The 122,177-nt window shown below is 41.4% G+C and overlaps 3 protein-coding genes across 3 annotated transcripts in view; 2 read left to right on the top strand and 1 right to left on the bottom strand.

The window, feature by feature from the left end:
- Positions 1-698: 698 nt before the first annotated feature.
- st3gal2 (ST3 beta-galactoside alpha-2,3-sialyltransferase 2) lies at positions 699-59,906 on the bottom strand. The gene is made up of 8 exons (XM_047596376.1): positions 59,402-59,906; positions 22,009-24,780; positions 13,331-13,390; positions 12,754-12,887; positions 9,309-9,488; positions 8,919-8,964; positions 7,286-7,405; positions 699-7,186 (listed from the first exon to the last, which is right to left on the bottom strand). Exons 2-8 carry the CDS (start codon positions 22,447-22,449, stop codon positions 7,013-7,015), a joined length of 1,155 nt encoding a protein of 384 aa, XP_047452332.1. The 5' UTR covers positions 22,450-24,780; positions 59,402-59,906; the 3' UTR covers positions 699-7,012.
- Positions 59,907-61,580: 1,674 nt separating this feature from the next.
- Positions 61,581-92,611, top strand: sf3b3 (splicing factor 3b, subunit 3). The gene is made up of 27 exons (XM_047596460.1): positions 61,581-61,729; positions 62,319-62,459; positions 63,392-63,547; positions 63,746-63,916; positions 64,921-65,093; positions 65,654-65,795; positions 66,107-66,219; positions 67,173-67,310; positions 67,437-67,540; positions 67,860-68,025; positions 68,113-68,208; positions 69,222-69,294; positions 70,841-70,992; positions 72,122-72,277; positions 72,705-72,860; positions 73,701-73,844; positions 74,084-74,206; positions 74,402-74,556; positions 75,016-75,190; positions 77,989-78,194; positions 78,882-79,038; positions 82,715-82,840; positions 83,987-84,199; positions 86,715-86,813; positions 90,093-90,236; positions 91,004-91,108; positions 91,251-92,611. Exons 2-27 carry the CDS (start codon positions 62,390-62,392, stop codon positions 91,389-91,391), a joined length of 3,654 nt encoding a protein of 1,217 aa, XP_047452416.1. The 5' UTR covers positions 61,581-61,729; positions 62,319-62,389; the 3' UTR covers positions 91,392-92,611.
- A 21,184-nt stretch (positions 92,612-113,795) lies between these two features.
- Positions 113,796-122,177, top strand: part of il34 (interleukin 34) — a 33,564-nt gene continuing 25,182 nt past the window's right edge. Inside the window, 2 exon segments of the mRNA XM_047596800.1 lie at positions 113,796-113,916; positions 115,840-115,966. The gene's annotated coding sequence lies outside the window, so the exon portion shown is untranslated.

Below are 122,177 nucleotides of genomic sequence, written 5' to 3'. Positions count from 1 at the left end.
CTTCCTAATATTGTGTAGGTATCCCTTGTGCCTCAAAAACAGTTGTGATTCAGCAGCTGTGTGTGCTGTCAATGGCTGCTGCCATCAAGGCCATTGCTATGGGGTGGGGTGGGTGCATGTCTAAGTAACATACAAATGAATGGCAGGTCCAGTTTTAATGTTGTGGCCGATCAGTGCAGGTTTACGCTACCAAATAATCTCTCAAATAATCCTGCTGTTGTTCACACCTGTCTTTTAAATTAGCCACTTGTAATTGAATTGCTCAGATCGGATCCTGATGCCAGGTATGAACAGGTGCTATGACTCCAGTTGTGAGTTTCAGGTGGACGCCACCTACAAACGTGTTGAATGAAAACCCAAACTCCACATCAGTCATGTTTAACCCATATTAGTTTTGAAATATCTTCAAGAAAACTCTAACAAGTCTAGTTCTAGTCCTTTGTTTTAAACGTACACCCATCAGCCATAACATTAAAACCACTGATGAGTGAAGTAAATTAAGAAGCCCCTCCCCTTAATCCGTAGCACCCAAAGGGCGCCTCTACCACCCTGAGAAATCCCGTGTCCATTCTCTGAGAGCAGTTTCAGACACATACAGAAGACACGTTAGTCATAATGTTATGGCTGATTGATGTATCCGGGCCACTGAGGAACATCTCACGTCTTATTGACTCCAAACACAACACCAGGCCTCAGGCTCATGTACCATGAAGCTTTTATTTGTACAACAGCATAAGATACAAAGATCACGTTATCATACAGATGTTTCAGAGTAGTAAATACACGAGCGGCGCCTCGGTCGCGAGGACGTTTCACAGAATGAGACACTGAAGCCGAGATGACCAGACGATGACAAATCCAGACAGCAGGAAACCACGCGGGAAAAGTTCCACCCGTCGTTAAATCCCTCCACATTTTCCTCCCGTAAAGTTGCGGCCATTGTAAATGTATTCAGTACGCTGGTTTTCATTTATTCTTAGGTCACAGCTGCACACGGAGGCTGTGTGACACGATTAAAACTAAGGAGGTGTTTCTGTTAAACACCAAAGCATGCTGGGATCAGTGGCAGCCAGCAGCCGAGCCTGGCGGCGTTTTGATCGTGATGTATTTGCTCCTTTTAACTATTTCTCAGCAAAGTTTCTGCCTCCGTTACCTCACACCGGCACAACTGTAACCACAGCAACTGAAAAAGAAACAGGTTGAGCGTTTGGGGGGCAGCGTCAAAACTGTTCCTTCAGGTCGTTTCCTGGTCAGATAGTTGTTCCTCTGCTACACGACCACAGATTGAATCCTCACCTTTTTTGTCAACTGATATTTTAGTTCAGACTAATATTCTTTTACATGAATAAAGCCAGAAGTGGTGCAAGAAAAACAAAAAAAATAATAATTTAATATTTCAATTTTAAGGCTATATGTTGACAATTGGGGCAACAGTAGTTTAGTGGTCAGCAAGAAGGTTAATGACCCTATGACCCTCCAGAGGACAGAATGAATGAATGGATAGTAAATGAATGATTCGCACAAATATTAAAAAAATAGCTTGTCCGACTGACCAATTAACACATTAAACCAAATTTAAAAATGACAATTAGTTGTTTTATCTGACGGTTGGTTGTTCTATGTTACTTTTGTCCAGCTAACTTGTTCCCTGACCGCAGCCTGAATCAGTATTTAACGCACAAACAGGTGTGAACAGGTGCTTTCAAATTATAAATAATGTTCTACACTTGTTCCGTTTGGTTATCCTATACAGGTTTCCATTAAACCTCCCCGTTACCTGCTAACCTGCTATTTCCTCACAACGCACAACTTAACCTAGAAACTGGAGCTTCTGAATTCTCCAGTATTATTTCCAGAGTATTTTCTGAAAGAGACGGGGGGGAAAAAAGAAGAAGAAGAGGGTCAGCGACACGAGAAAAGACCTACTTTATGTTATAAATGCTACAGGGAGCACTCAGATCTGTGTCAGTGGAAAAAAAAAAAATCTCTAATTTAGGCTCACACAGCAGGAAGGGATCACCCCGCTGCACCCCACCCCCACAATCCACCCCCACCCATCCACTACTCTGTTTGATCTCAATGTTCTGGTCTACAGCTGGGGGGGAAGTGAGGAAGCGGAACAGGGGCTCGGTTAAGTAACCCACTGCCAGGAGGCCTTAGAAACGTCCTGATTAAAACCATGTCATCTCCAAAACTACCTACACATTCATTTATTTTTTGGGGAGGGAGGGGCAACTCCCAAGAAAGATCCACAGATATGTTTAAAACCTTTAAGACGCTTTGTCTTCTACTGTCGCTGTAGATCAAAACACATCCAGAGCCTGTACAAAGATGAACCTCTCCTCAAAAGTGAAGCCAAAGCAAGTAGAGCTCCCCCTGGTGGATGGCTGGTCACAAGCTCCGCCCCCTCAATGTTAGTGGATAGGAGTTGGGCTGAACTAAAACACTAAAATACACATCGTTTTTTTTTTAAGTATTTAAAGTAGCATCACCAAGACAATAGCGTCAGTTTGGCCAATGTAAGGAAATTAGCATACGTTGTCCATATTTATATACAGTCTATGCCAGAGCTATTCAATTACAAACTGAATTGGGTCAAATATTAAACAAACCAAACAACCCTAGTAAGCAGCTGGTAATAGCAAATTTTTTAAATCAGTACAGATAAATGTTAATAGAAATATGCTATTAAATTCAGCACACAGGTTTGGTGTTTGAACTTGATTTTGAAATAAAGTATAGCATATTTTTGACATGTTTTTTTTTTTTGTTTTGTTTTTTTTGCACTACTACGCGTTGCATCGTGGGCAGACTGTTGCTTGGCTACAGGGGTTTCATTCCTGGGCTAAAACGCTGGAGGAATATCTGAAATCTTGTGAAACACGTTGCACTCTGCATCACTTCACTTCAATCCAATTCAGTTCAATTCACAGGCCGGGCCACTCGGGGACTGGTTCTGGTCCGCATGTGGCCCACGGGCCGGTGATTGAATAGCCCTGGTGTGTAGTGTAGTGCAGGTACCTGCAGTGTCGTGGGCTTGAATCCAGCCTTTCCTCACACGTCTACAAAAGCAGAAATGCCCCAAAATGAAAATATGAATTCACTCTGCATCACAACTTTTACATCCCCTCCTTCAGCCAGCGGCGAGCTTTGCAAAAACAATGTAAAAAAGAAAAAGTGGTAAGAGTGGGAGGCATCTGCCACCCCGAGCAGAAGGCAGAGTGTGTGTGTTTTACTATGTGTTTGTTTGTGTGTTTATTGAGCTCAGAAGGCACAGCTCTTAACCAGTGTGTGTTTGAATAAAAAAAAAAAAAACAAAATGCAAAGGTAGCAGGTGTGCGTTGCCAAAGGAGCAGCTGTAGATGATAGATGTCCAGCAACAGGACAAGGCACAAAAAGCATGAGCGTGAGTGCAGATAAGATACAATGATGATAATAATAATAATAATACATGTAGTTACAACAGTGCATGATCCAGAGACACAGGCACAGTTCTCATCACCTCGGGTTCATCCACAGGTGTCTTTTCGAAGCGGCTGGTGCTCATAGTTCATACTCGGCTTCGGTTCGCTAATTTATTCTCCTTGTTACCGCGGAAACATTTGTTCTTTTATTCCATGTGTAAGAAAAACTCCACCGACTCCAAGCTGTAACTTCTCTCCTAGTATTAAAAGCAGCATTAAAAGTCTTTTTTAAAATTATTATTTAACATTTTGCTTTGTAACAGTTTTGACTTCTTTTTTTTTCTACAGTGGGCTCACCCCTTTTGGGATAAAGGTGAGGTCAGATATTTTCTGTGCACGAACCAGCTTTGTAAAAACGTAATCAAAAACAGAATTTTTTTTTTTCAGCCAGCAGTGCAGAAACATGCGCACGCAGTTTCAATGACCTAACGGTGCCCTGTGGAGTTTCTGTCTTACTCATCACAACTCAGTAGCAATGCTTTTTATGTTCATCAGCTGATGTGTAGCAAATAAACAAGCGTCAATGGAAGGGCTATACTATACACAGCTGTAATGAACACAAGACAAGAAGTAGAGGAAGTAAAAGTGACAACAAAAATGACAAAAGAAGAAAGAAACCGAGGGACTTGAATATTTTTTATATTTTTTGTAGCTTAACTTCTGATTATTCTTCTTTTATAAAACATTTTCTTCTCCTCTTATGTGCATTTACTCTTCTTACTAAAAGGTTGAAACCACCTCAAGGGAGTGTTTTTGTTTTTTCTAATGTGACGCATTAGAGTCAAAATAGGCAAAATACAATACTCATGAATCATTCACAAACCATCCATGTTTACCTCTTAGCAGTCTTCTTCTCCTCCTCTTTAATTGCTTGTGTAGAATATTACTTTATATTTTAAACATCTAAAGACATTGATCCATAATGTCCTTAGTAGTCAGAAACTCCACAGGGCATCTTCAATTTAAAATTGTGTTTCATTCAGCCATACATCTTTGACACTTGAATTTTAAAAGTGTTCATGGGCTTTATATAACCTGTGACCTCAGTCAGTGATATTGACCTATAATATGAATTAAAATCAAGTTTTAAAAGTCAGATCTCTTAAAGCACGATATTAAAGTAACAGCTAAGACAATAAAACCGATCATTCAAACCGTAGACTGTATAAAGATGGAAAGCAAGTAGAGCTCCCCCTGGTGTCTGGCTGGTGTCTGGTATAGGTCATAAGCTCCAGGGTCGAACGTCATTTTAGGTAGTGTCTATTCTTTGTATAAGTTTCTTTTTAGTGAGTAAAGTCGCAAGATGTCAGTTTGGCCATTGTAAGGAATTAGGGACAAGCTGTCCACATTTATACAGTCTATGATTCAAACCAAGACATACGTATATTTGTTCAGCGTAAAAGGGGCAGTTACACTTTTGGACCTCGTAAGAAGAACAACTCATTTCCATGTTTTCTAGACATGTACAGGAACCCTGAGCACTTTTCCTTTCAGCTACCAGCTGCTTCTCTACAAACACGTCTTCATCCTGCCACATTTGGATGGATTTAGAGCCTCGGCTCAGATTAAATACTCATGAATCCAGTGATCTTTCGGTCGGTGCATTTTCATTGACCAATATTTGTTCACGTAATCTCGTCAAAGATGTCGAGAACCAGGGATGCGAGCGTGTAAGTGGATCATATTTGACGAGAATAAATGGCCCCGTCAACGTGCCACCTGGGTGGGAAAAAGGGAATCTAATCTGAGCCGAAGGCGTAAACCAAGCCAAGGCATGAACTCAAAGCTGAACAACGATAAGTGCATTCTGCAAGGAAGGATATGTCATCATCATCATACTCATGAAAAGAACGGGAAGTGCAGCTTTATAGTTTCGGAGGTGAAGTCTAAGGCGTCTGGGGGGTTTCACCTCCCTCCAGACACAGCTGAAGTTTTAATTGGCTGAGCAGGGACTAGCAGGGCTAGTGGTTAATGATCCCGTGGGTTCTTTTCTTTCACCCCATCACGAGGGCCTTAAACTGGGGGTGCCATGCTCCTGACAGCCTCGAGCTCCGCTGGGATGCGGGCGTCCAGGTGGAGCGTTCTTGAGAAAAAAAGCAGAGCGAGCTCCCTTTTTAGCCCATTTTCATCCTTTCCAAACCAGAGTGGTGAACCCAGATTGTGTCTACATGTGCCAGTTCCTGTGCACGAGCGGCGGACCAACTTCTTTTTCGTTTTCGTCCTCATGAACGAACATCGGAGCAAATGATGTGTTTCTCATGCTGGCTTTGTCGGACTGGTTCCACAGCTCACTGTGCGCTGCCCTCCTCTCCCAAATTAGACCCTGACAGACCACATGGGGATTAGGGTCTAGTCCAGAAACCAGCATGCCTCCATCCAAACATGAAATCCCAGGAGGTGGACTTTTGGCCTCATTAGAGTCCCACACAGTCAAATCAACACTCTTCCAGGACATTCCTCTGGTGTGTCTGGTGGTGAATAAAGAGGCTGGGCCTGTGGTTGCTGTGGCATTTAAAAGCAAGCTGCAGAAGCTGGAGCTCATGCTTAGTGCTGTTAGTGTTTCTCTCTGAGTCAGACTGGCTGAAAGGTCTTGTTTCTGTGGCTCGGCTGCGTGATGCTAAAGCCTAGCTGAGACTGCTGACGCCCCAGGGGCTTTAAAGGACAGCAGTCAACTACAGTCTTATAAGCAACCAAGACAACGTCCTTGTGTCTCTGTCTCACATAAAGTAGAGTTATGAGTGTGAAAGGATCTGAGCAGAACGACGGTTAAATCGCACCGAATAGCTCCATAGTTTTAATCTTGTCTGCACGTCCACATCTCAGAAGGTGAGTATCAGATGCCACTTGGCTACTGAGCAACGTGGAATAACAGTCCACTAGATCCACTCAGTCAGTGAGGAGCATAAATGAAGATCAAATGTCCGTCCAAGAGGAATATTTATCCAGGAGGATTTAGTCCAAGCTGGGACATTTGTTCATGAGATCCTCCCTTCTACAGCTGCCTTCCGCGCTGCACACAGTCAAAGTCGATTTTTATGGACGTTGGCTGAGTTTTCCTTCTGTCCAACGCCCGCCCTCCCTCCCCCACCACCGTTTGTTTTTCTCTCCCGAGTTCGTGGTGCCCTTGGAAAGAGAAGAGCAGCCCCGTCTTTCAGTCCTAATTCTGGGGATTAGAGGTGAAATCTTCAGCCCTTAATTAGACTGTGAAGTAAAACTCTATTTGATTAGGTCAAAGTGAGATTGGGATCAAAGTGTTTCCTGGTTTCTACGAGTTCACGTCAAGATCTCCAACTTTGCAAACTTCCCAGATGTCAGGTTAGTTGGGAAAGTGAATGGAGTAAGATATTTTGGTATGAGTTTACCTTATGACCATTTTCCTTCTCACCTTCATTGGGTTTTACTTCAACTGGGAACCTAAACTGGTGCAGGTCAGTGAAAGATTATCTAACACACTGTAAGCAGCTTGTATGGAGTCTTTTGCCGACCAGCTTTCTAACATGAAACCTTAGATATACGCGTATGTATTTCTATATACATTTATGTGCTGGTTATTTCCCAGGGAATACTGTGATCTTTCCGGCCTTGGCCAGCCGCTGGATGATCTGGGCTTCGTAGTCTGCGTCGTGGACGCCCGTCTTCCTGAACTCTCCGGAGTAGCGGTTTTGCTCCCAGTAGTGGTGCCAGTTTCCTCGACTGTCTGCCCCGAAACCGAACACGTTAACCTAGAAGAGAGCAGGAGGGAGTTAGGAAGCAACGATGGGATGTGATGGATTTACGGTATGTGGTGAGGTGAAAGCAGAGAGAGAAGGAGAAGGACTGACCTCATCGCAGACGTGCAGAGCAAAGAAAAGCACTAGCATGCCAGTGGAGGGGTAGCGTCCATGATGTCTGGTCCAGTGGTCGTGGATGTATTTGAAGAACGCAGGGTTGAAGATCTGAACCTGTGTGATGGAGAGATATGTAGAGAAAGGAACATACTGTAACAACAGATCTCTGTTTCACTGTTTGAGAAAACATTAAATCGAAGTTGTTTTAACCTTTTAAAACTGAATGGATCGCTGGCGATTCGTATAAAAGCATGTGTTTTTTGAATTACTGTAACTCACAATAGTTTGCGCTATTGACAAAATTCAACCTTCGTGACATCTCAAGGTTGTAACTAACTTCCTTTTTTACCAACAAATTCCTCCAAACAACTCTCTCTTCCTAGGTCTCCCGGTCTTGTGTTGAACAGCCAACAGCAGCGATGCTTCATCATTACCATAATGACTTCCCAACTTCCCACACACTTTGAATTTTGTCCATCGGTGAGTTACCAGGGGTCATTGAAGTCAGGGATCTTCAATGTTTTTCAGGCCAAGGACCCCAAACTGATGAAGACATTCAGTAGGGACCCCCTACCTATTATATGTGTTCTATAATACACTCAGCCTAGTGCTATTTATAAATATACATTATTATTATCATTTTGCATTAAATTTTAAGCTAGTCAAATAATACATGTTCAGATTTCAAACATGTGCAACAGTAGAGTGGCCGTGCAACTGCCATAAACATACATGCCTTTAGATTTAAACATCAGCTAAATGTAGTAGGGACAGTGAATCTTGTGTAATATGTGGGATTGTGATTGGATCAGCAGCGATAGGGGCGGGGCCTACTGTGAGATCCATTTATCCCTTGCTAAAATATGTTGGATTCATGTTAATGTGTATTTAATTTAATTTTTGGGGGGAAAATTAAAATATATATATATGAAAAATGTCTAATCAACCAAAGATTTTGCAACACCCCTTCAGTACCCCCCCACTGTAAGACCTACACTGTAAGCTTTGTTTTCTATCAGCGGGCGGATGTTTAAAGGGTCTTAAACGTTAACTTCAGATTCAGGGATTTGAAGCAGATGTTTACACACTCAAAGATAACTTCATGCAAATCAGAGCCGCAGCATATTCAAAATCTCCTACTGAACGAGACAAGAATTCGCATTAAGTTAAATGTTAATAGCCCGTGCTGGTTTAAACCCCCGCGAAACACTAAAATCGCTCCTAAAACACCCAAACACTAATTATAAATGTATCACCTGCCTCCAGGTGAGACTAAGTTCTTACAAACTTGTCTTCAGGCTGATCAGAGCTCCACGGTGGAGTCTTATAAATCTATATTTAGGTCGACCCCTTAAAGACGTCTCTGAGCGGGGCGAAGACTTTCACAAAGTCTTCATATGACGGGGATTAGCGTGTGAGTTGATTCATTTTCACGGATTAACAGGGCGAGCAGAAGATTATTGAAAACAAAGGGTAAAGGTTTATAATCTAACTGTAATCCTTCATCAACAATAGAGTAAGGGGGGGGGTGATGAAAAGCAGGGTCACTGTGTATATGTATATGTGTGTGTGTGTGTGTGGGTGTACGTGTGTGTGTGTGTAATAAAATACAAAAATGAATACACACCTTATCTTTATCGACACGGAGGAACTGCTTCACTGGAGCGTAAGTACTGAGAGAGAAAAAGAGGGAGAGGGAAATATATTAAATACATTCAATCAGCGCTTTAAGTGATTGCTGCAGCCATGAATTCTGGATGACTGACGGCTGACAGATCGTTCCAACCCAGCAACCCTCTGGCATCTACTCTGTGCGTGTATCAAATGCACTTAAGCGCTCAAACTATACTTGTATATATGTCTCTGCATGCGCTCTGAAGTTAAATCATCTTATCGTTTCTTAGCTATAAGCAGCACATGCCCTGAACTCGTCTTATCTTATGTTTTTGTGCAGATGGACGTGCATTCCCATATATGTTAATCCATGCTTATGCGGCTCCGTGTGCGTGCGTCTTACAATCGAATCTGGCCGGTGGAGAGGGCGCTGGTGATCCAGACCAGATCCAGCGTTTTGAAGGGGACCAGGACGAAGCTGACGTTGGCCGCCAGGTTCTTGGCGCTCTCCGGGTACATGAAGTGGTGGGTGGTGTGGCTGCCCGCGTCTTCCTCGTAGCCCACCGTCGGGGCCAGGTTTATTCTGGGAGGGAGCGACAGAAGTGGGGGAGGGAGGGAGGAACAGCATGAGGGATGGACGTCTTTAAGTCACAGGTGGCGGGCCATCAGTGTGTGAGGCCAGCGGTTGCGGCTCCAGCTGGAGCCTAATAGGTGCCAAAGTAGTTTCACAAGGAGCTCATTTCATGCCGACTCGTTGGCGCCGTGCCGTTCAAGTAATGTTTGCGGAATGAACTTCATCGTGCACGATTTCCCTTCCTGCCTCATGACTACGGAGCTTTTTTGAGCGATTCAACAATTTGGGAAAAGACAAGATCAGCATCGTGTTTATGATAATTTAGAGACTGAGTAGCACAACACTGGAATGGTCACATTTTAAAGATGGCGAAGTTAATCTTAGGCTTTACTGATCCACAAGGCAAACTGCTTGGTCACAGTAGCTCATTACTTTCCTCCTTGGTTAAGTTACATCAATCAGGCGTAACATTATGACCAGTGATGCCAGTAACACATTACACAGTAACTCTAGTAACTCACTCTAATCTGATTTTTGTTATTATTTTTCCAGGAACGAGTAATCTAACATGGGATGGAAAAAAAGGCTTCAAATCCCTAAATGAAGACTCTGGAGCAAAATCAGTAAGTTGGGGAAAGTTGAACAAGTAATCAAACAAGTAACTAAGTTACATTTGAAAGGAGTAATCACTTGTCAGATTATATATTATTACCAATGACCTAATATTGTGTAGGTCTCCCTACAAAAACGTTCACACTGAAAACCACTGAATGAGAAATAGGTGTAGGATAGTAAAAATTAACCCCTACTTGCTCCCAGTGTGTGGCACTAGTGTGTTAAAGTGTGTGTGCTTGTGTTGTGCATCTGTGACTGTAAAGCACTTTGAGTAGCAATAGGTACAAAGCCACTATATAAAAGCAACACCATTAACTGAAGATAAAACTAGTACGTAAAACATTCATTTGGATCTGGGTCCTGTTTTGTGCATGCAAAGTTTTCTACACCCTTTTAGCTCCGATATGGAAAACATGTCAGCAAACACCCCTCATGAATCCCGCAGAGACGGAACTGCATTTGCATTAATGGGCCAACTCCTAAGCTGCTAAATGCTCCCCTACTAAGTTACAGGCTCAGGCGTTCCCCTCTGCTGGTCGAGTTTAAATGTTGTTTAAATCTTGTGTTGTCTCCTACAGGTGAAGTTGATCTGAGATAATCTGAAGGATCCAATAAAAAGGGGGAGGAACACTGGCACTCCGTCTCGCCTCATCTTCTCCTGGCCACTGCAGCGGGAGTTGGTATGTTAAGGGGAAATCACCAGGTCCCACGGCCTTTTGTGGGCTGGCCTGAGTGGCTTCTTCTATTTAAGTTTATTTGATCGAATCATCTTTCTTTGATTGTTTAATCTTAACAAATCAGTTTAAAGCAGGGCTGGGCAGGCAGACTACAGTGGATTTATCTGAGCTGTTGTAAATGGTGCAAATGAAACAAGAAAAAAAGTGATGTGAGTCACAAAAGCTGGACATTCAAACTAGGGGTGGGCGATACTGGGAATTTTGGTGTCGATCCGATACCTAGTACATACAGGGATAGTATCGCCGATACCAATACTTTTTCTTGAAATATTATGATCACTGAATAACTTTGAAATTTTCCCTTTCTTTAGTTGATTATGATAAAATACAGGACAAATAAACATGTTTTTCTTAACAACAATATAAAACACTTTAACAGTATGAAATTTAAATCCCTTTTCACTGCACACAATAGTTTTAGAAAAAAAAAGTTATGAGTGCAAAATAAGAAAAAGGAACAATGTGACAAAAAAATAACAATATAAAGAATACAACAACAACTTGAAAATAAATTCAGCGACAAAGTCAGTTGAGCCAAATAAGTAAACAAAAGACACAATGTAATAATAAATATAAAAATCGCTCAGACAGGGAGGTGCTGGCTCATTAATTTTCCACCACAGAAGTGAGTCTGCATCCCGTGTAATTGTCTTCTCTTCTGACTACAGACGCATTTCAATAACGGCACCAGTGCCAGTTGTGAAACACACAGACTTGGAGAGAAGCTGCACTCACATGAACCCTGTAACGAGTAATTTACTGGACGAGTAGAAGAGAAACTGTAACAAAAGTATGGACCCTAGCATCGATCCGAAACCGATACCGGCTTACTTTTTTCTACAAGTTATGGAAGTATAGCATTTCTGCTGCAAAGTTGGCATTGTTCTAAATGGCTGTTTCCTCGTGGTTCACCTCAACCTTGGACTTTCCTGCACCACATCTTCATGACACAAATATAGTACGACACAATCGAATGTAATGCTCGGGACGTTCTCTGTATTTACTCCACAGTAGATGTGACTCACTGTCTGGAGGAGTGAGATGTTTATGTAAACAGGAAGGTGCACTATGGACGGGGGGATGGAGAAAAAAAAAGGGGGGCCCGCTGAGTTCCACCTGACCATATGCTAGCGAACAAGACAGATGTTTGTTGAGATAGGTGGAGTGAAAAGGCATGCAGACAGGCGGTGGGAGGTGGAAGCAAAAAAAAAAAAAAAAAAACGAAAAGAAAATCAAACTGCAGCAACGAGAAACAAGAGATGGAAGCTGGAGATGGCCCACACCAGTCTCTTGAGACTGCAACACTTACATTGCTATCGCCTTTAGCACAGAAAACCACTGTTGGTTGTGTGTTTCATTGCACCAGCAGCACGAACACTGCTGGAAACAACATATAGCTGTGTTCATGCACACTGACAACAATCGGGCTCTATGATCCATCACTGCTGCGTGGAAACAACCGGGGAGGAAACCGAGACAAAAGGATTTATGTGCCTCTCTGTGTGTGTGTGTGTGTGTCTGTGTGTGCGTGTGTTTGTGTGTGTGTGAGAGAGCAAGAGGCACAATCTATATTTTTCCAGCCTCTTAAGACATGAAGCTCTCTGTGGTGACCAATCGAGTCAAGTGACCTCTCCATCAACCCAGAATTGAACAGAACAAAGAATTAAACTGAGAGATTAAATTTAGTATCCGACACTCACATCTGCTTCTTCGTGAGTTCATCTCTTCCTTGCACACAGACACACACTTGACGACGAAGACGATGGAACTTTAATAGCACGTCATGTGATCGTATTGTACTCGCAGCTGTCTGCTTACTCCTCTTCCTCCAGTTTCACGCGTCATTCTGGCTTCTAATTTTAACTTTTGGCTCTTTTCTAATGCACCCTCTATACTCTCCACTCTGAACCGTCCCCTCTCACCTCATGATGTAGTTGTGCCCGTCGATGGTCGCCCCATATCCGGCCCCGCGGAGGTTTCCGGAGTTTCCCACCACCGCGCAGCGCAGGCAGCGTCCCGGGTCCCACGAGCCGTACGGCGACCTCCCGGGAATCACCTGCGACGGACAGACAGACGTTATCAAAAGAATTTGTTGAGCTCTAGAAGAAATTAAAACAGAACCGGAACAGCAAGACTGAATCACCTAACCGGCAGCTAAGAACCGACAGTGAAAATATATTCTGCTCTCAATACTGCAAAGAATTCTTCATGAGAACCTCCATGAAAAAAACATAAACCACTTCTTCCCTCGGGGAGCCCGAGAAAGATATTTAAACACACAGCCTTGTGTGTCGGCGCTGTGCAGCAATGCGAGTCAGAAATATAGAAAAACGACACACTGACACATTAGAAATGACTGAGCCGGGTCACAGATTAAGCCTGAGTCTAATAAAGACGATCTGTTCCCCTCAGCTGCTTTTGCCCGAGAGTGTGAAGTAATGACTTGGCTGAGTTGAAAGTACAGTGGTAATAGAAAGATGAATTAATAATATGAAATACCTGGAACAGTCTCAGCAGCACCTGCTGGATGCTGTGGGGTTTAAACTGGGGCTGCAGCATCTAGAGAAAGAAACGGAGGCAGAAAAGTGCGGTTAGTATGTTTAACTTCTCCGCTGCAGACAAATTGGATCTGACAACAGACTTTAAATATAGTTCCCTCCCGTCTGTCCGCGAACGTGCGTGTGCGTACTCTTGCGCTGCATTCATGCGCAAATAAGCAGGTGCATGTACGTCTGTGAATGTGAGTGTGTGTGTGTGTGTGTGTGTGTTCAGGTAACAGCCATGTGTCAGGCTGACGAGATGCAGACAGACTGGGCGAGCTGTGGTCAGACGAGTGGAGGCACTGCTGTCCACACGTCAAAAACAAGCTGAACAAATAGAAAGAAAGAAAACAGACGGCAGCGGATGAAAGGATGAAAAATGCCAGAAGGAAAGCAGCGTGGGAGGGTCTGAACACCTTGGAAACTTCTCACTCCCACTGTTCTTACTGCTCTGAGTCAAAAACTGACCGGAGTGAATGGAAGACGAGTTAAAATGATATGTCAGACATAAAAGGGGAGGTATGAGGGAAGAAAGAACAGAGGATCTAAATAGAGATGGAAGAAAGAGGAGGAGGAGGATGATGATGTATTCCTTTTTCTTTAAGTATCTGTCAGTCAGATGAATAATGGGATAAATAACACCATGAACGTGAAGCTATTTGTGCTCCGCATAAAAATCTCTCTCTGTTTAAGGTGCAAGCGGTTTTAATGCACTGCTGCACTGCTTGCTTGAAAAAATATCGATTTAAGAGTTTTAGCTCAAACACAATCCTATAATGTTATTAAGCAAGGTCACTTAATTAAAGCTAAAGCAGAGCTGTAAAAATCCATACATAAACCACACGGCGAAAACTGTGAATAGGATTCAGATGCAAAGTTGTGAAACTACTGATGGGATACATTACAACTCTGGTGGAGGCCTTTAGATGGGAAGGGAGGTCATGACAACTTTACATTCAGATGACTGCACATTCTCCAAAAGCAAGAGCTCTTCCTGAGTTTTGAAGCTTAATGTGAAGGATCTAAACGCCACCATCTTGGCAGTGCCTGAGTTCCCTCAATTCCCAAATGATCCAAAAATAGTCAAAAAGGAGAAGCAAGGGTGGAGCCGAGGCCTGAAAATGACACTGAGGCAGAGTGCTGGCAACCCACCTGTCACTTAAAGCAGCTACATTGTTAACTATGCAAGTCTTTGTGTAATTTAAACCAAGGAGAAGCTACACCAATAAGGCATAACATTATGACCAATGACCTAATATTGTGTATGTCTCTTTTGTGGCTCCAAAACAGTTGTGACTCATCAGTGAATGGACATGGGCCTTCTGAGGGTGTTCTCTGGTGTTTGTTAACACAATGTTGTTAGTGGGGGTCTTTGAGTACTATGTGTTGAGGGGATGGGTCTCTGTGGATCATCCCACAGATACTTGATCAGTTTGGGATCTAGTGAATTTGGAGGCCAGGTCAACACTTGTGCTGTTTTTCAAGTTGTTCATCAGTTGCTGCCGTCAAGGAGTGTCATTGCTGTGGAGTGGGGGTGGGTGGGGACTCTAGGTGGGTGCTACATGTCTATGTAACATCCACAAAAATGCCAGGTCCAAAGGTTTTCCCAGCAGAACTTTGAATTGTCACAAGCTGGTCAGTGTTATTTACTTCTCCTGTCAGTGGTTTTAATGTTGTGGCTGATCGGTGTATTTTGTCATGAATGGAGAAATCAGCTATAGCAACCAGCCTGTCAACATCTTTCTGTTGCTTTTGAAACGGCAAAATACAATCCTTGGGGAAAAACACATGACTGAACCAAACTTAATGCGGACACACTAAACCAACACCAAAGAACTTCTGGAGCTGGCTGTGCCTCACGTTTTCTGTGTCTGGAACAATAAAGTTGAAAACAACAAAACAAGTACTACAGCCAATGGAGACTTGGAAAGAAAGATCCATCCCTGTGTGAAATGAAAACTCAACACATGGGAGTTGTAGGTACTGATCATTCAAAAGGGGAAAGGGGACGAACCGTTATTAGATAGGAGGTTAGAACGAGCTGAACTGTTGTTAAAGTATTTGTGTATTTGAACGTTTCAACTTCCGTCACTTCTGTTTTTTCTTCTCCTGGACACTGACTCATTACAGTACTAATTCAATATGCTGCATTGTCCAAAAAAAAATAAAAAATGCCTACAGGTTTCCAACTAATGTCAATAGCCCAATACTGACCAACCGTGAACCATCGCCTTAGTGTATCAGCCCCATTATGTGCCTGAAATACTATAAATTTGGTGGATCTTTTAATGACCAACAAAGCCTGTTTCAGTGTAATCATGTGCACTTGACTAATTTGAAAAGACTCTCTTTAACACCGGAGTTTTCTCAGGCAGTCAATTAAAACTGACAGAATCGTTGTCTCCTCAGACACACGAAATGTTGTGAAGGCACCGGCTCACAGGCAACAGTAAAAAAATATATATATATATTTTTCTGCTTTGTCTTTTCATTTCATCGAGACTGTCGTCGTGCTTTTGAGCCGCCTCATTGTGGGATGATGACACACGCAGGACTAGCACCAGCTGACAAAGAGAAGAAGAAGTCCAATTAAAAAAAAGAAGAAAAAAAAATAAAAAAGGCAAATCTTGTTCCTATCTGAATATCCACCAAACCGGCAAACATTCATTCATGCGTGTAAAGATAAAGAGTGCACCTGCACACATAAAAATAAAGAACCCCCCCCTCCCCGCCCCTTCAAATACAGAAGCGCTGACACACACACACGCACACAAATCAGCATGTTGGCAGCCACTGCACGAGCCGATCCTCTCCTACACAGAAATCTTCCTTTGTTGCCGCCTCCTTTGCACCCACCATCGGCCTTAATTCGCTTCTCCCAACACAAATATCGTTCGCTTAGATTTTCGTCCAAGCATCCTCTCCCTACAGCCTCCTTGCCCTCACGTATAATTCCTTGCCTTTAATTTCCCCTGCTCCCCGTTTGTTTCTCCTCCTCCTGTTGCCTTCCTTCATCTCTTTGCCTCTCTGGGATTTCTGAGCACCGCACTGCTCATCACCACTGATAAGAGACCACTAATCTTTCTTTAACTCGCTCCGATTCTCCTTCTCGCACTTCTCTGTTTGTTTTTTTTTCCATCCTCCTTGACCCCCTCCACCCTCTGCCGTCTTCTGTCTCTGGCAGCCTTCATGATGCAGATGTTTTTTTGGCAGCAATGCCAAACGCTGTCCCGCTTCCTTCATCTCAATCATCTTCTGACACCTGATGTATAAGCTTTTCTGGCACCTAAGTTACAATGAATAATAGTTTTTCCCTTTTCACTTCTTCCATCTTGAGACAATTCAATGTTCTGTTGAGAAAAGTTTGGACCTGGCATTCATGTGGATGTTACTTAGATATGAGTTATTTTAAATAAATGAATACCAGAACCCTCATGAAGGATGGAGGATTCTTACATTGGAATACATTCATTTTCACTGGTGTTCCTAATGAACTGGCATGTGAGGGTACGTTTCCCCAACATGGGGCATACATCTGGTGGTGTGACGAGTTTCCAGGAGGGGCAGACACATGGAGGAAACAAACAAAAAACGGTGTCGAAACAAGTATTTTATAAGATCAACAAATGTGGCTCCATCTTGGTCGTGTTCTTCTATTGAATCAGTTCAGTTTTGTCACAGTTGTAGTTTTTCTGTTATAGACAATTCACAGAAGGAAAAAAATACTTTGTCCAAAAAGTTCTACTGTGGTTGATGTTCATACACCTATATCCTAATACTGTGTAGATCTCCCTTGTGCCTGCAAAACAGTTGTGAATCATGAGAGAATGGACATGGTCCTTCCTCTGGTGTCTGGCCACAAAATGTTTGGAGTCCTATGGGTTGAAAATAGGGGCCTCTTTGAATCATCTCAGATACGTGATCAGCTTAGGATCTAGTGAATTTGGAGACCAGGTCAACACCTTGTGCTGGGGGTGCCTGGCCTGGTCTAGGTGGGTGGTACATAAGTGTATGTACATATATAAATTAATGTGTTTATAGTAGGTGTGGGTAGTGGCAAGGACTTCACAATACGATATGTATCGCAATACTTGAGTGCACGATACGATACATTATTGCGATATTACGATATTGCGATATATTGCAATATTTTACATACTGTAGTTCACTGAGAAATTTTAAATGCACCTTAAAATACACATTGTATATATGTGCATCAGATGACATCGGTGATAATTCATTGGGCAAATTAAGTCAAAAAACAATATTAATCCAAATGATCCATTTCCAATTTATTGAATTTGTACAGAAAAGGTGGTGGTGGAGGTGCAGAAGATGTTTGAATTTGGCCCAAAACATGAGTTTTTCTTTTTCTTTTAAAATCGATATTAAGACAGTCAAAATAGATATTGTATCGAAAGAAAAAAAATATTGCGATATATTGCCATATTGATATTTTTTCCCCTTAGTTTAAAGTAACTGACTTTCTCAACAGAATCTACGTGGACAGTTTCATTTGTTTATATAAGGATGGTCTCATGTATTCGAGTGACCTTCGACAAACATCACTATAAGCCACAGACATTAGGCTAAACATCATAGGTTGAGGTGAGCTCATGAGCGAGCGGAGGTGTTGCAGCGAACCAAAACAAGTGGAGTTTTCAGACAGCAGTCACAACAGCGGGGAAGGTGTCTGTCACTGGGTTAAAACCAGCTTTTTCCTCCAACTGTTGGTTTTCTCTCCTGCAGAATGGGTGACGTTGGTAATTAATGGGCCCAAAACCTCTGTAGTCTGAGCGTAGCAGAATAAACCCCAGAGGTTTAAAAAGGCACAATCTGATTTTGTAAGTTAATAGCTGTTCCAAGACTTTTCTTGGAAGGACTCTGGTGCAAGCTAATCCTGCGCTCTAACATCAGCCGCCTCTGAAAGTCATATTCAAGCTCAATTTTTCCGTCTCAGCTGTCAATATCACACCAACTGCAAAAGACAAAATGAGTTCTCTGAAATCATCCAGAGTGATTTCTCAGAGTTAATCAAAACCGGGCCCTTTAATCAACCAAAAGTGGCGGTGGCTGAGTGTTTATAATCCTCAGTGTGAGAGTGTTTCAGAAAAGATGAAAACATCATTTTATGCGTAGACCATCAAATTATCCTTTAAAATGTGTCTTTCAACTGAATGCTTGATTCCTTCCTCTCACGCCGCAGGAGTGCACGCTAACACATCAGGTTTGATTGAAGAGCACATGCTCCAGTTACGCATGCACATAATCGTTTGTTTTCATTCCCTCGTAGCCTCGCCTGATTGGGCGAGGGTGACGAAAAAGAAGAAAAGAACAAACAGAGATCACTTGAGCGTCGGGTTCGCTTCCATCGACTTCCCATATTGAAACCACTTTGCACCGAATGAATTCTCTCACGAGAGAGAAAAGTGAAGAACTTATCACTTACACAGCCACTTCAAGATGGGATGTCTGTCTCCAAAACTCTTTAACAGAAAACAGCATCTTGAAGCAGAATCAGTTGCTCCTACTTGTGTTTCACTTCCTTGTAGAGCTGCAAAGAGAACCAACTACCAGACAGAAACCCAATGCAGAGGGCAGTTTCTTATTCCTCTTGAGGCTTTGGACCACTCATCTCCACATTCTTTTCTTCTCCCCCACCCATGCAGTAACTCGTGCTAAGTTAAAATTGATTTATCGACTCAAGTGGAGGAGATCTGCTGACTGTAATGTCAACAAAAGCAATATTCTGTCGTTGCCATAGGGGTCTACTTTTGTAGAGTCTTAGTGCCACAAAGTCACAAAGCCTGCATGAGCCGATCGAAGCCACACAATAAAATAACAGAGAAGAGGGAAATCACCAGTGGCCTGGTGCATAATTAACTGTATCTGTATAATGTATTTTTTGGAACTACTGCCCACGTACTATCACGTCAGTGCAGGGTCATTAAAAGGCAACAGCTATGTTTCCTGTTCAAATTAAAAACTGAATCTGAATTGTGGCTTCGGAGGAAGAATGCAGTCTCTGTACTCTCTTTGTAAATTTAGTATAATATCCACTCTCCACAAATAGATAATTCATTATTTATGCAGTTTTTTAATCTCATTACTATATTATTTTTTAATATTAATATTTTAATATAATATTAACGTTACATATTTTTAATATTTATGCAGTTTTTAAATAATTATAATATTATAATATTTAATATTGTAGTAATGACCGCTCATATATATGAGTGGTTGCAAAGCTGCTGTTACTATTGCTAAAACTGTACTTCAAGATGTTTATTTTCCTTTTCACATGAAAACCGTTTCTTACAGTTAAAAGTATTAATTATTTAAATTCTTTCTCAAGCCCACCTGGCAACTAATTGGGTATTATATTTGGAGGATAAGATTTTTTTTTTTTTTTTTCTTTTATGTACGTATTTATATATCAGTTACTTTTTTTGTTGTTTTTATTATTTAATTATTTTCTACTTTTTTATCTTTTATTATTTTAGTCCACCATGTGGCATTAGCTGTATAAATGTGCGTATAAAATAATACATATAATAATCATTTAATTTTATTTCAAAAAAATGAAATCAGAAAAAAAAATCAGTTGTCGATGGCGCTCAGGGTAGTTTTGGGGATGGCGTAACGACGAAGAAGCAGAGCAAGTGCGCGTTCAGGTGATTAATAATTAGGAAATGATTACAGATGGCAACAGCCGCAGTGCCACACATGAAATGCATACGGCTCCTTTTTGTGAGTGTGACGGCTGCAGGGATTTGTGAAACTCCACGGAAACAGATGTAAGCGGGAGAGACAGCAGACGTGTTTGACAGATCAGGAAAACATGGCAATGGTAGCCAAGTGAATCTGTACTTGTGAATATGACTGATGTACTGTGTGTATCTCCGTCTAGAGGCTGATGTTTTATGAGCTTTAAGATGCTCTGTTTTTCTTTTTTTCATACTCATTTCAGTCTTAAGATGCTTTTTGGGAACAGGAACCTTTCTTCTCTTGTTCTCTTGTTTGATTATTTTTCCCTTCTGACCTTGGTATTTTATCTCCTTTAATTATATATCTGTAAATCATCCCTCACTCCTTTCTTTTTCACCAACCCCATTTTCCTATTATCCACCTCACCCCCACCTCTACTTACTCCCTCTGTGTCCTCTCCTCAGCTTTACGCCGTGCCTTGCTCTCTCATTCCTTTCTCCTTCCTTCCCTTCCTTCCTCTCCCAGTTGGTCCCCTCCCCGTTGCAGTGTGACCTAATGACTTGGCAGCTGTTGGCCTGTGTTTGCAGTTTTCTGCCATTTTCAGAGTGCCGGACTGAGAACGCAGCTTCGAAACAGGAGTCCGACCCCTAGCCCCACCAAAGGACAACACAACGCTTGCTGTCCTGCTTGCTAAGAAGGCGCGCAAAGAAGACAGATTCATTTCATTGGTTTTTTTTTACTCGTTACTTAGGTGGCCAACTCGGTTTGTTCCCGATGCCGCGCGACTGGCAGAGATAAATGACGAGCATGTAGTGCTTGTAAGAAGGGATTGCTCGGTTTAGAGATGAGGCAGGATGAGGAGGTGGAGGATGCGATTATGATGTATTACTCCCCCTATGTCGGTGTCCTAATAAACTTATATCTTCCATGTAAGTGATTTCCCCCCTCCGCTCCACACACGTACAAATAGAAAGACTTTTCTGGTGCTCCAGATACAGCAGAAAGCAGAAACTTAACGAGACATGTAAAGAGGGAGGTGTTTACTCCTGATTCTAGTTTTCACACTTAATTGAGAACCGTGCAGGAGCCATATGGTACTTTGACAAAAAGTTGCTAGCTTAAAAATCTCTTATTCCAAAATTGGGTGTTAGGGAAAAATGAAAATTCAATTTTGGATTAATTTAGTAACTCTGACACAATGTTTCATTCACAGCAACAAAATATAGTTCATTGTCGAGGCTTGTGCGGGTTGTAGTTTCTGGACCCATGTGGCGATAGCACGAACAAGCAGATGCAATTTGACGTTTGCTGTTTTGATCTAATATCTGTGATGGATGAACACTACCGATCTGTGAACACACTTGCGACATTCTTTCTTTCGGAAATAGAAATCAAATAGTAGGGCGCTTTGCTTTCACTTTTCTGTTTTCTGGTTCATCACAAACCAGCTCCATGGGGTTGAAGTCTAGAGACTGGGTCGTCCACTCCATGTTCCCGAGCTTTCCATCTGGTTTTTATCCTGAGGTAGTTCTGGTAGAGCTTGGACTAAAGATTTGGCTCATTATCTTGCTGTAGGATGAAGCCCTGACCAACTATATTAGATTATACTGCTTGCTGTTCTAAGACTTAGTAGTGCAGTTTTGTAAGGACTCTTTAAAAAGGAAGACGCTTTTGCCAGACTTTGAGATATGCATACAAGGATGTCTGATTGGATTAGGGTCGCAACTTTTTACTTGAATTTTCTGCAGCTAGCAACGGCTGCTAGAGGTGAAGACCCAAACAAACCCAAACTATGAAGTAACTGAACAAAAAAGGCCTGTAACGTCATCGGATGTAAAAAATACCCAGAACCAGCAGCTCCCCTCCCCCCTTTTTAGATTCTACTACTACTCCAGAACCACAGGGGTAAAGTTGAAGCATACTTACCACCCACCAGTAGTAGACATCAGAGGGCAGCTGGATGTTGTCTCTGGTCCAGACCGGTGAGATATCCGGGTCGTAGTTCTCGTCGAACCAATCAGAAACGCCGGGGTCTCCGACGCAGCGCGGGCAGGCGCATGTCTTCTGTTGCTGGGTGTCGGGGTGTGACAGCTGGTGCGCGCCCACGTAGCTGGGCACCAGCTTCACCCGCCGCGACTCCTCCCACCCGGGCGGCTCCAGGTAGTTGAAGCTGACCCCCCCGCGCAGCGAGACCGACACGAAGAGCGAGGTGAGGAAGACGAGCACCAGGGAGCCGAGGAGAACCCAGATCCTGCGGGAACATCGCACCCTGCTGCCTCCTTTCTCCCCCCCTCCTCCCCCACCTCCCCCTCCTCCTCCTCCTCCTCCCCCGTTACTACCTCCACCTACAACCAAGCCTCCGCTCATCCAGGGCCTGAGCTCGGAGAGTCTGGGAGCTCCCCTGGATGGACCCCCGCCCCAGGAACCCCAGCCCCAGCGCCTGTCCCGGTGCAGGGTGGAGGACGGGATGCGGCCCCCCCATGGCCATGCCCCCACCCCTGGGCCTGCCACTGTCCCCAGCCCACCACCACCACCACCTCTACCCCCTCTACCTCTACGCAACGACCACCAAGGCCTGGTCAGCGTGACTGGAACAGCCACCTGACTGTCACCCCGGACCACAGACACACACTCTGTGTCACACTAGCAGTAACACAAATAAATAAATAAACACACACACACACACACACACAATGATGGAAGACAGTGTGTCAGAGTCAATTTGTCTCACAGTCAAGCTGTGCGCTCTCGCTCTTTCTCTTTCCTCCCGCTGGATTTTCTCCCTCCTACCCTCCCTCCCTCCCTCCCTCCCTGTGCTGACACACAGAAACAAAACACACACACACACACACACACGTGCGCACACACACACACGTGCGCACACACACACACAGAGGGGTCGCAGCTGAATAACACACAGCTGTAGCCTGACCGCTTCAGAAATCCTCCGCTTCCTTCGATATGAGGAGATCTCTCCTTCAGGCTGAAGCACAGTCTCAGCTTTCTATCCTTTGTTCATCCTTGCCTCCTCTTTTTTTTTTTTTTTTTTTTTACACTTTCTAACTTTCCGTCCCTTGTAATCTGCCGTCCCTCCGCATATACGTCCACCTCTCACTTCCCTCTCCCTCTGTTTATTTGACTAACTGCGGTGTCCATCTCCGGCGAAATCCAGCGGACGGATGCAGCAGCAGCAGCAGCGGCAGCAGCAGGTCTTTCTCGTCCTCTCTGCCATCTGTGTGAATGCTCAGCTCGCCTCGGCTTCCTCTCCTTTTTGCCGTCTCCTCCTCTCTCTCTCTCTCTCTCTCTCTCTCTCTCTCTCTCTCTCTCTTTGCACTGAAACGACGTAGCTGAGGAAAGCTTGCAGACTAGTGGAGAGCAGCAGAGAGAGGGAGGGAAGACGAGAGGAGGAGCAGTAGGAGGGAGGAGGTCTGGCCAGAAGTGTGTTCCATCGTGGCTTCTTAAAAACAAACAACAAAAAAAAACCCGTCTTCTTCTTCTCCTCTTTTTCTCCTCCTCTACCCAGCTCCTCCGTAATCTGCAGTCTTTTCTTATTTTTTTTCACCTCTTTTGTCAGTCGAGATTCACCTCACCCAGTCCCTCTCCGTCTCAAGGTCTCCCTTTTCACTCCATTGTCTGTCTCTGACTATTTAGCTGAGGCGCCGAGAGCTACTCGCAGAAAAGAAGTCATGCTGATCTCGAGGCGCTCCTCTGTTTTGCGTGCTTTCTTCAACACAAAGTTTTAAAAAGTTGGGATAAAAAGTTTAAAGATTAAAAAGAAAAAAAAATCTAAAGCAGATGATTGCAGGTCAGGTTTTTTTGTTTTTTTTTAGCCAAATCGCATCCATAATTCACAGTCCAAAAGTGACTAAGTCCTTTCATTGCTCATCTCAGAAAAACAAAAACAGCCGTTAAAAAAGAAAAACAGTTAAAGCATCATGAGAAGATTGGTTGATATGTATCTGATTAGTGGCTTTTACACCGGCGGTTTATCCTCAGACGAGGCTGCACCGAGAAAGTGTGAAGGCATGGGGTGACATGCGGAAAAAAAACAAAAAAACAAAAAAAAGACAAAACCAATCAGCCCCAAATCTCATCTTCTCTCCAGCTGGCTTTGAGAGGACGAAGGCAGGAAGGGAGGGTGTAGCATCTGTCCCGCGACCCAGAGCGCTCGCGCATGTGTGTGTGTGCACGCGTCATTTAATATCTGCGCGGTGTTAAGCAGGTTTGCACACCGTCCGCCAGATGCAATAATTTAATTGTGTTCTACAGCTGTGGCAGCCTGTGAGTGCGTTTTTTTTTTTTTTTTTTTGCGTCTCCTATTGGCCTGACAGACTGCGTTTCGTGGGGCTGTTGAGCTTAAGGTGACTGCTGCTTAGCTCTCCTTTGCTAAACTGTAATCCGAGGGTAGGACCCCTGCAGCGCCCGCTTCAAGCCATCTGTCAGCTCTGCCCGCGTTCATTTGACGGCCCGTGAACACCTGCTTAGCTCACCTGCATGCGCAACTTTTTCCTTTTTGTATTTGTGCTTTTGATGTTTTTTTTCTATGTGTGTCTGAATCCCCTAAGGCACAAACCTCAGCTTCCAGTAAAGTTGACTATTTATTCTCTAATCAAATGTCCGTGTGCACGTGGGGGTCATTCCGGGATTTCGGTGCGTCCGTATCCGACGAGGAGTCTGGCTTCCTCCTCTGTGGAAAACCTGCAGAGACAGCGAGAGAAAGATGGAGCCATTTACTACCATTAGCCTAAACGACCACACGGATGTCTTTAATCTTCTTCTTTGACAATATTCTTTTGATGTTTCCTCCTCTCTCCTCCACTCAGCGCACCTTAAACCTTCCATTTTCATTTCCTCTTTTTTTCTGCAGTTCATCTTTCCGTACACATTTCTCATTCTTCTTCTTTTCCTTCTCGGCCTATTTGTGTCTCGAACCGGCCATCACCGGTGACAAGGTGGAATATGGAAAAAGAATTCCCCTCTCTCCTGTTTGTGTGCGTCTGTGTCGTTTGCAACGGAATAAATTTTAAAATGTCACTACGCTGCCGAATTGGAAATGCTGAAGTCGACTGACAGCACACAGACTGAAAGAGCCGGGGCAGCATACCAAGCAGAGAGACAGACCTCCTGTACAATATCATGTCACTCCTGTTTTTGTTTTTTTTTTGTTTTTTTTTTTCTCCACTGTGCTTACTGCTGCTGCTGCTGCTCGTACTGGATGATCATGCATCCGTGGGAGATATTTACCCAAAAGGAGCTTCAGGAAAAAGCAGTGAGGTTGCAAAAGTTTGCGTCACAGCAACATTTTCAAAGTAGGGAGAAATAGAGACACACTTAATAATTAAGTCCTGCTCGTCCAGATTTCACACCAGCCTGTTTTGAAAAGAAAAAAGAAAATATATATATATATATATATATATTAAAAAACAGTATAAAGTTTTATAGTGCTTCTGATTTCAGCATATTAATTTAAGAAATAACATAATTTTACTTTATTTATCAAGCTGCATGAGTAAAGCTCCCTAATGTCGTCGGCTCAACAAAAAAGATTAGTGGCTAAATAATCGCTGTGGGGGATTTTTGCAGAGTCTTTTAAACTCTCGGTTGGATTCTTGCTGTAAGCAGACAAAAGTAATAATTACACACTGGACTGGACTTTCAAATGAGCCATTTAAAAGAAGGAAAATACAAATTTAGAGGAGGAGGCCCCCTGGGGTAAAAACAGGAAGAATAGGCACAATAATGCTGCTCCTCCTTCTCAGCTCTCTGCTGTGCTGCTTTACTTTGTCTTATTCTATAATGATTTCTTTTTATTTTTGGAGTATTGATTGGACAAAACAGTGATTCTCTTCAGGACATAATGAGAAACATAGCAGATGAATGGACACAACCCCTGATTGAATGTCCCACTATTGATGTGCTATGTGTGCCGCTTACTGTCACCTCCATTTAGGACGTGACTACTAATTTAAAGATAGAAAGACAGTCTAGCTCCACTGTCTGTCTCGCTATCAATCTGACAACACACCCACCCAGCAATGAACGATCATTTTCCACTACTCTATTTCTGATGCATTGCCATGGCAGCCAGCATACGATGCAGGGTTGTTACAGCAACACAAACCACAGAGTCCCCAACCTTGACCCATCTAATCAATTCCTGGACAACTAGGACACTCTGGGACAGACTTTGCTTCCTTTTGTTTTTGTATTTTTTTTTTTTTTTTTTGGTATCTTATTGTGTTTAATTTCAGCGTTTGCTATATAAACCATGTCTTCTCTGACAGAACATCCTGAGTTGTTTTTAAAAGCCTGATCAGAAATGCCTGAGCAACCACACTGAACAAATAATTGCAAAGATATAGTAAAACTAAGCCCTTATTTCCTCTTTCTTCTTAACATTTTCCCTTTGTTTTTTCAAATTCGATATAATGCTTCCTAGCATTTCTTCCCTGTATCACTTAAGTTGAACAATAAGTTTAGTTTATTTTGAACATGTTAAAAAAAGCAAACTAAATAATTATACAAGAATGGACACAATGAATATCAATAACACTAAATGCTAACATAAACTACATTTGCCATCCTCGGCATCTTAGGTCTTCAACAGGGGGTCTACGACACCTAGGGAGTCCGCGATGAACTGCAGGGGGGTCGCAAAACCTACGATTAATTAGACATTTTTATAAATGTATATTTTCTTTAATCACACATTACCATGAATCCAACATATTTTCGTGATAAGGGATACCTTAATATTGAATGCAAAATGACAATAATAATGTATATTTGTAAATAGCACTAGTCGAGTTTAATATTAAACATATATAGTAGGTACGGGGTCCATTTGGGGGCCCTTGGCCTGAAAAACTTTGAAGACCCTTGCTCTACATGTCTGAAAAGGAGTGGAAGTATGTCATCCCACCGCTTCTTAAAAAAATCAATAATATATTCTTTGCTTCCTGTCAATATAATAATAATAATAATAATAATGATCTTTATATTATATATTCATGATATACATATATGCATACATACATATATACAAAAATAACAAACATTTAAAAAATAAATATCAGTAAACACCCGGCACCTAGCGTTAGTAAAACACCCTCTTCATTTCTCTACTTTGTAAAAATCCTCTCTATATATTTTTAAACTGTTTTATTCAATTTGTGTTAAGAGTTGTAAGTCACTGCCAGAACAAAAAATATTTGTGTCATCAGCAAAAAAACAAAAAAAATAACAAAACACATGTTGTTAACATGTAGTATAAAAAGTTTGGGTCCCAGCACTGATCCCTGGGGGACACAACAAGAAATGTCAAAGCATGATGAACAAACTGCTTCCTGTTTGATAAATAAGTCCTTATCCAGTCTAATGATTATCCCCTGGTGCCATATCATCTAATTTCTTTAATAATATATCATGCATATTGTGTCAAAAGCTTTTTTTAGGTCTATGAATCGCCACTGGATACTGTTTCTTTTCTATTGAATTTGTGATTTCTTCAACTGAGCATGAAGCTCGCCTCTGCTCCTTAATAAGAAACACTCCCAACGCAAGTAAGATATTTCTTTCTGTATTCACTCCCCATTAATAACAAAGGGAAGGACAAATGTACCGGACTGTTGACAATGGCAGCTGCTGGTGAATTTTTCCACTGTATTTGCCACTGTTTTCTGTAAAGTCCTTTCCGGTCCACACAGCTGTCAATGAAATCGTCTGTTAAATGATTCATGCGATCGAGATTTCGCAGCACAAATGCAAACACATCTGACACAGTGATCACAGCTCATTGCTATGCAAGACAACACAGCTAATCTATAATGCAACGATGCTTTGGGGCAACTTGCACACACTGCAGCTGAAGTGTAGCAATGTTTTTCATCAGCCCAGACACACCACCTGTCTAAGTTTTAATACTTTTATATGCACCTGGAAAGCAGATTCCAGTGTGACTTCTGTGTTTTGTATTCTGTCCAGTTTTTGTGCACGGCTCTGCCTTTGGAATAGCAACATTTCAGGTGCATCGATTTCAGTCCAACTATAACAGGAGCTCACTACTTTAAACTGTCAATCACCCTCCCCTCCCCCTTGCCACATCTCCTACCTTCGCTCACTACATTTTCTGCTTTAGGCGTACTAAATGTCCTGTCAAACTCCTGCAAGTCTGATGCCATTATCTGTTTTTTCGCTGCTAGCAATTATCACCCCGATACCTCCCGCCAGCCTCTCTCTCTGTAACAATAGCTCTTAACAGGTGTCGGAAAATTTCAATCTCTTCTCGCACCGTGCTATACGGCGCCCACAGTCTGGTTCGACCTCACCTCATTCACTCTGTAGGTGAGGCTGTCTAATGACTGAACAAAACAATGACAAATTCAAGTGCAAATCTATTCACATTCAAGCGGCTTTGCAGACGCTCATCGTGCAAATCTCAGGCCGAGTGCTCCACAATGCGTGTGCTGTATGTGACAGACCTAGCAGCAGTTTCACTCCACATTTAAATGAACTGCAAGAACCGTCAGTCCCACCGTGGCTGTTATTATTATTATTTACGGTGAAAACCTGCCTGTGGAAACCAACAGTTCCAGCTCAAGGCCTACAGCCCGAATGAAAACATGATAAAAAAGAAAATGTAAATAGGGTTGTGCTTTCCTAATTGCTGTCATACACTCTACTCACAAAGAATTCCTTTCAGAGAAGCATCCACAGACTGTTGAATATATTAATGCAGATTTTGTTCAATAACATCTAAAGGACAAGATATTCCATATTTTACTCCAGCAGACAAATCCCTTGAAACTCCTAAAAGGTGCTGCCAGCGCTGTCAAAGCTCGATATAGATCATTTGCTATAGCGTGTTATTGTTATTCATGGAGACAAAGACTCCATTCAGATCAGCCTAAGCCCTGTGTGAAAAAGAATGCAGTGCAGCCATCTCATTCATTTGTATGAGGCCAGTCTGACTGTGCCGAGGGGATGGCAACGCAAACTGCTTCCGAAACTGTTGAACTGAACATGCTAACGTTAGCTCATTAGCCCGACTGTGTCTAAATAGCAGGAACGCCACTGGTTATGCTCATAAATGGACAGACAATTTTACAGATCACAATAATAACTGGTACAAAAAGTGCATTCATCTGCATAAACTTTATTGTTCCCTTCTGGTTGTGAAAGCTACAATGCCCTGATGTTTTAGGACATAGGTCTTCAACAGAGGGCCCCACCTAAGGTTCATGGAGATACTGCAGGGGAGGTCACAAAATCTTTGGTTGATTAGACATTTTTTGTATATACATATATTTTTTTTTAATTCACCCCCACAAATTTCTTTAAACACACATTAACAAGAATCCAACATTTTTTAGTAAAGGGAGAAGGACAGCTTAATGTTGAATGCAAAATGATTGAATGTCTGAAAAACATTGAAGACCCCTGTTTTAGGAGGTGAAGCACTTTTCACAGCTTCAGATGGAATTAATGGGCCACAGACAGGACACCGACATCACTATTTAAAAATACCTTTTGTTGTGTGTATTTTAAGTTGTTCTTAAACCATTTGCTATGGGGTGGAGGTGAATGGTCTGTTCTAGGTGGGTGGTACATGTCTAAGCAATCTACACGAAAGTCAGTTAAAAAAGTTTCTCAGCAGAACACTGAATTTCCACAAGACGGTCAATGTTATTTACTACTGCTGTCAGTGGTCAGATTGTTGTGGCTGATAGGTGTAAACATTTTGTCTCATTTCTGTCTCATAATGAAGGTAAGTCTTCTAAATTAACTGTAGAAACCCTTACATGTGAAACATCCTACATGGTTAGATTCCCCTTATGCTGTGTTTGTATCTATATGTGCAGGTATATATACAGAAAAGTGGAACTTGAAGATTCAAACCAACAAAAATCATCGGCAAAGTGCTGTATAGTGTAAGCTGGGCCAGGCCGCAGACAACAAAGGCTCAAGGCAACAAAATATGAACTGTTGACTCTTAAAGAATGAAAGTGGGCTTGTCTGTTTATCTACGGTGGAGTTATCCCCCTAGTGAGCTCTCCCATTTGAAACTGCAGTGAAGCGTTGTATTAGCTGTAATGGGAAGGTGCATTCCTGCCGTCTGTTCTGTGTATTCTTGGACCAGCTCCAATCTTGAGGTAAAGGAGTACGTAAAAGCAAGGTACACTTTATGGTGCTGCATTTACTGACGAAACTTCAACATCCCCTGAATTCTTGGAGAAACATGACAGGAGTGACCAGCTTCTTCTGCTTAAGCCTCCAGATCTTCATGCATGCATTTATAGTACACCACTGAATTAGTGTTTAATCACCATCATTAATTACTTGCCTTAACTGTTGCTGTCACTGAGCACATTGTTGCCAGCCAGTCATTAATCTATCATGTTCCCAGTTGATGTGTGTCTTCCTTTCAAACCCATCTACTACCTCTTTTCCCTCTCATCATCTCAGTTTGAAACTGAGCGTCAGCAGAATCGCGCAGTGGAAACATCTGTTATTAGCATCTGTTAATGCCATGTCGAACATTTTCAATTACTTTTCCCAATCACCCACTCATATTCTGCTCCCCAAACATCCACTTCTTTCCTGTTCGGTTACCATTTGTTACTTATTATTTCCCAGCTCTCTCATTCGTCCCCATCTATTCTCCAATTACGATGGTAGTTAAGAGAGCGTTTATGACAATAAAAGATTGATGCCTTCATTACAGGTGCAGCCTTCATCAAGCGTGTCACGTCCCTCACCAGACACACCGTCTTCATCTCTCCCATCTTGCTCTTTTTCTGATTTTCATGCTCAGAGTGGAGACAGGCATCATTAGCAGATCACCTTATCGAGGTTAAAACAGATTTGCATCATTTTTCAGCTCTTTATTTTTTTATTTCCATTCCACTCCATCACTCCCCCTCGCTTTTTGTTTCAACCTCAGCTGCAAATGGCGGGAGTCAGACACAATAAAATGCAGCCATTTTGGTTGTTACAGGTGTCTAATTACCCCTGCTGCACCTCGCTCCTGCTTTGTCTCTCTCTCTACAGCCCTTCCTCCCTCAACTTCTTGTTTGTATCCTCCTGATTGTGTTGGTAATAGCAACGCAATTTCATACAAGAGATGCCACTATTACCATAAAATGTGAACGAAGAGTTGCACTATTCCTCTCTTCTTCACTACGGTCTGCATTTATACTCATTTTATGTGTTTGGTCTGTTTGAATTTTATCCCTGAGAGTATATAAAGATGGCCGTTCTTTTGTGACATCACCCATAATTTCCAGTATAACCTCAGCGTGAAGCCCCATCTGCCGCTGACGTAGCAAAGCTGGAATCCACTGGGAGGACACCAACCTGTCACTCAAAATCACAACACTCTTAATTCAATATAACTTTATCTCTTGATACAATTTAAACTGGTGAGTTATATAAAAAAAAGCTATGCGAGACCAAGAGACCAAAACTGTTTTGTTTTCCAACGTGAAAACATTTTGATTTGAAGAATTTGGCATGGAGATCACGGAAGAGTATTAAAAGCAAAAATGGTAGAGGTAGAATTTTTTTTCTTCGACAATAAAGTCGAAATTTTGAGAAAAAAGTAAAATTTTTGAGAATAAAGTCAAAATACAACGTTGCGAATGAAGTCGGAATTTTGAGAAAAAAAGTACAAATTTCAAGAAAAAAATCTAAATACAATGTTGAGAATATATTCACTGTCTCCTTTCAGGTCTGTGCGAAAATAGACTGTATAAAATATGAATGTCGGGAGAGCTCCTAAAAACTGAAGCCGTTGCGTACAGAGCTCCCCCTGGTGGTTGGCTACAGTATAACTTATAGGAGACTACAGTACATTTTTTTCAAGGATGGTTTCTGTCATTTTAGGTAGCTGCTCAAGTGTTGATTTTTCTGAAAATTTTCATAATAGTTAGTTATTTGACACTGTAGAAACGCGATGGGACATCGTGATGACAGACAGAGTACGAGAAAAATATCTCCCCTTGCATACATCTAAGAAAAGGCGAACCCACCTCACAGAGAACGTTTCCTACTAAGTCACCTACCATTTTTATTTAGAACCAAAGAATATATATATTTGAATCTAAACACTTTGGTTATCTTTATATAAGTGTGTCAATGCATTTATTTGTGATCTAATTTTGACAACATTCATCCAGAAGACTGTTCTAGAATTGTCCTAAACACTGACTGTACTCGCAGTCTGGAAAATAAAGAAGCACCAGGACCTGCCTTGAACAACACAGTAACAGGAGAAAATGAAAACACGGAAAAGCAAGATGAGAAAATAATCTCAGACGCAGTCAAAGAGCAGCAAATTTGAAAGGAGGATAATGTGTTACTTATCACCAAATTCAACTGTCTCCATTTTTATAAACTGCAAGCTGAAAGCCTCACTCCACAACTGGGCTGTAGCCATGGAAACCCACTATCTATAAACCTTCGGAGGGAGATTATTCTTTCACTCGTGCCTTCAGTTAATTGTGCCATACACACTCTGATTACACAAAATTACTGTAAAAAAAAAAAAAAAAAAATCTAGTCCATAAAATGTAATTGGAGATACAGCTTCACAAATCCTGTTCCAACTTGATAAGTCTAGTATCCACACGCCCTGAAATATTTTGTAAATATGAAATCACATGTCTTATATGCTCTCTCTCTTATATTTTTGTCCTTGCCAAGACCATCGCAGCCACATTCTGAATAATTTGCAGGTCTGAGTGCAGTCTTCTGCTGGTCAGCATCACTATAATTAGATGAGTCTAATAGCAAAGGATCACTTCAGAATAATATCTCCTGACCTGAAAAATAAAATGTACACTGTGAAACCAGACGCACAACACTTTTGTCCAGTGTCCAATTTAGTTGATAAACATCTAACGATATTCAATCCAGCCGAGTAAAAGGAAAACAGATACAGACAATATATGTGCCTTCACTTCATCTTCCAAAAATTTTGTGGATCTACTTCAAAATCAGATGATGGCAGATGAAGAATACAGTTTTTGATACTGTGTAGTTCTGAGATATGATTTATGTACAAACTGCAACTGAACCTGATTGGACACCAACCACTAAAATTGTCTTCAATGTCTTTTAGTCACTGCCCTATTTGAGAAAGAAAGAAAGAAGAAAAGGACAACAACCACAGCTATTCTATCAGTGCATGCTTTGAATGGCGCTTTAGTGATTGTAGACTAGTAGAATTCTCAAGTAGGCAGACCACAGCAATAAATTAACACAAATCATTTCAGAAAAACAACCATAATGAATTCCAGTCATGATAACAGGTTCATTTGTCCAATTTCTCAGGCCTAGGTGGATTGAATTGTGTTTTTGCTTTCATATTATTTTGAGAAATGTTTCAAAAATTCTTACTTGCCATTGTGTTGTCATATAACAGTCCCGCACTACATCTTAGCTTCATTGAAAGTTATGGTATTTAGTGCTTGTTTAAATAACTGAGAGCTGTTGATTCAACTGTGTCTTCATTTTGAAGGCTGTGATTTGTAGTAAGATTTAATTGTGTTGCGTTGTACCCACAAAAAACGCTTTTGTGTGTGCACCACAAACTCTATCCTGAATTACCACCTACTTTGCACTGTCTTAACTGTAAACTGAACAGTATGACTTTGCAAAAAACAGATGTTATGAATTAGACTGTATTTGGGAGTGTCATAGCAGCAGGTGTCATGTCTAGTAGATTTTTGCAGGTTGTATGATAATATCACATACAGTACATCCATATGTATTACTGAATCACAAGTCTGTTCCATTATTTTATCCATTTTAGACTTATAATTTATAATTAAGTTCAGCTACACAAAGTGCATTTCCACTCGGGTTAACATGGTCGGGAGAAGCAGATTTAGCTTTGGAGATGAAAGCACCAGTTTCCCCGAGAGGTCTTACAATCTGACAAAGAGTCACAGAGATAATCAGGCCAGATGGGAATTTGCATTCTGAGGAACAACAAAAAAGGTCCACAGACTCAGCAAGTTGGAAGCAAACTAAAAAATGCTGAGGACATACAGCAGAGACACTGTCAATGACATTTCTGTATATAATGGGGGGTCAAGGGAAAAGGATTCCTGGAACTATCCTTGGCATCACCAACAGGGCATGTCACCGTCACAGGCTGTTAGGTGGTTGGTTTTATGCAGCAGAATGTTGAGCTAAGCACAAGAAGCATCTGCATATATACAGTTATCTGTATTGGCAAACATGAGACAAAATTAATTATATGAATTATTGATATAATACACCATTCAGGCACAACATTATGACCACCTTCCTATTATTATGTAGGTCTCCCTTTGCCTCCAAAACAGTTGTGACTCATCTGAGAATGGGCATGGACCTTCTGAGGTGGTGTCTGGCAACAGAATATCGTTACTGGGGGCCTTTGGGTGCTGTAGATTGAGGAGGGGGGCCTCTGTGGATCATCCCACAAATACTTCAGGTCTAGTGAAATTGAAGGCCAAGTCAGCACCTTGTTCTCAGATTCAGATTCTGATTCATACTTTATTTTCCCCAGGGGGGTAACATATAAGCACATATAACACCCAACATAAATCAAAAATATCACAACGGTAACATGAGAGACATGACGACGGAAAGGAAGAACCCTCTATCTCCTGTTGAGGTTTTTCAGGGCAGATATGGCTGTGGGGATTAAGCTTTTTGGTGAACCATGTCTTTTTCATGTGATTTGTCTGTACCTGATACCGGAGGGGAGAAGTGTGAAACATGGGAGTGGATTGTCAGTGCTTTCTGGGTGATGGCTGTGTCAACTAGAGCTGGTAGATTGGGACTGGGGAGGCCGATTACTTTGGAGCATGTGTGGGTGATTTTAAGTAGCTTGTTTCTATCCGTGATGGGGAGCATGGTGCTTTAACAGGTGGCACAGTACATGATGATTGGTTCGATAATGCTGCGGTACAGAAGGAGTAGAAGTTGGGGCTTGACAGAGAGGGACCTTTGCTGGCTGCGTTTGTGAATGTCTGAGGTGTGATGGTTAAAGCCGAGGTATTTGAAAGTGGCTAGCTGTGGATGAGTGTGGGGACGTGTGGTCCTGCGGGTGTCAATTATCAGTTCTTTTGTTTTGGTGACGTTGAGAAGGAGACAGTTGTCCAGGTGGCTGATGGATTTTTGGTAGGCTCTGAGTCCTGGTATGGCAGTGTCATGAGTAGTTTAAATACCTTGTGACAGTCAGTGGTGTAGAGGATGTACAGGAATGGATTCAGGGCACTGGTATTCAAGGAGGGATGTGGTGTCTCCCACTTTGACAGCGAAGAAATTGTATCTAAAACAGAGGGGAGATGAGATGTGGAGGTTGGTGAGTTTACTGATTACCAGGTGTCATTAGACGGTGATGAAGGCCAAGTTGATCCTAATGTATCCTCCCTTTCCAGGCACATCTTGCACATGAACTGATGTGGGTCCAGCTGAGGGCTGACAGCCTGGAGGATGGCGGTCAGTAACAGTTTCTTAAGGCATTTGGCCTTGAGTATGGAGGTGAGTACAACCGGTCTGTAATGGTTTGGTTCAGAGGGTCGGGGTTTCTTAGGAACGGGGATGATGGTTGATTTGTTTCCAGAGGGTGGGGATGTCAGTCAGCAATGCTTCAGTGAGGAAGTGGAAGATGACAGGTACAAGCTCCAAGGCGCAGGTCTTCAGCAGCCTCCGGGGGATTTGGTCGGGGCCGGGGGCTTTTCCACTTTTACAGCTCCTGCGTTGATGGTTAACATCCGTCTCTGTGAGAGGGTAAGGTTGCTCAGGTGCTGGAAGGTCCCTGAGCATCGTCGACGGTGTCGAACCTGGCAAAGAAGTTGTTAGGTCTGTGGTGAAGGCGATTTAGTCGATGGCTGGTGTTTCTCACGTTTTTTTAGTTGTTCCTAACCATTTTTGTGTGTGCGTCAGGCTGCATCCTGCTGGAGTGTCATTGCTATGGGGTGTGGGTACCTGGTCTGGTCTAGGTGGATGATACATGTCTAAGTAACACTGAATGCCATATCCAAAACTTTCCCATCTTTTATTGTCACAAGACGGCCAATGTTTTCCACTTCTCCTTTCAGTGGTCATAATGTTGTGGCTGATCAGTGTATATGTAAATAAATGTTGGGTCAAGAATACAAAACCTTTTCTGCAGAGAAAATATTTGAGGAGTTCCAACAAAACAGAATCAAACAGGGAAACCAAAGGAAATCAGTGTGACACACCAACTCATTTTGTATTAAATGCATTGTCTCCTCACCAGCTCTACAAGTGGGCGGTGAGCCCGAAATCATCAATTATTGTTTTCGGTGGCTTTGAATGGCAGACGGACAGAGATGCTGGATGTGTGAGGACTTGAGAGCCTCAGAGGGAGCGAGAGCGAGAGGAAGATGTTGAAAGAAAGACAGAGACAGAAAACAAGGGGAAAGTCTCCCCAGTGGCCAATTAAACACATCAGACATCTTTCTGCTGGAGGAATTCAAATGAGTTACGTGTCACTGTTTATGTGCATGAGTACCTAATAGTGCGTGATTGCACCCATATGAAAACGAGGAGAATGTGGGAATCAATATTTGATACATATTTCAACTTGCAACTATTTTGTGCATATAGATGGTGCACTCTTTTATTACTTTATTATACAGAGTAGTCTGCAACTTTATGGGTAGGGAGGAGTGCGACTAAATATGGGTGAATAAGGAATACAGCCAGGCAGAGCGAAACAATTAAACAGATCATTATAGCAACTTACAAAAACGAATTAAAATGGCTGCTGAAGCGGTACTATAATAAGAACAAGGTGCATTTTGTGGATCTGGACTCAGCAGTAAAACCCAACTCACCTGGGCACTGAACTCAGCAGTTCCCACATTTGAGGAATCGTGGAACAAAAGGACAATCTCTAACTACTTCTTATTAAACTACACACTGCTGGACCTAGTGATTAAACAAAAAATACAATATGATTCGACATGAGCCTGAGCTGGGGCACTTTACGAGAAGAGAAACCAAAGCGATGAAAGTAAATTACGAAGTTCAGTGCACACACAAACAGCTTTCCTTCTTGAACATTGTTAACTCATCTGCATTCAAATACACTTATGAATACGGCACCAGTTTGCAGTGTGTTCAAGTGCAACTATCTGGCTCAGACACAGACAACATGCCACGACATCAAAGTTGTTGGGTTTGGTTTGGTGTTTCCATACCTTTAAACCAGTGATATTATGTGAAGGCCAGCGGATCTTGTTGTGAGATGAATGTTTTGTATTTCTGAAAATGGTAGTATTAAAAAAATTTAATGAAATGAAAAACCAAATCTCTGCATCTCTGCCAATAATTGGGAAATGGATCACTCACCCATAGAAAACGGTATAGTTTTGGGGGAAACTTAAAACCATAAAAAAAAAAAAAACAAAAAAAAAAAAAAAAACAGATACTAGTTTACTTCTGGAGTTTCTTAAGATTCACATATGGATTCAAGGCATCACCATAGGGCTTGAGTCAAAAGTTCATATTTCTGCAACATTACTCAGCACTGTCGAAAAAATAATATATAAATATATATATTGTTTTACATTCACTGTTTTTCCTGTGAAGGTCTTATGGGGGTTTTAGCAGAGACATAAAAACAGAATCCATTACCTCACAGAGCTTTAATTTAGTCCACAGTAATGCCTGATGCAGAATAGGCGATAACTCCTCCGAGAGCCATTTCCCGAGCATAATTTACACTTTAATGCTAGAACAGGAGTAATCATCACACAGTGATGCATTCAATCAGTTGCACATCATTTGCAGGTACTGATGTTAAAAATAGGAATGACTTCCTTCAGACTTTCTATCACATATCCACTATACTGCAGTGCTGAAATGCCACTGGCTGACCCTCCCACGCCACAGCTGTGACGAGACCCTGCTAAACTTACATTCTTTCATTGAAACTGCCCATCTCCAGCAGGGCTACAATCATTCTTTTCTGTGAATGGATGCCAGCACTGTGTCAGTAGGGGTCATTGTTACTTCTTTGTGTGTGTGTGTGTGTGTGCAAATATTATGGATGAGGATTAGATTTTATGAATATCAATGGCATTGTAACTTCTACTCGTTGATTGAAATCTTTATCATTTACCTTAATAAATTTCTCATTAGTTTTCTGTGTGAAGAACGAGTAGTCCTTGTGGTTCAGCATAAAAGCAACTGTTTCATTATTTGTGAGAAACATAGACTGTACTAAAAATGGACGCCATGACAGCCCCTCAAAAGTGAAACCAAAGCATGTGACTGGCTGCAATATAAGTCTAAGCTCTAAGTAATTTTAGCTGGTTAATACTATACTGGTGTATGTTCAAGTGTCCATTTGTTTGAGAAGTTTTGTTTTAGTTAGTTATTCGACTCTATAGAAACAGCATGTGACATCATGATTACTGACATTTGCCATCGACAACCAGTCCTCAAATTAAGAGTAGGAAAGAAGAAATAAATAATTATGATGAGGTTGTCGTATCCCTGGGATACTAATTGTTTCTACAGTCTATGGTGAGAACACAATGTTGTCCAGTCTTGGGCTGACATTGTTTTTGTAAAATGTTGCTTGTATTTGCACCCTTGTCCGTTGTTGGTGGCAAGGATATGATGCATAACTGCCACAACTTAATTTAGGTTGAAACATGTAAAACTGTTTCTGATTCATTGTGAGATTATTGTGGACAGCCATAGTCGAAGGGATTAATGGAAAAATGACAAGATTCTGCACATTTTCAATGGAAGCTGCCTATATGAAGCAACAAGAGGTGCAAACGAGCTGACTTCAACTTTTTGTCTCGCTCCACTTACGCAGTGATGCATCAACCAATCACACGCATTTGCTTTATCCGTCACATGTCCACATAATATTCAAATAATTTGGTGTATGCTACTGATTAAGTAAGACGGTAAAATACAAAGAAGCAAAGTGATGCTAAATTAATAGATTCGTCATCCTGTTTGCCTCATTGAAGACAACAATACGCAAACAGCAAATTAACTTTATAAGGACAAAACCGATGGTCCTTTCCTTGCAGCTGATCAGCCTCTTTTGTTTTACAGTTGATTTACACTACTCATTAAAATGATAATGAGCATGGGGCAAAATGCAGCGGAACTAATGGAGCATCTCCTCGCGGGAAAGAAAACAGAGCGTCTAATGGTTAAAACATCTATGCACCTTCCTGACATTTCCCTCTCCCTCTCTCACGTCTACCATTTGGCATGTCTAATGCTAATATCAAATGGAGATGTGACTGTAATAATGTCCCATTTTGAAGGTAGTTTATGGTTGTGGCATGTGCACATTTGGTCAAAATTAAATTCAACTTCACATAAAGTGCAGATTTAGTGACTTTCAATAAACCTGGTTTAAAATATTAAATTACATTAGTGCTATAACTGCAAACATTAAATATAACATTTCATAGAAACTAAAAGTAATCCCAGCAAATGACAGCAGGCCTAGATAGCTAGGAACACATGACAAAGTCTGTATGAAAAGAAGCACTGACATTAACGGCTCGCAAACACATGCATACCAAGTGTGACCAGTGTATGAAGCACAACACATATTTTACATGTACACACTTTATCTTGTACTCTCTTGTTTAATTATTTGACAAATGCGTTGCCTTTACGTTATATTTTGAGGGGGAAAGGCACCACGAAGATTAGCAGCCATAAACAGGCTTACCCATGCATGTAGGCTCCAACAACCGTCTGGTTTGTACGATAATTTAGCCTGAACCCAGAGTGGTGTAGACACATTTAGACTGTGAACAAATGCTTATTACCAACAGCATGGAGAGGGGGGACAGGGTGAAATTGCTGCTGGAGAGGACAGAACATCAAATCAAATTCAGTAAACTACATAAGAATCATACGTGCAAAAGGATTACACGACGTACAAGGGGAGGTTTGATTAAAAAAAAAAGTAAACTTAACACATACTTCTGCAACTGCGCATGCACAGTACAAAGAGGATTTTGGATAAAGCACTGCTCCAATGTACAACTAGTGTTAAAAACACACAAAAGCAAAAATATTAAACTACTCCTGGACTACTTTAATATCTCTTTCTGCTAATGCCACATGTTGATTGTATAACAATTTATTTCATATTTCATTGATTGTGCTGAGCAGTGCTGCTAAAAAATGCAAATTAAATGACTATGGTGGCATTCTTCCTTCAGTATCTGCACATCATCTGAATGCAGGCTTCCCTGAGGACTGTGCAAGTTTCTACCTGTACCTTCATTCTTTATGGAACATTACTTTCGACAGCAGTGTCTGGAAACTTAGTAACGACCTGTACAGTTCCCAGCTGCTCCAACAGCAGTGCCAAACGTGATGTTCCTATGATGAGCAAGCATGGAGCTGGTTACTTATCACGGTGAAACGGGTAACGTCAGCTAGGTTTAACCACTGTGCGTTATACTCTCAGGTGGGATGGCCTACTGTGGCCACCTGAAACACCAGTGACTGGTATACTTTTATATATAAAGCTATATAAATACTAATTGCACTCTTTCCATTCACAAGATCATTTGTTGTTTTCTGTTCCATATACCTGCACTGAATTGGGTAAAAGGGCCTTTGTCCACTCCGCACATGCTTTTAAAACCAAGCTGAGAGTACTTAACATTCCTAACTCCACAATATGCACCTGTTGTTGTTTGTCTTTTGTTTGCATTTTAAATTTTTAATTTAATTTTGTGTAACAGTGTAACTCGGTTCATGTTTGCTGCTGCCAATCTTGACAAGGACTCATTTGAAAAAGAGGTTATTAATCTAAATGAGGTCTCTCTGGTTAAATGAAAATAAAATAAAAATAAAATTAGCAAGCTAACCATAATGATAATATAATAGTGTCAATTTGAAATAGCTTGAAAAAGCATGAATCTGTATTTTGTCTATTCTACTAATGTCTCTAATGATTAATTCAACGCTTAATTAATCCACCTCGTACTTTAACATCAGCTTCTACTGTTTTTTTCCCCCCATTCCTCAAAACAAATCTGTACATTTGTTTTCTCCATTCAACACATCCATATGTACATGCAGAAAGACACTTGGAGCAGTAGGCAGCCATACGAGGCACCCGGGAAGAAGTTTCAGGGCCTGGCTCACGTGCCCTTCAGCCATGGATTTGGACAGCATTCAAATAAGTGACCGAGCATTTCCAAGTAAACAGCTCCTCAATAATAAGTGCCGCTGCCTTTGGTTGTCAGTTCAACTACTCATCAGGCCATCGCTGTTAACAGGCGGCAGCAGACGCGAGTCACTACCACATGTTGTGCATGTTGCTTCTTTAAAAGGCCGCTGCTTATTTCCATCTTCTCTGCGACGTCAATTCTAGTTAAGTCCATCTATTGCGTTTCAACCAACTCTTACATTCTTATCTTCTAACCAATAATCCGTAAATGTACCTCACTCTGCCCTAAAAGCTTCCGTTTAACTGTTGTTTTTCTGACTCACTTTTTCTGACTTTCTGGCTCACCTCTTTCTCTTCCACTCACAATTCTGAGTTCTTAAATTCATTTTTTATCTTTAATTCCTTCCTCGTAGCAGTCCTTCACCATCTTAAATCTGGTCAGGCAGATATAGACTTGACCACTGAGGCATTACTCTCAAGTTAAAGGTCACGAGTTTCCCTCTCCAGTTGTACGCTCCACTGTCTCATTTTTGGATTTATGAGTCATTACATCCTGTATCTGAATCGGGTAGCGTCGCATTTGTCCAATCACTGAAAAAAATGGGCGCACTCAGAGAGCTCTTACAGTACTTCTTCCCTGACAGCCGAATAAAGGTAGCGGTGAAGTAGCTTATCGCCAAAAACAATCTGTAGTTTCTCCTACTTTCATCTCCAGGCTCAATTCTTTCCACATCTGTTCTTTTTCCTTCGTATACTCTTTATTACCTTTACCTGCTTTGTCCATTTTCACCTACTGTTGTCTTCCTATAATTCCTCTATTGTCTTTCACTCTGAAGACATCCCAAAAGATTTTATATGCATTGTGTGCTTATTCTGCTCAATCTTGGCACCACAGGTTAAAAATGGTTTGTCTTTGTAAAGTGGGTCCCATTAGGGGACATAATTTGACAGTAAATCACACAAAAAATCGATACTTCCTCCTTTTGTCCCCTAACGTTTCAGGATGGATTCATGCTAGCGCCCCCTCGTTGCTCTCCATCACTCCCACGTCTGTCACAAGTTGCTTTGCATGCCAATTTTTCACTACAACACTCCTCACATTCACACACTGCTATCTCTGTGTCACACATGCCTCTCGTGCACAGCACTTTGTCTCCCGTGCACAGTCAACCCCTCTCTTGTCATATCTGGTGTTCTGCCTCAAATTTAAGTCTCAGTTTCTCCCTGCATCTCTTCTCTCACATCACTCTTTCTTTCTTTGAGCCTCCGATCACTCGAACCCCTGCTGCCACGCGCAGATTTTCTTCCCCGCTTGCATTTTAATCCTTCCTTCATGCTGCATTTCACTCTTTGATTTGCATTTAGGTGAGCGCTGCGTGACCCATATGCTCCTCGCGACTGCACTGACCATTGCAGTTTCTTTCACGCTGACCTTTGCTACTGTCAAGAACTGATTCTGCTAGAATGCCACAGGCTACATTTGGCTGCATCAAATCAAAGCTGGTGATATTAAAAGGAATATTGAGCATTGTGAAGCATTAATATCCCCGATGACCAATAGTAACCGCAGAAATGGTTCCATCGCCTTCCAAGACTATAGCTATAATACTAATTGATCATATAAACTATTGACTATGTCTCCAGTGGTTTAAATTTTCAAATCAATTCACAAATTATCACTTTTTTCCAGCTAAGTGAGGAAAGCACTTAAGCAATAACCATTAAGCCAAGATGGTGTAATATGTACGTTTGGTATGGGCGTCCCACTGACACTTGACACAAAAGAAAGGGAAAATACCAGCAGCATTTTCTTTTTTCTTTTTTGGGGAAAAGATTTGTGATAATTTGGGGGGAATTTGGCATTTGGGAAATTGGAAAATACTCTGATGTAGAAAAAGGGCTTTTTTTAAAGTATGGGTCAGCTTACTGAAAACTGTCCACTCGTGTGGTCTTTTTTCTCTTTTGGAACAAGTTTACATAATATATTAGGTTTTGAAGCTAATACATAATCATCTGTGATAAACTGTGAATGAAATGTATTTAAAAGTATTTCAGGGGGTTCCACTTGTAGTTGATCTCCTAACCAAAATGAAGAGGAGGATTTAAATGCGTGTCTGTCTGTAATGATGAACGCCTACGACTAAGTAGCTTATAACATACATCAACAGCAGCAACCCTGGATTCTATCAGCGTTCAGGCTGAAGTTAAAAATCTATTTCCTGTTCTCGTACATGTGAGATCACATTCCAGCAGCAGCAGCCCACAGACAAAGCAACCAGAGATAGCTTTACATTTGCTGATCACATCACTTTGAGGCTCCTACTAAAACCAGTTTCTTGTTGTATTAAAAGTGGAATCATACTATTTAAAAATGCATACACATACTGCACATGAACATCTCTACAATCTTATATCTCACTATGATGTTCCAGGTTTTTTGTTTTTTTAACAATTTCACTGTGGCATTAATTCAAGCTGCTCTTTTAACCACTGAGGCCACAGTTACATCACATCCCGATATGTTGCTAATGTGCTGCCCCCTGCATGCATGTAGATAGGGAGAATCTATAAACATATTTCAATATAATGTATCACTTCTCTCTCTCATCCCCCTGCTGCCGCTGCTGTAGTGTCTTCAGGCTCTGCTCCCCCTCCCTCCCTTTTCTTCCCATTAGTCTTCGGTCCTGGGAGAGGCGAGAGGAATAATAAAGGGAAGGCGAGGAGGATAGTCCTCCGTCCTGAGGCCCGGTGCCAGCTGCTACTGCTGCAGAGACTATCCATCCAAGCACAGGCATGCAGGGATGACACTGCTTTGGAATTCAGCCCGTGACGCAAGCTCTGTTGGTAAGCCTGCCTCAGTAGACCCTTGGGCCACCTGGGTGCTACATTACAACCTGCTCGAGAAGTGATAGCACAAGTCACCCAAGCCTACCCTCCATACATTATGTTAATTTTACAAGCATACACACACCTCTTATCTGCCATGCACACAGATGGCAAGACGTCTTCTCAGCTTTCCTCCATTTAGTGACACATTGCTATACGGCAAAAACAAACAAGAAAGCACAGGAAACCTCTCACTTAACCAAAACTCTGTAAAAGAAGCATTTGATGATGGTGTTATTACCCTTTGGTAGTACTTAGGAGTCAGTTAAAGCAGAGTTCTGCAAACATTTACCACAAAGAAACACTGTCCGCAACTTAAAATCACCATGCTGATAGCGGGCTTGAAGCGTCAAGTGAAACAAGACAGAGCGGCGGCATGGTTGACAGTATTTTCTTTTCACATCAAAAGCAGTAATGGCAAGAAGAATATAGCTCCGTCCATAGCAGTTATTTTTATGATCCGCTTGTTTCACTTGTACAGAGGGTGCGCTAACTGTTAGCTCTGAGGCAAAGGGCAACAAGTGAATCCTTTTAAATGTGGACAGAGCTTTACACTTAGATGCAAGTATACTGGTAAAGTGATACTCCATGAATTTAATGCCGCATATCTGATGCAACATGGTCCAGGATGTGTAAAAATATTACCCCGTTTAAGTGGCTCAAGCTCCAACGCAACCTGCTTCCATCAATTCCCATGTTGCAACTCAATAGTGCATTGTTTTGACATCAGTTTCTGATATACTCCCAAGTCCATCAAACTCCACGTCACCAGTATGTGGCAGATATTCTGTGTAAACTCCAAACCTAAAGCTCTGAAGCTGTGCGCCCAAGACCTATACTGGCTGTATAAACCACCCACAGAGTCTGTTTGCACCACAGAAGTCTCTGACAATCAGCAACTTATGCATGAAGTAACAACAGTGACAGGAAACTTTCACCGATATTTCGCCAAAGACAAGTCACACAAATGTTTATATCACCTCAGTTAACCTATCCTCAGTGCGTCCCATCTTTACTGATCCCAAACAATCAATTTGAAAATTGCAGAGATGGGGAAGCAGCTGGAAATACTAAAGTGGAAACACAGCTGACAAAACTTAAATTTCTTGGGAAGTACACTTAGGGTTATGGCGCTACGGTCTGTGTAGGGTCTGAGCTGTCGCCGTAGCTACACCATCAAATTGACACAGAAGTCGTCTATATGCTCAAGTCCTTGAGCAAAAACAGTATCTGCTTGTTTGTATTTAGCGTAATATGCACTGATTAGAACAACAGAAGAAAGAAGCACAGAGGGAAAGGAGTGGTCAACATCAATATAGAGAATAAATGAACATTGTACCACAAAACAAGCTTCAAGTAAATCTGCTTTTATACAGCGATGTCTCTCCCGGGCCATATAAAAGTGGTCATTCCTACTCAGATTGGTGGAGACATTTACTGGAGTAGAATGAAAATACACAGCTCAGGTCCCTGTGTGTAGTATAAATCTGCTATAAAATGTTTTGTTTAGCATTAAACAGCGATGCCTCAGTATGTCTAGACAAAACAAACTAAAGTAAGTGGCACATCTGTTGTTTGTGTCACACTTATCACGGCGCACACACACAAACCACCCACGTACAAAAATCTGTGTGCGCGATTAAGTCAACTAAGAAGAAGGCACAATGAAACACTGAGTATCTGACATCCTCCAAAATATGCCCAACTAACATGAATCCAGATGTTATCGTTATAACTAAGAATAAAAGTTGCATCACTTAACGGAAAAGCTCAGTTTGTGATTTGTGCAATGTGGGAGGATGCATTTCAACATTAAGTTTGGCGAGAACAGTCAATCAATTTGTGTGCAGAAACTAAACAATGGGGCAATTTTCAAAGGCCTGCCTCTGCGGTATAGGGAGTATAGAGAAATCAGAGCTCTGACAATGTGAGCTACTGCATTATTTTAGCTAAAGCCTAATCAAAGACAAAACATCATTATGTTCCAACAGGCATTTTCAATTAACAGTTTGCAATTAGAAACACACAAAGTACATTTCAAGCACAATAAAAAGAAACAAAAGAAAAAAGCTACAATGAACAATGTGCAATAGTATTTCATATGTGTGTATTATGGGCAACTCCGTTTACAATACACAACCTAAGCGAGTTGAGACTACGACCATATCTGAACTTTCCAGATTTATTATTTTTATTATCTATGTCTTATTGTATTCCTGCTTATTTATTTATTTATTTATTTATTTCTTTATTTATTTATTTATCCTTTTAAACATACAAGAATTCCCATAAACTTGCAGGTATTGTAATGTGCCTGTTCAAATCGCAAATATTATATCTATTCTATAAAAAATGTAGTCCTAAAGTAAAACCAGAACTACCGCAACACTGACTTAAGTTTCCAGAAACATTTTGCAGAAATTTTGTGGAAACAAAACGCATTATCCTCGAATGTATTTAAGTGTTCCTGTCGGAATTTGTCACCGTTGCCATGGCAATAACTCATCCTCGCATCACGAGCGTCAGCTGTCACACCGGTGTCGTTGCAGGAATTCAATAGCGGGAAAAGCCACAACAGTAACACCGGTCTCACACCCTAAACATAAAAGATGGCTGGAATCACAAGAAGCATTTGTGTCACGCTGACTCAACCCCAGCGCAATACTGAGCGCATCCTAATTCATGTCAGGTGGCAGGTGGTCCGTGGTCTTAGGAGGAAGTCGATTAGCTGGGCCTCACCCCTACGCGGTTCTCGAAAGGAGAGCGGGAAGAACCCCCTTTGCTCTTGCTCTCATTCTCTCTCCCTTGGGTGCTCTTTCACGCTCCACGGAGAGATGAGAGTGTGAGAAGAGACGAGAGGCGAGAAAGGGATTTTTTTTTGGAGGGGGGGAGCAGATGAGATGAAGTGAAAACTTGACAGACAGCAGCTCTGGGATCTCCTCCTGTACGTGCTGCCTTTCAAGTGAGAAACAGGCAGAAAGAGAAAGAAACTCATTTTCTGGTAAATTTGAGCAACAGAGCCGGCAGCTTCCTCGGCAGTGAATGAAAAGTGACGACATGAGCGTTCCTGGTAATGCCGCTCGTGAGTGACTCCGATCAGTCAGTTTCAAGACCGCGCCGCCGCCGCCACCACAAATACAGCAGTGGTAATGTCAGCTGTGTTTAAGCTCCAGGAGTGGGTTCTCTGAAAGCTCTAAATCTGATCATCAGTAAGGGGAAAGGGTTAACGCACAGTCTGCACATAGGCTCCCTGTCGAGAAGAGGACATTTAAAGAAAGCACAATAATCCAAGGAGAACAAAGACCTCAGATGGCCAGCCATCGGTAAGCTGATGTAATTGATGGCTCCGTCTAGCTTTCCATTTGGAGGAAAAGGGTGGACATAATAGGTGTGACAAACACATGCGCAATCACAGGTTGACTTGACAGGTGTAAGCGCACACACTGGGATAAATGTGAAAGCTATTACTGTGTGATATACTGTGTGACGTAGACGTGCAAATAAAAATAACAAAAAATTCACACAATTTCTTCACAATCCCTAACACAAGAGAAGAACTACACTAACAATGACGAAGAAGCATTTTTACAAAGATGTGACATTTCTAAGAAAGTGATGACATACTGGACAGACACAGTCGGTCCTGTCATACCTAATCTACCAAACTGACGCACAAAACCTCATAAAACCACAGTGACCCATTGCAAGCACCTGTCTGATATTGCACTATAACACATAAAGCAGCAAGAGTTCATACTGCACAGTTGGTAGTTGCTCTTGCTCTGGGGCTACTTGAGGGGATCTGGGACTGTCAACAAGAATGATTTAAGCGGCTAGCTGAAGTCAGTCCTAATCACGCTGACAGGAGGAATTTTCTTTCTTTCTATGATACCGCCCCAGCAGATATGACTCTGCACAAATCTGATAAGAGAACGAGAGAAAACATATGACACATTCGTAGAGGAAATCCTGTGTGAGTTCATGGTGCCAATGAAAAGCCAAACGCATTTTTTATCAACTAAAACCCAGAGGGAAACTACTGGTATATGTAATAAGCTGAATATATGGCCCTTTAACCGCCTTAAATACATTAAAGTTTTCAGCTTTGACAGTTTAGTACTTTAAAAGCCACTTTCCAGGTTACCACTCTATATTTATTGTTTAGAAAAGATACTTCCTCTCTTGCTAAGCAGCAGGATTCCTGTGATGTTCTTGAAATTTCACGATAATCAATCTTGCCAGGCTTCACTGTGCTAGTAGCTGATCCATAGAAGAGCGGACCAATAGGCCTGTGCTGTAGTGGTGTTTTGCGTGACAATTGTCATTCTGTGCTAACATTTTCCCCAAGTCCCCACGAACGGTCTACCGACATGCTAACTGTGTAGCTGCACCTGCTAGCCTGCACAGCTCATCTGTCCGCCAGTTGTTGCGTTTGGCTTGATAGTAGAAGATAAGATGATGGATTGTCCAATCATCTGCTAAATTCAATTTTTATAAGTGTCTGCCCTTTTCCACACCGTTTTCTACAGCTACATCAAAGTGATACAATGTGACATTCCTCAACATTTCCCATGGCTGCTGCTTCATAGAAAGAACGTTTAACTTGACAAATCACAAAGGGCCTTTGGAGCGAAAGCAGCCGCACTGAGTGCAAGGCAATTTGTTGCTAGAGGATGTTCCAAGCTCTGGTTTCCTAGGCAACCCTCTTGTGTATTTCCCTTACCCAAATGTTTTGGAGGGAAACAAGCAAAACAAAAGAATATTGCTAATGAATAGATGAAGCTCACTCTTCTTGCCATAACTGCTGTCAATTTGAAAAAAGAAAAGAAAACTCATCATGCCCTCATGACCACAACTGGAGCGTTTGATGGTCTCTTGTTGCCCTAATCAACATGTGTGTCCTTCAGCTTCACGTTAGACCACTTGTAAACTGCTCTGTTGTTTTGTGAAAAACAGTTGCATGAGATCAGAATGTGGTGCTTACATCATCACAGAAATGATTGGTTTTATGAAAATAAGTTGTTTGGCTGCATTGCTCTCAGTACCATCAGCAACTATTAGTGTTACCGTATTATCATGGTATGATCTTTTGAGTATTTTTTGGTTTTCCTTGTGCTTCTTGTTTTTATTTTGTTAATTTCTTCCTTGGTGTTACTTATCTTGTTTTACTTCCTGTGTCGTCTCCACTTCGATTGTTGGATTGGTTTCTCCTGTATCTTGTTAAACCCTCTGTCCATATGTGTATATATAGCCCTGATTCCCTGTGATCTTGGTCAAATCATCTGTGATGTTACGCTGTTTTGTCTCGCTGTTCAGTTCCTTGTGTTCTTGTCTTGGTTTTTGGTCTTTACCAGTTGTGTGTTTGGATTACCCTGCCATTCTTGCACAACCTCAGGTTTTGATTTTTGACTTTTTGTTAAAGTCATTTTCTTGCCTGCTCTGGTCTCCCATTAGTGTCTTGCATCTGGGTACTATACATGACAGAATTATACTTCAGCATTATAAGAATATAGAACAGAAACACTTCTGGATTCATGTGTCCAGATGTTTACTACTCAAACAGGCCAATGCACACCTCACAAGACCACGTCTTAGTCAACAAATCCAATCATTCGTGTCATCCGCGAACACACTGTTCTTAAAGGAAAGCACACAAACCTGTTACCCTGCCCATCTCTTTTAAACTCAGCGAGGCTGTCACCAAAACTATCCGTTAGTTAGAGGGAACATGCTTTTGACACCTCAATGCTGCAAGTCCACTTATTTATTCTGTGAACACCACTTTTGAGTGTCTTGTGCAATTGAACAACCTCCCTCTGAGAGTGAGATGTGTGAAGAGAGTGAGTGAGAGAGAGAGAGAGAAGCCCTTTATTTGAGGCTATATCAGCAGGATGACCTGTGCGTTAACCCAGTTTAAAGCCCCTATGGAGCAAAAGTGACAACGAATGTGTCATTCAGAAAACAGAAGAGAGGAGATGAGAAGAGAAGACGTAACCCACTTAGGGTTGCATGCCTCTATTAAAATTGTCTGCTCCCTAGGTATTAGATTAACCTATTTTAAGCTATTCCTGATGAGTTCATTAGACGAGACAGGAAAAAGGCGCCTTAGTCCCGCCACTGCAGATTTCTAATGATATGATGAAGATCATCAGCTGCAGCCTCAGAATTGGTTGTGCGAGCACAAGAGTGATCTATAATTATATTATTTGGCTGAGTTTGAACTCCAAAGTACCTTCTGCAGAGCAAAGCATGTGACTGCCTGGAAATATAATCCAGTGTTTGGGCAGTGATTTCCACAAGGGGGGGAAACGCTGTGACACCTTTTGGCCATCACGTTCCTGTGCTTTAGTGGGCGGCTTTTAAGGGACTGAATTTTAATAGTACATAATAATGCTTTTAGTCCACGTTCTTTCCCTGACATTTTAATAAAATACACTGCCTGGCCAAAGAAAGCACCACCAAAAAAAAAAAAAAAAAAAAAAAAAAAAAAAATATATATATATATATATATATATAAATATATATATATATACACACACACACACACACACACACATATATATAATATTTTGTCGGACAGCCGTTAGCTGTGATTACAGCATGCATTCGCTGTGGCATTGTTTCGATAGGCTTCTGCAACGTCGCAAGATTTAAGTCCATCAAGCGTTGCATTCATTTTTCAAGCTCTTGTATTGCGCAAAGCCTGGTCTGGATTCTGGTGTGGTGTGGTGTGGTGGACAATCCATGTGTGAAAATGATCTCTCATGCTCCCTGAAACACCTTTTCACAATATGAGCAATATGAATTGAATCCTGGCTTTGTCATCTTAGGCTATGCCCGTATCACCAGAGAAGGAAGAAAAAATCCATTGATGAAATAACCTGGTCATTCATTATATTCAGGTAGTCAGCTTCTTACCCTGATGCCGCCATCACTCTGGACTCGTCAGACCACATGACCTTCTTCCATTGCTCCAAAGTCCAATCTTGATGCTCCCTAGCAAACTGAAGTCTTTTTTACCAGTTAGCCTCACTGATTAGTGGTCTACACAACGGTTCAGTCCCAATTGCTTGACTTCCCATCACACTGTACATGTAGAAATGCCCTTACTTTCACTATTAGACATCGCCGGGAGTTCTACTGTTATTTCTTCAATTTGATTTCACCAAATGTTTAAACGATCACCAATCACGATCAATCAGGAATTTTTTTCTGACCACATTTCTTCCTGGAAGACGATGGTTCCCCGCTAACCTTCCAGTTCTTAACAATGTGTTGGACAGTTCTTAACCCAGTTTTAGTAGCTTCTGCTTCAATCTCCTTAGATGTTTCCTCTGCTTGATGCTAAATAAATAATACTAACAAATAAATAAATAACTTGTTGCCAGCTGAAAGATAATCACCCATGCAGTAATTATTTAATAGGAGGCTTGGTCTATTTGCTTAGTTAAATCCAGGTGGCGACTCTTTTTTTTCTCGGCCAGACAGTGTACGTCACAGGGTACCTATTTCAGTAGGCTTTTAAAATGCCCAGAAATTGAGACAAATGCCAAGAGCTGACAGAGCGAAGGAGAAAATCTTGTGGAGCTGCTTCATCAAATCATAAGAGCAGCACAGATGGGACGACACAAGTAGATGACTCGCCTCTGCAGCCCGTACTCTATACATGACAGATCGCTGTGTGTGATATGCAGTCAACTTAGTTGTAGTTGATGTTGAACAATATAAAAGGTGCTCAACACTTGTCGATGGGTCATTACGTGGATACATGCGACCCAGACCACCCTCAAATCTTTTTATGTGATTGCATTGCCCAGATTGGCTCTTAATGTAAGGTCTGAACAGGCCTTGTATGTTGTCAGTCAGAAAAGATTCATATCTGTCTGTAAAAAAAAAAATAAAATAAAATAGGCTAGGGACGAGGTCGTCTTCTGAGAGCCAGGTAAACAGCAGGCCTGCCTCCCTCAAAACACAATAAAAATCATTAAACCAACAGGAAATCTAAATCTATTTTAAGGAGCTCTGGAGGTGCTCACATTTTTTGTAGTCGTCTCTGTGCAAAGCTAATTCGTAAAGCTACAAACCTATAAGCCTTTTAGAGGCTATTTCATGCTTCCTAAAAGCCTCCCCACCAAGAACCTCAAAACTCAATTGACTGTGATTTGAAGATAGATGCCATCTACTGTCATCCCCTAACACAAGTGCTTTTTATACACACAGTAGTCTTTTCACCTGTTGTTCACACATCCAGTACCACAATATACTGTAGGTACTATGCATAATCATACTTGTTGCAAACAGGGTGCAAATAAAGATGCTTGCAAATGTATGCATGAATCAATCAGCCACAACATTAAAACTCCTGACAAGGAGTACTGAATATGATTAACCATCTTGTGACAATATAATATTGTGCTGGGAAACTTTAGGACCTGGCATTTGTGAGGAGGCAACTTACACAATGTAACACCCACCTAGACCAAACCATGTACCCCCACCCCATAGCAACGACACTCCTTCATGGTAGCAGCCTGACAAAGGCACAGAAACAAAGATGGAACAACTAAAAAAAAAACATGAAAAACAGCACAAGGTGTTGATGTGGCCACCAAATTCAAGAGATCCCAAGAAATATCTGTGGGATGATGCTCAACCCATAGGACCCAAAGGCCCCCACTAGCAATGGTGATCAACAATCAATACTTATCTTCTTGTGTCCAGGCCCTAGCTTCATACTAAGGAGGAAGGAGGAAGGAAAAACTCCCAAAATGTCAAATTGGACAGTACTTCTTTAACCAGTTTAATTGCACCTAAATCTGTTTTTGTACGTCAGGATGCATTTTTAACAAGGCAATCCATTAATCATTCAATTGAAAGTGAACATGGATTTGATTTAAACGGTAACTAAACAGCTGCTCTGTCTCCACTGTGAGCACAAATTCCTGCGTCGCCCATCGATGATTGTGGGTGCTTTTATCAGCCCAAACAGAAGCCATTGATTAGCACCTAGACAAATGGAGAGGAAATAAATTGACTGACACTCATCGGATGTTCTGAGCAGTTACGTGATTTCTATTGGAGAACTAATTAAACAATCACAGCCATACAGCAATATGGCAAAAACATGAAAATTAACCCAAACAAAAATCAGATTCAATTGATTCCCGGTAATTTATATAATTAAGATGAGTGTACAGTGCAGACTACAGGCCCTCTTTGGTTTTACAGTAAGTGGCTTTACAGATGACTTAAATAGCCGTGTAAACAAAGGAGAGTGTGAGAAAGTTAAGTAGTTTACAGTGATCGGATAGAGTGTCTGTGCGTGTTTGTGTGTGAGATAGAGAATAAAATACAGTTATTTTAAGCAGATTAAAATGATAGGATTACGCAAGAAAGTGTGTGTGTGTGCAGAGTTTTTTTCCCACCATGTTTTCAGTATCATGCATATGATATGGTATCAAAGGCCGGAGGGGGTTTCACTTTACACCCACCACGAGGTGAAATTAGCCTGGTGCTACGCGGTGCTACACTTTTCATCGAAGCCAATAAATTTAACTTTACCGGAGGCCTTTTACCTCAGGGCGGTGTTTGAAACTGAAGGCACATTTTGAGAATTTCTTTGGCTCATTAGGTGCTTAATTTGCTGTCGCAGCCACATTTGTGCACTCACACAGTGCTTCGAGAACACTTATCAGACAAAGTTGGAAAGTTTAAAATACATTTGTAATTTCTAAACTTCTAATCGTGACTGCAGATCGTTGCATCTTACAGAGACTTCATTGCCTTCTTTTGGAAAAACTGCCACAGAATCTGGCCACTGAAATGAACTGAAATGGTTTTTAAAAGAACCTCGATAACAATTTAGGTTTTTAATTGCAGGATTCATTTGTTGGTGAGAGAAAATACACTAATCAGAGATCAAAAGCAGTCACAATAAAAGCACAGCCTTTTTATATCTTGCCACTAAACCATTTCAGTACAATTACTACAATTATGAAAAAGCTATTTAACACATTGTGCATTTAAAAAAAAAAAGAAAAGAAAAAACACAGCACCCAGACTTTGATTAAGCACAAATCAGTAATCAAATGAGAACTCAGGACAAGTCCAAAATGAAACAAGAGGTGCTTTGGCGAAACTATTCTTTTTATAGTCAACACATGAACAGTTTAGTGTACTTAGCTGGTCATGGAGTCTAAGAAGACTGAGGACATTCCAGAGGAGGGATTTACATTTCAAATCTGTTCTCACTGTTCTGAGAAAGTAGCACGAGTACAATGAAGAGTGTAAGTGTGTGTGTGTGTGTGTACAAATGGTTTAATGGTAACAATCCCATTAACAGCCTCTTGTGCTTAGTTCCATGTTGCTGAGTTGAATGCAAGGCTGTAGATTTTTGCAGGTTTGATTGGATTTGTTAACATATACTTAAATGTTGCCTGCACTGCCACATTTTTTTGTCAAATCTAGTCTAGAAACATATACCCATCAGGCATAACATTATGACCACCTTCCTACTATTGAGCAGGTCTCCCTTGTGCCTCCAAGACAGTTGTGACTCATGAGACAATGAACATACTTGATCAGTTTGGGATCTAGTGAATTTGGAGGCCAGGTCAACACATTGTGGTGTTCTTCATGTTCTTTGAGTTTTTCCTAAACTGTTTTTCCTTGTGTGTCAGGCTGTATCCTGCTGGGGATGGCTGCTGCCATCAAGGAGTGACTAAGGGGTGGAGGTGCCTGGTCTGGTCCAGGTGGGTGCTACATGTCTAAGAAAGATCCACAAGAATGCTTGGTCCAACGGTTTCCCAGCAGAACATTGTATTGTCACAAGATGGTCAGTGTTATTTACTTTTTCATCTTGTTTTAAGTGGAAAAAGATCAATGTTATTCACGCCTCATTTCAGCGGTCATAATGTTGTGAACATAATTATTTGCTGTTAAGTGTCTCAGTCAGATAACGGTGAAGTGGGTTTTGAGTCTCAAATCTCCAAGGTCAGTGGCACATTTATTGGGTTTTATGGTGTGAAACATTCATGTGCAAGCCTTTTTAAATTTTATGATCTAGTGGCTATTCTACCAGCTTGTCAGGCGTTGTACTAACTGCTTAGAGCGCAATCTGAATGTATTGAGAGTTTTGAAGCTTATGTCTATGATTAATTAATCAAGCTACAAAAAGGACTTAAATCAGAGGCTGATTATTTAAGTGGATAATCGGTTGCATCATATAACAGATGAAAAATGTGCCTCAAGTACATTAATGTGACATATTAAATCAACGAAACTTTGCCAAGGACTCTTCCTGTGCTTGTTTTTGCTCATCTGTGCATGAAAAAAATCTTAAAAAATGTTAAATATTAAACCGGTTGTTTACATCTTGTTTTCTTTATTCCTCTATTTCGCTGATTGATACAATTCTGCATGCTGCTTAAACTGCAGAGTCCACGATATGCTCATAAATTACTGAAAGAAGAACATGAGCTGAAACAAAAGTGTTCACTCAGCTGCAAGCACTGCTAAATAGCTGTAAATCATGTGTAACTGAACAGGTTTACATGAGTTTAGAGAAGGAGTCTTTAGGCCAAGGAACCCCAAACTGATGGAGAGATTACGTTGGGACCAGATACCTATATACTATACACCTACTGTATGTGTTCTGTGTTAAACTCAGCCTAGTACTATACTCCCAAATAAGCAAAATGTCTGACCCTGATGAGAAGCGCACAACTTCTAACTTGGATGAAAGAATGTTGATTTGAACGAGCTAATTTTGCAGCGTGCGACTGGGGATTCACGTGGGGACTGAATATGCTCTCGGCCAGTTGTGGGGAACGAGCAGGAATGAGCAGGGGTCTTTAACGTTTTTCAGGCCAAGGACCCCCAAACTGACAGGGATTAAGTAGGGACCCCCTACTATATGTGTCCTATATTAAACGCAGCCTAGTTCTATTTATAAATATACACTATTATCATTTTGCATTCAATATTAAGCTATTCAGATAGTACACAGCTCCAAATATTCATTTTTTTTTTTTATTTCAAACGTGCCGGAAAATTGTGGGGGAAAAATAAAAAATGTCTAATCAACTAAAAATTTTATGACCCGCCCCTTGCAGTACCTCCACAGACCCCTAGGGGTCACGGACCCCCTGTTGAAGACCTGTGGTTCAGAGGTTTGCTGACAATATTAAAACAAGAACATGAAATACCCCAAGGCCACAGTGAGGACAGTGTTCACCCTGCAGGTAGATTTTAGGTTGAAAATAAAATTTAACCCTAAAATTAATATTGCCAGAGAGCCGATTTATATTTGAAAAACCTTCAAACATCCATAACCACAATGCCTTCAGAAACATTCCGGTTCCTAGAAAGTCTATAAAAACTGGACGAAAGCTATTCATAGAGAAAGCTGGGTGATTAAACCGGGAGGCTGAAGGATTCAACACCTCTTACCACCGCTTACAGTTAAGCCCTTGAGTTTTCTTAGTCAATGAAGTGTTGTCGTGTGGTTTTCAGCTCAAGTTAGAATGATTTGTGATATTTCACACCTGAGATTGTTGCCCTTTCTTTTACTATTACTCTTTTCTTTTTTTTAAATCACATACTTCAATGTACACTATGCAATTCCAGATTTCCAAACGTGAGTTATATCGGTCTAAAGCTGGCTTTAGGCTGGTAATTCATTACACTCGTGTACTTTTACACCCCTCTGCACAAGGTTGAACGTCTGTAAAAGGCACGTCACCTTTCTCTTAACGCAGAAGGTCATTTTGTAACACATTTGCTTTTTTTATGTAATTTATAGTAAAAAAAACATTAAAACCTAATATTATCAGATCATACAGTAAAAGGTTTTGGTTTAAATGTGGAACATTTTGCCAGTTCAAACTATATGTTTGAAGATTCTCAAGAATCTTAATAATTTAACATAAAGAATTACACATTTTAGTGGTTTTTGCCTTCATTATACATTTATGTAAGAAGAACCTTGCACTATGAAAAAATTAAAGCAGCATTTCCAAGTTCATAAGATAAAAAGAAATCACGTAGCTTTAAGTTCCCTATAATTTATCGGAATTGCAAGGTCAGGATGATGAGTCAGTCAATGGAGAAACAAATCTGGCTCAACCTTTTAGATCCTGATTTTACAAGAACTGTCGCTAAAGATCTTGCTGCTTTTCGCATCTTTTTGTTCTATATCAGATATCTCCACACTTTCCTCTAAAAAGAGACATTTTTGCGGATACATTTTGTCTGGAGCTGCAAAAACATATGTGAGAAAATAGATAATTTTATATCCTCATCTAGGATCCTTTCAAGTTTTGTATGTCTGTGTGTGATGACTTTACGTGCTTTATCATCTCCGCCACAAAACTAGTTGATAGCTTTGTAAGTAGAGTTTAAAGGCTCCATCCACTCCTTTGCTCAACTTTCCACAGCAGTTTATCTCCTGCAAAAATGGTGTATGCTTGATCTGAAAATGACTTTCAACATGAGAAAAATAAAAATTGTTGTTTGCTCATTTCTCGCCACATACTGAGCAGACACTTTGCCATCACAGTTGTAAGTTAACCTTGTTTATTTTACCGAGGGTGGAAGCTCCAGATTTACCACCTGCAGGGATTGAATTCGGGAGGTAAACATAGTAGGATGTGATTCATATCCTAACTGACAACTTTTTAAAACTTTTTTTTTAATACCAGTGACACGGGATCGCCCTCGAGCTCCCAGATTAGAGGTGTTCTTTGAGCATCAGTCCACGGTGCAACAAAAGAAATAACGAACAATAACATAATAAGTGGTCTCCAGAGCTGTGGCTTGCAGACCCCTGTTTTATTTATTATTATTTCCTTCACAGGAAAATTGTTTCCACGGTCTGTACAGCCCCGAGAATAAAACACATCATTTCACATATCAAAAACAAACATGCCATGTACACGCCACCACACATATCCAACTATATTACAGTCTCTTTACATCTTTGCAAACTCAATTTCTTTGGGTTTTGTGAAGAGAGGTCACTTTTGTCTTATATTCACAGGTTGATTATAAAAGACAATTCGCAGGTTAATCGGTAATCATCACTTGCAGCTATATTTAAGTATAAGTAAAAGAGAGTTTCTTTCAGTTTCGTGTCAGATGTTTTTGGTGCAACTTCTTAGCAAACTACGTCTCCTCAAACAATCTTCGCCCCTCTCTCCGTGCAGGTACAGTAAAACTGGCCCCCTTCCCTCATCTACTCTTTCCTGCATCCAGCACTCTGACCGCTGTCGTCTCTTAGCAACGGCGGCAGCAAATCAATGGAGGGGGAGAAGAGGGAGAGCGAGCCAGCGAGATGAATGAGGGTTGAGAGGACAAAGGGGGAGGAAAAAGGTGGGGAGAAGAGGCAAGTAGGGCAGATGCATGTCAAGTGTATACAGAAAAGGCAACCGGGGGGGGGTAGGGATAGAAAGGAGGTTAAAAGGGGGAGGGGGGCAGAAGGGGGGAGATGAGGGGTGAGGAGACCGGAGGAAGAGGGAGGGAAGATGGAGATGAGGGGAGGAACAGCAGGAAAGAAAGTGGGGAAAGCCTGTTTAAATGTCAACTTCTACTGTGTTTAATGTCATTTGGGATGAAAATGTCAGATTGATAAGGAAGATTACACTTTGAGGGATAGTAGCACATGTCGTCTGCATCCAGAAAACAGAATAAGCATGAATATACAGTAGGTCTGATGACTACAAACTAGAATGTATAAGTTTATTCCTAATATTAAGAGCAAAACATGTGATATCAAATTGAATTAAAGTGTAGGCATTCAGAGATTCTGATGCATTTTCTGCCAGATAACATAACAATTACGTGCAAATTAAAACTTGGACGTCTTTTCGTGATATTATGAGTAAACATGTAATATTAAATTGGATTAAAGCTTAAGTATGCCAAGTTTCTAATGCAAACAGGCAAAAGATTAAACAGTGTCGGGCAGGTCAAGGACTACAATGGATTTGTGGCAGGGCACCGGGGTGATGCCAAGAGCCGATGGCCTCCAACACGAGCAGCTGACACTGGAGGAGGATGTGGAAGGGGATGATGCTTGCTTCTTCTTCATCATTATTACCACCACCACCACCACCAAAACAAAAGCTCTATTTAACAGAGCTATGCTTGTGTTCGCCTCCCCACCCCAAAGCCCTCACTCGCTGGAGACACTTCACTGCACAAACAAATAAATAAATGATGCTTTCAAATGCTCACCTTGAGGTGCCGGGTGAATCTCAGGGTGAAATCCTACATCAGCCTCAAGAAGCGGTGTTTTCTCTCTTTCTGCTGCTTATTTCAGGCGTCTTCACGGTTTCCAGTCTCCTCACGACATGCAGTCACGTTGTCTGAATCTCTGAATTGTGTGTGTGTGTGTGCGTGTGTGTTTCTCCACGACTCTTTCTGGATGCAAATAAGCAGTGTGGTTTAAATGGCTGCAGCGGAGGAAACCCTCCTCGTTGGCTGGTTTGCGTCTCGCTTTGCAAAAAGCAACGGGTACCAGATGTTGAGGAGGCTAAGGGCAGCTAAGCCGCACACTGGGTGGAAGCGAGTGATGAGACGAGGTCCAATGCGAGAGGAGAGACCTCGGACTGCTCCCCGGGACGGCCCTCAACGACGAGGCAGGAGGGGGCAGGAGGCGGAGACGGGAGGCTGGTGTCTTCCTGGGAGGGACGGTCCTCCTCCTCCTCCTCCTCCTCGACCCCGGCGGGCGGCTCCGCTATCCCGCTCACTAGCATAAATCTACAACTTCCGGTCGTATCTTTTCACAATTAAACGTCCAACGTATATGTGAGCGCGTGTGTGCGTGTGTGTGTGTAACCTTTATTTACTCCTATTGTGGGGACCTAAAATTGTGCGTTTGGTCACTTGTGAGGACCTTCGTTCATTAAGGGGACAAAAAAAAAAAAAAAAGAATTCCTGAAAACATAATTGAATAAATGTTGGTACAAAAACTTGGTTTAAGGAAAACTAAATGCTAACAATAAAATTAAAAGGTTTGGGTAAGTATCAAAGAAACTTTAAAATGTATCTATTTTTTGGCATGTTAATTAATGTTTAATTTTATTTGTCTAAACCATACATAGACCCATTTTATACATTACATTTAGATAGATAGATAGATAGATAGATAGATAGATAGATAGATAGATAGATAGATAGATAGATAGATATCACAATATACTATATACACAATATGTGAATTGAATGCAAGACTGCAATGCTGTTTAAGGCTAACCTAATACTATGCTAACAATAAGATTTTGGGTAAGTATCAAAGAAATTCTAATTTAAATGAATTAATTTCGTTTTTACTGTTTCTGAAAATGTAAACAAACTGGAAGCTTTTTTTTTCTTTTTTTTTTTTGGTTCCTGGTAATAAATACCCAGTTTTATCATTACAATTTTATTTCAATAAAAACATTTATGTGTATTGCTTTCCCATCTCCTTGATAGGTCTACTCAATCCTGAGTTGCACTAAAAGGCTGTAAAAATCATTTGTATTCTTAGTAGAGGTCACCAACCATCTCCAACAGGCACATTTTATAATTACAAAACCTCTTTTGTACAAGTAGTCATGGAATAGAACCATTTTGTCCGTGAAACCTCACAAGCTTCCGGTCTCAACATGGTGCTACTGCAGAGGGGATTTTATTCGGTGTGTTTTGAGACACTATCACTCCCTTGGATTCCTGCAAAAGAATTCTGTTCAGTTTTCATTTTCTGGTTCACTCAGCACATTAAACGGCCCGTTGAGCAGAGAATCCATCAAGGCTGGTGTTGAATATTGTCAAAAAGACTGGCAGCCTGCTGCCAGTCTGCAAGCATGTTGTAACTACATTTACTAGGCAATATAGTAATAAATGTGATGAGATTTTTTAATACTGATATGAATGTAAGTGTGTGAGAATAATGAACCAGTTAAAAACAAAATGTTTCACGTTTTACCTGCAAGTTCTCCTTATGCCATTAAAGTGAAACAAAAAACATTCCTTTCTAGTAAAAAAAGTAGTTCAGTGCTACAATAAAAAAATATATATATAGGTACGGATGCAAAATGAAATAAAATATAAACATACAGTAATTAATATTGTTACATATAACAATATTTTAAAGCAGCTGTGTGAATGAAGTGCAGTAATGCAGTGGTATTTAAATCCAGTTAAGTCTCAGAGTTTAGCGTGAAACCTTTATATTTATTTATAATATTAAGCCAATAATGAAGAAAATAAAATAAAAGGGAAAAACAAATACAATAAACTAAAACAAACATGATACGAAATCACCTTCAAATATTTATTCTCAAATCTCTTCGTTTGGAGTCTTTAACATTAAGGTCTTTGTCTGCATCTGCTGGACAGAGTGTGCTGCCACAGTCTCACATTTCTATCAGGCACATGCTGGCCACCTAGCGTGACGACGTTTTGGCTGACGAAGGACCCACCAACGGCGGCTCGTCGTCGGTTTCCCGAGTTGCAGGGAATTTGATTGTGTAAATGAAACTTTATCCATCCAAAATCCGAATCATCTCATTTAACATACCGGTAAATATTGTATTCTACAAATCTGTGACTTGTCCTCAGTCAGATAGGCTTTGTATGCATGTTAATTTCGCCCGATGTCAAGCGATATAGCAAGAAAATAAAGGACGCGTCAAAAGTGGCGCTTTATATGAACGGGCTTTCCTCAACCGGATGAATGAAAGTTAGCATGAGCTGCCTATGCTTAAGTCAAGTTAGGCGATTATGCGCTGCTCTCTTATCTGTGTTACAAATAACAAAGTTTAGGCGGCAAACAACAGTCAGTGGCGAAGTTTCATTTCCTAATTGCTTACGGTGCTGCTAACGATTAGTTATACGAGCTAGCTAATGCTAGCTGTTGTTGGGATGTAAACAGTCATATTAGCGCCTTAGTTTTTTTTCTATTATCTCATAGAAACATTGTGAAGCACATTTGTCAAGTAGATACAATTCGGCTTATTTTTATATCCCTTTTTTTGTAAGTTCTGCGTTTCTCAATAGTGGAGTCGCGTAGCTAAAGCTAGCTTCATAGCAGTTAGCGAATTGTTAGCTTTAATTATAAACTCCTCCATAAACTTGATTTCTTACTGCTCATGCACTTTTGTTTTTACAGTTTTGAGCCGGGCTAAGCGCTCACTTAGCTGCTCCAGAATAACCTTGTGTGGAAGCCACTAAGAGGGAGCCATGTTTCTGTACAACATCACCCTGCAGCGTGCCACTGGCATCACCCATGCCATCCATGGAAACTTCTCAGGTGAGTTGGCTCTAAAAGGGTCCTTGTCTTCCTGCTGTCTTTTGCAGTTAGATGGCTTATGAATAGAATAGAAAATAGCGGGAAACATATCGGTGCAAAAACAGTGTCTGAGTAGTGGTGGTTCCAAATTATGTACAGGTAACTGGGCATTTTTAAAAAGGAACATTTAAATAATGAAGTTGTACAGTCTAATGGCTGTGGGGACAAAGGACATCCTGAACCTCTCAGTCCTGCAGTGTAGGATGTCATGTTAGTCCAAGACAGCACCTCTCAGATGGGGAGTGCCCCAATGCGCTGTACTTGGCCCTCTGTAATTTCCTTCTACTTACATCCTCTTGGATCAGTTCTCCAGCAACATTGCATTTGATGTCTACATTGATGACTGTCAAAGTCATGTGCCACTGAAACAAGCTGATGATTACTCTGAAAACCAACTGCTAGAGTGCTTTGCAGAAATCAAGGCATGGCTGGCCATACATTTTTTTGCACCTAAACGTTAACAATACTGAGGTCACGCTGTTTAGGCCTAGTAATGGATCCAAGGTCAATGCTTATCTGGCGTCCTTTAAATCAACAAACCTTGGTGTAAGACTCAACAGCGATCTCGAATTTGATGCACAGACTAAATCAGTTGTTGAGTCCATTTGTTTTCAAACTTGCTAATGTGAAACCATTTCTTTCTCTGCATCACTTTGAGATTTTAATTCATGCTTTTATCACGCATGACTATTACAATGTACTTTATGTTGGGCTTAGCCAGATGCCACTTTCCCGACTACAGCTGGTTCAAAATGTTGCAGTTCAACTTTTAACTGGAATCAAAAAATGAGATCACTTTACCCCAATTTTGCCAGAAATTCATTGGCTCCTGGTTCGTTTCCGTTTGTTTCCATATGTCAAATGCAGAAATGTGGTGGTTTGTGTTTCGGTAGGAACCAAGATGCAGGAGATTGTTGTTTCGAGAGGAAAGATCCTGGAGTTATTGCGGCCAGATGCCAACACAGGAAAGGTGCACACTCTACTCACAGTGGAAGTGTTTGGCATCGTAAGATCCCTGATGGCCTTCAGACTCACTGGAGGAACCAAAGGTACGTCACCAAGGTTGCGTGAACATGCATGAGTTCTGACCACTAACATCACCTGTATATTTAAAGTCGGGTCTCATAGCTTCCCTGAGATCTAATGTTGGAGATGACATGCTTGATCGTATTACATCAGAATGATTCCTGAACTATTAAGTTGTTATTTTTGTATGATGCATTAATCCTTGTTATATGTGCATTCAGATTACATTGTTGTGGGAAGTGACAGTGGCCGTATCGTCATTCTGGAGTATCATCCATCAAAGAACATGTTTGAGAAGATTCACCAGGAAACTTTTGGAAAGAGCGGCTGCCGGCGCATCGTCCCCGGACAGTTCCTTGCTGTCGACCCAAAGGGCAGAGCTGTTATGATAGGTAACAATTACCGTTAACCATTTTATTCTGGCTTGCTTTCTGTACAGTGTAATCCAAGACAGGGGCACATTGTGAATAATGTGAATCCCAAAAACCGAAAACTCCTTGGCTTCCAGATCTCCTTGGCAAATCTGTTTTGTTCTAGAACACAGGAATTTCCTCATCGCTGGTAATAACTTGGACGTTGGTGGTCATATCTGAACATTAACAAGAGTTGTGTCCGTTCTGGGCTGCTTTCAGCCTCCTGAAAGGCCTGCATGCAGCTGTAAAATAAAGTTGAGCAAGTGTGGACTACGGATCATTACATACATCAAGGCGTAGAAATGATGAGTTTGTCATGTCTCTTCTCTGATTAAGAATGGAGAAAGATTCAACTTCTCTGATCTCAGCCAAAGTGTATTGTTAAGGCAATAGTATGTATTTTAGCTTTTAGTGAAGGTAAATCACCAACTGCTCACTAACATCCTCGCCTCTGTCTAGTTCCTGGAGGCTCAGATGGACCCAGCTCTGTTATTTACAAGTAATCAGACTAGTTTTGTGTCCTGCTATCACCAACCTGTGTCTATTGGGTTTTCTATAGTAAATTTAGTAAGTTCATAGGTAAACTGACAACTCCTGCCAATGTGCCAGCAGAGAGATTATTTCTCACTTTGTCCACAGACATTTGTTTTCGATATTGGCCTACATAGCACTCCACTAAAAGCTGGGTCGATTATGCTCAGCATTTGGTCACCACTTTGAAATCAAGTAAATCTAATTGGTCGGTACCTCCAGGCAGAATCTTATTTCAAACCATCGCTCATTGTGGTTGATTATTTCTTTAATTCCTTTTAAAGGTTTCTGAATCAGAATCCCTTTGTTGTCACTGCATGTGCACATATAACGAAATTACAAATTATATACTCAAAATGGAGCTGAGTGGATACTTTCATTGTTTGAACTCCGAAGGAAACTCCTGTATGTAAAACTAACCAACTTGCATGTTTTATCCTTCATCTGCTCAGGAGCCATTGAGAAACAGAAGCTGGTTTACATTCTGAACAGAGATGCCGCAGCAAGACTGACCATCTCCTCTCCACTGGAAGCACATAAAGCGAACACACTGGTCTACCATGTCGTTGGAGTCGACGTCGGCTTTGAGAATCCGATGTTTGCATGCTTAGAAATGGACTATGAGGTAAGTTAGTGGAAGGTTAATCCTTAAAGAAAGGCCACAGAAAGGCCTCTTAAGGCGCATATATAGTACTACAGGACCTAGACGCAGTGAGCTACACATGTAGCTGACGCCAGTGCGAGCAACTTATACCTGTGCACTCGTCAGTCTGGCTCGCTAGTTGGCGCTGTGTCTTTTTGGCGAGCTGGTTTAATTTATGTCTCTACTTCCAGCCAGAAATAAGCCAGAAAGTTAATTTCTAAAGAGATGTATGTCAGCTACAGCGTTAGGGTCTGAGTTAACGCCGTAGTCTCTGCGTCAACTCGGCACAGAAGGGTTAGCTCAAATTACACTCAATTCAGACTGTTGTAGATGTGATGAGTTTGTCATGTCTCTTCTCTGACTGTCACTGGAGAAACATTTATCATCTCTGATCTCAGCACAAGTCTTGATTTTCAACAGTCATGGGCACGAACATTACTTTAGAACTTTTAACTGTTGTCTCCTACTATTGTCTCCTGTCATCATTGAACCTTTTGCTCGATGTATCCTAACTACCTCCGATCACGTCTGATCACATACAGGAAGCTGACAATGACCCGACAGGCGAAGCAGCTGCCAACACACAACAGACCCTCACCTTCTACGAGCTGGATTTGGGCTTGAACCACGTGGTCCGCAAGTACAGTGAGGCCCTGGAAGAACACGGGAATTTCCTCATCACTGGTAAGAACTTGGGCGTTGGTGGTCATTTCTCTGAGCATTAACAGGAGTTGTGTCCTTCTGAGCTGCTTTCAACCTCCTGAAAGGCCTGCATGCAACTGTAAATAAACTTGAGCAAGTATGGATTATGGATCATTACATACATCAAGGCGTAGAAATGATGAGTTTGTCATGTCTCTTCTCTGATTAAGAATGGAGAAAGATTCAACTTCTCTGATCTCAGCCAAAGTGCATTGTTAAGGCAATAGTATGTATTTTAGCTTTTAGTGAAGGTAAATCGCAAACTGCTAACTAATATCCTCGCCTCTGTCTAGTTCCTGGAGGCTCAGATGGACCCAGCGGCGTTCTGATCTGCTCCGAAAATTACATCACTTACAAGAATTTCGGAGACCAGCCCGACATCCGCTGTCCCATCCCACGACGCAGGGTGAGTGCCTTCTACAGACCCACCACAAACACCACGAAGAGCAGATATTTGTTTATGTGGAAGTGTGGGTGTAATTTAAGTGACTTCTACCTGTAAATTCTGTATTTATTTAATTCCATTTTCAATGCATGAGAACAATTACGTATGTAACAAGCTATACTCATTAGCTGGCTGTGAAAATGATGAGTTTTTTCATGTCTCTTCTCTGAATAAAAACTGAAGAGTCCATCAAATACTCTGATCTCAGCACAAATGCAACTCGTCTCCTACCTGTTTACGTTTACATGCACGCAAAAAAACAAATTATTGCCTTAATCTGACTTCAACTGGACAACTTAAGCATATGTAAACACGAGTTCTCCTTATCCGATTAAGACACCCAGATAATGCAATTGGAAATTGATTTTCTCCATCATGTATATGCTTAATTGGACTTTTAACTGGATAAGGCATGTATGCCACACAACTGCTGCGCTGGCGTGTGACCCTGGAACAAAAACACCCAAGAAAGACAGTCACAGATGAAGAACGTAAACAGAGCCAGTTGAAGAACCACCTGAGGGATAATGGGCATCTTAAATCTATGGGCACCATAAGTAGCGCACACATTGCATAAGAGCTAAACTATTATGCATCTGGTTGTTGTTAGAAATGTCAGTCTGCTGCATGAATGACTCTTGTTTATTATGTGACGTAATAGTTCAACTGGAAAGGGGGCTGTATTAACGTGGTATTAACAAACTGACAAGACACATATCGCCACCTAGTGTGGAGGAGTAGAACATGTTCCCATCAGTTATTCAATTTTCTTTATTGCATGTAAACTGGGACAAGGATAGCATTGAGAAAGTTGAGTTTCGAGCATAGCCCAATTAAGCTGTGCGTGTAAACGCACTGTGTAATTTCCGTATTTTATTTAATTCTCCCCCTCCTATTTCGCTCCGTCCCTCCAGAACGACCTGGATGACCCAGAGCGTGGCATGATATTTGTCTGCTCAGCCACTCACAAGACCAAGTCCATGTTCTTCTTCCTGGCCCAGACTGAGCAGGGCGACATCTTCAAGGTTACTCTAGAAACAGATGAAGAAATGGTGAGCCCACTGCGACGAAGTTTTCTCACATCATTTATTAATAGTGTCAATCTCTAAAATGTCTTAAACTTGTCTTGCTTCTACGTTTCTGGTTGAAATTGTTATCGTGTGAATGACGTTTCGTAGGTCACAGAAATCAGGCTGAAGTACTTTGACACAATCCCCGTGGCAACAGCCATGTGTGTCCTGAAGACTGGCTTCCTGTTTGTTTCTTCAGAGTTCGGAAACCAGTGAGTTTAATATCAAAAGTATATTCATATCCTCTCTTCTAGCCCTTTGTATGTTTAGTGTAGCACCTTTCCTTTGCTTTTCATGTCGTCCCTACTCTGTGTTATTCATATTAATGGTCCTCCATCCACATTATTACGCTTTATTTATCCTTCCTATGTATATAATATATATTTGCTTCTGCCTCTCTTTCTTGCACATATGTAAATTTTGTAATTTAGCTACTTGTAATTATAGCTGCTGTGACCAAGCAGTTTCCCTCATTAATCCATAAAGTCTATACCTGCTTTGCTCACCTTGTTCCTTCTGTGTTGCCTTCAGTTATCTTTACCAAATCGCTCATTTGGGTGACGACGACGACGAGCCCGAGTTCTCCTCTGCAATGCCGCTGGAAGAGGGAGACACCTTCTTCTTCCAGCCTCGCCCACTCAAAAACCTGGTATTGGTGGACGAGCAGGAGAACCTGTCACCCATTATGTCCTGTCAGGTGAGTGTTTGATTCATTGGAGCACAGATTATTAGGCAGAGACCTGGGTTGATTTCACTATAATTTGCTCCTTCTGGTCTTTGACAGATTGCTGATTTGGCCAATGAAGACACACCTCAGCTGTATGTAGCCTGTGGACGGGGACCGAGGTCTACTCTGAGGGTCCTTCGGCATGGACTCGAGGTACACACTCTCTTTAATCACACACACAGATGTATGGATAGACTAAAGGCTGTTAAATACTTAGCGTGAAGTTTTGTTCTCGCTGCTTGTTCTCGACACATCAACCGGGCAAAACTGTTTTTCTCCTGTCTATTCTGTAATTGGTCAGGAATTGAGGTGGGTGTGGTTTGTGTGGAAAACCAGAAACACTAGTGACCACTACATGAGCTTAGTACTTGTGGCATATTCTGCAGCAGGACGACCTGGAGGTCAGGAGTTGAGTTTCTCTTGAAATATAAATGACCTGGCCAGAACGAACTTTTTTTTTCATGGACTGAGAACAAATTGTTGCAGATTATGTAACAAGCTTTACATTTACTAACTGGCTGTGAAAATGATGAGTTTTTCATGTCTCTTCTCTGAATAAAAACTGAAGAGTCAATATCAATTACTCTGATCTCAGCACAGACGCAAAATCTTGAGTTTTTATTACATCATTGTTTTTTCTTTTCTCACTCAGTCAAGTCTTACACGTAAAAGATGTGTTTCTCCAGTCTACACAATCAATCAAACTTTATTTATAGAGCGCTTTTCATACAAAAGATGCAGGCTCGAGTGCTTTACATACAAAAAAAAAAAAACATAAACAAGAGATACACCTTTAATAAAATATGTTAGTTAAAAGCCAGGCTAAAAAGATGGTTGATATGTTATGAAAATGCAAACTCGCTCACTTGATTATGTAAATTATTGATGGTCTGCTTGAAGCAGACTAGTGTCATTTATGAATTAATCTGCTGGCTATTTTTCAGGTAAATCTTTTTCATTAAATGCCAGAAAATAAAACAACATTTTTATCATTCTATATTTCCTCATAGACCTCAGAGATGTGTTTATATGCTGTTGTCTGATGTCTTAGTTGAATTATTCATTTTTACTTCCGTGTATACATACAGCAGTCTTCACATTTGACAAACACAGCATGTTCGTCGTCATTGATTCGAACTGAACAAGTCTCTGTTTGTGTCTGTCAGGTTTCAGAGATGGCTGTGTCTGAACTTCCCGGTAACCCCAACGCTGTATGGACAGTGCGCAGACACGTAGAAGGTAATAACATTCCTTTTCCAGACAGCTTTACACCTCCCTGTTTTATGGTTCGAACTCAAAACGTCAGCTCATGGCGTCAAAATAATTCATAGTTTTCAAGAAAAAAAAAAAAAAACATGAGTTCCTCCTCTGACACATAGTTTGCGTTCCAGTTTGCGTTATCCATGGGGGGAAAAAATAGTAATAATAATAAAAAATATGTGTCCAATTCCCTGGAGCACAAATTGGTAGAATAATGCCTTTTAGTTTGTATCACTTTATGGTAAAGGCTTTTCATCTTCTCTTGTGTTTTATACTGTAATTCTTTATGTCGCTGTCTACAGCAGCAAGGTTTCTGACAAACACTTAATGTGTAATAGTAGTTAGTGTTATACTCTCTGCATCCATGTGTATGTGAGGCTTTGTGTCAGTGCACCCTTTAATTTATGGGAAAGTACTGCCACTACGCCACAAGGGCTGCAAGTACACGTGTGTGCCCCAAGCAAGTGCAACAAGAAAACCTCTGCGTAGTTGAGGTTTTACACTGCCTCTCAACAGCAGTGCAGTTTCAGAATACTGAAGTTACTTTCAAAGGTGGATCCATTGTCCACATGTGTTACAATTTTGATGCCTTATTCTGCACCAGGGCTCTGGCATTTAAATGCAATATTTATTTATTTATTTTTTATTTTTTTGCTTTGGTTATTACATTTGGGATTACAATTTCAGTTAGGAGAACATTTTTAGTTTAATTTTCCTGGTGATTTTAATAACTGACAGGTGTATGGAGATATAGATACAATGACCTCTAGTGGCAGAGATGTGACACGGCAACTGGGTTTCTTGTTTCAAATGACGTGTTGAAAGTGTTTCCAAACATGAAGGTGTCTTTACTGTGTAACATATGTAGAGTTAGACAATAAACTAGTCTGTCACTGCTCCAAAATGCTTGTTTTATAGTCAACAGAGGCATTAATAGGCAATTCGAGAGCTGCTTTTATGCTTATTGAAAACCAAATCTATGATATTCACTACGTAGATCGTCTTGGGAGAGGGGTCTGAATATATGAATATAAGTGTTGTACCAGCTGGCCTTGCTGAGTTGTCTTAAATTTGTGAAACCATTTCTAAATAATGTGACCAGACAAGCCTGTTTATGAAACACCTTTTTTAACCTAGGGCCAAGCAACACTTAAGCCGACACATCACTTGTGTTACAAAAAAAGATATGCACATCCCTTTGGGTCGAAAAACATTTCAATCCATTCACGCGCTTTCAAGGGATGTAAGTGTGTTGTTCCAGCTTTGCTTTATTTTCTGGGACCCCTTAAAGGTGAGCCCCCAGCTATGACCTGCCACATTTTCATTGATTCAATAAGTAGGAACAAATATTGAACACATGCAAGGAGTTAAGCAGATGTGAAAGACACCGCCAGTCTGTTTAAAAGACTAATGTGCCTAATTATGCTTTAAATGGCCATTGTTTGTCTGCCCCCAGAACAGCTCCATCAGAATTATTGTTCCCATCATCACTCTTTCTTGTTCTCTGCTCTTTTTTATTCATTAGACGAATTTGACGCCTACATTATCGTGTCTTTCGTCAACGCTACTCTGGTTCTGTCCATCGGGGAGACTGTAGAGGAAGTGACAGACTCTGGGTTTCTGGGAACGACGCCCACTCTGTCCTGCTCCCTGCTGGGCGAGGATGCGCTGGTGCAGGTGGGTGAAATGCATCTTCTTCATCAGCTGATATCTTTATGATAAGAGGCTGCAAAGACCGGTGCTTTTGAAACGCTGCCGATGCTTAAAGAGCATATAAACGGTGCCTTTTTATTTTTCTTGCATTTTGCAACGTGCAAGTTGAACAGAATATTAATTGAAATAATATAAATATGACTAAGAGATAAATAAACCAATATACAATAAAATTCACAACAACCTGTCCTAATTAACATAATAAAAACAGAAGTCCTGTCTATTAGCTGCCCTCCTCTCCGGGGGCGCTGCTAAATCCACCAACAGCAGCAGCAGATGTGCTTGGCTTGACGTCTGGAAGGCTGTAAAAGATCTCAGCTTTTTTTTTTTTTTTTTTTTGTAAATGCTATGTGTCATCAGATGTTTAATCAAATTCGAGCTGTTACCTCCCTTGCACAATATCGCCTTCAAGCACTTGTTGCAGTTTACCAAGTCTGCATCTTTAGAGGTGAAGTACAGCCAAACTAACGCGTAATATCTGCACGGAAATACAGCTAAGAAAGCGCTCATCAAAAATTCAGTTGCATCGAAATCTGCATTGCTTTTCGGGTCTGGTGACGACCGTTTGCGTCAGCAGCAGTGCCGGGTATCGGTACTCATCCCTATATATGAATAATTAAACTTTATTACTACTGTGAAAAAACAAACGTGTAAAGTTGTCCTTCTAAAGATTTCAAGATGTTTGCTGTCATGTGCACAGTGCACAATCATTTAATAAATAAAAGAAGACTACAAAGAACATAATATAAAAAGCAAGATGCAAGAGAAGTCTGTTAGATGAAATGATAAAAAGATAAAGGGTAGCTCTAAGAGCTGTCTGTCTTTAACTTCTAGCCGTCATGTTAAATATGATGTGTCTGTGATCGAATGTCAAGTATTTAAAAAGAATACTTGATGAGAATTTGACACTCCAATACGTCTCGCGTCTTAAGACGAATTCCATTTCCTTTCCTGACTGTTGGCTGAAACATGCAAGTAACGGCAGAATGAAAAGAAAAGTGACTAAGGAAAGCAAAACTAGCAAGGAACAACTTGTTTATTATCCTGGTCTGACTTCGTCTGCTCTTTCCCGCTTGTTCCTTTTCACTTACAGGTCTACCCAGACGGCATCCGTCACATCCGAGCTGACAAGCGTGTGAATGAGTGGAAGACCCCTGGTAAAAAAACCATCGTCCGCTGCGCCGTCAACCAGCGGCAAGTTGTCATCGCCCTCACGGGAGGGGAGCTGGTCTACTTTGAGATGGACCCCGTAAGAAAGTTGATATGTTTTCATGTGCACGACTCAAAGAAACAGTGGTCAGACTGGCTTGGGATTGATTAGATCTATACGAATAGTGATAAAATAGGAATAGCATGCTGACTTAAGGGACTGCTTGAGAGTCCAGAATGTGGGTTTATATCAGACATGTTCAACGTTTCATTTTATTTGTCTTAGTTTAATTGCTGGACAGTGATAAAAAAATAATAATAATATTCCAACAGTGGGAATATTTGCAGTGTCAGTAGAGAGGATAGGATGTACAGTGTCATTAAGTATTAAGTAGGCGGAACGACACATCATTAGCTTCTTTATTTGTTTCTCTGTTGAGCTGAAACTAATATTAAATCAGTTTCATCCGCCATCATAAATACAGGAGTGGAATGAGATGACTTCTTTTTACCTCCTCCTTCTCTAGTCCGGCCAGCTGAATGAGTACACAGAGAGGAAGGAGATGTCTGCGGATGTGGTGTGTATGAGCCTGGCCAACGTTCCACCTGGTGAGCAACGCTCCCGGTTCCTGGCAGTCGGGCTGGTCGACAACACCGTGCGAATCATCTCCCTGGACCCTTCGGTATGAACGGAAAATCACTAAAGACACTGGCCCGTTAGAGGAGAAACCAGCTGAATTATTACGTGTTTTAATTATTTTTTTACGGAGAAAATATGATTTGTTTTTTAATTGATGTAGAGTATTTCTAATCTCAAAAGCTAGGTGTTTTGTCATTTTTTCCTCCATTCAAATCATTTTGCATCTAAACAAATCTTTTCTTTTTTGTCAGTGATTGATATGAATCCCCTCTGGGGCTTTTTTCCCCCTCCTCTGGTCAGTAATTAGAAACGTCTGTGTTTTCTCTAGGGAAAACTAATTTGGCATGAAATTTGATTCTTTTGACAGCCCATGAGCATGACCAGTCACCGGCCTTTGGCCTAAAAATATTTGTCTAAAAAGCTCCCCTGCGGTTTGCAACCTGCAAAATTTGCCACAAGTCTAAAATCCTGCAACTTTTCAGTTCGAGTGTGAGGTGGTGGGTTGCAATTTAAGTTTGCTGCTAAACACGGTTGTCACTTTGCATCCATCCAGCAGCCCTCTGTTTTAAGTAGACGCCTTTTTTCCCCCTGTGAGAGAAACAAAGCTCCGATGGTGGTGTCCTGGAGGCATTTCGAAAAGTGATATCCCTGATTATTTTAACAATCACATGGATGTCGACAAATGCCAAACATATTCACAGTTTTGTCCGATTTAGTTTGATTTTAAGATTGGGTTGCTGCTTTAACTCTGTGTGAATGAAGAAGGTTCCATATGGATTCAGTAAATGTAAATGAAGCTCCTCTCGTATTCTATGTCTGTTTGTGAGGCGTGGAGACATGTGTATGTTTGAATATCTTTAATCTTCGTGTTTATCACAAACAGGACTGCCTGCAGCCGCTGAGCATGCAGGCCCTTCCAGCCCAGCCTGAGAGTCTGTGTATTGTTGAGATGGGAGGAGTTGAGAAACAAGATGAACTTGGAGATAAGGGAACCATGGGCTTCCTCTACCTCAACATTGGGCTTCAGGTATTTTAATTTTCAAAGTTATTTTCTAATAATATCTGTGACAACCAGAATTTGGACAGAGCTATAACGCTGCAGTCAAGAGCTTTTGAATAACTAAATGTTGATATAACAATATGATTTGTTGTTCTAGAGGGTGACAGTGACAACTGGATGTGATGTGAGATTGTAGATGTTTTGTATCCATGTGTTTGCTGCCCATCTGTGAGTTTCTTTTCTGTTCTTTTAATCCCCTCTGTCAGAATGGTGTGCTGCTGAGGACCGTTTTGGACCCAGTCACCGGTGACCTGTCAGATACCAGAACCCGTTACCTTGGGTCCAGACCTGTCAAACTGTTCAGAGTCCGGATGCAGGGACAGGAAGCTGTATGTATCATTTGCTTATAGAATAATAATCACACAAGTGACTGCATATTAAGTTTACAAATCTATAAATAGTCAATTTTTCTGCAAGTGTTAAGCTTTGAGAATGAGTGGAGATTTTCATTTTTTTATCATTAAAAACATTGACATCTTAAGTCTTAAGATGACTTATCTGTATCTCTTTCCTCTGACTGACAGGTGCTGGCAATGTCCAGTCGCTCCTGGCTCAGCTACTCGTACCAGTCCCGCTTCCATCTGACCCCTCTCTCATATGAGACTCTGGAGTACGCCTCTGGCTTTGCCTCTGAGCAGTGTCCTGAAGGCATAGTGGCCATCTCCACCAACACGCTGAGGTATGGATGTGCGCTGCAACGCATGTAACACGGTCGGGTGTCATTTTCTGTTATGTGAATATAAGAAATTAAGAAAAGTTTATGTACAGGTCTAAAATGATTTCTGTTCAGCAGCTAATTATGGGTTATACCTGCTACAGATGGTCATTTCAACCTGTATCAAAAAGTCTAAGCACAATAAGCGCAATTTATTTTATATTCAATTGTTTAATTTGCTTTACAAAATACCAAACCTCCCCTGCTCCAGCTTGTAATATGTAAGTATTTCTGCATTTCCTTGTAGTATTTGAAAGAAGGGAACGAGGTCTCTCCCTGGGAGAAAATGGTCTTTAAAACGTCTGAAAATAGTTAGTGTTAGGGTCAGACTAGGGTCACTAATAGTAGTCTGTGCTTTTATCCTTTACTTTCAAAATGATTTGTAACTCTCTCTTTTCTGTCTTGTCACTACTTGCCTGGCAGAATTTTGGCTTTGGAGAAACTAGGAGCGGTCTTCAACCAGGTGGCCTTTCCCCTGCAGTACACTCCCAGGAAATTTGTAATCCACCCGGAGACCAACAACCTAATTTTGATCGAGACTGACCACAACGCGTACACCGAGGCGACCAAAGCTCAGAGAAAGCAACAGATGGCTGAGGTATGAAATGCAGTGTCCATTAGATAGTGAGTTAACTGAAGTTATAAACCTTTCTCATCCATCTGGTGACATTAAAATGAGTCTACATTTACTTCGGTTACTTTATATATTTAAGATTTTTTGTTAGGGACACTTTAATGTGCCGGTGCTCTGTCTCGAGGGAAAGTGACCCACTACTGGTGTTTGTGGAACAGGTCCAAGCCTGCCTTCGTCCACCTGTCTGACCTTTTGTCCCAAAACATTCGATTCAAATCACGATTCATGGTTCCTGATATGATTCAAGGACGATTTTGGTTCATTTAGAACGATACGATCCGAAACGATTCAGTGACTTGAAACTGATTCAGCAACTTTTTAGCCAAAAATTAAACCAGTGTGACTGAAATAAATACCTACTCAGTGTTTTCTCTACACTCATTTAGGAGTGGCGGGCCGCGGGGATACCACCGCCACTTCTTAGAAAAAAAAATTATCCAGTGATATTTATTGTAACAGCAGAGACCACACAAACTGTGTATCAGCTTTCTGACATGTCACAAAATTTAAAGCCATGGCAGAGATTGATCACCTTTCCACAAGTTTTAACAGAAGCAAGACAACTCTGTGTTTTTCATTAGTTTTGGCTGAAATTCCAACTCGTGTTGTAAATCAAGGTCCTGGGCTGAGTTGTATTCACCTGCCACATTACCATGCGTCTGTTTTTTGTTAAAGCTTCATTAGGGTACATAGCGCAACTGAAATGTTGAACCACAAAAACTGACCAGTTAAAAGAAAATATTACGGTTGGCTGAACTACTTTCCAACCACATACTGGTACAATCACAGTAGTCATTATATTCCAGTGTTTCTCACAACCTGGCGTTTCTATTTTCTAGTATTTTAAAATTATTCGTGCAGTATATGATTCATAAAATAAAGTCAGGCATTTTGTCTGTCATTAAATTTCCATAATAACACTGATATTGTATTTAGCGGCAAATAGCAGCAGCCTGTGGAGTTCGTCAGAGAGTGTATAGGAACACTGATCATAAGCTGTTGAGACGTGGTATTCCATGGACAAATGCATGTTAGTTTAAATAAAGTCAGATATTCAATAAATAAAATTTATAGTCAACTGTTGCCTTTCAATCTTATCAAGCTAAGCTAGTTCACGTTATGTGTGACGTCTCTTCCTCGGGGTTCTGACCAACTCCCATTTCCATGGAATAAATAATCAAGCAAAAACATTAGGGAAGGGGAGGGAGAGATGTTTTCGGAAGCATTTACCAAAAAGGAACTTTAATGGTCATAGCCCACAAGTTACAACATAATTTTGTTTGGCAGCGATCTCCAGTAGCGGGCTGATGTCATGTGTTTATGAGGTCATAAATAGCGGCAGCCTTCTCACAGCCATGGGGGGAAAAAAGCTGTGCTTGAGTCTGTTGGTGCAGACCCGCGTGACTCTGAGTCCACCAGAGTGGGGACTGCCGATCAGGGTGTGTCCTGGGTGAGTGGGTGTCTGCGGATCTTTGTCGGAGGAGACGCTCAAGTACATCTTGTCAGATGTGGAAGTGGGGAGCCTTCGAACCACTCGGCCGTCTTGATGACCTGCTGCAGCTGTTTTTTTTTTCTCTGCTGCTGTTCAGTGCGTGTACATGCACATCTTAACCAAGCTACGCACGAAATTCAACTTTCTGAATGCGGCCCTTGTCCCAGTTTACATGCAATGGAGAAAATCGAATAACTGATGGGAACATGTCCTCCTCCTTCTCCACACTAGGTGGCGATATGTGTCATGTTATGTGTCAGGGGGTTAATACCATGTTAATACGGCCCCCTATTACGTCATATAATAAACAAGAGGCGTTCATGCAGTAGACCAGCATTTCAAACAACAAGATGGATGATAGTAGAACTGCTTTTAATCTCGTACGATATCTCTCAGGTGGTTCTTCTATCAGCTCTGTTTACCTTCTTCTTCTTCATCCGGCTTTCTTGGATGTTTTTGTTCCACGGTCATACGCCAGCACAGCGGTTGTGGAGCATGCACACATGCTTTATCTAATTAAAAGCCTGATTGAGGATATATGTGGTGGAGAAAATTGATTTCCAATCGCATTAGCTGTAATTCTGATTCTGATTATCTGGGTGTCTTAATCGGATAAGGAGAACTTCGATTTTATTTGGAGTAACATGTTTACATGCACTTAAGTTGTTCAGTTAAAGTTGGATTAAGGCAATGATTTGCTTTTTTCACGTGTATGTAAACATACTGATTGTGTTACCATTGTATGGGAAACTCTGAGCTTGCTTGCATAAGGAGAATGGCACGACGTCGTCTTTCACCTCCTTTGCTCTTCACATGCACTGTGAACTTTCATGCAACCAGTGTTTAGAACCAGTTTATGCTCATAACTGTTTTAGAGCTGACAAGCCTCAGGCTTTTGAGGTTATGGCTCGTAAAACGTTGCAGGACTTAATGTCTATGTATATGTGTATGTATCTCCTGTTAAACAGTTATGTTCTCGTTGACAGTCTAGCTGACTGATATACAGGCCGTGCCACCTCTTATTTTTCATTTCTAGATTTTTGTACCATCCACTGTCTCATCGCACCGCATTTTCCTTTTATTTCCTTAACAGTCTCCAACAGAGTCCTTTTTCATTAGGTTGTTTTCACACCCAGGTGCTCACAGCTCGAGAGGTCATCTTCATATAACTTGTTTGCTTCGTCTGACGGTTGAAAAACGAGAGGCATTCAATTTAAGAGGACGTACAACAGAGAAAAAAAAAACGTCAAACTCCCTTGTGTCCCTGTAGGAGATGGTGGAAGCTGCTGGCGAGGATGAAAGAGAACTGGCCGCTGAGATGGCTGCCGCATTCCTCAATGAGAATCTCCCGGAGGCCATTTTCGGCTCCCCAAAGGCCGGAGCCGGGCAGTGGGCCTCACTGGTCCGACTGGTCAACCCCATACAGGGTACAACGTTGGACCAGGTGCAGCTGGAGCAGAACGAAGCCGCATTTAGGTAAGGATCCGCCCGGATAGGAAATGTATTTTAAATCAAGTGATGAACAAAGGTCGAGAAACAGATGGAAAACACAGCCTGTAGACTTCACATCCATACTGAGATTAGGACACCGAATCTGTTTAGAAACTGAGGATGTTTGTTTACAGATGGAACTTTAAGCTCTATGAAACGGTTTATAAACAGGAAAGAAGGGTCTGGGATGAGAGTGTAAGCACGTGTGGAGATTATGCCGGACGACGCTTGCAAAATAAGGAGAGAAACTTGGGGCTACTGTCAAAAAAGCATCTGAAAAGGTTCCACAAGTTATTGTGCTGTAACACTAAATGTTGAGGTTCCTGAGAGGTGTGGTCTAACGTCGGACCCTGGGCTGTGAAAGTCGGCCCTCGGTGTAATAAGATGCACATGGTCTGGTTTCTGATGTTTCTCTGGTATCATTAAGTTTTTTTTTTTGTTGTTTTATGAGCATCCATGTAAACGGTTATATTTATCAAAATCATTTAAATCTCGCATACCTTCATAGCTTTGAGGCCTGTGAATATTTTGCATTTAACTCAGTTGCCCAGATTTTTGCCCATTTGTTGCTTTCAGTGCTTCATCACGTAGTTGCACGCTCATGTAGTGTTTTACTTGATTTGTTATTAATGCTCCATATTAATTTATGTGTCTGCGCTTGATATTTTCCAGCGTCGCAACGTGTCGCTTTACCAACACAGGGGATGATTGGTACGTTCTGGTGGGTGTCGCCAGAGACATGATTCTCAACCCCAGGTCGGTGGGCGGCGGCTTCATCTACACCTATCGACTGACCGGCGGAGGGGAGAAGCTGGAGTTTGTTCACAAGGTGAGTGACGTGAAATGAAAATGTAGTTTGGTTGCTTACAGCATGACTACATTTTTTTCCCCCCATTCTCCTTAGTCAGTGTTTAAGGCTGCCGATTAGGGCTGGGCAGTATGACAGGTCTGTCATGGTTGTCATGACTACGATTTTAACTAGGGATGCACCAATACATCGGCTGAACATCGGTATCGGCTGATATTCGACTCAATTACCATAAAAAAATGACCAATAGCAGTGGCTGATGTCTTGTGTTTTTGATGATGTGAGTGTTGTGCTGAATAGATGCCCTTTTGCGCATTTTCCTTGATCAGCTGGAACAAGATGTCAGTTGTGACTGCAGATGGAGTAAGTGTAGAACATTGCTACTGCTCGTCTGCCTTTGCCTATATTTGACAACATCACCATATTCAGATATAAATCACTGCTGCTATAACTTTCTCTTTCTAATGGGTTCATCCGACTTGAGTAGAAAAAGTCAGATAAAGTTGTTGTGTGACTGCCAGCTGACGATAACATGTTTCATTAGGGTAAAAGTGATTGTATCCCTAGCCGAGGAACCGGTGCTCCACAAGTGGGAATGTTTGTAGGTCATAGCTCGGGATGGTCTCACACACAAGGAATGGACTTGAAGGCACCAGGCACAACAACCCCAAATAAAGTCTAAATGACAAGCAAACTGATCTCCCTGACCGGGGCGCCGCGGGCTACACTTTGGGCAATTCCGCAGTAACTTGAGCTGGGTGGAAATTGTAAGTGCGAATCCTCCCTTGTGTGTTTGTTACCTGCTGCGGATTAACTGGGGAAATGAGTCACAACTGTTGTATTGCACCCTGGTGTCAGCCACTTTTCACTTGGGAATTTCCTGACCACTTAACCAAATATTTCAGATGAGTCTATTTGGCCCGAACACACTTTTTATTGCCCAGACATATGGATACCCAGAGGCAAAAGTGATTATAGTAGTGTTTGGATATTCCATCCGTCTGACTAAGTTGGTACCAGTCTTTTGTATCCAACCTCTAATTTCAACTTCAACGTGCCCATTTCGTTGTGTGCTTGCTGCAAAATGTCTGCGAGGTGCCTTATTGATGCACGATTCTCCCAGTTATCACCCAGTTTTAATCCCACCACACACTTCTGTCGACGGATGTGATGTCGTTAGAGTGGTTGAGCAAAGGTTTAAAGCCCTATTCGCACAGGACTCGTTTGTCTGTGACCTTAATCCCGTGCAAATCGTCCATGTCCGTGATTTGTAAAGTGAAAATTACACTGCAAATTACCTAACTTGTTATGCAGAGGTCCTCTGATAATATTAATCCAGTGCGAATTGACGTCTCTGCGGCGAGCTTTTACTTTTTCGAGACTTTTGTTTGATTTGCCGCTTTTTTTCTGCCTCTTGTCGCTTAAGAATTATAAAGGATGTGTTATAATTCAAAGCTTGTACAGATTTTAGAACGCAAAGTCGAGACATTGCTGAACTATTCACTTTAGATGGATGAAATCATTAAATCAACAATCTGGTGGGTCTGATTTAAATACCACCAGGTCATTGGTAATTTCTTCCCCCAGGATAAAAAAGTATCAAAAATTTATTTTTTTCATCCATTATAATTTTCAAAGTAATCAGAACTGTCTCTGACAGGCAGTGGAGCGAGGAGGAAAGTAGCAGAACCAGAACAGTGGACTGTAAATTTGAGTAAAACACAGAGTTTGTTTATCCTGTTTTTGAGCTATGGTCTTAAACGTTTGATCATCTGACCAGCCACCCTCTCTGCGCTGCCGTCTCTCCTTCATCCTCCTCAAAAATGAGTGTCTCAACCTTCCTCCTTGTCAGTGGCTCAAACGCGTAGGCCTCTGGGTTAGGTGATAGAAGAATCACCCTTTCTGCCTCGTCCTCTGACATTTTTTCTCCCTAAACTGCGTCTTATTCAATAGTGACCAAGGCAACTATCCCATCCAGCGAGGTAGGGGTTGACGTAAAAAATAAAGATGGCGGAGAGTACGCCCCAAAACGACCTCATAAATGCTTTTAAAAAGCTGATTTAGTTTAAAGCGGCAGATTTTTACGATGTTTTACTTCGACATTATCTTTATAAACATGTACACTTTTACTGTGTTGGTTTTATGTTTGTTTCATGTCCTCTTTAAACCTGTGGACAAAGGCTTGATGGACGTCTTTTAAAGCCCCAGTAGATCAGGTGGCATGTTTGTAAAGAGGCCCCGCAGAGACGTCAGACTCCACTTCAGCCGAGTTTACACGCAACATTGATGAAGTTGACAGTGCAACACACTCAACCATGTTTACACTCTCAAATGTACCTTTTCGATGGGTCGAAAGACACCGAACTGAGGAGAAGTCTCTTTCTGTTAAAGCGCTCTGGCAGGATTTATGTGTCTTCTGGGGCAGTTAAGCTTAAACAGGCATCAAAGCAGCGAAGGGTGCTGCTAAAAGCCACAGAAAACGCTTGTGACGTCTCTGCACACTGTTTGGAAACAAGACACTTGCAAATCCAAAACATTGTCCGCATCTAGACTTTAAGTTGTAATCAAGGAATGTTTTGGACAGGGAAAGTGGTGGAACTGGTAATTTATGTTTGTGTAATCTTGTTTGAGAGATTTCAAGATTTTTGTTGCACAAGCTCATCTTACAGAAAAAGTCTCATCGTTCTAAAGCCATCCTGTCATTCAGGTGCAACTTCACAATGCAGAGACCACAGAGTTCACCCATTTCTGAAACTCATCAGATTTTATTTTAATTCGTTCAAGTTATTACATTATACTTTGCAGATGTCCTGTAGACAGCGTATCCACAGGGTCTTAAAAAGTCAAAAATCCAATCATTTGAATTTAAGGCCTTAAAATGTCTAAAATTCTCTTAAAATCTCAAAATGTCTCAAATAAGATTTTGAAAGGTCTTAAAAATGTATTGACGTTAGTTTTACTTAAAACAAATGTATTAACTTCGGTCTCGCTCTTAAATGTTTCGGTTTTTGAGGAAGCTATAATGTAACTACTAAACAGAACTGAAGTACCTGTGCAGCCCGGTCACAATTTATCGAGCTTTGTCGAGTTTTCTTTGGCCAAGTTGTGCTAATACAACACTTACTAACGAGTAAGTTACTGACAAGCTGACTGCTCAGACTGTGAGCTGAATATTATCCTTAACATTGTAAGCTGTTGCCATACATTAACGCTAGTTATACATTTAAAGCTGTGGTTGCTGTCAGCGCCGTGACTGAGGAGTTCTGAACAAATATTAGTTCACAATAGAGAGGCTTCTTTTCTTTTTTAAGTTAGGTTAAGCATTTTGTATTCCAATGTGAAAGAACTGTGAATGAATTCATGTAGTACGTATGGATCATTTTTGCCAGTATGAATGTAAAAAGGGCCTTAAATTGTATTTATTATGGTCTTAAAGTCTTAAATGTGACTTGTTGAAACCTGCAGAGATCCTGTGTAAAGGAAGCTTAACTAAAGTCACTTTTTAAAGATCACAGATGGAGGCACCAAACTCAAATTAAATAATCGAAAGGGCCGATTTATAATGCGAGGGAGTCAACAGAGCAAACATTTAAACAAAGAGCTCGGTTCAGGCTTGTTCTATGACCTCAGGGGATCTGGAGCTTATGTCTCGTATTTAAGGGAGTGTACATATATATGTTTATTTTTTTATTTCCAGACCCCAGTCGAGGACGTGCCTTTGGCCATTGCACCGTTCCAGGGACGAGTCCTGGTCGGAGTCGGGAAACTACTGAGAATCTACGACATGGGCAAAAAGAAGCTGCTACGCAAGTGTGAGAACAAGGTAAGAACACAAAGTCCTGACTTTAGCCGTAGTGTTGTTTCAGTCCCTGCAGGTTGAGAAGTGTGACTTAACAAAGGAAATTTTTTTTTTTTTTGTGCTTGTTCAACTCTGGCTACAAAAGTCGGGTGTAGCCTCATCGTGATTGACAAAAAAGTCCAGTCTTTATGTTTATCGAATGGTTTGTTTCGTCTACAACATCAGTCACATCGATCTTAGCATTCTCCACTGCACCCCAGAGCAAACTCCTGCCTCAGTGATCGTTCAGCTCCAGGGCCATTGTTATGTAATTACAGAGGCCAAAGGCGAAAAGCCAGATTACGGGTCATTATGGTCAAATAATAGGCTTGTTTAATTGCTACTACTCGAATTAAACAAAGCTCCTTTAATGCCTTAATCTGATAAAAGAAAGCGGGTGTTAGAATAAAAGTTTATTTAACTCATTTAAATAAGCAGAACTATCACGGTACTTTCAAATTTACTATTACACGATAACCTGATCCAGTGTTTGCTGGCAACTTGCACTTTGATGTGTCCTTCTTACGTTTTTATATTTTCAAACCAATCGAAGTCAGTTATGATAGAATATTTATCGCATTGATTTTTTTGAAATTCTGAAGCACTTCAACAAAATAATCCAAAATAATCCTATCAGCACACAGGGTGTCTTTGTGTTTAGAAATCATAGCTACATCATTTGCTTCGACACGCTGAGAGATTTAGTTTTGAGACGCGTGTTTCTGTGTCAAGCATGCCGCAGGGTAGAACAGCTGGTTGAGAAAATGTGCTGTGAAGTAGACATTAACCTTGCAGGGTTTATAGCTTTTTTAACAGTCTCCTAAAAGCATTATTTTGTAATTGATTTATGAGTGTTTGTCAGGCCTTAAGGGAACACACAAAATGGCTGTAGTTCATGACTTACACCAATTATTTTGCATGGACTGTACAACAGTCTTTCTACATCCTTTCGGGTTTAAATTTATCATTTTTTTAATTAACTTTTGCCGAAGTCGTGGCTAATTTTGAAGCCGCTTGCAGAACAGATCATGTTTCATCGTTAAAATAGAAACCATACACTAGATATGCAGTTTTGTTTGAGTCTACTTCATTGGGTGTACCTCACATCTGTCTTTATTTCTCCTCCTCTAGCACGTTCCCAACCTTGTGACCGGAATCTATACCATTGGCCAGCGTGTCATAGTGTCCGACGTGCAGGAGAGCCTGTTCTGGGTTCGTTACCGACGTAACGAGAACCAGCTCATCATCTTCGCCGATGACACGTATCCCCGCTGGGTGACAACAGCCTGTCTCCTGGACTACGACACCATGGCGTCTGCTGACAAGTTCGGCAACATCAGCATTGTAAGTGCAAGGGCGAGGAGGATTTGCCATTTTTATCTATTTTGTACTTTGAGCATTTGGATATAAAGTAATATACTTTAGATATAAAGTAATATTAAAGGCTCGTTGAAGGTACAGTGGGGCAGACGTCGTAACCTACACACATAACCTATGCAGGTCTGAGCCATTTATACTTGTGCAGTCGTCAGTCTGTCTTGCTCTGTAACAACACCACCTAAACACTAGTTGGCGCTTATCTTTTTTTTTTTTTTTTTTAACATTTTTCATTCAGAAAAACAGAATACCAAAGATAACATAAATTTACACCTTTTAAACAAATTAAAATACATTACATGTTACAGGTAAAAAGCAGACATGACAGGAAATTATCATCAAATAACAGTATCCAAGACCTTGTGTACAACTTGAAAAATCCCAACACACGCTGAAAGAAAAAAAAATGTATTTATCCCCGAAGGGCAATTAGGAGGGCGAAGAGCGGTACATAAAATAAGAGCAGGAGAATAAAATAACAAAAAGAATAAAAATTTGCAAAAGTGGGCAAAAAACAGCTTATTATTTACAATGACAGACCTGCTACCAGAGAGATGAAAGAGAAAAAGAAAAAAGAAAACTGAACAGAGTTAAAACAAGGAGGTCTTCATTGTTTTACCCAGTATTTTGTTATTAAATTGTTATGTAGTTTATCCACATGTTCAGTAAATTTTCCAGCCTGAGAATAAATGTTAGTCTGTCCATTTCGAAAATATCTTGGACCACTTTCACCCAGTCTTTGACTGTAGGAGTTATCACTATCCTCGTTATCACTTTCTAACTAGCGAGAAGCATAATGTTGTATGTATATTCATTAACCCCAGATATAAGGCCTCAAACTTTGGGATGATCCCCATTAGGGCTGGGCGATATATCCATATAAAAAATATATCGATGTATTGCGCTGTGATTCTTGCTCTGGGCAAACTGCTGAGCCAGAGCTCAGTGCACTGCTCCCTGCGCCCCCGTCCCTCCTCTTTCACGCACAGAGGGGGGACGGGCTGGAGCAGACACTCCTGCAGTCTTCAACAATGTCTGCGGAGTGTGCAGAGAAGGAATTGGCTGTTAAAAGAAAAAAGTAGTGGCTCAGTAATACGGAGATGGTTCGGATTCAAAGTATCAGATGAGCAACAACGTTGCAACGTTATATGTAGGGAGAGCACTAAACAAGTTACAGCCAGGGGTGGAAGCACTACTAATCTTTTTCACCACCTAAAACTGTGGTACAAACTGCAATACGAAGAGTGTGTGAAACTGCGCTCTGCAGAAGCCCCGGCTGTAAGCCATCCACAACCCGCGAAACCTCCAGCCCCGAAACACAGCTCACTGCAAGCTTCATCTTCCTTCGTTATAGTCATCGTTATCAAAATGTTGATGCCTTTCTCATATAAATATATTTATTTTAGAAAATGGTTGGTCTATTTTACTTTATGGGCTATTCTTATTTAAGATTAATTTTTCATTTAAATGTGCACTTTATGGAGCTTTGATTTCAAAAAAGGAACTCCAGTATTTATGTTTACATTTTATTGTTCTTTGAACAGCTGAGCTTTATTTTATCCAGACAGTTTAAATAAAACTACTTGTGACATGTCATATTTGGCTTTGACTGTGACTAAACATTTGCTCTCACTTTGCAATAAACATATCGGGATATATATCGTATATCGATCTGCAGCCTAAATATATCGGGATATGACTTTTGGTCCATATTGCCGAGCCCTAATTCCCATCCCACTTGTTCCCATCATTTTTTCCACAGTCACCTTAGCTTCTTCCAAATATTTTGAAATGACTGGGCAGTCCCGGAACACATGGAATGAGTTGCCCTGTTATTGCCACAGGATCTCCAGCAAGCTGTGCATCCTCTTTGAGACATCCTTTGAGCTGGGGCTCTAAAAAAAATCAGAATATATATTCCCACCCAAATTCTCTCCAGGAAAGAGATGATGTATTTTTCCGTTGTTGTGTAATTATATTTCCCACGTCTCAAGCTGCTTCGTTATGCTACTGTCTTTCTCCCATTTCTCTTTTACACACATATATATATATATATATATGTGTGTTTAGTGTCTCCACCCTCTAGCTCTTGTGGCGCCTTGTATATGTTTCCACATCCAGGGTCTGACCTGTAACCAAGTACATAAATCTTTAGTTACCCAGATGGGTTAGTGGCCTCTCTTCTCCACATGATGCATAAATTGCAAATATCTGCAGAAATCCAGATTATTTGGACCAAAACAATTCTACTCAATATTGTACAATACTGTTACTCACAGTTTGGACCGCACTAGCCACTACGATTTACCAGCTTTTGGCTAATTGTACTAATTAAATTGAATAGCTTTCTAAAACATCAACCCAGCTCAAAACGGATATTATATCCTCTGTGCGATTTACTCCCACGCAAAATAATCTGTACACCATAGAACTAATGAGATTTAAAAAAGAAAAGGAATAACATCTCTTCTTATTCTCTCAGGTGCGTCTCCCACCCAACACCAGCGATGACGTGGATGAGGATCCCACAGGGAACAAAGCTTTGTGGGACAGAGGTCTTCTTAATGGAGCGTCACAGAAGGTAAAACCCATTTAGAGAAGAGTCAACTTTATTGTCATTGCACATGGACAGAGACAGGACAATGAAAGGCAGTTCAGCATCTAACAAGAAGTGCATTAAGCAGTGAGTGCATGTAGCATAAATAGTGTGGTATATAAGATGCATGGTACAGGTTACCTTTATAGCACATGGAAAATATTTACATATGGAAAATGTGCAGGTGAGTGAGCACAATGATCAATTGAGGTACAATGAACATGTTTTACAGATGGATTTGTGTGTTAAATGTGCGTAGACTAGTAAACAGGAACTGTAGCATAATTTAAAATAAAGGAAATGGCAGATGATAAATTGGCCAATACAAATACAGATAACGTGAGCATTAAACAGTGCATAAATAATGAGCAGTAGCTACCGAATGTTGATAAACTAGCGCAATATTAAGTACATAGTTTAGTGCAAACAGTTTCGTAAAGTGCCCAGTAGTGCAGTGGCGACGGTGTAACAGTGTAAATCCAGAGGGACAATGAGGAGTGGGGGGATGTGAGTTGATTGGCGTGTAGGGGTCAGCGGGGGGCAGAGTTCAATAAGGTCACAGATCTGAGAAAAAAAAGCTATAAAAAAAAGCTATTCCTCAGTCTGCTTGTCCGGAGGCTTTTGAAGAGTTTGCCTGAGGGCAGGAGGGGAACATATGCAGCAGTGATGATGGTGAACTCCTGCGACAGATAGAAAGGTCAGCAATCTGTCCTCCTTATATACAGGTTTCTGTCGTGTATGATTTATTTACTGGCCACTTTTATTGCCTTTTAGTTTGTGTCATCTTTTATATTTGTGTGACGTAGTGGTCTGTTTTCTCAACGTTGGTGTGTGATAAGTGAGTGAAAGAGTTTTTAATGTGTAAAGTGTTGCTTTAGGATTTGAGGAATTAATTATGTATTGAGCCCAATATAAGTGACTCAGGGCGCCTTCTGCCCCCGACTCAACTAATCTGCCTCCTCCACGGCCCCTGACCTCCGCAGACACACCACCGTCAACCACAAGTTTGACCTGCTCACAAACGCAATACGAGCTGCACACTTGGGAGAAACACACACGGCGTCACTCATCCCATATTTTAAATCCTGGTCAAAAAACTGTTTAGCACGCAGAGTGGGAAAGTCCCTCCAGTTTCAACAATATGTGCTGGTCCCAGTTGCCTTTGTGACACAGCGTTTCTCCGCTATTTCTGCCTCTGCACACATTGATTCCTTTGGAAATGTAGTGTCTATTTATAGATGCGGTTGTGGAAGCCCAGACTTTATCCGAATTGTTGAGTGTTTGCATCTGGCCAGCTGAACTGAATTATCCGTACGTGGCTGGCCTAAATGCTGTGTTACATTAAATTAGATGCATTCCACTTTCTATTCGATTAATGTAACTTTAAATGCGAAGGTCAGGGAGACACCGGTGTCTGTCGAGCGAAATGAAAGGAATAACTGTCTAAGTCTCAGATGTCGTATAGTTTGTGCTTCAGTCGTGGCGGTAGAAGTAGATTGTCACATCTCAAAAGAAAAGAAATGTAGAAATTATTAAACCACATAAATGTCACTCATACAAGTATTGGGATTTAATTGATCTACAGCTTCTAATTAAATTAAGAAAAATGGATAGTAGTATGGGACTACAGCTGCCACCGGGTCTTCACCTTCATCCCTGCAGACGCATCTTGTGGCCAAATAACAGTTTTGCTGCTGTTGGGGGTCGTGCGCCTAATGGATCCGCTTTAACCCGTGTTGACCTCTTCCCTTTCATTTCCTCAACACTTAAAAAACAATATCACCTCGTCAGCAGACCATCTTTTCCACGGGACGCGTCTGTCCACATGGTTGTTTAAGAAATGAGAAGCTACTTATTGCATCAGTTGGCGTTAAATAACTTGTTGTCAGCTGAAAGATAATCCCACGTGCAGTAATTATCCAACAGGAGGCTCGTACCTGTTTGCTTAGTTAAATCCAGGTGGGGACATTTTTTTTTTTTGACCAGGCAGTATGTATATCACAGCCTAATTAGCTTCTTTAAAAAAAAACACTTTGGACCACACTGAAATGTCTATTGTTTTATGCTTTTATTTTATTGCTTTTATTTTGCAATTCACTGACATTTCCTCTAGAGTCAAAGTGAGGTTGACTTTTATTTATTTTTTTTTTTTTTTTGATTCAGCAATTACTGAATGTCAAAGGTTTTTTTATTGTGTAATATTTTATGAGATAATAAAGGCAGTGACTGGCAAACCCACCTGCTAAACGGGACGTCATATTTTTTATCAGCTTTTTATTAGCTTTTTTATTTAGCTTCAAGTATTGGTGTGCAAATGAACCTTCTGTGTCGTGACAGAAGGTCAGTTTTCCAAAAAAGCAAGTAAGAAAGGCAGCTGGACTTGTAGAGTTTTTTGTTAGGACGTGTCCCTGTCCTCTTTTCCTGTGAGTGGTGCTCTGCATTCAAAGAGGCTACGAGTGGGCGAATTTTGTCACCACTGAGATACAGGAAGCATAAGGAGAAAAAAAAAGACTGCCTCATCACGAGAGGATGGTAGTGTGACACCGTCCTGCAGGGTTGTCCAGAGGTGCAGCTGTATTTAAAAATGAGCTGTGAATCCAGCAACAGAGACAAACTTCACTTTTAATGCTTTAATGTTAAGCTAACTAAACGCTTCCCAGTATCATCAAAAGGATTACACAGCTCAAACTTATTCCATTTCTTCCTGCGTGATTACAGTAATAGGGGGACTGCTGTTATTCCTGCATTGCCAGATTCATTTAGATGTAGCCTCAGCTACCCACCCAACACTCACAGATTTTTTTTCCTGATACCGTGCAGGCCATGTCCGTGCATCCCTCTCTTCTGTCTCACTGAGCTTTGCAGCCCACTGCTAATTTTAACCTGTGCTCTCTTGGTCTCATGTCATCAGTGTCATTTATGTCCCATTTGCGGTTCGAGTTGTCTAATACTGAGGTTTTATTGCCTCCCCAATGCTGCCTTTGTACCCTGACTATTACCTCTAATTATTAACACAGAAGCTTTTGACAGTGATTGGATTAAACTATCTGAACCAATTTCCTTCGTGACGCTGGGACTGACGCCACGTTTAATGTGCGCTGTGGAGCTGCCGTGACAGATGTTACTGGCGGCCGGGACCCGAGTTAGTCATACATCTGTCATGTGGTAATTTTCAACGAGAGCAACTAGAGACGGATGAAAGTGAACAGTTGGATGACAACTAAAACAATGTCTCTCTCTCTCTCTCTTTCTGTCTCTGTCCAGGCTGAGATCATAATGAACTACCATGTAGGAGAGACGGTGTTATCTCTCCAGAAAACCACTCTGATTCCTGGAGGTTCAGAGTCCCTGGTCTACACCACGCTGTCCGGAGGCATCGGCATACTCGTCCCGTTCACTTCACATGAGGTAAAGCACAAACGCGGTATAGCACTCTTAGAATCTCACACACCGATCAGCCACAGCATTAAAACCAACTGACAGGAGAAGTGAAGAGCTTTAACCATCTTGTGACAGTTCAGCGTTCTGATTTTTGACAACTTTTGACATGTCCCACCCACCTGGACCAGACCAGACGCCCCCACCCCATAGCAATGACACTGACGCACACAAAACCGGTTTAGGAATAACTAAAGGGAAAAAAAAAGGTGTAGACCTCACCTTTAGATTCGAAACTGATCAAGTATCTGTTGGATGATCCACAGAGGCCCCTCCCCTCAACCCACAGGTCCCAAAGACCCCCACTAACAAAATGTTGTTACCAGACACCACAGGACACCCTCACAAAGCCCATGTCTATTCTCTAATGAGTCATAACTGTTTTGGAGGCACAAGGGAGACCTACACAATATTAGGAAGGTGGTCCTAATGTTTTGCTTGATCAGTGTACACCCACACGCACCATTTTGAATGATGCAGAAAACATTCTCTACATTTCGTCATAGAATCGTGTTTTGATCCTATAATCTTTAAACGTTGGGTCTGTGAAGGTTCTCAGTCGTCCAGGTCATGTTAATCCAAAGGTTGTTTTAAAGAAAAAAGGCAACTTTTATAGTTTTAAGAGTTTGAGTTGAGCAAGTTTCTGATGTTTTTTACCCACATAGTTCAGGATTTAAACCTGAAGAAGCTACTTTTTTAACCATTTCTGTTTATAACCGTATTATTCTTTTCTCCAGGACCACGACTTCTTCCAGCATTTAGAGATGCACATGCGCTCCGAGTTTCCTCCGCTCTGTGGCAGAGACCATCTCAGCTTTAGATCGTACTACTTCCCAGTCAAGGTTGGTGTTTTTCTTTTCATTTCCTTGTTGATAAAGATCTAATCTTCATATTTTGCACATTTCTATCGCTTTCACTTTGACTAATTTGCACGAAACGTGACAGTGATTATTTTTTTTTTTTCCTTTCGCTGTTCTGCTCCAGAATGTGATCGACGGAGATCTGTGCGAGCAGTTCAACAGCATGGATCCTCACAAGCAGAAAAGCGTGGCAGAGGAGCTGGACAGGACGCCACCCGAGGTCTCGAAGAAACTGGAGGACATTCGCACTCGCTATGCCTTCTAATCACACACACACACACACACACAGCAGAGGGACAAAAGAATACATTTATTTTACCAATTCATCCGTTTTTAAATACTGTGACACACCAGTCCGTGCAGTGAAACCACAGACCCCCTTCAGGGTTTCGAATTGAACGCCATTAAACAGTCGACTTTCCTCACACACACAAACAATGCTTGGAAACACACATTGGTCACGTATGACGCAACTTGCAGTCGTCTTTCTAGCTAACTCAAGTGTCTGCGACGGTACACAAGCAGCCAGCCACAAAGCTGAGCACGGTAACGCTGCACCATGTTCAGACTGCGTTACTAAGAATTCACTGGCAGTTGTTCACACCTGCTTTGTGATGATGTTTAGCGGAAACCACACGCACGCAGGTCTTAATACCCCATTACGTGGAAACATGACAATGCTCATCATTCTGGTAACATTGCCAAATTTGTTTGCCCACACTTTTTTTTCTCTTCACACGTACGACCGTGTGAACTTTCGCATACAGCTGTGGTAAAGTGATTCCCGCGCGCTCCAACAACACGAGCAGATTCTGCACCGTCATCTGCGCAAACGCTGAACCAAAACCATCCGCTCATCGTCTCCGAGCAGGTGCGCACACGTTATTTAAGGACTTTTTTTAGATGAAACTCCAGTAGGAAGGTTAATTATTTCCTAATGTACACAAAGTGTAGATTGATTGCTTATTTCATGCCTGGACTTTGGGAATATTTTCTTTAGAGAGAAGTATTCTTTGCGTGTCGTCTGATATGAAGAAAACGAAACACGTTTTTTCGTATGGTGTGATTATTTTAATGTGTGTTAATTGCAGCGATCAGGTGTGACGCATCTGCCTTTGTCCCACGTGTCGTCAAACCTTCCTTTAGCCCCTCGACCTTCCCGTATTTTCGATTCCCCGGCCTCATTAAAGCACATTGCTTACCCCCCCGAGAGCCAAACAGAAGCTGACCTCTAACTGAGTTTGAACCTCGGGCCACGGTTCAAGAAGTGTTTCCATACTGTGGCATTAGAAGAACTCAGACTAAATAAGCGGGTGGAGGAAGAAAAAAAAAATGTCCAAGGTTTGCACTGGGTGTTGTTCTTGTCCTGTAAATTCCCAACCTCAGCCACAAACATAGCATTCCACGGTAGTCACTGAATTCAGGGGTTTTGTGGGACAGGGGCAGTGGTCTGTTTTTTGTAAATAAAGCTGTTTTTGTACTTTATAATACCATGCGTTTGCGTGTCATTTTTCTGCCTCGCTGCGTGTGTGCGGAGAGTCACCGCTCAGCCAGAGGGTTTGTCAATACAGTTGACTACATCTTGAACACATTAGCAGCACAGTAGCAAGTTATTAAGTGCTGTGGGTTCAGAAGGAAGCAATGTGTGTGTCTGTTTTTGGTTAACGGACAAATTGCTCCCTTTTGATGGGATTGATTTAAACCTTGCAGAGAGAAGAGTCTGTGCTCTGCACCGAACAGCTGTGTTTTAAGATGACATACGCGGTAACTATGGGGAAGATTTAGCATTTTAAGATTTACTTGTCACTTCTCTTAACGTATTTACAACGAACAAAGTTGTGTTCATCTCCAGTGCAATAAATATCCATCTCTACGTAAATATATCGATTCGTTTTATGGTTGGGTTTAGGATGTGTATGCACCCATCAAGCATAACATTATGACCACTGACATGAGACGTAAGTAACATTAAGCATCTTGTGACTATACGATGTTCTGCTTGGAAACTTTTGGACCTGGCGTTCGTGTAGATGTTACTTAGACATGTAGCACCCATCCCGTAGCAATGACACAAAAATGGTTTTGAAACAAATAAAAGAAGGAAAAAAAAAAGGTGTTGACCTGGCCTCCAAATTCACAGGATCCCAAACTGATCAAGTATCTGTGGGATGATCCACAGAGACCCAAAGACGCCCACTTACAACATTTTGTTACCAGTCACAACTGTTTTGGAGGCACAAGGGAGACCTGCACAATATTAGGAAGGTGGTCATAATGTTATGTTTGATGGGGGTAGTTTTTGTAGTGACAATAAAAAAAAAAGCACGATTATAGAAAATTAATGAATAAATTATTATTATGAATTTAATACTGCAGCTTTTCCTAATATAATAATATGTTTCAGTGAAATAAATTGTAATGAAATAAGTTACTATGGTGATGGGCCACCGTGTGAAGCCGTAGGATCTCCCATTAGATGTTCAAAGTAATGACCGTAAAGGCTGTAGCGTATCATTTTCCAATCATTTTCCTACCGGTCAAACCATTCAGTGACCCAGAAACCTTTCCTCCCGGAACAGACTGCTCCTCTCATGACTCATGATGTTTCAGATGGGCAATAAGGTTTTATTGATACCGACGCCACTATCGATTCTGCTTGTCCCTTATCAATTCCTCCTGTGAAGCTTTGGTCTAGAAAAAGTAGGCGTTAGTGGTTTTGTGTAAACAATAGAAATTTTATTGAGTTTCTAAACTAGAGATAAGAGCTGGTGTAAAAAAAAAAGCAAAAAAAAACACTAGCTCTTCTCTGCTGAGACTTAGCAGCAGCTGCACTGGTTGACCTGAGATTGTGGAACACATGCCACTCTCTGTATTTAATGCCTTGCATTGTCGACAAGTGCTTCATCATGTTTGTGGTGTTTTTTTCCCTTCCTTGAAATTATGGTGCTGCATAAGTTGCAGGTTGCACTGCTACAGGCCCTTCTGGTGAAGTGAAACTACTCTGGACCACAATGATATAAAGTTTCAGCATGAAAAGTATCGATACGGGGAATGGATGAGCATGAAGGCTTATGATATCAATGGATTGAACCAGTCGGTACCGACTCTTTTCAAAGAACTGGGTATCGATGCCTCTTCACAACAGGATGAAAGCGATCAATCAGAACAACGTTGACCTTTAAAATGCCCTCACAGCACAATCAAGCCCCTGTCCCCTCCCTGCGCGGGTAGATCAGGGTGAGAACGCGCACGATGACTCATCTGTGCCCTTTTTCCACCTCTCGGCGGTCGACAAGTGTCTTTGGTTTTAACACTGCTGAGCTTGCAAATTCATATATGTGATGAGGTGTTTGTGCTCTTCAGCAGTGTTAGAATCACTCTCTGTGTAATCGTTGATCGCGTCCTGCGCCGCAGAGGAGATTCTGTCACATTCACGATCATTCATTTTATATGTTGTCTTTATTATCTTTTTTATTATTTTATTATCTATGTTTTATTTATTTATTGTTGAAATTAATGGACTGATCTCGAACGGTGCATGTGTGAAACACATCTATCTATCTATCTATCTATCTATCTATCTATCTATCTATCTATCTATCTATCTATCTATCTATCTATCTATCTATCTATCTATCTATCTATCTATCTATCTATCTATCTATCTATCTATCTATTCCCACCAACGCACAAGTGTGAAATCTACAGTTTACGACTGATGCTTATCCTACAAATCCAATTACACTCACTTCCATCTAGTCTTTGAAGGCCACCTGTGTTCTCCAACAATGAACCCTCTCAGTAACAGTCACAGATGCGGCAGAGCTGACACTTGATCAGTTTCATGGTGCAGCGAGCGCGTGTCGAGGTTTCTCACTTTAACCCTTTAAAGCCTGAACGTATCTGTGATATGTTAAAGCACGCGGTATTTTAATTACCGTAACTCGCGGTGGTTTGCTCTGACAAAATTCAAAGTGTGGCTGAACAATGGGAAGTGCTTTCGTCTGGAAGACCTTTGTGATATCTAAAGGGTACAACTAACTTTGATTTTTCTTTTACCAACAAATTCCTCCGAACATCTCTCCCCGGTCACTCCCCAGCTGACAGCAGCGGCGCGGCACCGTGATTGCAGCTTTTTTTTCCACAGAAAGCGCAGTGTTCAGCCACACTTTGAATTTTGTTCCTCGATGAGTTACGGAAATTTTATGCGCAGGCAGATGTTAAGGTCTTTAAGGGTTAAGTTCAAAAGAGTGCACAAATATGTACATCTTTCACCTTCACTGGCCTTGGAGCGCTGTGCAGGTGCTTAATCACCTTAATAACTCACATCTGATGAGACCTTATAAAGGGCCTCTTGAAGAGGCCTAGGACTAACTCTGTAACTGTGTCACGTGTCTCCACTTTGTGCTGTGGCGCTCCAGCTGGACTGTATTACTTGTTAAACCAACAAACACACCAAAACCCAGCTAGACCAGACCAGGCACCGCCACCCCATAGCAATAGCTGCATGTCTACAGCTATTTCTACAATTGTTTCGCAAAATAAAAGCGGATTTTTCTGAAATTTCAATAAAGTACAGTTGTACGTGTTTCCATTGAAAGGTGTTGCAGCTGGTTGCAAATGAGCTGCAACTCTATTCACATGAACTGGACACATGACAGGTAATTGTGGAAAAAAGTGTTTCCATTGCACTTTTGCAATACACTTTTATATCGATATGCCTGAAAAACCACCTCATGAGAGCGTAAAAGCGATATTCAAGAGGTTTTCTCTGATTTTCTCTGGGTACTCCGGTTTCCTCCCACCTCCAAAGACAAGCTGGTCAGGCTATTTGGCGTGAGAGTGAATGGTTGTTTGTCTCTGTGTTAGGCCTGTGATAGGCCGGTGACCTGTCCAGGGTGTACCCCGGCTCACTCCCAATGACAGCTGGGATAGACTCCAGCAACCCCCGCGACCCTAGTGAGGATTAGCGGTGGTAGAAGACGAGATGAGATGAGGTTTTGTGCAGCTCTAGGGGTAATGGATTCAGCTAATGACACTCCTTGATGGCAGCAGCAGCCATTCCCAGCATAATGCAGACTGACTAGACACACTGAACCAGTTCAGGAACAATTAAAAAAAAAGAAAAAACATGAAAAATAGCACATGGTGTTGACGTGGCCTCCAAACTCACTAGATCCCAAACTGATCAAGTATCTGTGGCATGAAAGACCCCCACTAACAACATCTTGTTTTCCAGACACCACAGGACGCCCTCAGAAGGCCCATTTCCACTCTCTGGGGAATCACAAGTGTTTTGGAGGCACAAGAGAGACCTACACAATATTAGGAAGGTGGTCATAATGTTATGCCTGATCAGTGTAAAGTCCCGATAACTAATTTGTGATTGTCAGGATTAAAGGCTGCAGGTCTATCCCCGTGCTTTGGGATGTTTACCAATGGGTTCACTGTGCTAAAATACCCGACAAGTTGTTTGTTGCGATAGTTGTTGTTGCGATAGCCAATAAGACAGTGTGCTCATTAGTGAAGTTTAGAGGAGGCAACTCGTGTCTTTTCTTGCTTCCTAAAATGTTAAACTAGACGCTTGAAGTCTTCTCCCCTGACCTACCATGTGAAGTGTCTTACTCGTGGTAGAAAAACAGTACATCACATATGTATGTCACATATCTCTGCGTGGTTTTCCCGATGACATGCCTGAAAAAGAAGGTTTCTGTACAAAGTACAAATAAGGAGTGAAGATCCCTGTGAGTAGTTTTTCCCGCTCACGTGGCGCGACAGCCGGAGGACATCTTCTGTCCACGGTGCTTTTCTCCGTCGGGCTGCTATGCAGCTTCGGAGAGCGGGCTTTGTTTGTCTTGGAATTACATAACAACAAGTATAATTGTTTGTCACACATAAGAATAACAAACACTCAGCTGAACCTGGTTAGACTAAAATGTTCCCATTTAGAACAATGAAGTCTGTCCGCGTGGACAGTCTTTTTTTAAAAAAAGAAATATGTAAAATATTGTTTGTCCTGAGAAGATGTGGGGGTGGGGGTGTCATAACTCTCACATTCTGCTTTAAATTTTCACTTCAAAATGACCTCAATTTCAGAGGAAGTGCTGGATGATGGAGACGAACGATGGAGGTGGAAGTTGACATTTGGTGACTTTGGGAGAAGGAGAGCGGAGGCTGGAGTTTGTTCCCGAGCTCAGAGTGGACCAAAGATGGAGCTGGAGGGGTGAGGCTGAAGGATGAATGGGTTAAAAGTGTAACAATAGGTTTGTTAGGTAATTAGAGAGCAGGAGGTGTCGCCCTGCCTCTGAACCATAGTAAACTTTATTTAACGCTGTTCTTCACTAATATACCAGTAATTTTTACATTTTGTGGTGTGACTGGTATCTGTTTTTTCTGAAGGGGGGGAAGAGCTGTTTGGCATGAAGTTGACTTTGACTTTCATCCTATTCGAAGTAAATTGACATTTGGAAATTCCTCCTTTCCTTTCAAATATGCCCACTGCTGCGTTGAAACATGTTTAACCGCCTGAGACCTGAGCTTTAGTTTGCTATGCATTTTTAACTTCTCCAAGGTATGTGAGACAGTAGAACCTGAGAAGTATAAAAAGCAACTAAACAGGAAGTCTTTTTTGGAAAAAAAAATGATGTCCTTATATGTGGACATGGGGCTTATTTTAATGTATATTGTAATAAAGTCACTGATATTTAACAAAATCTAAAACTGAACAATGAAACTGAACTGCAATCAAGTCAATATTTTAGATGATCTTGGTCATATCCAAGACTGATCTGAAAAACAAAAAAAAATGCCCCAGCCACCCAACATTAGTTTTATGGAGAACTGCAAATTTTTTATGTTTTTTTATGGGTTTTTTTCACCAGCTAAAACAACAGTGACTTCAAGTAATCAAACCTGCATTTAAGCATTTAAAGAGTTAAAATTCCTCAAAATTATTTAATAATAATAATTTATGCAGAAAAAAATCAAAAATATTAATCCATTGAGTTTTTGTAGCAGTTTCATGGACGTTTGTCTGCTAATGTTACAAGAGGATAAAAAAGTTTCACAATGTTCTATTAACCAATTATAATTATTTATTTATTTTTTTAATTTCAAAATTTGTAGATTTGTAGATAGATTGTTACAAAAAATTGTGCCACATGCACTAACAGCCTAAATGGCAGCCAAATGAAGAGGAAAATGATGCCCAAATGGACAAAAATGTCCCTAACGCTGCCTGAAGGCTAAGGATGTAAATGAAATGTAACATTTGTGGCGGCACCAAAAGGGAACTGACATTAACTTCACTATCGCCAATTTCGTTTGTTGACCAACCACCACAGCTCGGTGGTCTGTGTCCAGGCGAAAGGTCAGAGGTCACACATCTGGGATAATAGCGGCTCATTTGTCACACCAGCATTCCAGAGCCACCTCTACGTACTGTAAGTCTTTTTACAGATGCTCGAAGCCACGAAGCTTCACTGCAAAGTCTCTTTACTGTCAAGCTTCAGTACTTCATGTGCACTTTCTCCTGGAGTGGTACAATGCCTCTACTTTCGGGCTCTATCGTAGTCGCTGTGCGCGCTGCACCTCCTCAATTACATAACTGCATTGTGATGAATGTTTTCGTTTAATCTCAGAATTGTTTGTGTTTTGTGAGGAGATATTGCTCAAGGGACATTGTTCTGTAATTTTAGTTTGTCTTACTGTTGTGGCTGCCGGACGCTGCCTGAGAACAGTGGCGTTGTGTGTGTTCTTTTCAAGTTTTCAACACAGTTTTTCCTGTAAATCAAGCAGTTTTTAGGATATTTTCACGGTTTCTTTTTAGAGCAACTGAAAAATTGAATCCTCCAATTATGTGAATGCCTTTTTTTTTAACCCAATCAGATTAATCCAAACATGAGTTGTTCTATTATCCAAGTAACTCAGAGCTATTGAACTAAATCAGATAAAATGACCAGCTTAGGCCGCAAATGTAAATAAGCACAAAATGCCAAATTAACTTAATATTGTAACATGCTAAACTAATTTGTTGTGACCTTTTGCCAGTCTGTCTGATGGAAATTTTAACATTTTCCCACTGTTGTGGCTCCTGAACGCTCCCTGAGTTGGAACGGTTTTGGAGTGTGCTTAATCTTTTTTTCCCCAGAGAGCCACTAAAACCATGACTGTGAACAAATGGAGGAGATTTAAGATGACTGTCACTCTCCACAGGAGTCGTCCAACAGCAAAGATCACTCCAAAAGTAAGATAGCATAATAGTGTGAGATGTCACAAAGGAACCCAGGGTAACTCCTAGGCAACTAAAGGCCTCTTTCACATCGGTTAATGTTAATGTTCATGAAACCGACCTCAGCAGAACAATAAACAACCATGGTGTGCATGTCAGAGTGGCAAGGACAAAGACACTGCTCTCTAAAAAGAACATTTCAGCCCATCTACAGCTTTGTAAACATCATGTGGACAAACCAGAAGACTCTTGGGAGAACGTTTCGTGGACAGATGAGACCAAAGTAGAAAAGTTTGGTTTAAATATAGTGTCTCTTTGGGGGATGAAACAACACTGCATTCCAGTATCTGAACCTCATCACGGCACATTTTACCATCATAGATTAGATTAGATTCAACTTTATTGTCATTTCATAAAGCAACGAAATGCAGTTTAGCATCTAAGCAGAAGTGCAATAAACAGTAAGTGCATGTAGCATAAATAGTGTGGTATATAAGCAGTGTGGTACAGGTTGTTTTTATAGCATATGGATGATAAATTAGGTGATACAAATACAGATAAAGTGAGCATTTCACAAATAATAAGCAGTAGGTACTTAATGTACCTAACAGTCTTTAGTCAGAAAGGAGGAGGAGTTGAGGGATGTGAGAGGATTGGTTGTAGGGGTCAGCGGAGAGCAGAGTTCAATAAGATCACAGCTCCGGGAAAAAGCTTTTTGTCAGTCTCCTGGTCCTCGTTGAGGCTTTTGAAGCATGCAACGCAGACGGTGCTTCTTCTGGATGTCCTCAAGTGTAAGGAGTGAGACTTCCTGTGCTGCACCGGACAGTTTTCACCACAAGCTGTAGTCATTTGTCCTCCGCGACAGAGCAGCTCCCATACCAGACTGTCAGTGTGTTTACATGCACGGTCTAATGGAACTATGCTCAAGCTATGCTCCAACAACAGAGAAACAGAGAAAATTGAGTAACTGATGGGAATATGTCCTCCTGCCGGTTAATTCGGACCCCATTCCAGATGACCTTATCCGTCACATAATAAATAAGAGTTGTTCATGTGGCAAACCGGCATTTCAGACAACAACAACACGGATAATAGTGCATCTTTTCTATCTCATGAGGCTCTCACTGACAATGGCTTTGCTAGAGCATCATTCATGGGGAAAGTGGTTTAGGTAGACAGTCCCTCCCTTAATGTCAGGTAAGTATCCAGCCATTTATGGTTTAAATGGTTTTACCCACAGAGTTTCCTATTTAAACCTCAACTCAGTCACTTCAAGTCTCTTAGAACTGAAGAAGCTACTGGGATGAGCAGTGAAATGTCCTCAAGAAACTCTACAAGGCCAGTTGCCTTTTTTAAAACGCCCCTTGGATGCATATTGTGGAACGATTCTGGAAGTTTAAGTCCTGCCCTTAATTCAACAGAAATGTTGTGGTAGGACCTGAAGCAAACAGTTCATGTGAGGAAACCCACAACCCCAACATCTGAGAACTGAAGTGGTTCTGTTCTGAGGAATGGGCTAAAATCCCTCAGAGCTGCTGTAGACAGCGGATCAGCAGTTACCAGAAATATTTACAGTGGATAAATGGAACCATGAATTCTGCTGTCTACCACAAAATCCTGAACTAGAATGTCCGGCCATCTGTTTGTGACCTCAAACTGAAAAGAACTGGGGTTCAGCAAGTCCACCTCTGAATGGCTGAAGAAAAACTAAATGAAGACTTGGGAGTGGCCTAGTCAAAGTCTGAATGATCTGATCTATAAATCCTATTGAGATTCTGCAGCATGACCTTAAAAAGGGTTAAGGTTAGGGTTAGGGTTAGGCAGTCACTTCTTCACACGGATCCAAAAGTTTGGAGACACCTTCTCATAGAACTGAATGAGAAGGTGTGTCCAAACCTTTTACTGGTAGTGTAGGTTTGGATTGTGTTTTCCTTTGAAAAACCTTGATTTAAAAACAGCAATTTTTTCAATCTTGAAAGTGTTTGATCTGAAGCATTTAAGAGTGACAACCATGCAAAAAAGTAGTGCTGCACAAGGGATTCTGCACAAATAAATGCAAAAGTATATTATTTCGGTTTCATTTGTTTGATTGGATTGTGTACTTTTTAAATACAGTTCATGGTCAATAATACTGATCACATCAATTAATTCTTATTTGCTTTAAAGGAACATTTGTGTTTTCTAAAACCCTAACAGCATGTGAGGCATGTGAAGCGTCCTGTAGAGACTCCCCATCATTGTAACAAACCTAACCTAATCCTCGACTTAACCTTTAAGATCCTTTACGAGTGATATGTGATGCTCTGTACCTCCGTGTCAGGAGAACACCCCCCCTCTGTGCTTTATTTGAGCAGAGTGGATTCATCGTGTGCTTTTTTCTTTACATCGCCACCTTCCAGGGTAACAAATTATAGCCCTGCCAAATGCTTGGCATTTCAGTGGAAGTGAATAGAGTCTGACAAGTGTGCGTATGTAAAATGAAACAGAGACATCACAACCAGTTTTCTAATGAATAAATTTGTCTCTTCTTACCCAGTCTCCATGTGACTTTAACGGCTGGAGGTAACAGCATTTTTGAAGCACAGTTTTCCAATTTGTGACCAAGTACTACAACAGCTGAACCCATTTTTTAATGAATTTCCAAGCTTCTGTTTTTCAGACCACCAGCGATTGTTCTATTTTGCATTTAATACAAAATATTAGCTTAATATTTTAAGGGAATATCCAAAACCTGAAACAAAGGCAAGTGGACTTATTGTGTTTTTTCATGATGTTCACCACCCAGGTACTCAATTCTCAGTGACTGGTAGGGAGTTGTGGTTTCATTGTGAACACCTTTGGGCGGCGGGGTTAGGGTTAGGGTTAGGGTGAGGGTGAGGGTGAGGGTGGTCTGTGCCACCAGATACTTCCTCCACTTCCTCCTCACACTTAGAACTGAAGAAGCGGTACACTCGAAAAACAGTCCAGAAAAACTGCTCAGCTTCCGAAACCCTCCTAGAACTTTCCTTTGGAGGTGTAGTCGTAAACTATTATTGCATAACACATTACACTTTCACAGATGGCTGAATGCTGCACCGCAATAATACCAACAGTAACAAACAAGTTAAGTGATGCACAGTGTGAGAGGTTTCTCCCAGAAATATAGCCTGATAACATGTATTTTTAACTTCAGCTGGGGGCAGCGAGTTACCCGAAGAACAATTTGACGTTTTAAATAACCGAATGAGCTTCAGCAGTAACTGCTAAGCAGGTGGTAAGTGAGAGCAGTATGTCACAATATTTTGTTTCCTTCTTTTGGTTGAAGGAATGAAAGGTTGACCACTGGTATTTGCTGATCTGCTGGAACTTGTGTCCTTTCTAAACCGTAGTCCACAAAATCAAATTTGTTGATGCATGTAATGTTTTTTTTTTGTTTGTTTGTTTTGTTTTGTTTTGATTTTTTTTTGCCTTAAATAAGTTAATTTAGTTTATCCTGTCCTGAGACGTCCAAGTGGAGACGACAGGTCCTGCAGATTAATGCATTTGGCGAGTGTGTGTGTGCAAGTCATTTGCAGAAAGTAGAAACAGCCCGGACCAAACATTTTGAAAAACATTTAAGAAGATTAGACGTTCAAAACACCCAAACACCCAAAATAAACAACACTTAAATCTTAAAGTAAAACAGATGCATTGCTGAATGAATACCTGATGACTATGAAGCCTGGAAGGCACAGTCTGACTCAGCCCCGGCTTTTGGCTCCGCTTATGCACGGTTGACATTCTTTTCGTTTTCCTATCAGTCATCGTTACAACTCAGGGGAGTCTACATTTCCCGCAGCTGTTGAAGGTATTCGGATGAGTGACTCTCCAGGGGAGGTAAGCTGGAACCCACTGTGATAAAACCACCACTTAATGTGTCAGAGAGTCCTGCAACTCTCTGTGTGAGTCAAGAGTTTCCGCATCCTGTAAACATTAATTACAGGAATTACCTTGTTTGCAGAGCAGGTTTTCTGAAAGAGACCTCGTATTTGTCTTGACAATGTACCAGACTCTGTGGGGCACATCTCCTGCAGTCTGGATATCCCCTCTGATTGAGCTTTCAGCGGGTCAATAAAAAGCACCACAGTGTTGACACTGTTTCTACTAAATGTAGCCTATATCTTTTTTTTTTTTTAAGTGCCATCTATACAATCAATCACAGCTGGAAACTCTAAATAAAATAAATGCACATAAATGAACTATTGCTTAGACTGATACTATTCTGTGGCACTCCTCTTTGAGAAGTCTGGTAGTGAGGACTGACAATGTTGTTAAGATAAATAATGGATGCAGAAAAATGGAAACACTCAAAAACATACTCATTTCGTTAAATAAAAAACATCCAATAAGGTTTCTAAATATTTTCTCCCGACCAAGATGTCTGCAAAGTATCTGGCTTCAATATGAACTGACTCTGCAAGAAAAGGACACACCATGTCTGCTACCGCATTCTGCAAGTCTGCAAGATTCAGCTTAAGACCAGGGGTTGGATGCTCCTGAGAACATCATGCGTGATGTAACCTGTCATCATCGGATGTTTTGGGTCTTTCAACATCATTCACTTTTTGACATGCGGCCCAGCTATGGTTGATCAGACCTGCCTTGCGATCACATCACATTTACTTCTCCCCATGGATCTCCTCTCTTGATCCAGAGCCATCTTGCGGCTTTCTCTGCTTCCTCAGTGATGTTCTTGATGGCTGTTCTCCTCTACACTCTGGTAATTCCCAGTTCAATAGAGTTCAGTAGAGTGATTGCCCTGCAAACCCTCTGCAGCCAACCTCAATGGGGAAACACCTCGCCCTTCAGCCCTGGTTGCTGCAGTGGATAACCAGGCCTTCATATTTGGTCCTCTTTTTCTCGTGGGCCTCCCACGATGCTATCAGTTGCATAAGGAGGATGTTTTTGGTTCCCTCTGAGACCAGGAGGATGCCTGGATGTCCTCGGGTTGGTGGTGACAATATACTGGCTGAACTTCAGCTGTTTTTCTGAGTCCACGGAGAGCTGCCAGTCCAGTGCTGTTGAGAGGAGTTCTGCTGGGTCCCTGGCTCCTGAGGTTCATGACAGCTTCTGTCTAGATGGAAACTCAGGATAAGCTGAAGAAAAACTGATTCACAGTGTTTGTTGTCATAATAACTCACTCAGTGTCAAGCTGGACTGGCTTTCTGAAACAGAGTTTCCTTTAACGGACCCCTGCCCTCCTTGCAGTGCCTCTTTTTCCTGTTTTGTGATTATTTCCTATTCTTGCCTCTTGTTTTGTCTCCTGCCTTTGAATTGTCACACATTCCCATTCGGCTCAACTGCGCTCTGTATTTAGTGACAATTGGAATATGTGAGCATGTTAGTTAACTCATTAAATTAAGAATGTGAACAATACAAATCTGCATATAAAATGCAGTAGACCACACAGAAGAAAGAAAAAAAAAACAGTTAACCCCGTCCCCGTCTGCCTTTCTGCCAAGCGGGAGGAGCACTTAGTGCACGTCATATTAGGGCGTAAGTAAAGATCAATTCAGTCCAGTTTCTGTTTGACTTCATGTTGTTGTTTTTTTTTTTGGGGTCAAGAGGATTACGACTGCCTCTAATTCTCTGCAGATGCTCCACCATGTGCTCCACCCAGCTCTTCATCTTTGTCTGTGTCTGCTGGTGTCGTGCATTTTAATGGGTGCGTCTGGAACCGCGTGAGAAACGAACCGGCAGTGGGTCACGGTGGTTACGGTGGTTACGGTGACCGTTTAAGGTGATGCACCTAATGACGACACTGAGATATTCCACAAAGAACAGGAATGAGTCACTTCCTGTTCAAGAATGACATTTGTTGTACTCATTCGTAGTTCTGTGCAGGGTTGGTCTCGGTAGCAAGGAAAAATAAGCGCACCATGTTTTCCATTAAAAACATATTCACATTAAAACTGACATTGGAACAACTGATGATGTAATGTTCTAATGATGTTGACATAGCGAAAAATGTTGGCAAGTGTAAATGCAAGAATATAACTGCATCAATCTCATATAAAGTTGACACCCTGTGGTGTTTAACTGTGAAGACAAATGCAAAAACAGCAAACAACAAAAAAAGTTGGCAAATGTACAAGCCAGCACATGTTTTTGGACTAATGGCAGTCATGTGGTTAAAACCAAATCCTGAGAACAGTATCTGTCACTGGAGCTGTTAAAGGGTCCTATATGGTTCATCTAGTCAGTGTAAGATGACAGCTACTGATGCAAGACCATTAAAGCTGTCCAAATGAGTCCAATGCATCATACAGAAGAGGAGAACTACAATGTGAACAGAATAAAGAAGTGAAATGTCTCTTTTCCAAGCTGACCTGAAAAAAAAAAAAAAAAGTTTCTGTACAGAGACAGAGCCGTGGAAGACTGTTTGAGAGATTTGGGTAGGGGGCTACGTTCCATTGTGCACAAAATGAAAGGTGAGACGGGTCAAGAGTAGGGAGGATACGGGAAGGAGGAAGATTCTAACAGTAATGTCCAACTTCTCGTCCAGCTTCTTCACCTTAGGTCTTTTTTAGTTTATTCCTCAAAGCCGTGCGGAGTCGACCTAGCTACAGGCTGAGAGGATGGAGACCTCGCATTGTTTTTTTTCTCCAGCAGACTTGGACTTTTCTTGCAACTCGTCAGGGGGATCCCATGAGACGGACTGTCTTTCTAAGTTCTCTTTTCAGAGCAAGGGAGCAAAGGGTCCTATCTCCATGGATCAAACTTTGTCTTACTTTGTTTTTGCTTCTCTTTGCCAATGAATATGACATAACAGTGAGGGCAGAGTACAAAATAAAAGCCAGCTGTGGTCCTGGAGTTCACTGCAGTTTTTTTTTTTTCCTTTGCTCTGGCTGAATGTATACAGTGACAGCTTTGAGGGCTCCAGAGTGCTATGAATACATTAACTGAAAATAGATCATAAGCTTTTAATATGGTGCTTGTGATACAGCACAGAGTAAAACTCCATGTCTCAAAGCCCATGACTGACCAGTACCTACAAAATGTGAAGGCACTGAGAATTTTATTAACTAAATTTGACAAAAAAGAAATAAATAATTTAAAACAGGAATTGTTTTAACAGAATTTGTCCAGTGAGGTCATCATCAATCCAAAAATTAACACTAGGTTTCTGTGCCTGGATTCCAGTTGTTTCTTCCTATGCAGTGATCCATTTACTCTGTAAAAATATATATGCTTTTCAAATCTGTTTGTACAGTCAGTAACACATCAGCTATTTGCACTTTTTAAAATTAATTTTAAAATTTAGATGTCATTGAAGACCTTCGAGGGACGTGCAGCAGTCTTCTGATAACCCTCCAAGTCAACTTTACAGAAATGGAAAACATCATTATCTCAACCTTTCTGATGTCTTCTCCAACAGCTTGACAACATCCATCACCCCCGTCTTGCACCTTTCCAACGGCTGCAATACGAGAGGTGACTGTGGCCTGCGTTAATACCCCTGGCTTGGTCGCATCTCTGCACACGTTCAGGAGTTCACAGCTTACTTGTGCAATCCAGTGTAGCCTTGTCGAACTTCTCCAACATGCAGGGTTTTGTAATCATGGCAGCTGGAACTACCTGGTATCTCTTTTCAGATCGTCTGTTTCACAAAAACATACAGCAGCAATAGTAGTTTGAAATTCTGGTAGTGGTGTGTGAATGCACAACTAAATGGATATAAATAGAAGATAGTCGGACCAACTTTATTCAATTCAGTTCAAGAAGATGTCACAAGATCATCAGTGTTATTTACTTCTCATGTTGCGACTGATCAGTGGATTTCACAGTCATAATGTCATAACGTTGTGGCTGGGCGGAGGATTGCCAACCTTGCAGTTGCTGTTGTTGTGGTTACTGTGACTAGTTCACGAGCTTGTACTTAACACTGTGTCAAAGATACTGATGATGAGTCCTCCTCTACACTGGTAGAGCCTGTGGTTTGATTTGTGGCGGCTACAAAAGTGGAGCCAGTCAACACTGGGAGGGTGTCTGCTGCTCAGACCTTATGACGCTAATGCTCACCAGTGTTTTTTTTTGTTTGTTTGTCTTGTTGGTTTTGGTGATGATCATTATATTTCACATGTTGTCTCGCCTGTGGTTCTTTCTCGAGGATCATTTCTTCAGCTCGATATGATCAATGATGACGCTTGTGTTACAAACTGAATACGTGAGGTGTGTTTTATATAACTGGGCACTGAGGAGTGTCTAGTCAAAGAGGCGTGTCTCAGGTTTTATTATGGAAAATGTAGTTTGGTCCAGATGTTCCTCAACTTTATAGAAATACAAAACTAAGCTGCCTTTTAAGGATATTTAAAAGAGGAGTTTAGAAGCAAAATATGCTAATTAGACAAAATTACAAATTCGAGTCATTTTTAATTTCCATGTTTTGTTAGTTCATTTAAAATAATATAATTCGGTATAAAGAAATTCAATCCAATCCAACTTTACTGACATAAACTTATAGACATACTGTTTGAAAATGGGTCAGTGTCCTAACCTTTATTCTCGCAGACCCAGTGGAAAGGACTGTTCAAGTCTCAACTTCTTTAATAAAGAAATTGTTAAATTGTTAACTGGACTTGTAGAATTTCTTGAAGATGTTTCTCCACTCATCCGAGCAGCTTCTTCAGTTCTGAGTGACTAGTGAGGTTTAAATAGGAAAACTCTGTGGGTAAAACTTTGACCAGAAACTGGTGCCACTAGTTGCCATTAACAACTGGGTATTTACCTGTCTTCTCTGGCTAAGAGAAGGCAGAGGAGCCGGTGGTTTGAAAACAGGTGGTTTGAGAGAGGAATAAAGGATGCCATCTATGTCAAATTGGAGAAACCTCCTCTAAACAGAAGAGGGGGGCTGAGATTTAATCTCCCATCAATTTACAATAGAGTCTTGACTTTTGTCCCCAAGAAGTTTCAACACCATTGTGAGACTGTAGACTCCCACTGACAATGGCTTTGTTAAATCACCTTTCACAGGGTAAGTAGCCTAGGCACACAGTCCCTCTCCTTAACAACAGGTAAGTACCCAGCTGTTAATGGTCAAGCAAGTTTCCGATAGGTTCCACCCGCAGAGTTTTCTTTCCACCAGCCTCTCAGAACTGAACAAGATAGTCAGAGACTTCAACAAATTCTTCAAGTCCGGTTGCCTTTTTTAAAACGCCTTTTGGATTATCATGACTTGGATGACTGAGAACCTTCACAGACAACTGTGAGTACTGTTAAGACACCCAACTGGATTCACATGAACTCGAGCATACATGCCTGCGGTTTGGTACCATTGATTAATTAGCTTGTTTTGATGTTAAATTCAGAGATCTTATCTTATCTTAATATGTCCACTGTTTTAGTAAGTGTGGTGGACAGAACGCAACACCCGTACTAAATAACACAGCGATAAAATCACATAAAAAAAAAAAAAAAAAAATCCACTTTGTTCATATTGTTGTGGAAATATGAGGTTGGTGGAAATGACACAGATGACTCAGATGTTCAGTTTACTGATAAGGAGAAATAGTAACAGCTGTTCATGCATTCAGAGCCAGAATCATTCTGACCAGCCCCTCGTGCCAGGAGGAATATATAAATCTGTGGCGACAGTCAGTCTATTCAGCCAACTTTGTAGACCCTGTTTTGACTATGGAAGGAACACAAATATCTAGACCAAAGAGACATGTTTAACATACTATAATAATGAAGTTTTTCCTTCACACATATGATGCCTCCAGCAACCCCTGCGAAACTAGTAAAGGCTTAAGTGGTATGGAAGATGAGATAAGATGAGGTCAACTTTGCAGAGATGAATAATATCGTTATCTCAACCTCTTGTCCAACAGCCTTACAACATCTAACACTCCCGTCTTGCAACAGCTACAAGAGGAGAGATGGCCATGGCCTACGTTGATACCCCTGGTCTGGTCTGAACTTTTCCAACATGCAGGGTTTTGTAACCATGGCAGCTGCACTGCAACCATGTGTGGATAATAGATCTGTAATCCTTTGTCTTTGCATTTTGTTAGATTTATCTTAGTTTTGGTTGGTTGTTGTCAATCACTTTAAGGTGCGTTTGAATCATTAAATTTCGAATAGTTGAAGCTATGTGCACTGTACATTGCACTGCAGAGCACACTGAAGATGGTTTTGAGCTTTTGAAACATGACATGTGTCCAGTAGTCAACAGAAACATGTGACACAGTGCTCCCCAGGCAATGAATCCGCCACCACACCAACTGTGACGTCTGACGTCGAAGTGCTGTCTGCCGGCAGGTTTATCTTCACATCGATACATGCCTTTAGAAATGTCACTTATTTCCTCAAGCGTGTTCTCACTCCTACCACTTGCCACATGTATTTAAAACTTATACTGTCACAAGCTTTTGCCACAAAATGTGCCTCTTTATTTTCTAAAAGAATGCACTTGTCTCTTGTCACAATTCGAAAGCTCTCCTTTGAGCCGAGTCACCAACAATATAAATAAAAGGCAGACACTGTGACTGTGTTTAGACATAATTACAGTGAAATATATGCACTGGACACCATTCAGGGCGGTTTCAAAGAGTCATCTGACGACTTTGAGAGTCTTATGATAACAAGGACAACAAACAATGTGTCCTGTATTGAGATGGATCTGTCGATGTCGGAACATCACAGTGTTTTCCTTTATTTGTATATTTACGTGACTTTACAAACCAAATTATATTTATGAGTTTTCTGTTGACTTGGTTACTAATGTGAGAGTGTGTTGTGATTTCATCCAGTAAATCCAACTCATGAAAGCAAGTGTATATTTACTTGTGCTGTAGAGGAGCTTTATCGACAAAAAGTCGACAAACAAAAAGTCTTTGTTCCAAACCAGAGGTTTTAAGATATAAGAGGCACAGAATTGTATTTAGGTGCTAGTTCAGTTCAGTATTCATACAGTGGATGGAGGTGGTTTCTTCTCAAAGAAACTGGAGGGTTTACAGGGTGTCACCTGCAGCTCCTCATCACTGTGGCTTCTACTTCTTATTCCATTACGATGTTTCAAACTGATCCAAAAATATTCGTCTTGACTATTTTTGATCTGTTTTGGCTGTTTAAGTTAATAAAATTGTGCTCCATTAACATGTCAAATGAGATGAGATTAATACCAATGGCAGCTGAAGGCCTGGTCACGTGTTGGAGCTGGTAGTCAAACTGTGAGGTATATTTTCCCTTTTTTAATTTACTTTTTAACGTGGTCAACACTAAAATAAAACTTGCAGTCGCCAAGTTTTCAATGTAGTAATTTAGTTAGATAAAATTTAAAACAACAGTATATTTCTAACACACATGGGGCATCTGGGTAAGACTATTGTGGGATAATGAAGTACTTTAATGTTTTTTTAATCACTATTGTTCATGTATTAGTCTCAGTAGCTTCTTATTCTACATTTTTTTCTTTTGAGAACATCAACATAAACAGACCAGCTAGCTTGGCTCAGATGGAAGGTGAAAGCAAATCTGGTTCCTACCAGCTGTTTATTTCATAAACTAACATGTTATATCTTGTTGGTCTCTTTGATGAAACCAACCGAGGAGATTTCTGCAAGATATGTAAACCACATAGCACAATGTGTTACTTTCAATTTTAACATTGTAAACTTCAGAGGTGCCATAAGTTTCTTTTATCTTAATCTTGTTTGAGCTAAGCTAAACTACTCTATGCTACACTATGATATGCTATGCTGTGCTATGCTATGCTATGCTACGCTACACTACACTACACTACGCTACGCTACGCAGCCACTGGTTGTGCTTCATAAAGAGCGGTTGACTTTATATTAAGCTAGACACACCCTCTGTGATTGGTAATTCATATTCCTGACAAGTGTTTTTGAAGCTCAGTGTGTTGGCTCTGGTCTTTTGCCTTTTTACCAGTGACTCCACCTAGAGTGGAATGTGGGTAGAGCTGAGGTAGGCAGGTGGCCATGCCTGTAATCATGCATAAGTTCAAGCCTTGTTAAAATTTAAACGACTGTGTTATATAAAAATTCACCCCCTGTAAAATTATCATGAGTGGGGAAATTAGCTACAGTGTGCTGGACCAAGCTGTACGCATGTTTATTTCTGCTGTTAAGTAAAGGGCATTAGGACATGTGGGAGTTGTGACACTTTTGTCTCAGCTGACAATTTAACTTGTCATAACAGGAAAGGCAAAAGCAAAAGCAAAAGCACGTATCAATGAGTTTGAGTGGGAGGACAGTGATGGAAAATGTTGTGTGAAGTTGTGCAGCTCTTTCAAAGTTCAAAGTTTCACCCACAACTTCTCATCGTTCTGCGGCATTGATTGGTGGATGAGCCACTGTGTTCAGCTGTTTGTGAGTAAATGAAACTTTTGGACCTGACGTTCGTGTGGATGTTACCTAGATGTTACATAGACATGATGTTATACAGACACTCTGATCCAAAATATTTAATGGTGTTTTGCAACAGTAGAATTAAAAATTAAGCATGGGTGCACATACACAGTGTTAACATAAAACGGGTTCATGAAATTAAATTCCTAACATGTTCGTATTAAACTATCAAAAAGCATTTTTGTCATATCCAAAGCAAAACAGTTTCTGAATTAAAGGTCTCTATTGTGTAGAAATTTGGGGTAACACTTACATCAGTTCTTTATGCTACAGAAAAGAGCCATCAGAGCAATTCACAACATCAATCCCCACTTTTCCCCATCTTCTGCTGCCCCCACGACCCCGATCCAGGTCACGGGGGCAGCAGCTTCAGGAGGGAGGTCCAGATGGCCCTCTCCCCTCCACTTCCACTAGCTCCTCCGGAAGAATCCCCAGGTGCTTCCAGGTCAGATGAGAGACGTAATCCCTCCATCATGTCCTGGGGTGACCCAGAGGCCTCCTACCGGTGGGACATGCTTAGAACACCTCTAAAGGGAAGCGTCCAGCCACCTCAACTGACTCCTCTCAACGTGGAGGAGCAGCGGTTCTACTCTGAACTCCTCCTGAGTGTCCATAGATCAACTGGTAAATGAGAGCTTGCCTTTCTGTTTAGCTCTCTCCCACTCTATTCTACCTGCACTCGTGAACAAGATCCCGAGGTACTTGAACTCCTCCACTTGAGGTAGGACTTTTCCATTGCCTCAGACGTGGAGGTGCTGATCTTCATTCTAGCTACTTCACACTCGGCCGCCCTGCCAGCAAGAGCTGGAGGTCACAGTTCGATGAAGCTAAGAGGACCACATGATCTGTAAAAAGCAGGGACAAGATCCTCCGATCACCGAATTCAACACCCTCCACCATCCGGCTGAGGAGTGTGATCCCCCTATAGTTGGAACACATCCTCTTGTCCCCTTTCTTAAAGATGGGAACCACTCCAGAGGCACTACCCCTGATGTCCATGCAGAGGTGTGTCACTCAAGACAGCCCTACAAACTCCAGAACCTTGAGATACCCAGGGGCGGATCTCATCCTCTCCTTGGGCTCCACCGCTGGGTAGTTGCTTCACCACCTCAGCGACTTCTGCCCCAGAGACTGGACAACCCAACCCCAGGCTCTCCAGCTCTGTTTCCCCTAAGGAATACATATTGGTGGGATTGAGGGGCTCCTCAAAGTATTCCTTTCACTGCCAGACAATAGCCCCAGGTGACGTCAGCAGCTCCCCGCCCCCCACCGAAAATAGTGTGGGCAAGTTTCTGCCCCTGAGGCGCTGGACGGTTTGCCAGAACCTCTTTGGAGCCAACCGATAGTCTTCTTCCACAGCCTCACCAAACTTCTACCATGCTTGAGTTTTGGCCTCAGCAAGCCATCCAGTACTGGTCAACTGCTTTCGGAGACCAATCAACTAACCATGCCCTGTAGGCCTCCTTCTTCAGCCTGACAGCTCCCTTCCCCTCTGGTGTCCACTAGCAGGTTTGGGGGTTACCACCATGGCCAGCACCAGCGACCTTGCAGCCGCAACTCACAACAGCCACCTCGACAATGGTGGAGTGGAACATGGCCCATTCAGACTCAATGTCCCCCACCACTCCCGGGACACGGTTGAAGCTCTGTTGGAGGTGGGGGTTAAAGACCATCTTGACAGGTCCCAGCAGACTGTCACTATTTGTTTGGGCCTACCAGGTCTGCACAGCATCTTCCCCTGCCATCTGATCCAACTCACCACCAGGTGGTGATCAGTTGACAGCTCCTCTCTTCACCCGAGTGTCCAGAACATACGGTTGCAGGTCAGATTATACAACTACAAAGTCTTCCCATATATCATGTTTATAAGCTCCCCATAGGCTTCATTCCTATTATTCCTTTATTTCGCTCTTTTGCAGCTCTCTTCTGTCTCTCCTTATTTCTCTTCTACTGCTTCTCCCCCTTGTTTTCTTTCTCACAGTGGTGCAGTGCGCAGACCTGACATCTCGTAGCAAGTTGTAGATTTATGTGTGGGTCTTCTCCCTGTGATCCTGCCCTGTGATAGACTGCTGACCTGTCTAGGGTGTACCCTCCCTCTTGCCCATTAACAGCTGGAATTTCTTCCCGGGTTCCCGCCCGTGACCACAGCCAGATGGGTCCCTACATATGAGGTTGGTTGTTGTCATGGTTTCTTCTTGTTAAAAAGTTGTTGTTTTTTTTTGTTATTGTTTGCTCTGGGGGTGTTCAGGCTCTGGTTTATGCAAGATGAACGAGCAATGGTCACATTCAACAGAGGTCTGAGCAATGAAATAAAAGAATAATATTTTATTTTATTTTTTAAAAAACTTCAACACAACACCTTTATTTGACCTGGAAATGCCTGTTTAATTCTTCTCTTCTTTTCCTGCCCTTCTTTCTGTTCCATCCACTCTATCTTGTTTCTTCTTGTAGCTTAATTTGCAATGGTAATTGTCATGATTGCGTTTTGAATATTTCCTGTGGACATGTTCTTTGTTTTCCCCATTTTATTTTGTTATTTTATTACTTCCTGTGTTCCTTGTTGTATTGGTTTCTCCCTGTTTACTCCACCTTCATTAGTTTCACCTGTGTCTCCTCACCCCTCTTCCAGTGCATGTGTATATATATATTCCTGCCATTCCCTTTGTTCACTGTTGCATCGTCTGTAGTCTTGCCATTATCCTGCTGTGCTGCCCTGTTTGTCTTGGACTTGTGCTTGGACTTTGTGCTTCTTAGTTTTTGTCTTGGTTTCGTTTCTTATCTGATTTTGAATTTTTTTTTTTTTTGTAAGTTTTCATTAAATACATTTTTTCCCCAACTTCTGCCTTGTCACAGTGTATTGCATTTAGATCCCATCTCACCGGAAATCACAACCACTATTGACCAAGCAGACACTTTTTTTTAGATGAGGCCAAGCAAAGAATCCAAATAGTCTTGCGTTTTTTAAACTCTATGTTGGGCTTGGGAGGAAGGAACGCGTTTAGTCATGAGGACTCCAACAGGGAGGCAGCCTCCCATCGACAGTAATGTTATAGGTAATGAAGCATGTATATATTTAAAATTGTAAATACTTTCTTTCTTCAATCCGAAAATGTTTGATGAATGATGGACATTGCCTCTTTGGAGAGAATAAAAGCTGATAAAACCTCAGGTGTGAGCACACGATGTGGAGCTTTCGTGTTCTTCCACACTTTAATTTTGTAAGCTCTTTTTTTTTTCTCTGAAAACCATCAGTCTACTGATGTCTGCTGACACTGTGTACTTACTTTTGTTGTTAAAAAGTGTCTTGTCAACGGTATTGTAATGTCCCATACCATTTCCTTTCTTGAAAAGCAATCCATTGAGTCATTTCAGTCTGGCTAAAAGCTCTGAAGAAACTGAAATGGATCGGGGAAAAAAAGAATCTGTGGGTTTTCCCAACTGAGCTCAGCAGCCAGTCTGCAGGGACGCATGCGGTTGTGGTGGAGGTTTGGCTCAGAGTTATTTGGTGTGATCTGGTGGGTACCGTTTAATCCAAAATTTCCCCCCCTGTCATGCAACTCGGGCAGCCACTCTACCACCATCTGGTGCAAAGAGAGATAATTACCTAATTTCCCTTTGGGGAAGAAAAAAGTAATCTATCTGTCCATCTATCAAGACAGATTCAATATAATCAAAAAGCAAATCTAATTTCCAAAACAGCCCTTTGACTAAAAGCAGAAAAATTATTCTTTCACCATGTCTTATCTAATTGAAATGCAAACCTCAACAGAGTCATAGCGTTATAATGCAGGGTGAATAATGACTTGAATTTAAAATTTAATAACTATTAAAATTCAACATTGTTCTCTCATAGCCCAGATACCGGCTTGTGCCTTCACAGGCATGGAAATTTGATTTGTATAAAAACGCATTTCCTTTTATAAAAGCTATTTAGGAAAACGGATCATGTCTTATGTCATAAATCTGAGCTCAACAGCTGTTTGCTCCCCACATTAGTGAAGGCCCAGCCATATGGTTCTCATGTCTTTGATCAGTAAACCGTAAGAGACGCCTATTGATTGACCCACAACTATCTTGTTCACTTCACTTCACAGCCAGCGTGCGCCGAGTTCCCAGCTTGTCGTCGCAGCAATTTGTCTTCCTGGTGGGACTTTGGGTCGTGGAGCGCAGAGGACGAGCTAAACGGGGCTGAAATTATGAATGGAGGAGGCAATAGCAGAGGTGAATGACAACTTCCGCAGACCGGAGGGCTCACCGCAACAGTCCAGGTATCATGTGTTCCCTTGTCCGCGTTTTAGCTCCGGGTCAAGCCGCCCGCAGCGCAGCAGGAGCGATTCCGGTTAAACGTCAACTTTTCAAAGTAGATTTCCACAAGTGAGACGTGATGCAGCAAGTTGAAGCCATGTGGGAGGTGGCGCATCTGCGTTACATTATGTGGAAACGAAGCTACTCAGAATCCGGTGATGAATGACTCTGCACATTCTAAGCCGATGGAGGTTAAGGGTGATGCGGACTAGAAAAGAGAAGCGTACAAGTTGTAAGCTGTTCGTCTGACCCATGGTTGTACGTCTTAGACCATATAGTTAAGAGTGTGTCATGACAGGTTTTTTAGTGTCATCTTCTGGGGGGAAAACCCCCCGACAAAATTCAGTTTAGCAGCTCTCTGGTTCAGCACCAGTGAATCCAGAGGCTATAGCAGCACAAGAATAAAAACTAAAGCAGCAATGCACATGGAAATCTACAATATATACAGAAGGTAAAATAAGTATTGAACACATCACATTTTTTCATAGTAAACATATTTCTAAAGGTGCTATTGACCAAACAAAAACAAGTAAGTTCAGAAATTAAGTTATGTGTAATAATGTGAAATGAAACAGGGAAAAAGTATTGAACACATGCAGAATGGGAGGTGGAAAAATGCTTTCTGACAGATTTCTGACAGAGGAGTGAAAAGAATTATCAGAAGAGTTGTCCAAGAGCCAATGACTTGTGGAGAGTTTCAGAAAGACCTGGAATTAGCAGGTACAATTGTTTCAATAAGCAATGCACTCAATGGCCATGGCCTGTATGCACGCTCACCATGCAAGACTCAATTTCTGAAGAAGAAGCATGTTGAAGCTCGTTTAAAGTTTGGACAACATTTGGACAAGCCTGTAAAACACTGGGAGAACATAGTCTGGTCAGATTAGAGCAAAATTGAGCTGTTTGGATGCCATAACACACACCATGTTTGGAGGACAAAATGCACTGCACATCACCCCCAAAACACCAGTGAAGTTTGTTGGTGGGAACGTCATGGTGTGGTGCTGTTTTTCTGCATATGGTCCTGGCAAACTCCATACAATTGAAGCAAGATGAATTGAAAAATGCACCGAGATATTCTCGAGAAAAATCTGCTGCCATCTACCAGAATGATGAAGATGAAACGAGGGTGGACATTTCAGCAAGACAATGATCCCAAACACAGAACCAAGGAAACTCTCAACTGGCTTCAGAGAAAGAAAATAAAGCTGCTAGAACGGCCCAGCCAATCACCTGACTTGAATCCAATTTGAAAATCTATGGAAAGACACATGGCACACACATGAAAGTAATTAATGACAGTAGTGAATTAAAGTGATGTTAATATAGAAGAGTAAACTGGTAGTATTGCAAAACAATAATACAACTGTGTCACAGGATTAAAACATAAAAATGTACAAAAGTGCAAATTTGTCAACAGAGTGCTACGGAATAGGTATGAGGGTTATTTCACTACAGTCTATGGGTGAGAGGGATTTGAGGGTAGAAGCTGTTTTTCAAACTATTGGTTCTAGATTTGATCCGTCTGTATCTTTTTCTAGAAGGCAGTGGAGAGAACGGTCTGTAATACTTTGTCAGCGTGGTCCCTGAAATTGTGCCTGGTTTTCTTCTGGAGTCAATGTCTCTGAGGAATATACCACAGCTTTAATTTTAAAACAAATGCCTGTAATTTATTTATTGATAAGCAATTTTATAGCCTTGGAAGCTGTTAAGAAATGGACTCCACATCTTTCATTTTACGAGGTGGTCCAAGCCCTTTGTATTTGTCCGCCTATGATTTAGTCTCTAGCTGCGTATGAAAGGAAGCGCGGGGTTAGGGGTGGGGCTGGGATGGAGGGGTGCCTTCAGAACGCAGAAGTGCACCGCTTTTATTTTGAAAGCGGGCTGCATCGGTGTGTGCGTCTTGAAATTGACTGGAGCGAGCTGCAGGCCAGCCTGTTGCGCACTTGGCGGTACACACAGTCGGCTCAGTGGAGAGGCTCAGAGCGAGAAGCCTAATGGACTTCCATTGATTACTTTTATCGAAAGATATGTGACTGGATCCCGCGTCGCTCAGATTTTCAGGTTTTCTAATTTAATCGAGGGCTCCTCTCTGCAGCCACATCCCGAGCAGTCACGGACCTGACGCATCCCGGGAGGAGCACGGGGCACAGGGACAAACGAGGTGCGTACTCGTATGTCTGTCTTTGCGAGGACCAATTTGGAGCTTTTAACCGTGGAAATGAGAATGTTTGGGAAACGTGAGAACGATTTGGACGCTCCTCGCTTCCTGCCAAACCTTCAAATGGCTCTTTCAGTACTAATTTGGTGTTATGCTTTAAGTATTTTTTTTTTTTTTTTTTTTTTTTTTTTTTGTAAAGGCTGGGATTAAACACTCATTTGTGATGACTGAAGTTGGATTAGATCAATGACAGCTCTTAACAAAGCATTTTTGAAATGTATTTTTTATCTTATTTGTTAAGCTTTCCCATATTTACGACACAGGTGCGCTCCTTTGTGTGCGCGTCATCCAGCGTGCGCTTGTGCGTGCAGCTGTCCTCCCGATACTTTCACTTTCGTCAGGTGTAGGAAAGCCACGGGCATGCTTGTCTGTCTTTTCGGTAAACCAGACACAGTAGGCTGCTCAGTCCGCGTGCGGTTATGCAACGAGTCTCGACACTGTGAAATCTGCGGCAGCCGTTATCGACGGTAGGTGACGTTTATTGATCACAGAGGGGGACTTGAGTCGTGGCAGCAGGAGCGCAGCTATGGCGCATAAACATCCGTATTAGAGAATTTCAACACCGCCAGTGTTCGGGTTCAGGTTACACAATGAAGTAGTGGTCAGAGGAGAAGTGAGCGAGGGAGCCGAGATACAATCTGAGAAGCTCCGATGCGGGTACGTTTGCGCAAAGCAGAAGGAACCGCGGCAAAGTGTGCTCACATCTGAAGTTTTATCACCTTTTGCTCAGCATAGAATGGACAGTTAGTCAGTTTTTCATCCGACCCCAACTTCAGTTTCTGATGCAACTGAATGAGCATGTGGTTTGTGATTTTGCTTCTCAAGAACAGGCCTCAGTGTACTGGAACCATTACTTGTTTGGCTGGCAGGCTCTCTGCTGCAGCTTTTGCATCCTCCCCGCTGCCAGTCTATCAGCTGTTGATGTAGGCTTTGTGCCACCTGAAATTTCATGTATGTGTAATGTGTTTTTGTCCTTGCCTCTGGAGAGAACGTGGACTTTTGAAAAAAAAATAAATAAAAAAATGTTGGACAGAGAGCAGGCAATATAAGAGGAGGAGAGACAGAGAGAGGAAAATAAGAAGAAAGCAGGGGTGAGTCAGCCTCAAGCAATGTGTGTGTTTGTGTGTGTGTGTGTGAGTGTGTGAGTGTGTGAGTGAGTAACTGAGCAAGTGTGTGAGGACATCCATTCTGAGGTTCAGACCTCCAGGGATAATTTCCTTGTCATGTGCGTGGGCATTTTCTGTCGTCATCACTGGCTTCAGAACGAGGATGACATTGGACATGCATTGCCGTTGGACAAGGTCGAGCTTAGTGCGAATGGATACGGAAGGAATGCAGGCTGTTGGGGGTGTCTGACACATAGAAGGTCATCAGTCTCACGCTATTACACATGTAAAGCTCATCTGATGTTTCTCTCTCTCTCTCTGTTTGACCATCTGACTGTTTGTTGCGCACGGTCGTAAAGAGTGTCTTCCAAGGAGTGTCATTTTATGCTTGTACTCTGGAGGCAGCTCAGAGATGCAACTTTAAAGCTTGCCCATGTAGGGTGTTAAAAAGTCAATCTGCACTGCGTGAGAGCAGCTGGCATGTGACCTGAGCAACTTGTTTCATTTTTATATACTTATTATTTAACATATTATTGAAGTTTGCCAAAGTTCTCCATTCATTTATTCATTTGCTTTCACTTGGTTCTTGTGTACATGTCTCCCAGCCAATATTTAACGGTCACGTCTGTCAAGATGAATCATTTTTACACTGAGTTGCTAAGCTTGTTGGAGTGACGTCGAGGCCATGACCCTCCCTTTGATCATGTGACTCTTTTAATGTCCCCATGGGCCCAGAACAGGTCAGGTTAAACTTATAGGTCGGTGAAAGTGCCAAACTTCCATTAGTGCTGATTGTTGGTCGCAAATAAGTTTTATAGACTCCTTTACTTGTAAAGTTAAATGGAAAAGCAAAGTAACAGAAATTTCCATTTTATGGGGCTACCGAACAACCTCTTTTCCCCAGTTTCTTTTTCACTGGAGTGAAATTCAAGAGTATGTTGGCGCCCTTAGGAAAAATTTGCAGTAAACAGTTCAACTAAATTTACAGAAAAATGTTCGCAGTTAGTAAATGCTTATGCTGTAACTACCAGGTTATTCGTGTTCTTTCAGCCCCGTATAGTTAAGCTAACATATCGACTGGTGGCACTATCTTGACTCCTGCTGGCCATGCACGAACTAGACTCAGTCACAGACATAATTAACCAATGTTAGACATCGAAGAGAAACCAAATAATGCAGTGGTTCAGGACAGCATTTAATTAACACATATCTCCACCATAGTTAAGGCTGGGGTAGCAGTATTATTATAATAAATCATCATGATGATTCACTTCACTTATTGCTGTCTTGCTTTCGTTTTCTTCTGTCTTTATTTTTCTTTCTTCACTACCAGAAGGGTAGCTTCTTTTCATGTTTTATTTGGCGCTGTTGTACTACTTTAAAGAGTCGTGCACACAACTCTGTGTGCAGAACTGTGTCGGGGGGGTCGCAAATCAAATCAAATCAAAACAAGCCTTATTGTCATTTTGACATACATGCAACTGTAATGCAGACAGAACTAACGGTGTTTCTCTCTGAGATCCGTGCAGACTAAGTTAAATATGCTAGACGAGTAAATAAACGTAGTTAAAATATCAGAAGACTTTGTTGAAATAAGTAAACACCCTTCTCAGATAAGATCTGCTCAGCAGTTCGATAGCAGTCTGTTGGTTCTAATTTTAATGCTCCACTACTGTTTGCGTTTGCTGAGAGAGCCAGAGTGGTCGCTGATGATATTTGATGCCTTGCTTTTACACCAGCTCTCAGACATGAGGGAGGGAGACTGTTTTCACTCTGTCCACTCCCCTCATTACCCTCCTCTGCAGGGACTTCTTCTCTGTAGTGTCTACAGTCTCTTTGTCAAGTTTGTAAGGCTTTTTGGGGGCACCCTACAGGCCTAGGGTCCCCTAAGCAGCTACATGCTTTGGCAGCCTTACAACCTCCATTTCAGCTTTTATTTTTGGTGCTAATTTACAAGCAGCACACTTTATTTAGATCCTCCACACTGTTCTGTTAAATTCTTCCGCTCCGTGAAACCAGCAGTAGGGTTTAGTCATTTGTTAATAGTTGCACATGCAACGCACTGGAAGCCTGCCATGGCGGCTTGACCGCTGGTGCAGCAAGGAAGTGATTGAGCCACAGCTAATGTGAAGAAGTGGAGAAAGATAGAGAGATAGCAAGGACGGTAAAGATACAAAAAGATGAATCATCAGCTGAGTGTACTTTAATTTAAATAGTCGCTTGCCTTGATAATTGTGGCGCAGAAAAGTAAAAACTTGCGTAAATGAGTAGAGTAGCACCTATGTGTTTCCCACCTAAACTTCACATGCATTCCTGAGCTTTACTGGAGGACATTTTCTTGACATGACACAGAAATGAAGGTGTCCTGCTCTGAATCAGGAAACGGGGCCTCAGCTTCATCTCAGATGTCCCTAAAGGTCTGCACAAAAACATGACTGGGCAAAGCTTAGAGGCAGCTCTTTGATATAAACATGATGCGATATCCAAAACATGTCAAAGATAGGCAGTAACAATTGAGTTTTGATAAGGATGTGCCGGCACAGGACTCCTCTGAACTGCAAATAGACCATAAAGCAGCAATGCAGCTGAATGTGTGTCTGACTTGTAAATATCTGAGCAGATGTCAGTACTAACTTTGTCAGAGGTCAAGGTTGGTAGGTGAAGCACAGGTCCTTCTGATCCCAATACAGTGTCAACCAGATGCACGTGCTTTTAACAGCAAAGGTGGGATGCTGGGAACGCAAAATATTACAGCTTGGATGCACAGATTTCTAAATGTATAGAAGTAAAAATTATTAAA

The sequence above is a fragment of the Mugil cephalus genome, chromosome 10 (genome assembly GCF_022458985.1).
Source record: "Mugil cephalus isolate CIBA_MC_2020 chromosome 10, CIBA_Mcephalus_1.1, whole genome shotgun sequence".
Classification (NCBI taxonomy): domain Eukaryota; kingdom Metazoa; phylum Chordata; class Actinopteri; order Mugiliformes; family Mugilidae; genus Mugil; species Mugil cephalus.
This window is presented reverse-complemented; position numbering and strand designations above follow the sequence as displayed.

Excerpts from the sequence above, each read along its gene's own strand:
- st3gal2 (XM_047596376.1), bottom strand. The coding sequence starts at position 22,449 with ATGAGCGGAGGCTTGGTTGTAGGTGGAGGTAGTAACGGGGGAGGAGGA. Across the intron at positions 13,391-22,008 it reads ATGTCTACTACTGGTGGGTG|ATGCTGCAGCCCCAGTTTAA; the intron begins GTAAGTATGCTT and ends TTCTTTCTCTAG. Across the intron at positions 7,406-8,918 it reads TCCGTGTCGATAAAGATAAG|GTTCAGATCTTCAACCCTGC; the intron begins GTGTGTATTCAT and ends TCCATCACACAG.
- sf3b3 (XM_047596460.1), top strand. The coding sequence starts at position 62,390 with ATGTTTCTGTACAACATCACCCTGCAGCGTGCCACTGGCATCACCCAT. Across the intron at positions 63,917-64,920 it reads GGGCAGAGCTGTTATGATAG|GAGCCATTGAGAAACAGAAG; the intron begins GTAACAATTACC and ends TCATCTGCTCAG. Across the intron at positions 65,796-66,106 it reads CGGGAATTTCCTCATCACTG|TTCCTGGAGGCTCAGATGGA; the intron begins GTAAGAACTTGG and ends GCCTCTGTCTAG.